The sequence below is a fragment of the Gymnodraco acuticeps genome, unplaced genomic scaffold (assembly GCF_902827175.1).
Source record: "Gymnodraco acuticeps unplaced genomic scaffold, fGymAcu1.1, whole genome shotgun sequence".
Classification (NCBI taxonomy): Eukaryota; Metazoa; Chordata; class Actinopteri; order Perciformes; family Bathydraconidae; genus Gymnodraco; species Gymnodraco acuticeps.
In genome coordinates, this window is record NW_022990125.1 from 723,182 (window position 1) to 836,735 (window position 113,554).

The 113,554-nt window shown below is 39.7% G+C and overlaps 1 protein-coding gene across 3 annotated transcripts; it reads left to right on the plus strand.

The window, feature by feature from the left end:
- The first annotated feature begins 24,338 nt into the window (after positions 1-24,338).
- smarca2 (SWI/SNF related, matrix associated, actin dependent regulator of chromatin, subfamily a, member 2) lies at positions 24,339-105,907 on the plus strand. Of its 3 annotated transcripts, none has more exons than XM_034216621.1 (34): positions 24,339-24,462; positions 26,082-26,339; positions 27,010-27,139; positions 27,348-27,746; positions 28,569-28,670; positions 31,123-31,372; positions 34,140-34,266; positions 35,167-35,340; positions 35,658-35,831; positions 36,344-36,514; positions 38,499-38,546; positions 40,175-40,305; positions 41,104-41,161; positions 41,418-41,524; positions 42,104-42,248; positions 56,354-56,517; positions 58,354-58,420; positions 58,508-58,618; positions 60,531-60,773; positions 62,773-62,886; positions 65,000-65,104; positions 66,278-66,364; positions 66,823-66,869; positions 70,246-70,412; positions 74,976-75,139; positions 76,687-76,950; positions 77,216-77,293; positions 77,935-78,153; positions 80,335-80,558; positions 92,517-92,622; positions 94,855-94,956; positions 96,027-96,168; positions 98,212-98,345; positions 103,535-105,907. In XM_034216621.1, the coding sequence occupies exons 2-34, from the start codon at positions 26,112-26,114 to the stop codon at positions 103,562-103,564; spliced, it is 4,812 nt and encodes a 1,603-aa protein (XP_034072512.1). In that variant the 5' UTR covers positions 24,339-24,462; positions 26,082-26,111; the 3' UTR covers positions 103,565-105,907. The 3 variants fall into 3 exon arrangements, with proteins under 3 accessions (XP_034072512.1, XP_034072514.1, XP_034072513.1); XM_034216623.1 differs by having other exon boundaries at positions 76,687-76,914; XM_034216622.1 differs by lacking the exon at positions 24,339-24,462 and adding an exon at positions 24,620-24,940.
- Positions 105,908-113,554: the final 7,647 nt, after the last annotated feature.

Below are 113,554 nucleotides of genomic sequence, written 5' to 3' on the forward strand. Positions count from 1 at the left end.
CGCTGACGGACTCGAAACAGAGGGAGGTTAATCGGGGGGTACACAACACACTTTTTGGCAGATACACACCCTTCATGCATAATAAGATTTTAGACTGTAGTTTATTTTACACTTCACAGAAGATTAACACGTGAAAACATGAAGACATGCAGGAGAAGAGGGCTTTATTTTCTGCTCTGCTGATCAAAGAAGCATTCACTTTTACTTGATTTGCATCTCTTTCAAAATAACACCTGATCCTATTTGCCTTCTGGGTTCAAGAGCGTGACTTCTTGCTGTTGTCTCTGGATGTTGTTGTGTTTCACATCAGACAGTCAGTTGGGTTTGCAACTGCCAAGATGTTATCTTTCTCTCTCTCGCTAAATACATTTGACATAATTGCTCTGATGTCTGCTGCTTTAATAACTCCTGCATCAAACCCCAACACACTGTAAATGTTATAGTTCAGTGGTTTTCAAACTGTGGGGCGCGACCCCTGGTGGGTCGCGGAGGTACTGCAGGGGGGTCGCGGGAAGATATTTTTATTTTCTCCTTTTAGCTTTGTGAAGCACCTTGAGATGACCTTGTTTTTAAAGTGCACCTATATAAATCAAATGTATTATTATTATTATTATTCAATTGTAAACAAACACTGCTCGAAAATATCTCATTGGTCAGAGAGCTGTGGGCACAATGCTGCCTTTTGCAACATCCTACTTGTGTGAGAGGCTTTTTCTGCTGTTGCTGCCATCAAAACCAAATACAGATCAAAGCTGAACATTGAGAATGAACTGAGAGGGGCAGTCTCAAAACAACAGCCCCGGTTTGAGAAAATCTGCAAGGGAAAGCAAGCACACACAAGTCATTGATAGGCTATGTGTGGAATAGGAATGGTCAAGTGATGTGATCGTTTGCAACCTGCAGTAGAAATAGTAGTTAATTCATATATTTTCCTTAAACAAATTTGAATTTAAAAATCTACTACTCAGGGAAGAAGGCCAACCAGTTTTAATTAGGCCAAATTAATTCACAGTATCTATTACAAGCACTTTTGTTCATGTGGAATCCATAATAAAATATTAAATTATAGTTGGATCTTTGTATCTTCTTATTATTAGTAGAGAACATTTAATGTTTTTACAACAATATACAATTAATCCTACCAATATAGATGGGAACCGGGTTGGGGGGGGTCCCGAAAATATTTCCAATTACCCAAGGGGGGCCCGACTGAAAAAGTTTGGGAACCACTGTTATAGTTAATAAAGTCTATCTGTGATCAACTTTTTCTTGGCAAGTGTTTCTTCTCTTTGATGCCGCAATACTCCCTGTATTTTTTCTTCTTCTTTTTTTGTTTAAATAATATATACACTTGTTTATTCATTCAATAAAATCCTCATAGTGCGGGTTTCACTTGTACAACACTTGTAAAGGGTAGCGTTCCTTTAATCGGAAATTCCTATTTGACATCAAACAAGTGGCAGAGGTGGCTGTTGCGGTCGAATGCTGTCTGTGTGTTGTGTAAATATGCATTCAAGCTTTTCAGGAATATATGTGTCGCGAGCTCTGCTCATTGAGTCACATTTACGGCAGGGTTAGAGATTAGTGATCATACAATGGAAGCACATACAAAAGATTGGATAAAAACTTAAATTAGTTCGAAAATAATTCTAAGTTGTGTTTACTCTGTGAAAGAAAGCATCGGGATAATATGAAAAAAAAACACTTCCATCCCCAGAAACTCAACAGTATCCACAAAAAGAAAACTTTGAAACATTACATTTGAAAAGCTAACTGTGTGACTACAGACAAATACATTTATATAAAAGAAAATAATTTGAAAAATATACAAAAATAACTTAATGTCAAATTGTTTATCCCGGCAAAAATCTCTAATTATTACACTGAACAAACGCTGACTTTAATTCAATGTATTATTTCAACAGATAACTGTATTAGGTTAGTTGAAAGCAATAATATTAAGTTTAAATATAAATGATCAGGTTTAACTTAAATATTATTGCTTTCAACTAACATAAGTTATGTGAAATATGTTGATATACTGTAATACATTTATTAAAGTGAACGTTTCAGTTTTTCATTGTGTATAGTGTGTAATGTAAATAACATCAGATTTAAACCCAGAATTTTCCTCAGGGATGAATAAAAGTCTGTTTGTTTTCTGGATCAGTTCTACAATAATACTCTTAGATATCCAAAAGTCACTGAGCAGTAACTAAACTAAGTACTAGCATCCCACAGTGGTGAAGCCCTTCAGATGTGTTTTGTTTTGTCACATATTTGTACCATTTATAAAAAATAGTTTTGCAGTACTTGAGGAAAAACACTCTCACATGCCACTTCTTCTTTCTTTGCAGCTGTATCTGCCAATACAAACGCACGCTAAATTAAACCCAAGATGTATTTACATTTTAAATTGTTGCTACTTTGTATTGTTTATTTTGTGGTTCAGTGATATATATAAATACTCATAATTCAAGAATTACAACCTCCCTCCCACAATTTAGTTATAAGACATAAATGATGTTGTTTTCACTCTGCAGGTGCGAGCATGGAAATGTTGACTCAGGTCCTTTCAAAGTAAAACCAGCCGGGTATGGAAAGTCTGAAACATTTGAGTGGTTGATTTATCGAGCAATCTGCACTAATTCATTGGCACAATATCTGTCACTGTCGAATAAAAGCGTTTCACAAATTCATAACATCAGTGCAATCCTCATTCAGAGCCTGATTGATGCCTTGTTTGTGCAGTAAAGTACGATAAACCCCTCTCTCTCTCATGGCTTTGTGCTCAATTCCCCCCTGTAGCAAAATGTCAGAGCAGGCTGGCACATGCTCAAAAATAAGATACAATATTGCAGTTTATTGATGACTTAAATAATAATAAGAAAAACCTCTCCGAGGCCACCTCGCCCCGTAAAACAACAAGGAATAAAACATCTCAAGTGTTCCCATTCAACATCATTATTGACATGACAGCTTATTCTTAGTGAAATGGGCCTGTTGCATGCTTCTCTGACACTTTTCATTATCACCTGCACAAAAGCAACATTGAAAGAGGAGGAGGAAGAAGTGGGGGGGGAGGGGGTGAAGCTGACAGTATCACCACGCTCATTCATCATAGCTGAAGGTAACTGCATCATGCATTAGAGTCAATAAAGGCAGGTGAAACTGGAGCTGATTTCTTGCTAAATTCTGCCATTAGTCACAGGCCCATATTTCAGGAATAGCCAATCCTTAAAGGGGTAATCGTTGCACGGGGGGGGGGGGGCTGAGTGTTTGTTTAGGTGCAATTTCTGAAAAAAACTGGTGTCAATCTTTAGGACTGGCCCAGCTGTTCAATTCTTGAGTTTGTTTGTGGCCCTCAAAGGTTTTGATCTCAGAGAAGCACATTTAGATTTGATGTTTTCAAAAGTCTAATGGTTACTTTCGCAAAAGTGGTAGACGTTTTTTCCCCAGCCGCGCTTAGGGCAGCGTGATCACGTTTCTGCACCGAGGTGAGGCGAGCAGAAGACAACGTGACGCCGCAGAGCCACTTAACATCCACCGCTGATATTTGATAGAAGCCTTAATCTGTATTTGGGGGCAGAACGGGACGATGGCGCCTGCAGGAGCACCGATTTATTTCTTAAAACTCCAATAAGTGTCATGCATGTTAAATCGTTTGCCATTTTCAGCACCGGGCTTTACCCACAAGAGAAGCCGCTGAGAAATAAGCCATTATTTGCAACTCAATCCCAGTTGATTTGTCTGTGCAGTGAAAGCAAATAGTTCCCATTGAGTTCTGTGAAACAAGTAAACCATAACATTTGGTCAGCGTCTCTCTTGTGGTTTGAGGGGAAACCAAAATATCCCATTCAGAGCAGGCTTCCACAAGCTTCTCGGTGCACACTGAACTCCTGCTGAACTGCTTGTTAATGATTATAACCCTGATATGTGCGGGTATATATGGTAAATGAGGGCACACTTAGGAAACCACAGGGGCCTTGTTATGCTTTGCTATTCTCTTACGGCTTAAGGAGGTCCACCTGTTCCCCGTTAAGTCATACCATGTTGCTGTTAAATCGGGATATTTCAAACTAACACAAAATCAGTGCTGTCAGTGAGTCTGCTCCAATCGTTTTTTGGGTTAAAGGTTTCATTAAAAAGAAAGAAAAACACTATGCTTCTCCTCTTTAACACATTATAAAGGCAAACAAGATTACGAAGGCTAACAGACTTGGAAGTATTTGTCAAAAAATCTGATGAAAAGGATAGCAACATGAATGTGAAAATAATTTCAGACCGTTTTTTAAATGAGGAGGGGGTCATTTCATGCCATGTTGTTGCAGTGGAGTGAAAACCCTTCAACGCTCATGTCGGGACGAAAAAATGGGGGATTCAAATGTTCTTTTTGCACTCACTTTGAGCTGTATTGAGCATCTGGTGAGCACTTCCATGCAGTAGAGCATGTGTTAGCATGCTAGCTTGAAATCAAACTCATTTTGTATTCTTATGTGTTTTTATTCATCCTAAAGAAAAGTAACCAAAATGAATGACCTGACACTCAGGTGTTTCTTTCTTCTTCGGTGTTAACACCACGAAAGGAAACTACGGAAACAAGTCTGTCATGCTTGGATAAAGTTCCAGGAACGGGAATCATATTTTCGTTTTTAATCATTAAATTCACTTGAATATCATTTTTCCTGCACGATGCCAAAGTATTTTCATGTATTTCTTTTAGAAGGAACACATTCCCATTAGGCTGACATAATTCATCTTGTCAGAATAAGCAGTCATATGCTGTTATAACTGTAGTTAATCAGTCAACAGGGGGTTAAAAACATATTATTAACACTTAGTAAGAATAACTTTTTATGACTTTTTCAATGTAAATACTTGAATGCTCTAAAGGTGAGTCACATTAGTTTGAATGTCGGATAGCGTCCCAAATCGCTTCAAGCTGTTGTAAGTTTAAACCGATTAGACTCTAATCATTAGAGGAGGGTTTTCGAGGGCATTACATTCCATGTCACTTGTTAGACGCTTTTATCCAAAGCGACTTGCATACTCAATACTGTGGGCAATCCCCTCAGGAGCTATTTGGTGTCTTGCCCAGGGATGCTGACTGCAGTGGGGTTTGAACCTATGGTTTGAACCTGTGACCACCTGATCCGAAAACCAACACACAACCCACTGCACCACACCCCCCTTTTATGACTTTATAGTTTGTCTGGGTTTGTTGTCATAACTTATTATATATTTTAGCAGCTTTTTAAAACATGCACCTAGAGGTTTGAAACATTGCCTGTTGGAGCTCCGTTAGTACTGTTTTGAAAACTGTATAATATTTGAAATCAAATTAACTTTCAAAAACATATTTTGATGGACATTGCCCCTCATGAACTTCTCCATTATGGTTTCCTATTATAAATTCACTTTAACTCAGATAACCTGTTCTTTAGACCCCTGATCAGTTAACAGTCAAGAAAATGTAAAAGGGAAATGGTTTGAAATTATACTACCTCAAAAGAGTATAATTATCCAATACATGGAATAGTTCAGCCTAATTGAGGCCCAAAAAACTGAAATGTTGACTTTAATTAAATGTAATATGTCAACACATTTCACATAACTGTATTAGATTATGAAAGCAATGATATTAAGTTGAACCAAATATTTTGTATTTAAACTTGACCATTCAAAAAGGTTTTGCAACATTTTGTCTACCTCCTGTGGCTGATATCAACCAAACAAATGAATGCTAACGCAGTCCTGGTTATATTTTATATTTATATTTATATTTATAGTTTTCGTCAGAGCTTTGGGGAGAAGACTTTAAATACTGTTAGTTAAAATTCAGCTTTAGTATAGGAAGCTCAAGCAAGCTCGAACATGAATGTGCCGATGTAGATTTAGGCTAGGAGCTACATATATTAGGCAACCTACTATTTACTACAAATCAAATGTAACTTTGTTGTCCAAAGGAATAAAACAATATTTGGCAGAGGTTAAATTAATAATATAAAGGAAGTGTGCCAATTGTCATCTCGTGTCCTATCTTTCTTTTTGTTAAGAGGGATAATGGACACTTTTCGTTATCCGGCATAGTATTATTTAAACATTTTTTCTATAAAACATCTTTAAATCAAGCATTAAAAACGTTTTCTGAAGCGTTTCTAAAGATATCTGCCCCAGCATCCTGGGGATAAAAAAGATCATAGAAAAAACTGTTAAGTTGACAAAAATGTTTTGACATTGCTGTTTTGGTGTCTATAGGCCAAAGCGTGTTTTACTCGCAGTGATCACACTTCACCAACAGGTTTCTCCTGGTAATATAATCCCCCCCACACCAACACCACTGCTCTGACTGTAAAAGTGGATTCCTCCTGATGACTGCAGTGGGCCTGCTCTCTCCTGGCTCTGAGCCAGCCCTGTCTACATTTCACCTGATGGACTAGCACAGCAATTTGCCTGAACAAACTTATCCCAGCTGTACGGCCAAACCTCTGGAAAACATATCACTAGGACAATTACTGGCATGTTTGGCTTTCAGAGATATTCCTTCCTGTAACTTGCGTTATTTGAGTAAGAATTAAAACAAAAGCAAAATGACTTATGTCAGCACACCTCAGAGATTCGGCTTATGTGTGAGCTTTTTCCTTTTTTAGTAACACTCAGCGGAAACCTGTCAAGGAATGCATAGCAGGCTGATAAAGGCTTCTGAATGTATTACAAGCGACGCCATCGTAAATAATTTTTCCATTTGACGGAACACACGGTTTAGATTTTGAAGGTTTTTCTGAGAGTTTGACGTTATGGCTCTCTGGATATATAGTTATGAAGCAGTTATGGTAATTAGCTATGTATTTTATGACCTGCTGGAGTCTGATATTGTTAACTTGTTTGCCAAGTGGTATGTTACTAATAACATTTACTCAACTAATCCAGTTAGTTTTTTCAATTTTAACCTACTTTACACTTCTATAGAGTGGTGCAGCAATGAGTCCTAAAACCTGGAAAAGACTTAGCATTTGACCACTTCAGGTTCCCTCGTCTCAAAGTCAATGGTGTTTTTGGACAGAAGCCTAAAATGAGAACTGTGGTTAGCCCAAGCTGAAGAGATTTGCAGGTATAAATAAAATACACCACTCCTAGCGTGAATGTGGGATGCTTCTGTGTGTCATTAAAAACACTGCTAAACGTTATCACCCCAACACGAAACCGACATCAGATTAGCGGTGGTGACGCGCTGCCATGCAACCGTGATTTAATTTGTTTATAGCAGTACGTTCGTTTTTTATTTCTGCCTATTGCATACGCTTCAAAATCCTCAACGTGGTGTTAAAATGTGGAGATTATCCTGCTGAACGACACATGTAAGTATCATAAACGTGTGTTGGCAACAAAGCTTATTTTCTGCTCTTTATTGAAATCCATGATGGGGGGGTCCAACTGCTTTTTGTGGAGGGAGCCCTTGCAATGCTAACTTCCAGGTCATAATGCATACGTTTTGCGTTAATTTACTCCGCACTTTTACTTGAATAACATTTCAAATTGAGCATTTTTACTTGTAATGGTGAATATTATGGTTTGGTAAAGCTGCTTTAACGTAAAGTTCCACATTTTAAAATGTTTGCTCTCTTTGGCGGTTAGTAATATTTGCATTTTTTTGTGGCTTTCATCAGCGGGCCAAACTATTGTGTTACATCAATCAGTGATTAAAAGTGACTAAACAGACATTTATTCTTTAGATTGGAGATTGGAATTTGTACATGAAAAACAGAACAAGGAATGCTTAGTGGGTGGCAGTAGCTCAGTCTGTACGGAATTGGGAACCGAAGGGATGCCGGTTCAAGTCCCGAACGGTCTAAAGATACAGTTGGTCAGCGCAGGCTGCTTGTGATGCACATGTTTACATTGCTAATATAGAGTGAGGAAACATAAAGCAGGCTTTTAGTAACCAGTAGTGGAGTGTAATTTAGCACATTTACTCAAGTACTGTATTTCAGTACAATTTTGAGGTGCTGTAATTGTACTTAACTTGAAATGTCTTTCATGCTTCTTTCTCCCCAACTGAATTTTAAGCGCAAATGTTGTACTTTTTCACACCACAGTTGTTTGATATAAAGAAACTAAATGATTAGCTATTATAAAAGCATAAGAGAGGATTTGATGCTGTCCAACGTAAGGATCCCCTAAGACAATTCTCAACCCACTCCATGAAACACTTGTCAGGCAAAAGAGTAGCTTGAGTTGGAGACTCGGTCCACTGAGATGCACCACAGAGCACGGGAAGTCCTTCCTGCCGGTGGCCATCAGACTCTTTAACTCCTCCCTCTGAGTGTCAGGCCCAGTCGATATGCTGGCCCATGACTTACTATGTTTGTATAATATTTAATTATTTGTATTTTATTTAATCTTTATTGCACATATAACTTTAATATTAAATGTTTACATATGTTATTTTATCTTTAATTGCCCATTTATACTTTAAAAAATACTTTCACTTGTTTATATAACATATTTTATTTTATTTTATTCATTCCAAAATGGAACAAATGTCACGAAAAACCAATTTCCCCCTGGGATTATTAGAGTATTTCTACAGTAATTGTGATTCGGAAGATTTAGCATCCTAACTGCATACACAGTAATACAAATGTTCTCCTATCTTTGACAAGTGCCGCATTTGAGTAGAATGTAATATTATAACATACTTTATCATTTTTTACCTAAGTATATTTTGTATAAAGTGGAGTAGAATTATAAAGTGGCACAACGTAAACAAATACTCAAGTTGAGGAATGCACAAGATCTAGTTAATATTCCTGTTGAATAAATGTGGTGGAGCAGTAGTGGAGTGTAGATCTTCCTCTGAAATGAAGTGGAGAAGAAGTGGCATACAATGGAAATACTCAAGTTAATACTTGAAATAATGTACTTGGATAGTTTCCACCACTGTCTCTTGACAAACAGCCTCAAATGAGAAGATAAAGAATTGACTGTAACACAGATAGAGGAAGCCTCTTATGGAAATCAAAGCTAAATGTATCAGCTCACACTTGGACAGGTTACAGAGAAGAAGAATATCTGAAACCTGTGAATGTTCCTCGCTGCCTAATGCCTTAACAAAACCCCAGCCTGACAAATATGACAGGTCAATCTGTTTGCGAGCGACAACAAGTCATCACAAGATTCCTTTCCAGGGTGAAAGAGTTACACACACATCTGTTCTGACTGAGAGAGAGAGAGAGAGAGGAGCCTTCTGACTGAGCGGGGAAGGCCTTAAAGTTTCAGCCTGCCGAATGGCGGGGGGATTTGTATTGTGAAAGGCCTGAGAAGAGCGAGGCGGGGCCCTTTGACAGGCTCTTTGTGAGCGGAGGAATCACACATTAATTGCAACTCAAGGGCGGCTGCCTCCACTGTCAATGGGCTTTACGTCGGCAGAGCCAGGTGAAATACCACAGGCATGGATTCAACAACTAAATACTTAAGTCACACATTGTTCTCGTAAAGTGAGTGCTGAGTACGGAGTGAAAAGATGTATCTGAAGGCAGCGCCGTGTCAAAAACATGTCTGTCGTTACCTCCGTAATGGGTTAAGCCCCAAAACAGGGTTGTCAACGTTGGCAAAACATACATCATCTTCTTACACATCGATATGAATGGTGCGCATTACAGCAAGTGATAACCTGTGTGAATACCTAATATAATACTCAATACAAAGAAAATGTGTATGTTTAAGAATCACCAAAATGTCACTTTTTAGTTTTTTGTTGTTCAGTTTATAATCCACATGGAAAATTCAGTGTGATAACAAATAACAAACATAAATAAGTATGAAAAATTAACTTTTTATTTGAATTTTTTTACATTTTAAGAAATTATTCACAAAGCATACATAACAAAAATAAACACATCTAGGTTGACTACATAACACATTGACTACATAACAGTTGACAAATCTGAAATGAAATAATAATAATAGTAATAATTATAATACAAATAAAAGAATGGACACAATATGAATACTCAGGTATACATTAATTGTCAATTCTTACCTCATGTTCCTTATAAATCTTCATTATAGTGTTCTATACTTTACCCATTTCTCCCATCTTTTCCTCAAAAGATATGCATTTGGTTTCTAATTCTCGTAGTTGTTTTCTCCATTCCATAGATTATTTTAGGTTATTCCATTGTGAGTTTATTAAATCATTATCTTTTAGCCAATTCCTTGTCATTTGTTAAAAGATCGCTATTCTTATCACAAGAAATAGGTAGGAATCTCATTTATTTTTTACATTAATAATACTGTGTTCATCTTGATGGTTAAAATGATCTTTTAATATACAATTTGGACGTTCTATGCTAGGTAAAGAGATACATTGAGGATGAAGAAATACACTTGAAAGACACTAGAGACTGAGAAAAGCAGATCTAAAGCCAGACAGACTATACAGAAACATGATGTAGGCGTGTTCAGTACACAGAGAGACAAAGGGAGAAGAGTTTACTTAGAGGTCAGAATCCATGTGAAAATATACTACATAATGCCACAATAAATCAGTTCTGTCAAGATTGTCAAACAGAGATTGCCAAATATTTAGTGAAAGTATCAGCCGATGTTCTGATGCTCTGTCCAAATACAGTCTGAGTCTCTCACAAAGCTTCACGTTCACTTTTTCCACACTTATTTATTTGGCAAACATTTACTCTAACAAGCTCTGGGCCCATAAATTGTAGATATATTTGAAGCTACAAGCAGAGATAAATGGGCCTTCAAACGACCATGTGCATTTTGGGAACTGGTTGGATGCTGTTTGACACTGTGGTGCATTGCCATGACTGGTGCAGACCGTCATACGCGTTAGCATTACTTCTTGCATGTGTGATGCACTGGAAAATACATTTAACAAATCTTGCACAACTTACCCTGTCCACTATGTGGCATGATAGAACACACGCTTACCAAACACTATATTGCATTTTATTCATTGTGGACCACACAATGTAATATTGCATGCACATCTGATGGTGTTTGTAACATAAGGCTGACTTCATGTTGCCAGTAGATGACTGTGACTCAATGTTGATATTTTAAAGCACCTTGGAGGATGTACTCTCAATTTAAAATAAGTTCTTGTATCGTGCCGAGTATCTCAAGATGGCCACAATGCATCGGGGTTCAATGTAATGGAAAGCTTTTTGTAGCTGCATAATTATTTAAAACATTTTTTTTTTTTTTCACTCAAAAATGTAACTGCCGCTGGGGGCACCAGATCGCAAATCTTGCGCAGTGAAATAGTCAATTTCCAGGCAAGAACATCCTTTTTTGCATTTGGTTTTCCAACCACCACCTGCCTCCAATAAATACATAATCACCCGATGCCCAAAACCACCTTAAATGTAAGCATACAGAATACAATGTATTAACTAAAATAATTGCACTAATTAATAATACATTTACTATAACTGCAAGGAAAATAAATGTTTAAATATGAAATAATATAAATCAATGACATGAATGAATAGCTCCGACACTTTTATAAAATGTTCATCCGTCGGGTCTTTAGGTAAAATGTGTACAACATTTGGATTGAAACTGGACTCAATATGTTTGAAACAAATTCAGTCCTCTTTTAAGACCAATATCTTTTTGCAGGACAACCTGTTAAGCCCAGCCTTTCCTCCTACAAAAAACGACCATATAGGTTGATTGTTCAGCAGCTTATTATGACCCAGAGTCACGTTTTAAAGTGTAGCACCTCTAGTGGTCGTGTAAGAAACAACATGCTCTCTTTGATTGCAAACGCTCCTGAGATTCTTTTATTCACAAATAACCCTCTCTGGAAAATCCTAAATTGTAGGATAGTTTGGCCATTAAAACGCTTTTTGATTAGATTTCTAGCGAGAAGTGTATATTGTACTTTTAGAATCTACGTCCAGTGGATGTGTAGGATCTATAGTTTGATAGATATTACGAAGATGATTTGAGTTCTCGCCAGGAGAACGTGTATATGCGGCAGCCTCCATATAAAGTTACGGGTTGAAAACGGTATTTCCGGTCTCAACGTTTTCATAATAAAACCAATTATCAAATGATTTAACAGTGATATCTGCAGTACTCATCCACTAAAAAACATCAGTTTATGCTCCTTGCTTTTGTGTTTTTCCCATAGGTTTTTCTCTTTCGATTCGGAGAGACACATTTATTTTTTCAGAGGTTTTGATAGGCTAAAATCACGCCGCAATGCACGTCGGGATATGGTGTTTATGCGATATGAAATCGGAAAACTTAAAAAAAATAAAAATAATACTTTATTCCTATCACGATCTGTCTGTGTTTTGTTTTGTCTTGTCTTTTTCTGTCTTTGGTTTCCTGTTTTATTTTGATAAGTGTTCACCCCCTGTCTTGCCTGTTGCTTTCTGTCTGGGTTCCCTCCTGTCTGATTACCCGATTGTGTTCACCTTGTGCCCCTGTGTTTTCTCCTCCCTCCTCACCTGTCTCTTGTTTCTTTGATTAGTGTGTCCTTGTGTGTATTTAAGTTCTGTTTTTTCTGTCTGTCATTGTTGGTTCCTTGTGTGTCTTGATGTTGTTCACAGGGAAGAGTTCTGTTTTGTTTCATTTAGCCTTGGAATAAAGGTGTTTTTTCTGTGAAATCTGCGTTTGGGTCCTGCCTGCTTCGCTCATCCCTCACAGAAGGAACTAACCCGAAATGGACCCAGCAGATGATCCATTTGAGGTGGAATTACAACATACCTGGCTCACACAGCCAGGGTCCAGGCTTCTGTTCCGTGCCCAACAGCCATGGTTCCGGCTCCAGAACCGGCCCCAGCAGCCATGGTTCCGGCTTCAGTACCGGCCCCAGTAGCCATGGTCCCGACTCCAGTTTTGGCTCCAGTACTGGCTCTCCGGCCGACGCCAGCTCCCCGTGTCCTGTCGGCGTTCCGGCCGTCTCAAGTCTCCTCTCAAGTTCCTTCTCAAGTCCCCTCTCGAGTCTCTTCTCGAGTCCCCTCTCTAGTCCCCTCTCGAGTCCCCTCTTGAGTCTCCCCTCGAGTTCCCTCTCAAATCTCCTCTCGAGTTCCCTCTCAAGTTCCTTCTCGAGTCTCTTCTCGAGTCCCCTCTCGAGTTGCTTCTCGAGTCACCTCTCGAGTCCCCTCTCAAGTTCCTTCTCAGGTCTCCTCTCGAGTCCCCTCTGAAGTTCCCTCTGGAGTCCTCTTTCAAGGTATCTCTCGAGTTCCCTCTCAAGTCACCTCTCAAGTCTCCTCTCGAGTTCCCTCTCGAGTCTCCTCTCGAGTTCCCTCTCAAGTTCCCTCTCAAGTCCCCTTTCAAGTCACCTCTCGAGTCCCCTCACAAGTCCCTACCCTATGTCCTGTGCCGTTGGAGGTTCCGCTGGGGGTCCTGCCAACTCCATGTCCTGTCCCGTTGGGGGTCCCGCCGACTACTCTTCTGCCGGGGGTCCTGCCAACCCTATGCCCTGTCCCGTTGGAGGCCCCACCGACTACTGTTCTGCCGGGGGTCCTGCCAACCCTATGTCCTGTGCCGTTGGAGGTCCAGATCCAAATTATTTCTCTGTCTTGAACCACCGAAGTAAGGGCTCATTGCACACTTTATATAGGCTCTCAAAAAAAGTATTAGCGCCTTGAAGAAAGGTAGCAAAGTGTTTTCTACATGACTTCCTACATGTTGGGTGATTAAGTGGTAGAAAATTACCAAAAGTGTCCAACCGTTAAATAGTTTAACCCTACATTTCGAGCGTGGAAATAAGCAATTAGTCGCAGCATGCCGCACATACCAGTATATCATCCCAGACCTCCCTTAATTTTCTTTCTGGACCCACATGTAGAGAAACTTCAACATAAAACACTATTCCTTCTACACTGGGTACTCACATTGCTTTTACAAATACAGATAGACACATTGTACCCCTCTTTACATCCTAACACCACTAACACCATTCCTGTGGCCAAGATGAAGTGGTCTTAACAGCTCACAGATGCTCACCATGCACTGATGGTGGGCAGGTATTCAGGGTTGACTTCACCCCCCCCCCTTCCTTCCCTGGCTGCAGCGATTCACTGTGACAAGTTCAAAACACATGCTGGCTTTGCACTTTCAGCTACAAGTTGAAAGGGGCTGGAAACGCATTTGGATGAAAAAGAGCCGAACTAACCATTCACCCTGTTTCATCTGTTTCATCCAATTTCAAACAGCGGTGAAAGAAGAGGACACAGCTCAATTACATATGTCAATAACAGGCGTGTATCAAAAGCAGTTACCTTTTTGAAGTTCAACACATTTTTCAAACGTTTTTTTTCATACTTGGCTTGTCAATCAAACAGTTTGCGGCAGAGTTGTGATGTCTTTCTTTCTTGATGGAGTTTGAGATTCTGCAGTTAGATCTATAAAGTAGAAGTTGGTCAAGTAGGCTTTTCTCTTTGAGAGAGCCCCCAAAAATATCCAGCAGCAACCAGGAATGTATCCCTCTTAAATACATAACACAAAGTTTAAGAAGTGAAAACATGGGGGATTGGAGCGACTGAAAGAACAAGATATTTTACTTAAACTAAAGTAGCAATTCTAAAGTATAGAAACACTCTGGGATGTTTTATCTATAATCAGATCATAATCCTAATGTTAATTATACTTTGTAACTTTTATCTGCAAAGTACCTGTAACAAAATCTGCAGCAAAAAGTACAATGTTTGCGTCTAAATGTATTAGGCTTTGGGACGATTCTAAAATAAAGCCTTTATTAATGAAAAATAAACATTTAAAGAGTAATTGGACGTGTTTACAGTTCCAGTTGACCTATTTACAGTTTTATAATGTTGGTCCATACTGAATGAGTACAAATTGGCTGCAAAGACAGTGTATGAACATCTCTATTTATACATGTATTGTTCAACTATGGAAGTTGTTGTCTGGTTGCTATACTGATGCACCTGTCTCCATAGCGACAGTGAAAGACAGAAGCAAATGTTTGACAAACGTTAATGTAACAAACAGCCCACAATGACTCTTGTTTATTGGGAACAAATAAGGAAGTAATATGATACGTTCCCTCATTAGGTATTTTTCTGGTAAAGGTCTGGTTTCCTTGTTTTTGGAAGAGAACATTTTATTTAAGTAAGGTTTGCCATTTAATTTAGATATTTTTCATTGTGTTTTGTATGCATTTTGTGGTGATGCGCAAGTCATTTTCTTCATGTATTTCTCTGTCTGTTAAATGCTGATTTGTATTAGTATTTTTGCCATTTAGTATGTAGTGAAGTTTGTGCTATTTTTTGGTACTTCAGTTGTAATGCATGTCAATACTAAAACAATACATACAATACTAATTTCCCAGCTATCAGCTGGTCGGGAGGATGTCTGATAACCACATAAACATTTAAAAAAGTATTATTTACAAGCTCTGCCTTCAATGACACTGAACAAAAATATAAAGGCAACACTTTTGTTTTTGCTCCCATTTTTCCTGAGCTGAAATCAAAGATCTAAGGCTTTATCTATGTTCTCAAAAGACCTATAAAGTCCTCTGGGACAAATGTAAAATGTGTAATGTCGGGTTATTTAAATGAACTTTAATTGATTGATTGAGTGCTTTCTGTTCCCTACAGCCAGTCAAGTTATTTTAAACTGTGATTGTATCCTAACCTTAAACATCCTGATGTGACAATATATTACGATGTGGAAAAGGTCCCTTAATCATAATATAGTTGTTACCAATTTGTGTTTAGCATTTTGAAAGGCACCGACAAGATCTTTCTCCCAATAGGGCATCAGATCATATATATGTGTCGTTTTGGGAGGCAGACACATTTTTCGAAGTTTATTTAGAAGGACTTTGTGATAGCACAAAGCAATGTAGAACGATTATAACACAACTGTTATCAGTTTTTCTGTCAAAATACTGAGCAGTATTTGCTTACACATCACCTGCTGATAATCAACATCTGTGCTTATGTGTCGTCTGTCAGAAGATATTATCAGACGGGGTTATTCCTGATCATCATGAGCTGCAGCTTGGTCCGGCCACCAGATGTCAGGCAGGTTGTAATATTAAAGAGACCTTTAACAATGAATGGCAGAACACCTGCAACAAAAGCAACTACAAAGAGACTTTCCTCTGACAGCATTTCCTCTCTATTCAGCCTCCTGCATGACCCCGGCACCATCTTGGAAAAAGATCTCAGCGTTTGTTGCTCTGGATCAGACGCCGGTCCCTCGAGAGAGCTCAAAGCAGCTTTCACAAATTGAGCACCGACAGGCAGAAATTGAGGGTGGAGTGATGGAGAAAGGGCACGGTGCACCTGCCCGTAAATCTTGCAGAAGTTTTCCTTTCACGAGAAGCACTTGAAGAGAGAAATAACAAACAGTGGTCGGAGGGCAATGAGGGAGAGGGAGAGCCGATGGTCAAGAAAGATGTTGATTCTTTTAGAAGGCACACGAGCAGGGGCCACACTGGACACCTTGGAGATCCAAAAGTCAATCATGCAGACACTAACAGGCTGTCTGAGAGGGTCTTGCTCTTTTGATGTTATACCCAACAACTTTGAGGATGATTAACAGAAGCCACGTGTAAAACATAAATAACTATAGAATGTCAGCTCACAGTATCAACAAAGTTCAATTATGACATCTTGACCTTAATGTCAATCAAATTGAAACTAATACTATCATTGAACAGATTTTCAAAAGCAATTTGAGTCTGTTGACGAATCAGACTTTGTTTACAACTACAAAACATTTTGACAGTATTACAAACTGTATAAATAATAATCCAATAATTATGTCCAACCAATGGTTTTTATTTTATTTATTGCTAACGCCTTTGATGACAAAAATGTAAATGCTCTAGCGGGTGTCCAAACTATGGGCCGGGTGCCAAATTAGGCCAGTGGTCCATTTTGAATTGGCCCGCAGCAAATTCTAAAAGTATAATGGAATATGGCCCACACATGAAACTTGTGCTTGTCTCATATTGTACATCTTAAATATATATAACAAATATGTTACATGTATTAATAAGCCCAATTTTCAAATAAATTATGCAAATGTCAAGTCGAAAATCCCAATAACCTATTTGTATAACAGGGATTTTGGGCCCGATGAAAATATATCACATTGGGCCCCACCACCAGGCTCAGGCCACGCCAACCAAGCACAATTGCTGTAAACACCTACAGAACCCAACCGACCCATTTATGCTTTAAATAACTCTACCTTTACAGGCTTGCAACTATCTTGAAGTCCAATACTAACTGCATAATATGCACTGACACTGAGCTGTGAAAATATAACACGTGCAGACGTGCAACATTCTGCTGCAGTAGAATTCACTATTTGATAAGACTAACATTCCTGACAATAGAGTGCCACAGTGACGCATCCTAAAACCCTAATCGATAGTTTTTTGATCGATAGATTTATGATTCGAAAATTATAAAAGTAGATAGACATGTGGAGATTATCCGACTGAACAAAACGTGATCCGTCTCTTAAATGTGTGTCAACCACAGACCTTATTTAGAGCTATTTTCCAAAATCTTATGGAGAAATCGCTTTGCTTTTTTGTCGAGGGAACCCATGCGCAGCTTACTTCCGGGTTTTAGGACGCATCACTGTGGCACTCTATCAGTGTTGGGTATAACGCGTTACAAAAGTAACAGAGTTCAGTAATATATTACTTTTTGCTGTAACGAAGTAATGTAATGTAACGCATTACTAATGGAATGTGGGTAATATATTATCCATTACAATGCTCAGTAACGCAGTTACAACTCATTTTAACCCGAAATTAAATGGTGTTTTGTTTTTTAAGAATGTACTAACATAGCGAGACATTCCGACACCATATAAAATGTGCGGGTAGATAAGTAAACCTGGTTTTTACCCTTCAGGCTTCACGTCGGGATCTTCGGGGGTGCAGGCATGCATTGCACCCCCAGTTGAATGTTGTGCACCCTCTATTCAAAAAAGAGAACGGAGCGAAAAATACAAACAACAAATTGTGTCAGGTGCGCGTGACCTGCTCCGCTGCACGTGCATCATTTTCCACAGTGCTTCCACAGCAGTGACACACATCTGTGGATAATCATTTATACAAAAATGGTTACAGCAACCATCACTAAACGCCAGCAACACTGCATCTACTGCAGACAGTAGCAACAGGTCAGATGGGGACATCACGTTACCCTCCGTTGTGGACACTAGCTTACTCCCGCCTGACTCGCCACCCCCGCAGGTGCCAGCCAGGATACCACGGCAAAACAGAGCCTGCCCAGGTATATCTAAACAAGTAACCCCAGTGGGGTTAGGCGGTCATTTTGCAGCTCGTGGTATAAAAATAGACAAGGGCTAGAATATGAATGTAAAAATAGTGCCATATTCTGCCATGCCCGTAGACATGTTGGGTCAAAAATAATGCATACAATAGCACAGATGCCTTCACCACAAATGGCTACAAAAAGATCTCATATCCCAAGCTTATCAACAAGCTAATCGTGCAGCTGAAATGTTCTCCAGGTCACAAAGTCAACCTCACATGATGATGTGATACCAGTTTTCAAGCACAGTAAATATTCTCTTCCCAGAGTAGGCTATATGATGGGACCAAGGTGATGATGTAGTACATGGTTTTAATAATACTTTTGCTTTTCAATGTTTGCCATTTCAAACCATGAGCTGGTTCAAATCATATTTGCCTTTATTTACAATATGTTCTCATTTGTTTTATCAGTACAGTTTTGAAGCTTTTGTGCTTTTCTTTGCCACAGTCCACTTTGGACTATATGAAATATTTCAGGATTGCACTTTTAACACACTTGAAATGTTCTCACTTGCTTGGTTTCAAAACATAACAAATGCCATAATCTGTTCATTTGGGACCATCAATGCTATTTTTCATTGCTGTTGCCGGCCACTATTGCTCATGTAAACCTACTACTGCTGCGCCCCCTGTAACCTCAGAGGCACCCTGAGTCATTTTGTTCTGGAACCGGGCCTGTACACGGCCATATACTAAACAATCTACAGAGCCCATTCCGTGTCCTGTTATTGTTTACTTCCTCTCTGCCTTCTTCTGGTGATTTATCTGACGTCCAGCGCTCCGTCTTTTAACCTCTTTTCCTTTCTCTTTCTTTATCCTCCTTAGCAACCTTCATTATAGTCCTTGACAGTGGTCTGTACTGCTGTATTAACAACGTGTCACATGTTAAGAATTTACAATCAGAATCGAGTATTCAACTAAGCCGTGTAATAACAGTTGTTAGTAGCCTTAATGGCCTACACCATTACCACCACATTGCCCTTCACTGGATGTATAATGAGCTGCACTAAACTACATTTTAGAATTTAAAATACCTAGCCATCCTTCTGCGGTTACTTTGGTGAAGGTAACTCAAAAGTAATATAAAAATAGTGTAACTCATTACATTTCAGAGACAGTAATATTGTAATGTAACTTATTACTTTAAAAAGACAGTAATAAGTCATATGTAATATATTACATTTTGGAATTAACTTGCCCAACACTGCACTCTATAGACCTCAATAGTCATCTTTTATGGTGTAAATGCCTTTTTAATAATAACATTTTTGAATGGAACATTCATAAATCCAAATAAATATACATGACCTTTTCAATTAAAATAAAGTGAACATTAACACCAATATTATCATTTATAAAATGCTATAACACAAAAAACAACATAAGCAGCAGATTATTTTATTGAATATACATACCAACTACAAAACAAGCGGGTATTAAAGTGTAAACGGACAACAAAACGGAAATGGAAGTGAAAAGGTCTGATGGTGGTGCTAAATCAGAGCCTATTACCTGTTCTCAGTCTTTTTCTCATCATGCATCTTGTGTGTAGTGATCCAATAATGTTACCATAGCCTTGCCCTTTAACAGTTATTACGAGCCCTTGCTCAGCCTTACTCACCAAGAGCCCAGCGCCTAGCCTTCTTACAGGCAAAGTCACTGATCAAGTCCTTGAAGTCCAGCTTTCTAGCCAACTGGCTTTCAATGGACAGCATGGCAAGACTGCAAAGCCTTATGGGGGGGGGGGGGGGGGGGGGGAAGGGCTGCTGAGCCTAAAGATGGATCTGTTGTTCCTGGCACCAGGGGGGACGGAGCCTGAGAAACTCCACCGGCGGTCATACGATGGCTTAAGATGCCCTCACGAATGGCCCGATGTTGTTACGATCAGAGCCGAATTTGAACATTTCCTTTATCGTGTGTCCATCTGGTGTCAATTTCGGGACAGTGTGACAGGGGCTTTACAAAGTGATCAAACATACTGTATTTCCTCGAATGTACTCATAGCAAATAGAGCCTCTTATTATTTTGATGTTGGCTGTCTTCCCTGTTTAAACACTCACTTCATCACCTGACTCATAAATAAAATAAGTGTACCACAATGTAAGCATTGGTTATTCAAATGGGACTCTCAAATAACACAGGCAGAAAGCAAACAGCTCACTGCCAAATGTGGCTCATGTAAAACTAATTATAACACTCCCCATGTTTGCACACACCTGGAGAGCCAGGCTGTGCACAAAATCAAGTGTGTTGTCTAAATGTGTCTGATGCTTTTTTTTTTACAGACCTGTTTACGGTCTGCTAAAACAGATAAGCTTCTAAATATTATTTATTGCAAAACATTATATGATACATTTCAATACCTTATGGTTAAACTATATAGTTATTAAATAAATAATGCCAGACTATTTTTGCCAGAAATGTCTTAAAGAGAATAAATAATGTCCTTTATTGGTAGTTTATTTGTTATTTAATTTATACTGTGCAAAGATTGTTTTCAGTGTACAGAAGTCCGAGATGTATTTTGTAAGAGAATAAATAAATGTAAATAATTAAAAACAATATTTACAAAATTACAAAGAAAAAGTTGCAGTTATTGGTGCATACAGTAATAATGGAACACATGACTTCAAAGTTGTTATTAGTAACTTTTAAAGCTGTCAAATCATTTGTATGTGCTAAAATTAGGTAATGATTAAAATTATTATTTACTTTAATCATTCACTTTTATTTTACGTGAAAATGTACAATAATGTGAAAATACAAAAGACAGACCAATACTTTGTTACAGTAGGTTACTTGATTCTGCTTGGGTTTATTTTAAGTGTCCCTTTTAGAGAGAAATAAAATAGGGCTTTATAAATGAGAGAGAAAGGGAAGAAGGATCAATTCAAGGGACCTTCTTTGCATCAGTAGGTGAGTGATCCATTGTTCAGCCCACCCATTTAAAAAAACCTGAAGACTTTGAATAAGATGTCACGCCAGTGGTTCACCGGAGCCTTTTACGGAGGGTTTCAAGGTGAATGGAAGCCACAACCACTAGCCCTTTCACTGCCAAATGACTGCGGCTGAGCCCTTTCCTGGCTCGGTGAATTTCAAGGGGGCGGTGGCTTGAACCGCAGAGTTAATTAGGTTTGTTTATTTGGGTAACATTTACATTCAGGAACCCTGAGAACATCCTTTATGGAGTCATATAAGAAAGGGCAGAATTGTTGAGGAGGGGAAGTTAGGATCAAAGTTTTAATATGAGGCTTTGTTTTTTGGGATGTGAGGTATTCAAATGATGGGCTGTCAGGCTGGAGTGCTTTTACAAGGTCATTGAAGTGTCAATGTCAATAGATAGATGGATAGATAGATAGATAGATAGATAGATAGATAGATAGATAGATAGATAGATAGATAGATAGATAGATAGTAGATAGATGGATGCATCTTAACAATTGCCAATATAAAGAATATAGTTAATTGTTTCTATTCATTATTAAATTGTATATTAGCACATGTGTGTTTTAAAGCTGAAGACTGCCCGTTCCTGTTTCAAAATCCATCGTGGAGTTTGGGTGTGTAAAAAAAAATACAAATGCTTTAGACCAGGGGTATCCAAACTACGGCCTGGGGGGCAAATGAGGCCTATGTGGTCCATTTTTAATTGTCACGCAGCAATTTATAAAAGTATAATGGAATATGGCTCACACATGAAACGTGGTTTTGTCTTATATTGTATATCTTAAATATATCGAAAAATATATGAATAATATTAATATATGGTTAATTGTTTCTATTCATTATTACATTGTATATTAGCACATGTGTGTTTCAAAATCCATGGTGGAGTTTGGGTGTGTAAAATGGTGCAAACAAGACATTTAATATTAAATGTATCATAAATATATGTAAAGATTACCAAGAAACATTTTGAATATTGACATTTCTCAGTCCTAAAACAGATCTCAATATGTATTTTTAATCTATTTGGATAAAATACACTCTATGTAAATGCAGACAAATTATGAACTGTACTTTGAAAGGAAAAAACAGGAGCAGAAAAAAATAATAGCTCAGTCATGCATAAACAAACAAGTCCCCAGTAAAAACAGCTTTATCTTTTCATAATGAAAACTACACAAAGTTTCTGATATCAGAATGATGCAAATGAAGCCTGACTAAACCTGTGTATCGTTTTGCATGGTTTGCCTTTGAAACTCCACTTTGCTATCATCAGATGTTCTAACTTAGTGTATGTAAATGACGGCTGGCACTCAATCGCTCTGGACTTGGCATGTTTGTTTAGAGCTCAGATGTCTGTGGTCATTCATTACCTGCCAGGTGCTTCTGTGTGACAGCACAGAGCTGCACAGGCCAGCCAATTGAGGCAACTGCTGGTCACTGCTTCCATCTTGTGTCCACTTTAGGGATTTCAAGGAGGAGCACATACAGTGGAGTATGAACAGTTCCCTAAAGAAGCTTTAAAGAAAGATTGAAAACAAGTGCTTGTTTGTATTTTTTATTTATGATGCTGACATGGGACACAATAGACATCATGCTTTCAGTCCACAAAGTAAGCAAGCCCCACAGGAAAAACATTGTATATTTATGCACTGGCGGTCAATGGCTAATTTGCATCCATTACATGTCCTCTTTCAGACTAGTAAAAAGGAAAACGTTAAAAAAAACAAGAATTGTAATTCTCAACCTGTATTCTCAAAATCAAAAATCTATTTAAAATGATGAGCATAGGTTCACAGTACGGAGTATGATGAAGGTCATAAATCGTGTTAATATAATGCATAATGTAGACAGATCACACTACACTGCAGGGGAATGGGATAAAAACATGTTAGAGATCTCCATGAAACTTAAGTTGACTATACTTATAGCATTTCTTTTGGAAAACATGTATTTAAATGTTATATTTAAATATATAAACAAGGCATTACATATGTGCTAATGTGCACACATTTCAAGATATGAACATTTCATAAAGCAGGTTAACATTTAAATGTATGGACATTAGAGTCCAGGTGTAAAAATAGGGAAAAGGTTAAGAAAATTGCACATGATTAATATATTGACCTATAAAATCAGTGGCGTGCTGCTTTAGCGATGACATTTTTACCACAACTTTGAGCTTAAAAGATTTATAGACTGAGTTAACTTATTAAGAGATACATTATTTGATAGACAGCAAAAGAATAGCATTGATTTTTATCAGGGCCTGCTGAAAGATGCAAGGATATTAATGATATGACAGTCAAAATGAATACAGCTAATTGACTTTTCTTTTGAAAGAACTCCAGTTGTGTTTGGAATTCTGTTTGCTTTGGAATGACACAATGGTCACCATGTTGGTTCTACATCAATGACTAAAAATAATGATCAATGATTAATGCATTTTAATCAGATAGCTGTCCAAGTTTTGTATTATTCTGTTGAACAATAAATTCTTTAGCATATTTTTTTCATTATTCAACATTCCTTAATGCCTGTATTGAATAAATGTGTTCAAGGTTACAACAAGGTGCAGGTTCCTTAAAGCCATTGTTAACACATTACAGATGGAGGCTTGCATTGACTTGCATGAGTGTCCTGTGCAGACAAAGAGACTTCACAAGTGGAAAGCGTCAGAATGTACATGTTTTTCTCTTATTTATGTGCATCCCAAACACAGATGCTACTACTTGAAAGTAAAAGCAACACAATAAATAAGAGTATTTATCCACTTTTAAAAAGCAGAGACAGGGTTTAACATTAACAGTACATCAACACATATTTCACATGTGTACTGTTGCTTATCACAGTATTAGAAACATGTTATTAAATTAGAATAGGTGTTATCAGTGACGAGATTAGATTAGCGTCTTGTGTACAGTTATGGCCACTCAACCACAAAGAAAGTTACAGCAAAAAGTTACTGCAATGGCTAGAGAAGAAAATGTGGATGAATGACGTGGGGAAAAGCCAATCATTGTAGAGGTAGGCGGGTATTTCCGGTGACATTGACAAATCAGCACAGACAACAGAAGAACAACTTTAACATGTCAGCAAAACAACATCGAGGGGGAGGGAACTTTCGGAGAGCAATCATATTTTGAAGAAACATCACAATATTTTCATCTAATGGTGTGCAGTAACAGTTCAACCGAAAGGTAAATTGACCATCGGCGTTTTGTTTTTGATAAATATATACATATTACTTCTCAGTGTGCAGCTAACTGTCCAAACTTTCTGACACAGTTAGCTGATGCAGATGGTGAACCCGGAGCTAGCTTGCAGGCTTGTAGACATGCTAGCTAACCTCAGCTAGGTAGCAAAGCTCCCGAGAGCTCCAGCGAAGCAGACAGACATAACGCGTCCTCGTTGCTTTGTTTGTGAAACCGCGTGCCTCTAATTGTATTATTCAAGTGGATTTTTTTCGATTAAATTATCGCCAAGGTCATGTCGGAGGCTTGACTTTTATCCTAAATTCGGGTTTGTCTGCACATCCGTGATGACCACCAGTTTTTGGGGAAGCCATGATCCAATCGGAGTAAACGCTGGACAGAGTGAAAGCTAACGTTACTGTACAGGGCTTGTCAGTAGCTAACGATAACAAACGCCAACCTGGTTATATCACATTATCACGCTGTATGTTCTTTATCTTATTGGTTATGTACCTATTTAGATATATGTTATAGCGCAGTATAAAAGGTGTGCTCATTATGAGTAGCTTACATAAGATACGTCACAAACCTTTTTATTGATTAACACATGTTTGCATCAGTAACATATCAACATTAATACAGATGAATATAGATATGAAGAGGAATGATTAACAAGAGGTATATTAACCTAAACCAATGTTAAACAAATACACAAGCTTAATTGGATGTAGAGAAATAAACACTTAAGAGTGGTGTGACTTATAATAATAATACGTTTAATCCTGAAATCATCTTTTAAAACATAACAATGCATCAAAATAGTAAAATATTGAATATATAAATAAAGGCAGACACAAATTATGTGAAAGTTAGAATGAAACAAGTATTTAAAAATATATGCAACATTTTTAAACAATATAAGTGAAAAATGTGTGATATATGTATTGGTCTGTGTTAATATAATAAATTAGCCACAATAACATTATACAAAATGATATACTATGGTATATGATACATATTATAGCATACTATAATGCAATTGTTCAACAATATTAGACACTATTAATATAGTACAACAATATAACATAGTACCGAGTAGTGTAAGATATAATATAATAAATGCATTTGTATAGTATAGCATTATAAGATGAATTTAATTGAAAACAAAGTACTGTGTGATATGGCAAAATATAATAAATAAGAATGATCAAACACCAGTATGTCTTCAAACTGTGGTTACTTGCAGGTTTGTAGTTGAAATACCTGCTGTATCAGGTCTGATTTATATCTCATATTTCTGTTACTCAAGACTTGTACTTTCTGTCAATATTTGTCATGTATTAATATGCATACCTTTGCCAATATTAAGCACCGGCTATAACTATGCCAGAATAACAATAAGCTGTTGATTTGTGTCGACATATGTTTACATTTAGATAATAATAAAACAATAACAAACAATACATATTTTATTTATTTAAATGTTTATAATAATATTGTTCATACATGAAATGCAACTCAAAAATGTAAAGAGCAAAAGTTAAACATTAGATTACAGAATAAATGTTGTGTTTGTAATTTGTATTGCATTGCATTAACTCTTGTCCCTCCTTTCCCCCCTGAAGCTGCCTGGTATGCTCCCAGCATTACAGTAGATGTCCACCCCTTTAGACACATCAGGTGGTATGTCCCATCCTGGCCCTTCTCCGGGGGCAGGTCTGTCCCCAGGGCCTATCCTGGGCCCCAGCCCTGGACCTGACCCCTCCCCAGGCTCTGTTCACAGTATGATGGGACCCAGCCCTGGGCCTGGAACACCCAATGCACCGCACGGCATTCAGGGTCAAAGTGAATACTCTCAGGACGGCATGTATCCTATGCACAAGGTGTGTCTTTTGTTGTCACTACAGAACAAAGACAGTGTAGTAGTTAGTTTATACCTGTATTGCTTATTGCAGATACTTCAAATTATATATATATTGCCTGATAAATATCAGGAGATACCAATTTACAATAACAAATATATGTTTAAGGTGATTTAGAACATTTCTCTAAGGCATAACTTGTCCACTAGAGCAATTACATGTTACTCTTTAAATTGAATTTAAGAACTATTGGTTTATGTTATGTTTTAAGAAATAATATAGTCAAAAAATAGTATTTGGGCTGCAGTTTTCCTTATTATTATTGACCACACAAGTCACATAAATACATATATACATAAATATATATACATAAGAAAAAGAAAAGGCAAGTAATAAAATATTTGTTGTGGAAATCTACAAGTGGCAGTATACCAGTGCTGCTGTGTTTTTTCATCTTCTTCTTTACATTAAGCTGTAGTGTCTCGACAATTTTGGCATAGCACCTAAGAAATATAGCTTAACGTGTGACCTAGTGATGTCTTCTAAGATGCATAGAAAGAGAATCATATTTATAGCATGATTTGCCTATTGTTATCCCAGCCTTAAGATTTGTTGCTGTTCATTTCAGATTTGAATCTGTTGTTTACAATGAATACATCTTAATCCTGAATCTTTATTTTTGTATTGTCAGTCTATGGAGGGGATGAATGAAAAGACCATGGCAGATGCGATGCACTTTGGTCACATGAAAGGTGTCGGGATGAGATCTCTGCATAGCGGCATGGGACCCCCACAGAGTCCGATGGACCAGCACAGCCAAGGTATCTTATTGTTAGCAAAGCTTATTTTGATGCATTTGTATTGCTCTATTAACTTAAAATAACCCAGTCAATAAGAAGAGAAGATAGGAGGAAAGTCAGTTTGTTCTGCTTTTCTGTCAGGTTACTAATCATACTACCCCTTGGGCTCTGACTTTCGGTTACTAATCTGGGTATGTAAAACCATTCTACTCCTTCCTGTCTCCTGTAGGATACATATCCCCACATCCGTCCCCAATGGGGGTCCATGAGCATGCTTCTAGTCCCATGTCAGGAGGTGGAGGTGGTGGGGGACCCAAACCCCCACCTCCCTCCCAGTCCGGCCCTATGATGCCCACGGACCCTCAGTCAGCCGGGCCCAACATGTCCAACATGAGCCCTCAGGGCCGCGGACCCTCTGCCTTCAGTCCGGTGCAGCTGCAGCAGCTCAGAGCGCAGATCCTGGCCTACAAGATCCTGGGCCGAGGCCAACCCCTGCCAGAAAACCTCCAACTAGCTGTTCAGGGCAAGAGAACTCTACCCACAATGCAACAGCAGCAGCAACAACAGCAGCTTCAGCAGCAGCAGCAGCAGCAGGCACCTAGTGCTAGTCCTTACAACAGGCCTCCGGGTAAGAAGACACACTCATACAGAATGTTTACTTATATCTTTTCACTTTGTGTTTCCATTCAACGGATCCAAACAAACACTCTTATATGAGCTGCGTGTCCTCCATGATATGTGAGTGAGGCGACCTTCAAATCTAGATGGTTCATATCTCAAAGCAACAAGATTTTGATCCAACTGCATCCACACCTTTGGTTGACAAATGTCCTGGTATAGCAGTGTTTATGTTCCATTAAAAGTGTAAAGAAAGAATGTAAACCATTGATATAATGCACATTATGCTTGTGTGGTTATGTAGAAGAATAATATATGTATTATTATGTAAGATATTGGTATTACTGTGCACTACGTTTTAGTGTCTGATGCATCCTTAATCCACATGTAATAATAACATCATATATCATGAGCATTATTACTGCACTGTTGTTTGGAGGCCTTTTGTTGAGAATGATCTGTGTTCGAGGTTTCTTCACTGTAATAAGATTAAACTGTCAGGTTAACCCTAAAATAGTCTTACTATTTTGTATAATTCATTGAATAACCGCTAAGTCTATAAAAGGTCAATTTCAAAAAGCCCAATATCATTTTTATAGAACCTAAGATGGCATGTTCAAATAACTTTTTACCAGACCAACCGTCAAAACCCTAAATGTATTCAGTTAACAATGACATGAAACGGAGAAAAGCTGCCATCTCTAAACATTTGAAGAAGCATACAACTGTTCAAACATTAAAACGGTGTTATCAAACTGAAGATGCCTACCCATCACTGTCTCATATGTTCTTTTCACAATTATTAACATATGTATTTATTTTGTGTTGGAAGGTATGCCAATGGCACCTTTGGGTGGGCTGCAGTCAAGCCCCTGCCCCACCCCAACCATGCAAGGACACAATCAAAGCACAGGACCCAAGCCTTGGCCTGAGGGTAAGTCATACCTGCATATGTGTACATTTAAGTGAGCTGTATTAGTTTTGACTTACGATACATCTTTTCATTCCAAGCATTCATCATTTATTACATGAACTGTTTGACCATTCTGCTCTCAGATGTTTGATGTATGGTCTCATGTCAGATTCTCTTTGAAATCAGGCTAAAGTGAATTCTTTGAAGCTTTAAGTGCTGAAAGATGATGGAATCCAAGGTTGATTTAAACATATATGCAGTATAACAGCACTGCCTGCAAAAAGGCAAATCGAGCAAAAAACGATTTGAACAAGTCATCTGAGGGCTCCTGTTTGGACTACTATAATTTCCACTAATAACAGGCATCAAGTGAAAAGCCATGCGCTCATATATCTGTATATGCAAGTGTTACATATAGGAAATCTAGCGCTTAACAAATGCAACAAGTGTTTTTAATGACAACTTATATCATTCCTTTTATCCTCTAGCTCGCACTGAAATTACATGAAAAATAGGGTTTGAAGATATCGCAAAGGAGAAGAGATATTGGGCTGTCAACAATGTTCTAAATTAGCATTCACATATACATACGTTTTTAAAACCAAAAAACAGACAATCATAGCAGCAGCCACCTTTTTAAGGTTTGGTGAAGTTTAATGAGAAGATGGCGTAAAGATGACATTCACAAATCCACTGTGCCTCGTCATAGCTGCTTTTTTAAGGACTGAAGAGAAACAGGCCATCTAACTAATTATATTTATGTATATTTAGTTCAATAATATAAATAATAGTGAAATACACAACAATAAAGAGAGATACACAAACAACCCAATAAAAAACGTTTCATATCCGTCTGGGGCCAATTTAAAACTAAATAACTAACATGTTTACGCCTTAAGGTGTGAGGTAGTCAAAACGGCAAAAGCTCCTGGAAATGGTATGACGGCAAATTGGTCCCAGGGGAGGGAACAGACTTAGAATGATCCAAACATCTCTACGTCTGGATTAAAGAGTGACCTTGTGTGGAGGAACATGGGGAAGCCTAGATGGAGCCAGGCATGGGGGGAGAAAGGCCCCTCCCATCATATGTATGTGTCTGCTGTGCTGCTAGTCTTAAGGGGGCCCTTTTATGCATTTTGGTTTTTCCCTTTCCTGTAGTGTGTTATATAGTTGTGTGCATGTAAAATGGTCTGCAAAGGCTACAATCCCAAAGTTCCCTCCAGAAATGAGTTTCTCTCCCCCCCCCCCCCCCCCCCCCCCCCCCCCCCCCCTGCCTGAAACACCTCCATTTTATTCCTTTCTTTACTTCCACAACATAGTGACATCACTATATAACACTCACGCTTCTATTGGCTAGTGCTCCAACACATTGTATTTGATAGGTGTTACAACCCGGCTCCTGGGCTGCAACAAAAAGCAGGGTGGGACATCTCAAAGCGGTTGACCAATCACAACAGAGCCTTCCAGCTAACCAATCAGAGCAGACTGGGCTCTGGTTTCAGACAGAGGGTGAAAAGAGGTGCTGCAGCACAGGCAGTATGAGACAAATAAAGAGCATTTTGAACATTAAAGCATTGAGACATGTCACAGGAGAGGCACAACCAGAGGTTGCGCTAGACTTTTTCACTGCCCGTCATTTTGACGGACAGGATCGTAACATTTCCGTCAAAATCCATCATCACCTGTCGGTCCGTGAACTGTTAGCGCCGTGTTATGCATGCCCACTGCACCTCGCGGGAGCGCGCACAGCGTAAAGCAAATACTCAGACAGATTTCAATGATCTGTTCGGCAAAGTTAAGTTTGGAAACTATATCATTTCCTTTTGGGCGGGCATGCGTAACACGGCGTAATACCGGAGCCCCGCTGCGGGGAAACTTTGGCGCTGTTCTGAGTTTGTTCTAATCTTTTCTAACGGCTTTCAGATCTTTCCGTCATTGTTCGAAAAATTCCGTCATAGACGCAAAATATTCGGTTAACGCGACCTCTGGGCACAACATACAATTATGAAACCTGATAATTAGCACAATATGGCCCCTTTAGAAAATACATGACACTTGTTCCACTGAACTGAAGAAACCCTCCGTGCTGTGTACCTGCTTATCCGGAACAGAATCATTTCTTTACAGATCAGTCTACGTAGAGCCCCATTGTAGACCTGCGATTTCTGCTACTGTATTGGTGGTAAAAAACACATTCTTTTGTTAAAGTTCAAAAGCATGCCTTTATTGTCATTGCTCCAAGATCAAACCTGAATTTCCAGCTCACCTTTAATTATTAGGCTCATACGGTTTAAGGGTTTTAAAAAATGTGGGTGACTCGACTTTATTTGGGTGTAAATCTATAACCTGTGTTGTGGGAAGTGTTTTGCTTTTCCTTGCATCAGGAGCATCTGTTTTGTTATTTTTTTACTTTTTATAAATAGATGTTCACCATGTCTGTGACCCAATAACAGACAAAGTGTTTGGTCTCCAGGTCAGGGTGTTGAAAATCAAGCCAACGCCCAGAAGCACCTCACTCCTATTCCCAGTGGACGCCCGTCCCCTGCACCCCCCCAGGCCTCTGCTGTGCCAGCCGGGCCCATGCCAGGCAGTTCACTGACCCCCCAGCCTCCAGGTCAGCAGGTGTCCCCCATGCTCCAGATGCAGAAACAGAACCGCATCACGCCCATCCAGAAGCCCCAGGGCCTGGACCCAGTGGGGATCCTGCAAGAGAGAGAGTACAGGTATCTATCTTTACCACGCTATTATTATCTTAACTTCATAAGCATTTTTGCTGAGGTGGGATCTACAAAGAACGTTGAGCTCTTGTCCAAAAACATCTGGACCGTTTGTGTTAGCTTTTTTATTACAATGAACCATTAACAGAGCTAACACACTCTGCTTGTGTACAAAATCAGAAGGGTGAAGGAGAGGCTGCAGACAGAGCAAATGGAAATGCTGCTTTTTTACATGTTTACACGTTTATGTTCGTAAACAGGTATTGGCTGTTGAGTGAAAATAAATAACAACATAACACTCAAAAGAACTGATGAAAGAACAGTTATCGTTGGAGATCATCAATCCTTTTAAACGCCAGATTTCAGTACCCATCCCACCCAGGTATCCTTATACCTGTGAAATGGATAGTGTGAATAACATTAGTCTGTGAGCCCATATGGTCTTGATGTAGCTTCTGTACACACAAATGACCAATCTGATGGAGATGTGAGGACGGCTCGCAGGCCTTCTTGCTGTGGTTTGTTTTCCTTCATATAACTTTCACGACTCTTGTTTTGAGAATCTGTACATGCTCTCAGATCACCTCAGCTGACCTCTCTTCACAATGTCTGTCCAATTATGCAATCTGAACACAGCAGCCTTTACTTATTGATACACATCTGAGGCACCTGACAGTTGGGTGATCAAAACAATACAGTCAGAGCTTATCAATTATTGTCCGATGTTCCCCCTCGGGCTAGTATGCATTGAGGGTAAGCTACATGAGAATACTACTGATTACATAATGATAGTACCTGTGTCTGAACAACTTTAGTGACAAGGAAGCCGGTGTTGTTGAATTGAAGTTGAACAAAGATGCTCATCCACCTTTAAAGGTGAGCCCTTCAATATCTAGATCTTACTTAAAAAAGTCATATAGGTGTCAAACACAAGCTTTTGAGGCCTATACTGATATCATGATATGGTCATTCAGTTATATTGGCCTGTGTTTTTTCAGGTTTAACATGGGGTTTAAGTGCATCCATATGTTGCATTTCTGCACTCCAGCTTTACTTTACTTAACCCAAACCCATACGCCCATACTGAAGCATCTGCAGTGAGCCATTATCTATTAATATAGCTCTAGCTCAAATCCGTATGATGGTACCTTCATAACACTCCTGATTCTGCCAGGCCACGTACTTGTATCTGCCGTTTGAAAATAAATCGGTCAATAACACTAACTTTATCGTCCAAAGATCTCATTTTCCATAAATGGGTTTTATTGATTAAGTCGTATATATATACCCAAAATGCAAGACATTCTAATTTCTCAAATGAGAGGATTTGATAATTTTGTATTATTTACATTATTGTAAATTGAGTATCTCTTGGTTTTGGACTGTTATTTGGACAAAACATCACATTTTAACATGCTAATGAACTTTATCTAACATTTTATTTTACTTCGTTGCATATCATACCTCTTTCTCTCGCATTCTTTTCAGTCTGCCAATATACTGTCCTATTTTTAAAAAGTTAAAAAAAATCAATAATAGCTGCCTTGATATTTTCACTGACACTCGCGGTAAACTTTTCCATACTTTTGCTGTTCACTTCAAATCATTATCACTTTGTAGATAGAAAGTTTGGGCTCAATTAATTCAGTACACAACAACTTTAGTCATCCCTATCTAGGTCAACTGTGTGTGACAGCTTGAAAACATGCATTAGCAATATTGTGGTGTCTCAGAGGGGGGAGGAGCTTCTGCCATCCAGACTCAGGAGGTGGAGAACAGTTCAGTCTGATCCCAAGTGTGCATTTATTATAACAAGTCGATTTCATTTGTATAACACATTTCATACACAATAAACTCAATGTTCTTTACAGTAAAACAGGAGATAAAAAACACATAAATAAAATAAGCAATACTCCATATAAATTACTTTTGGAGTATTTTTATAAACTAATTCCGCCAACCACCCAACGCTCAAACCCAACTACATACATATTTGATATGTACATTTTGTATTGTGTATTATATATTTACCTACTTGTTTGTAAATAGATATTTTGTTACTATTGAAATGTTTATTTTGTATTTTATTTTATTTGAATATTATTTTATTATATGTTTTACTCATGCAATGCCTGTTAACATGCTGCCGAGACAACACAAATGCCCAATTTGGGATGGATACAAATATATCTAATTTAATTTTAAATAATGTTCTTTATAACCTGTCCTATTCCTAATTTATGCACCTTTGATTACGTTTTTAATTCTAGGTTTATTCGGGAGACGATGAGGGATCTGATCAGTGAGCAGGACAGAAATATATTTAGGGTCCATAACATTTAGGGACTTGTAGACAAACAGACATTCTTTAAAAATCCATTCCATGATATACCTGAAGCCAGTTGTTTATTTCAGTACAGGTTAAATGTTTTTTTATTTCCTAGTCCCACTCCAGCCACATATTGTCGATTTGGGAAGTCTTGCAAAACAGCAATAAATGAATTAAATCTCCCAGAGAATAATGCATGGACACATTTCCAAAACAACACCCTGGTTTCTGAAATGCTCACTGTGCTGTAGAGCAAATGATAACGGATACAATCTCTTGTCATGCCACCTTCAGAACATCATTTTTTTCTTTGTTTAGTTTTTTTTCAGGGATCCACTGGTTGATGAAAAGATCATTTACGTGACTGAGGTTGTTTAAGTAAAGGGAGTTTCTCTCCAGGGTGGTTGTTACTGTTTGATTTACCATCGTCTTAATGCTCCCCAGGTTGCAGGCTCGGATTGCTCATCGAATCCAGGAGCTGGAAAGTTTGCCCGGCTCTCTCGCCCCCGACCTGAGGAATAAAGCCACCGTGGAGCTCAAGGCCCTGCGTCTGCTCAACTTCCAGCGGCAGGTACAAAGCAGTGGCTCCACTCATGTTCAACATGACCGCACAGAATACTCATCTACTCAGTTAATGTATAACTCACAGTTGATGGAGTCAAACATTTACCCTGTCAGGACACATTGCTCAGTTCCCTATTGATTCCTTACATCAAATCTAAACAGTAGGCGTTAGTTGTCTGAGTTGACTTTTAATGACATTTGATTTCCTTATTAAAAGGGTAAAAGAGATAGTTCAAATGAGTTTTTCCTCTATAATATTGTAATTAACACAATTATGCAATTGTATTTGTATTCTAGTGATATCTAGACAGTTTAGTTGTTTATACACCTTCATTTACTTGGCCGTAGTTGCTATGAGTCCCTGCTGTTACAGCTGTGTGTTATTGTGTTACAGAATAACTCAATGCACGTAATATAAAATAGTTCGTTACAGGGTTGCCATAAATCCTAAATAACAATGGTTTACCATTTTCCAGTCATTGAAAACACAAATTATTAGAATTTTGGAAATTATTTAAACATGTGGCTTTTTTTCTTTAGTTGAGAATGAACTCCTAGATTGTAAAGGTAAAGAAATGGATTCAAGTATGGCGTGTTTCCTGTCTGTGATACCAGCTGCACCATCAAGGAAGATGTCCTGGAAGATTTTCTGTAGAAAAGGAAACCGTATTTAATTGAGTGTTTCTCATTTGCTCTGTGCCACACGGCACTTCTAAATCTTTAACTTTTTTAAGGAAAATAACTTACTAACTAACTTAATTGAATATCTCAGGCTATTACACGTGTAATGATGTCTCATAAGCTTCCGATGGATTTAATTTTGATCAATTCTGCCTACGATATAAGTGTACTGCTCACATGCACAGTTCTGACATTATTGATACATCTAATCCATGCCTATCTCCAGCTGAGACAGGACGTGGTGGCGTGCATGAGGCGAGACACCACCCTGGAGACGGCCCTCAACTCAAAGGCTTACAGACGCAGCAAGAGGCAGACGCTGAGGGAGGCGCGCATGACGGAGAAGCTGGAGAAGCAGCAGAAGCTGGAGCAGGAGAAGAAGCGCAGACAGAAACACCAGGTGATCCGCAGTGTTCGTAAACATGTTCAGAGAGGAGCAGGAGTGGTTCCAAAAAATACAAATTGTCCTGTGTAGTCTCGTGTGAATGCCCTCGAAACAAGAGGTGTCATCATAACTACGATTTTGATTGAAAATGCTATTCTTAGAGCTGATGTTTAAAGATAAAGAAGAGAAACACGACAGCTATCAGAAAGATTGTTTCTTAAAAGTCAACATTGACAGTTACAACTAAACCTGCGTGATGACAGAGAAAGTGGAGTCTGGCATCACAATGCTTCATTATTTCTACTAGTAACACTTTGTTACTTGCTTTTCAGGAATATCTCAACAGCATCCTTCAGCATGCAAAGGACTTCAAAGAGTATCACCGCTCGATTTCTGGAAAAATGCAGAAGCTCACCAGATCCATCGCCACCTGGCACACCAACACAGAGAGGGAGCAGAAGAAGGAGACTGAGAGAATCGAGAAGGAGAGGATGAGGAGGCTCATGGTAAGGACCTGAAAGTCCAAATATATATTATATCACACCTTTAAGAAGTAAATACTTTATATCCCTAAGAGTTGTGGAGATGAAAGACACAGAGAGGCAACCTGGACAAGGATGAAATAAATACAGTAGTTTCAAAGCACTTCTTACCCTAGCTTTCTACCACACAGTTAAAACATTTCTTGTAAATCTTAACTTAAACATTAATTAATGTAATCAACTCATATATAAAACCAAAGCTATTTGTCACTGCAAACCCCCCAAAAGCATTATAGAGCGCCTTTATCTATCATATTACTTTTTCAATGAAACTTTGAATATTCTTCCAATCCAAAATGTGTTTATATCACTATTTTGAGGAATTCATTGCAATCATTCATCATCAAAATATTAGAATACTTTATGATCAACTAGAACAAATATGTGGGTTTTATATGGATTTGAGCTTTTGTTAGATTGATGTAAGGAACTTGTCCATAACACACCACAATAATGAACGTCCTGTCCCCACTCAGGCAGAAGATGAAGAAGGCTACCGAAAGCTAATCGACCAAAAGAAAGACAAGCGTCTGGCCTACTTGCTGCAGCAGACGGATGAATACGTGGCTAACCTCACCACCCTGGTGTACGAACACAAAGCTGCTCAGGCTGCCAAGGACAAGAAAAAGAAGAAGAAGAAAAAGAAGGTAGGAATAGAAAAAGGTCAGGTGGTTCCTTTTCACCGAAAGCTTCTTTAAATGCGTATGGATATTTGATTTGTATTCCACTAGGTTCTGAAGACCCAAGGTTTTACCTTCTCTGAGTCAGAAAGAAAAACATGAAATGAGCAAAACCAACAGTGCGCCTCTCATCACCTTCTGACTCCTTTAATCGTATCGTCAAACGTCCTCTTTCCAACAGCAGACGTCAAACTTTAAATATTTTAAAGTAATATGGGTCGAAACTCAGGATAGGGTTTCCTGGAGCTTGACCAAAGCAGTGAATAATGTTTGAAGATGTGTTTACATTGTTCAACTTGCAACCTGCTGATATATTCATGCAGGTTTGTGTGGAAATTAAATGAGTAAAAATGAACAAAGATAATCGTACTGAGCCAATTACTGATATGTCTAGCCCATCACCCATCCCCAGCTGTACAATTACTATTTGGTCAAAACACAGTGTATTGATTTAGGTATAATCTTTTAATCCTTACATAAAGTAAATGAATTCCTCCCTATCAGCTCCAACCACAACAGTGTTACTGTGGTGTGAGTCATGCCTTATGACCACCTTTATCTCATGGTTCATTATTTTCCAGTAGACACTGAGGTGATAGTCAGACTCAGTGACACCCGACATCATTTCACACCTTCGTTGAGAGGCAGAAATAATCAGTGAACTCCTCTGGTCTCATCTTTGACTGGAACGACCACCTGCAGACTCTCAGCCCTTCTTGACCCCCTGGTCTGAGATGCCACTGATGTTAGTCATTTCTAAAGGCTTTTGTATGAACACATATGTTGCCACCTCAGTTGAGTATGTGTGATAACGATCCTAGGAGTATCACCTACATCAGGGGTTCTCAAACTTTTTGTTTATGCAGACCACTTTTTATTATCAAGGATTCTCGCGGACCACCTCATATGCAAACCGTAAACATAAGTGCATATATAAACGTAGTGCCAGATTCCAAGATTGACTGCGAAGATTAGCTGGTTTTAGGCTCTCGTTAGCCAGTGTCTCGTAGCACAGAACGCATACTGGCAAAGGCTCATCTTCAGTGCCTATGTAGGTAAATCCCAGTTCCAAGTAGTTCCCATTGTATTTTCTCTTAATCTTCCCTTTCTTTGTTTTTTTCTGCGGAATCTGGCTTGTAGATGCCTCCGACTCACTCTCATTATCTTCATTAACGGTAACGTTAACCTCTTTTCTCTTCAGAGAACCTGATGCTAGCCACCGATCTATGTTTGTGGTTTTGCACGCGCACACGTAACCATGGGTAACCAGTGGTGAAATTAAGTGTTGTCCATAATTAACGATAACAAATATCTGCGTTTTAACACTACGTTTATATGTACTTATTTTGAAAGTTTGCATATGAAGTGGTCCGGGAAAATCCTTGATAAAAAAAAGTGGTCCGCGGACCACAGTTTGAGAACCGCTGACCTACATAAACACATAACCCTACATGATTCTTGATCATTCCATTGGAGAGCTCTTCTTTGCTCGTTAATGGAGTAATGGAGGGAAGGTTGGCATTTTAGAGTAAGTCCTGGAAATGAGTTACGAATCTATTACGTCCAGGTTCCTTTGTCTCGAAGTCAATGTTTTTTTAACGCATGTTTTAAATTGTTGATTGGATGCCTGAAAAAATGGCTGTGGTTAATACAAGCTTACAAGATTTTCACGTTTTGTCCTACGATATAAAATACACTAGTAAATACCCCTCTAGTAGTGTCTGAAGATTTGACTTGACTTAAAAAAGGTGGTTGCTAACCAGGGACTACATGAGGCTACTAAACGTCATCACATTATTAGCCGCTGTTAGCTTAGCAATGGTGACGCAAAGTTATGAAACTTAGCTGTTTATTTCCGGCAAACAAGTATCAAAGAACGTGTTTGCCACCGAGTTATTTTCTGAGATCCATATGATATGTCAGCTAATTGCTTGTATGTCATGTTTCGAAGGTGGATGGAGACGGTGAGGGCACCAGCGCTATTGGACCTGATGGAGAGGTGAGCTGCAGAGCTTTAAGTTATTTATTGCATTTTTGGTCATAAAATACTGTGTACCCGTTTGTTTGAATCTGATATTATCTTATTCTAATAACCAGGTACAAAATGTGACGATGTAGAAGAGTTTGTTGATCTGCATCTCCACTTTAACAAAGCTTTTTAAATCGAGCCCACAACTTTACTTGTTGTTTCGCTCTTACAGCTTTCATAGCATTTTGGGCAGTAGCAGAAAGCAGTTTTCATTGTGACACTTCTGAAAAACCTTGTTTTCACAACCTGCTCAGCATTAAACAGCAGATGGACACAGTAACACAACTAGCTGGTAGACAGGAGTGTTTAGCAGAAAAGGAGCCGGATACTCCTGTGGAAATTGGTGGTGACCAAAATTGAGCTAAAAGCTATTGAATAGTTGTCTTTTATTCATCAGATGGACATAACTCTAAATCACTACTCATTTTGTGCTGGATGTGTAAACATGCTACTGTTTAGTCACAAGTTCAACATAATAACATAAAACAATAGTTTAAATGTCTGTTTCCCCCTTAATTATAAGAAGACAGAACAGTAATAAGGTCATTCAAACAGCATTTTGAATCTCATATTCCTACCTGATTCATTGATGGATCTCTTGAGGATATATAACTATCGCGGTAATCTCCTGGTGATATTTACTGCTCTGCTGCTTACTGAGAAGGTTATTCCGGCTGCAGAAACCAAACCTGCACTTGACTTCAGCATTCTAAATGTGCTCTGCCAGAAATGAAAAGAGAAATCATATCAAATAATAATAATCCTTTCAAAGGCTGACTGAACCCTACGTACTTTCAAAGAAAATCCACCTCCTGTAAATAATGCAACAAACAAACTCCATTGTTTATTCTCCCTTACAGCCTGCCTCACATTTTAATTGAGCTACCTTTGCCTCCTGTTGGGAATAGATACGCTAAAGTTTAAAAACACTCATTGAATCCCTCAGTGGTTGAAATCCTAAATGTTGCATGCTAATGAATCATGATATCATATTATCACTCCTTGCAGCATTTCAAACAAGAATAAGTGAGTTAGGAACAGAACTTAAAACACGGGAAATGTCCAGATCAATTCATCATCACAGCAACTTGCTGAAATTATGAAATGCGTGATTAACAAATGCCAATTTTCAATAATAACGAGCATTTATATACATTGATTCAAGTGAGTTCAATGCTCACACGCAAGGCAATCCAGCAAATATAGACCCAGTGCCTTAAGCTAGAAGAAGAAGTGTTTGATGAAGACTTGAGGAAAATAGACGTCTGGGGTTTTGTCAAATGGCAAAGAACACGTGAACATGTTCCTTTACATGTAAAAGAGTTACTTTTTCTAACTTTTAGTTCCTCTTTTCAGGGAAACAACAGGGGGCGATGTTCTCCTACTTCCTCTATTGTCGATCTGATCATCCAATATTTACATCAAGATATAAATTGCTTATACAAAATGTTTGTTAGCATATATATGCAAACAGCAAAAGATCAGCAGCTATGAAAGCCTAACATCTTACATGCTTTAGAGAACACTCAAGTATGTTTTGAAAATTGAAGGGTTCTGTTCAAATGCATGTTTCACCTTGTGGTTTGTTGTTCCTGCAGCCCATGGACGAGAGCAGCCAGACGAGTGAGCTGCCGGTCAAAGTGATTCAGACGGAGACCGGGAAAGTTTTGCAGGGAACGGATGCTCCCAAATCCGGCCAGCTGGAGGCCTGGCTCGAGATGAACCCTGGGTGAGGAAGAAGCACTCTCTACTTTTGTCAACCTCTGACAAATTAAAGGGATGTTAGAAGGGATGCAACAAATTCACTTTTGTCAGCCAATACCCAACACCGATGTTTAGAATAACAATGTGGCAAATGCCGATGCTGATCTTCTCTGGTGATCTTTCAGGGAAACAAATACATCTTTAATCAAGATATTATTATACTGCGGGCTGCTGTATAGCTCAGTTGGCAGACGTGGCGTGTACTCGGGCTCGGCCCCCATGCGTAGGACCATTTGCCGTGTGTGTTCTCCTCTGTTTCCCCCTTTCATCACTGACACTTTAATAAAGGCACTGGTTGCCTATAACATTTTTTTTAAATGAACCGCCTTTCAGTTCTTCATCACACTAACTTTGAATGAGCACAAATCCCTAAAAATAACTTCTTTATAATAAATAAAACAGGCTTAGTTTATGAATGTGTAAGGGCATGTCGAAGGCATTTAAGTCAATGAGTGAATATTGTGAGTTCAGTGAAATGGCACTATTTTGCCTTTTTTCTTTTAAATAAGGCTACATTTTTGCAGACATGCTGTGATCTAACATGTTTATAAGGACAGCATTGTGAGGTCCTTACATTTTAAAGTCATATATAGTATGTCAAGGATTCAACACCCTAAATAAAGTAAGAAAGCCTGTTTCCTGGCAGGTTTAGATTGCTGCTGGGTAATTCTGGCGTGTTCATTATTTTGATGTGTGCCTGACAGAAAATAAATATAGTAACTCTACTTTCTTTTTCCATTGTTTTTCCTCCTCTATATATCAGGTATGAGGTGGCCCCGCGGTCGGACAGTGAGGAGAGCAGCTCAGAGTTTGAGGAGGAGGTCAGTCACTTTCTCATTAGTGAGATCCCACAGAGGATGATGTCAAATCAGCATCACTCTGCTGCACTGATTCAAATCATTCAAACCTTATTAATAAGCATTTCAGCCACTTCTCAGTCAGAACAACTGCACACACATCAACATCCACCAGGGGGCTGTAGCTGTATGCACTTCAGTAATCATCTTCAGAGCTACTTCCGTCTCTGCTGTTGTTCATATATTATGTTTTCCCTCATGTCATGTTTTATCATACAAGGACGAAGAGGAGGCCAAGGCTGAAAGAAAAGAAGAAATTGAAGAAAGGAAGATAATCGATCCCAGTGGAATTGAGGAGTTTGTCGCTGATACCACGGATATTATTCTGTAATGTATTATGGTTACTAAACATCACACTTTGTCTGATTTACTGCAGAGCACCTTTTTCCTCTATCAGCTGCAAACAGAAGTCCAATCTTTAGTTTAAACATTTGGTTTTGTTTTTACCAAGTGGAATTATTAAAAAAGATATCAATAATAATAATATGATTAATAAGAAGAAGAAGCAATAACAATAATGACGAGGATGAAATTATTTGTATTGTTATTGTTAATAATAAGAATACACATTTTATATATTTATTGTGCTTTTCTAGGTACTCCAAGACACTTTACAAAAACACTTCATTCAAGTTTCATACAACAAATATAAATGAATTAACAATATAAACAAACAAACAATAATAAAAAACAAAATAAGATTCAATTAAATCCAATTAGAGAAAATATAAATTAAAATCAAAGTAAACATTAAAAGATCGATTTTTTTACAAAACCATTAACAGTCTTCGGATATTCCCAACGGGTGCTTAGGAGGGAAGAGGTCCAAATAGTAGACACTGAGATGAGGGAAAGACACCCTCTTTCCTTTTTTTGATTCTCTTCTCTTTTACATGACACATGCAGGTCGGCCATTCAGGTGGACGATGAGTACAGTGTTCCTACCGGACAAACCAGCACCGCGTCTTACTACGGTGCCGCCCACGCTGTCATTGAGAGGGTGGAGAAGCAGTCAACGCTGTTGATCAACGGCACACTCAAACATTACCAGGTACACACACACACACACACACACACACACACACACACACACACACACACACACACACACACACACACACACACACACACACTTTAATTTCGTTACTGCTTTTGGCTATTTTCAATTTTCAATAGAAAACTGCAATGTTTTTTAAATGAGATTCTGATTGAATGGTTACCATCTTTCTGCAAAACAACTTTTTTAATAAAAGAAGCAAAGACATGTACATTTTATATTTCACTTATTACTTCGCTTTATATCAAAAAAGTTTTTGAGACTCAATCCATTCTTGAACAGTTAGTCTTTGTCCTCGCTGCCAAGAAACTCCAACACCAGACAAGCCTGATTTGTTTTGATCAGCTTGGGAGTTTAAACTTTTTGCTCTTTTTAACTTAAACTGTTTGTTATTTTGTCGACCAGGATGTTATTTGTCCAGCCTTAATTTACAGTATATCATTCAGATATATAATTATTATCAGAGTTGGGTGTAACGCGTTACAAAGTAACGCGTTACACCCAACTCTGATAATAATTATAATTATAAAATAATCACACTCACTGACAGACTAGAGGGGTTTCCGCCGCAGGTTTATATACATGTAGGCCTATGTTGTGTGGCTGGTAGCCTATTTGAGAGCATATAAAAAGAAAGACTTGTGTTATGTCTTCCTTAATGCAATAGTAATTGGGGGTGCAAGTGGAGTCTCGCAGAGGCAAAACTGTGGCGCGCACACTGTAGGTGCGCCGCAGTCTGCGTGATCTGCCTGTAGGGAGGGGCGGGCCGGCCCTGCGAGTAAACTAACGAGTAAAGTAACGAGTTACTTTATGTAGAGAGTAACGAAGTAGTGTAATATATTACTTTTTTTTAAAGTAATATGTAATATGTAATATATACTTTTTTTTAGTAACGACCCCATCTCTGGTTATTATATATAGTAGGGATGCTCCGATCGATCGGTCACCGATCGAGATCGGCCGATACTCACTCTACCGATCGATCGGTGCTCTCTAAACATGCCGATCGCGAGAGCCGATCGCATGACGTACAAAAATACACTTTTCTCTATGCGCGGCAAAACAAGCTCGCCAAAATGGCTTCACCGGTCTGGCATTATTTTAAGGTGTCCGAAAAAGACAGTAAAATAGCGGTATGCAACGTGAAGCAGAAATCCTGCAGCTCCGCCCGCTGTGACGGACCGGTGAGCGGAGCATCACACAAGAGTTAGACCTAACACAGTTAGTTATTTTATCTACCTCTGGAACAAGCTAAACTAGTTATTATAAATATATTTATTCTTCACTGTCGGGTCACTCATCACTGGATCAGTGAGCTGCATGAGATACTGAGAGGCTGTCAGGAGAGGGAGAGAGGGGGAGAGAGAGGGAGAGAGGGAGAGAGAGAGGAAAAGAGAGCGCTTCCGCTCATTTCTCCCGTGTTATTATCCAAAGTGAATGTAAACTTGAATAATGTACTTCATTTGAATGTAATAATTAAGTTGATTGTTGTTTGTGGAAGCTCCAGTGAATGAGCCCCATTAACTGAGTTTTAAACATCACTTTAAATGGAAGATTTAAAGTGATGTTTAAATCTTCCATTTAGGCCCCGCCCACTCGATCGGATCGGTGATCGGTATCGGCCGATACTGATTCCGGCGATCGGCCCCGAAATTGGCGATCGGAGCATCCCTAATATATAGTTACTAAGTGATCAACTCTTTTGCTTGAAGTATAGGCAGATTACAAACCCACTTATCTTTCGAAACATCTACAATTCGCGCATAATTCTTGAATCAAATCAAATCAAGTTTTATTTATAAAGCACATTTTAAAAACGATTTTTGGTCGAGCCAAAGTGCTGTACATGCAATAAAAAACACTTTACTGCGATAGCAAACAGAAGACAATACATTACAACAGCAAATATAAAAATCAAACACAGGGAAATGTCAGGAGTCGTGCTCCGCTCTGACTAGAAGGCCAGGGAGAAGAAGTGAGTCTTTAGTGAGGATTTAAAAACCCCTAGGGTCTGGGCCGACCTCACATGGAGGGGTAGAGTGTTCCAGAGCCTGGGGCCAGCTGCTGCGAATGCTCGGTGACCTCGGGTTTTTAGTCTGGTCTTGGGCACTACCAGCAGCAGCTGGTCAGCTGACCTTATTGCTCTGGCTTGGGTGTAGCGATGGAGGAGTTCTGCTATATAAGCCGGAGCCAGCCCATTTAGGGCTTTAAAAACAAATAAAAGGAGTTTAAAATCAATTCGGAACCTAATTGGAAGCCAGTGCAATGAATAAATGCTTAATCTGCTTTCATGGTTAAAGTAGTAGAAAAATGCAGAATGTGCAGTGATGACTTATTTTTGTAGGCCGAACCATAAGTCAGCATTGCAAGGGCAATTGCATTTTTCTGACCTATTGCAGAAAATAACATCTGTTGCAAACACACGTTTCATATCAACACTAGCTTAAGGGTCAACGCAATCGGCAGGTGTAAAAAGCTAACGCTAGGCTATAAACAGACTACCTCAAGCATAACAACCGCTAAGCTAAAGGCTGCGAATGTGCGGCATGATATCTTTAGAGGGTCTCATTTAATCACTTGTAGCATCTGGTGTTTTTAAAACTATTAAAAGCTTGAGACATTCACCAGTGGGATGTTTTCTGATGTATTGTATCTATTAAAACATTCGTAACTTTGTGTTAACCACAGACCTTTTTTTCGGGGATCCAACCAAACTTTGACTTGAACTTGACTTTGAGAAGAGGGAGCCTGGAAATGCTAAAATGCTAACTCATTCCCTGTTGTAGGACTCATTCCAGCACCACTCTATTCTCACCAACAATCAGGAAGCTTCACATTTTTTAAAACCATCCTCAAAGCAAGCAAACATCAGCACAACATTGTCACCACCAATGATTGCCTTCTATTTTTTGTATTCGTCACACTGATTCTGTTTGATATTCCAAACTGATGGATTTTTATTTTGTGTTTTGCGTACCGTGTCTGTTCTTTTGGGGTTGTTTGTTTGTCAATCTGCGACAGGCAATAGATGCAAATCAGCTTCTAGCTATCTCTGGTGTAATTACTTGTAATGCCCCTGCAAATACAAAGAAAGAACAATTAAAAATGATGATACACAATTAAACAAGACTTGCAGGCACATACAATAGTTATTTGTAGCTGTAGTTTTCTTATTCCATTGTGAATGATGGCGGACACAATCCTTTTTCTGTGCAAAATAAAAAAGTTAAGTGTTCTTGGTCGAAAGTTCCTTTGTTTTTTACGAATACCCGCCAGAGCTAGAGAGTTTTTATTTATCAATTTTCTGCTGATAGACTAATTGATCACTTATTTCATACATATATATTTTGTATGTATTTGACATGATATATAAATACATCTGCTAAATCATCTCATTCTCTTTTAGAGACAGTTGTTCGTAACTCGTAACAATGCACCAACATTGCTTTCCAGTGAGACCCCATAATCCTGTCTCTAATGCAGTGGGTGTTTCTTAATGTCGAGGAAGGCTCCTCCAGAGCCACTATTTCAAGGATGCTACGTCATCCAGTGCCGCCGAAGAACTGTTCCAATGTCCAGGATCCTTGGATTTCTACCAAGGACTGAATCCTTCATTGCTGGACATTTCGAGGATGCACCAGTGTATCCTCCGCGGTCTTAAAATCCCCACAATGCTTTGCGCACGGACCAATTTCCAAAATCTTTGGCGGAACATTTAAGGCGGAGCCTCGCATATGACGCACACCTGCACACTTGCTACCTGTCCCATTCTTCGTTCTCTGAATGAGAGGAAGGATTCTTGCCTAGCCTCTGAAAGACCTGACTCGGAGGGACATGTCCTACCAAGGAAGCGTCCTCGACATTGAGAAACACCCAGTGAAAGTGGATGGCAGTTAAAGATGGCCTATTACAAGAGATAGGGAACTGGCAATTGGAGGCAGCTAACATTTCCTTTCTTCCAATCCTGGCAATCCTCTGATGTATGGCCTGGCAGGCTTTAAATGAGATCTTGTGGCAGCTCTTTGGAGAGCGACGTCAGCTATGTAATAATTTGACAAATCGTCGGCTGTGAGACCAGAGGTTGCTTTAACCCGAACACTTTAATGACGAAAAAAATCTGATGGTCGTCCGTCATTTAAGCAGGTTGAAACAATGAGGGCGATCCATTGTAGCTTTTAGTAATTCACGGCACATTAAAGACTTTGGAGCCTCCTTTTCTCTCCTCTTTATGACCCAAGTGCTTGCAGGATTGGGAAATAAAAACCTATGTTCAGAGAGTGTGGGCAACTTTTGATCACTCACCTGGGAGAAATGTTCCCCGACTTCATGACTTTGTCTGAAGTGGCCCTGATTGGTAATTCATGTCACCAGTTTGGCAGCAGGCTCAGCCTTTTACATTAAATGAAACTGAGATGTGGTTTGTCTAAGGAAATACGCAAAATCTTACTTAGTAAAATGTACTTGTTCATATTGGCCTTTGAAGCAAAATGGCTTCAGATTCTTTACTGTCAGTGCAGGAATAATTATTAATTTGCTTCTTGTGTGTTAAAGAGGCCCTATCATGCTTTTTTGAGGTTTTGCCTTTCTTGTACTGCGTTATATATGTTTTTTGGTGCATATAAAAGGTCTGCGGAGGCTAAAATCCCAAAGTTCCCTCCAGAGGGAGTGTCTGGGAGAGAAACTCCCCCTGCCTGATATGCTTCAATTGGACTCCGTTGTTTACTTCTGTAAAGCATCATCACTATGTAACATTCATGCTCTTATTTGCTAGGGCTCCAACACATTGTACGTGATAGACTAAAGGGCCACTCTAAGCAGTTGATCACAACCGAGACGGCCAGCTAACCAATCAGAGTAGGGCTGGGCAATATGGTCTCTAAATTATATCGCGATATTTACTGACTATATCGCGATACACGATATATATCGCGATATTCTGAAATTTCCTCTAAAACACATACATTTTTTTAATTTAACCCCTTGATGTTTACAGTCACGCCAGTATGATGATTCTAGTAGTCCCTGCAACATATGTCTGCATTAAACCATTGCTATTTATACTGTCTTCATTAGTGGTTTCTATTAAAACGATTTTAACCAACACACAAACAAAATATACTTAGAAAAAAGGGAATGTAAAATAATGAGACAAATGTGTGGTAAATCATAAAGTTGAGTTGAACTAAATAGTATTTATTCAATACATATTAAAATAAATGTAGGCCTACAACATACATACTGTTGCCTATTTCTATGGGCAAAAACAGAGCTCAATGAAAAAGCGCAGAAACCCTTATACATATCAAAACATATTGAAAGTGCAATAATAAAATAATAAATTAAAGTGCACTCTTTGTGCATGTCACTGGACATTTTAATGTAACATAAATAAAAGGACTTTTTAGACATTTTAAATCAAAGTGCATCTTTTCTTTTAAATGAACAAACCAGTGCATGATGTCAAACTGGTTTGGTCAAAAACTATATACAAAAAAATAGCTGCATTTTGTGCTAGATTGTGTCATGCCTGCAGTCAGTACTAACTGCTTATCTACAGGTTTTGTGCCAAAAACACAAGTCTATCAACTGTGTCGGGTTTGAGAGATGCTCGATGACATGTAAGTATATTCCCACAGGTACTGAATAATCGTTCCGATGAACTGGTGGCGGGCATACACAGATTTTTTTTTTTGTGCCACTTTTTTCAAATTTGGGAACATTTCCTCATGGGTCTTCCACCACTGCAGGGGATCTGATTCACTGTCAGCATCGACAGATTGCAAGTAGGCAGACAACTCTGTTCACTCCGCTCTCTATGTGATGATGTGGCAGAGGATGTTGTTGCCCTTTTGAAGAAGCTTCCAAGGGTTTTCTTTTTTGGTGGCTCTGATACTGCTGGTGCTTGATGTTGTGAAGCAGATCACTCAGCTGTACCCTGGTCAGACTCAGACAGCATTGCCTCCATCTCTGATATGGCTCTGCACTTGGTTTCCTCTAGCTTGTCTTCCGCTATGTATCTTGTTTTGAACCTGGGGTCCACTAAGCCAGCCATGTCCAGCAGGTCGTTGGTGGCAGGGTCATCAAATTTCTCCCTCAGATAATCCAGGATGGAGACTTTGATGGACTGAGTAAGTGCGGTGTCGTCATCCTGAATTGCCAAGATGCTGGAGTGGAAGAGATGAAGCACAGGCTTTACATAAGACACTGTAACATAGTCTTCCCCTGATAACGCGTCAGTGAATTCCAGGAGGGGTTTTAGGGCCTTGAGCACTGACTCAAGGACTTCCAGGTCTTGCCAGGTCAAAACCAGATGCCTTGTTTTTTTGTCTGCGGCCAAGACTTGTGAGATATCTCGCTCCTGCTCCAGCACTCGCTCAATCATTTTGGCTCGGGAGCCCCACCTGGTAGGAGACTCACTGATCAGCTGGTGTTTAGCTCTTGCTGTGCTGTGCCAAGATCTCTCCTCTTTTTCCAGCTGAATGAGAAACTGCTCACTACCTTCTTACAAACACCAACAGCACGATCGATGCGGGAGTCTTTCATGCTTCTCTCTGACAATATAGAAAAAGAAACAGAAATCCAACAATTCAGTCAATCAGCGTGGAGTTGGCACCCATAATATTTTTGGCAAATATTTTTTAAATATAGCACAGTGCAAAAGTCATAGGCACATGTAATAACAAAAAAGTTAACTGAGAATGCTTAAAAAAATTATTAAATAAATGGTTACAAAATACCAAAAATAATTACCATGACTGAGTAGGTTAATCTACTACTAATCTACAGTCCGATTTTAAATCAATTTAGGCCAAATAGTGTGTGGTTTGCATCATGTATATTAATTGCACAAAACGTTATGAAGTATTCTTAGTGTTTACTAGCAGGCTGTTGTAACCATACTTGCCAACCTTGAGACCTCAGAAATCGGGAGCATTTCAAAACCACCGCTTAGGGGGGGGGGGGGGGTGCTAGTGGATCGCCGGAGTTGTATTAGATTAACATTAACATGCTTATTGTAGTTGTAAGTGCATTGCGGCCTGTAGCATGGAGCATATGTGTGGGCTGGTCCTGTATTAAATACAGGAAAGGAGTGAGCAGAGGGTAGAGTTGTCGATTCTTGTTCTGTTTTCTGTGATATATTTTACTCACCCTCAGTTGCGCGCGCTACTAAAGAGACACGCTACCATGGAAACCAAACAATGGTGTAGCTGTATTAAAGTCCGAGTGGAAACAGTACTGAGTAAATCTGATTATGTCAGAAATGCGGGAGAAATATGACCCCGGGAGGAAACCGGGAGAGGGCAATGAAATCGGGAGTCTCCCGCGAAAATCGGGAGGGTTGACAAGTATGGTTGAAACATCGCTGATATTAAAAAAATAAAACAGGCAGACATATAGCCTACTCACCAATTGCGAGGTGCAGCCAGTGGCCAAAACATTGCAATCTTTTCCACTTATTGAGGCTCACAACTTTAACGATGTTACTCCCGTTATCTGTGGTGATACACACCTGACGAGCCTCTGGTAAGTTCCATGACAGGAGAGCCTCTTGTAAACCTTGCGCTATTATCTCGCCTGTGTGATCCTCCGGGAAAAAGGACGTTTGGAGGCATGCACTCTTCAACTCCCAGTTGTCGACGTAATGAACGGTCAAGCTGAGATATGGCTCACAGGTTCTACTGGACCACAAATCTGTAGTCGTAGAGAAGTGGGTCACATTTGTAAGCTGGTTTGTCACTTTTTCTCTCACTTCAACGTACAAGGCTGGCAGAGCTTTCTCCGCAAAATATTTTCGACCAGGCAAGTTATAGGCCTACTTTGGGTCAAGTGTCTTCACGAGTTTTTGAAAACCTGGCTTTTCTACCACACTGACTGGGGCCATGTCTTTGGCAATGTATTGAGTCACTGCAGCCGTGATTTCTATCCATTTTGAACTTTTTTTGTCATACGGGACTGATTTCGAAAAAGAAGAAGCCAGAGTCATTTGTATCTTGGCTGGTTGCTTAGGCATTTCTGTGGGACCAGATATTGACATTCTGAGTTTAACACACTCTTCATTTTGTAGTGGATGATGGATTTTTAGATGTTGGAACAAATTTGAGGTACTACTACCTTTGGCGGCAACGGATTTGCTGCATATTTTACAGATTACCGTTGTTTGAGAAACGTCATCCTTATGGTAACCAAACCACCGCCAAATTACAGACCCAGTGCTGTTCTTTTTTTGAACAAGTTCGTCAGCCTCGGCACCTCTATCTTCAATAGTCGTTCCTTCTTTAAATTAACATGTTGTGCTGAGGTTTAAACTAGCTAACCTTTATTTCGCTCTCAAAACAAATGCCTCTCTGTCACTGTGTGTGTGTGTAATGTTTGTGTGCAAGTTGGGCAGGGCCTGCGTGTGTGCCTGCGTGTGTGACTGTGTCTATGAGGGAGAAAGGAAAGCTAATTTTGGCCGCGGCGGGAAACTGATTTGACAACATAATACTCGATGTTCACGATGTGGTCATTTACGACATCGCATGTAGTGCAATCCACGATGTATCGTGTAAACTCGATATATCGCCCAGCCCTAAATCAGAGCAGACTGGGCTCTGGTTTCAGACAGAGGGTGAAAAGAGGTGCTGCAGAACAGGCAGTAGGAGACAAATAAAGAGCTTTTTGAACATTAAAGCATGGAGATGTCCCAGTAGAGACACTACATACTAATATGAACCTGAGAATGAGCATTATAGAGCCTCTTTAACATGAACATTAACCTGTTGAGCCCCACATACCCGCCGAAGGGGCTGAAACCACAACATCTGCAAGCAACAGTGTCTGAGGACTTCTTAAGATTTAATAAACTAGGAATGTTTTATATCCATGTAACGGGAAGAAACTCAGCTAACTGATGATATGAAAAAATGTTAGCAAAAAAAAACACAAGACTAACGCTGAGCCTCTGAATTAACCCTGAGTGAAAAAATGCTAACGCCGTTAGCACAGAACCCTCAGTATAAAACCCTTATTACTTATCGTAAATGCACATCTAACCCATCGATTACCATTTTAAGATTACACAGATTCGATAGGTATCTGTATCATCACTCCATGATCAAAACTTGCGACATGAGAAACAAAAACAGACATCACAACACGTGGCATTAGGTAGCCAACACGGCAATATGTCTTACCTTTGTTGTTGTCTGATCAAAAGTTGTCTTCAATGGCATTAAAACGATAAAAACGCTGCTGAAGGTTAATCCATAGGTTAATCCAGTGGTTTTCAAACTGTGGGGCGCGACCCCTGGTGGGTCGGGGAGGTACTGCAGGGGGGGTCGCGGGAAGATTTTTTTATTTTATTATTTTCTCCTTTTAGCTTTGTGAAGCACCTTGAGATGACGTTGTTTTTAAAGTGTGCTATATAAATCAAATGTATTGTTATTATTCAATTGTAAACAAACACTGCTCGAAAGTATCTCATTGGTCAGAGAGCTGTGGGCACAATGCTGCCTTTTGCAACATTACTTGTGTGAGAGGCTTTTTCTGCTGTTGCTGCCATCAAAACCAAATACAGATCAAAGCTGAACATTGAGAATGAACTGAGAGTGGCAGTCTCAAAACAACAGCCCCGGTTTGAGAAGATCTGCGAGGGAAAGCAAGCACACACAAGTCATTGATAGGCTATGTGTGGAATAGGAATGGTCAAGTGATGTGATCGTTTGCAACCTGCAGTAGAAATAGTAGTTAATTAATACATTTTCCTTAAAGAAATTTGAATTTAAAAATCTACTACTCAGGGAAGAAGGTCAACCAGTTTTAATTAGGCCAAATTAATTCACAGCATCTATTACAAGCACTTTTGTTCATGTGTAATCCATAATAAAATATAAAATGATAGTTGGATCTTTGTATCTTATTATTATTAGCAGAGAAAATGTAATGTTTTTACAACAATTAATCCTACCAATATAGATGGGAACCGGGTTGGGGGGTCCCGAAAATATTTCCAATACCCAAGGGGGTCCCGACTGAAAAAGTTTGGGAACCACTGGGTTAATCCAATGTGTCACTTTGAAATGATTTCTGATAATCCATCAGCAATAAACCTTGTTTTAAATGTTCAGATTTCAGAGCGTAAGATAGGTTTCGCTTTGGGCAAACTGCGTGCGCATAGCTCTCATTTCTCAATGGTAATGTGTGTGTGTATGTGGAAATTCCTCTTCGATTCTATTGGCTCTAACGGTTCAAAAGAGATGTCAATCATCAAAATCGACCAATGGGTTCCAGAGAAACGGCAAAAACGCCCATTTCCACCCAAATGACCCAGAGGTCGAGTTTGTTTTGCTAAACCTCTCTAAAAAGGTCAAATGTCACTTGTTTTGCATCAATCTTGATACAGGGTACTTATTATATCAATCTGAATTTTCTTTCAAATAAAAAACATCTATATTGATTAGTGTTGTCACAATACCAACATTTTGGTTTCGATACCGATGCCAAGTCAAGAATTGCGATTCCGATTCTTTTTCAATACTTTTCTTAAAAAAAGGGAAACAGTCTTAAATGTAATTATTGTGCTTTATTTCACACCAGAACCATAACCACATTGGTAAGTTAGCTAAAAAGATAGCCATATTAGACAGTTATCATTGCCATTAATTGCCTCGGCAAACTACGAAAACGTTCATTTGTCACAAAATAAATTACACTGGTTTGACTTAGATTTGAGGGCCGTAAGAAATTCAACAGTATGAAGTGATTTGTAAATAGGAATACAGATTTGACTTAATGTTTTCATATATATATATTTTTCTCCCAGTTTGTCATGGGACTTATTTTTACCCTCTCAAAGAACCGGAATCGAGAACCGAAAATAACCGGAATCGAAAAGCAGAACCGGAATCGTTAAAATCCAAACGATACCCAACCCTATGTGTGATGCAGTAAAATCTTACCGCTCACTTACGTTAGCGGTGTTGTAAAAACCGTGGGAAAATGTAAAATACGATGGCAAAGAAGAAGATTCCAGTGGCCCCAAATTTTTTTCCATTCTGGACAAGTGAAAAATGTATTCGGACAAGTAAATTGCCAAACTCACTTGTCCATGGACAAGTACTCTCTCAAAACTTTTTCTCACACTGTAGTCTAGGCGTGAGATGACGAGAGCCTGGACCAGAACCTGCGTTGCTTTCTGGGACAGCTGGGGACGTATCCTCCTGATGTTGTAAAGAGTGTATCTTCAGCAGGGGTTGTAGCAGCGATGTTTGCAGTGAAGGACAGGTTGTTATCTAGGGTCACACCAAGATTCCTTGCAGTCTGAGTCGGGAAACAACAGAGGTGCCGATGTTGATTGTTAGGTCAAGAGTGGGACAATCTTTTCCCGGAAGGAAAAGCATTTCAGTCTTGTCAAGGTTGAGCTTGAGGTGATGAGCAGACATCCACTGAGAGATGTCAGCTAGACAAGCAGAGATGCGTGCGACGACCTGGGTCTCTGAGCGGGGAAAGGACAGAATTAGTTGGTTGTCATCAGCGTAGCAGTGGTATGAAAAACCATGCGGGCTAATGACTGATCCGAGCGAGTTTGTGTACAAGGAAAAGAGGAGGGGACCAAGAACAGAGCCCTGAGGGACCCCTGTAGTTAATTGACAAGGGTCGGACTCGGACCCTCTCCAAGTTACCTTGTAGGTACGGTCTTTGAGGTATGAGGTGAGGAGGGAAAGTGCTGCTTTAGCCGTGTGCAGTTCCTCAGAGACAGCAAGGAGAGCAGTTTCTGAGGAGTGACCTGCCTTGAAACCAGACTGGTGCGGATCCAGAAGGTTGTTCTGATGGAGATAACAGGAGAGTTGTTTAAAGACAGCACGTTCAAGTGTTTTAGACAGGAACGGGAGGAGAGAGACAGGCCTGTAGTTTATAACATCAGACGGGTTGAGAGTGGGTTTCTTTAGGAGAGGGTTTACTCTTGCCTCCTTGAGACTGTTTGGAAAGTGACCAGAAGTTAGAGAAGTGTTGATGAAATGGGTGAGAAACGGTAGAATATCAGGAGCGATAGTCTGAAGGAGGTTTGAAGGGATAGGGTCCAGAGGACAGGTGGTAGGACGGGCAGAAGTAATGAGGGTAAGAACCTCACTTGGAGAGAGAGGGTAAAAGGAGGTTAGTCTGTGGGTGAAGGGAGGGTCTGGTGACCCAGCGGTGAGTAAAGGTGAGTCAGAAAAAGAAGAGCGAATATCATCAACCTTTTTTTCAAAGTAGTTAACAAAGTTGGAACGAGTCAGAGGAAGATAGGGCTGAGAGCACAGATGAGGCAAAGGTAGAGGGGGAGAGGGAACGGAGGTTACGGCGGACAGGTGCAGGATGAGAAGAGATTAGTTCGTTATGTTTGGAAAGGGATAGAGAGAATGAAATAAAGAAGTGATCGGATGTGTGGAGCGGGTTTACAGAGAGGTTAGAAGTAGTGCAGTTCCTTGAGAATATGAGATCAAGGACATTGCCAGCTTTATGAGTTGGTGGGGACGGAGACAGTGAGAAGGCAAAGGTGGTTAACAGAGATGTTAGTTCGTCTATCTTCCCCGTCTGGAGGTTGAAGTCTCTGAGAAGTACAGCGGGAGGGCCAGTTTCAGGGATGTGTGAGAGGAGATTATCTAATTCCTCCAAGAATTCAAAGGTGGAAGGAGTGAAGTTAGGTAGCTTGAAGAGGGAAAAGCTCCAGTTGGGAGAGAGCAGGAGACCAGTGCCACCTCCTCTGCCAGTGGGTCTAGGTGTATGGGAGAAGGAATATGCTGTGAAGAGAGCTGCTAGGGTGGATGGAGTAATCCAGGTCTCAGTGAGAGCAAGGAAATCCAGAGACTGCAGGGAAGTGTAGCCAGAAATGAAGTCAGCCTTAAGAACAGCCTGTGGAACTGGCAGTTCCACAGGCCACCTGCAACTAGCTGTTGGATCTCAGTGGAGCAAGATTATAAGAGACATTTTACGACCCTGTCCGTCAAAATTATAACAATGAAAGCCCGTGGTGCAAACAGCGGTCTGTGTAACACACCTGAATTTAGTATTTGATTCCTTATAAATGTTACCCTTTACCTGCCTTTTTTTCTGTGCAATTAGATCTGCTGTCAGGCTTTCTGGTAATGCGGTGGATAATTGGTTGGCTTCCCCTTTCCGGCTGCCGGTGCCCTCGCGCCCTTCCCTTTCCTCAGTTCTGTCTTTTTGCTGATTTTTTGCCCTTGGCGAGACACATAATTGGTAAAACAGTTGATATTTTGCCTCCACGCTTGAATCACTTGGGATATAAAATGCCAAAGAGGCGATGAGATCAAAGTGCATTTTGCAAAAACTTACTCTGACATCCATTATATAAACTTCTTTAAATGCAGATAAGGTTTTTACAATAACATAAAGGCAGGCGTAAGGAACAAACTCCAGTTTCAGTTTTTTTTAATACAGTTTTAACTTTTTCTTCAATAATTAATAAGCCATAGAACAGTAAAATTCATCAGCAACTATTTCTATAAAATCAACTTTTCGCCAAAAAAGCCATTTAAAGAGACCACCCTCAGCTTTGGAAACTAGCAAATAGGCATTTGTCATTATTTTCTGATCATGACTAAACATTTTAAACTGAAAATAATCAGCAGGTTTATCAATAACAAAGATATGTTTTAGTTGCTGCACTATTTGTTTACAACTGTCACAGCTAACAGGAGAATTTTTACAAGAGGGAAGTAGTGACGTTTGCATATGACCCATCTGAGTCATTTTAGTATTCAGATTGTCATGCCTGCCCTTAACAAGGTTCTTTACCTTCCCTTTTTATACTTTAATTTAGTTTTTTGTTTATTTGTTTACTTGTAAACTCTTTTTTATTTTTAAAATGTTTTAGTATTTTAAAAAGGTTCTGTAGCTTGTCCTATTTTGGCTCCTTTTTTATAGCTTATTTTCCGTACTGTGTTTGTTTATGTACAAATAAACAACTATCAAAATGTCTTGAATGTGTAAACCTACTTGATTCTGATAATAATGTATTCTGGTCTTAAAGACATAAAACTTTAAAATCAAGCAGCGTGAATTATATTTCTCTGCAAGCATATTTTTAGGCATACCTCTATTTCTCTGTGTGTTTTCAGGTCCAGGGGCTGGAGTGGATGGTGTCTCTGTACAACAACAATCTAAACGGCATCCTGGCTGATGAAATGGGCCTCGGCAAAACAATCCAAACCATTGGCCTTATCACCTACCTGATGGAGCACAAGAGGATCAACGGGCCCTTCCTCATCATCGTTCCTCTCTCGTCAGTACTCCGTCACAGCTCTCATATTGCAGTGTTATGAAACAGTACAAATTTTTTTTACAATTTCTTTCAGAAAATATTAGAAATTGAAACAGCCAATCTAATTAGTCTAAATGACAAGATAGGGCTGTAATGGAGAAGAGGTGAATCAGGATTCATGAATGTCTCAGCAGCGGTAAGGTAATCATTCCTTCACAACTGTCCCGCCGCTTAATATTATTTGACATTACCCCTAAATCCATGCAATCTTCAGTAAACAATCATTTGCACATTGCTGGGCTGTATTTTACAATGTGACGGTTTAACAACGTACAGTATAAGCAGGGGTGCACATAACTTTTTTGTCCCGGTTCTCAAAGGAGCACCTGGAGATGTTGCTTGGTGCGCATCCTTAAAATGAAATAAACCGGACCTTTTGAGACTTGACTATATGAACGGGGGGGGTTGCACATATACAGTATGTGCAGCCCTGAGTATAAGGCACATTGGTACAGGCTGCTGGAAGAATCAACATATATATTGGTTTGTCCATTCATTCTAAGTTCTATCTTTGAAACTCCTCGATTGGACTTGATGGTTTATTTCCGCGACATAATGACATAATTATCTTACACTTTCGCTTCTATTGGCTAGTATTCCAACACATTGTACATAATAGGCTAAGGGGCGGGACAACTCTAAGCGGTCAACTAATCATAACAGAGCTGGCCAGATAACCAATCAGAGCAGACTGGGCTCTGGTTTCAGACAGAGGGTGAAAAGAGGTGCTGCAGCACATGAGAAAAATAAAGAGCTTTTGGAACATTAAAGCATGGAGACATGTCAAATGTGAACGCATAACAGGGCCCCTTTAATGTCGCTGAGCACAAATGTAATTTAGATTAAATTAAAAATATCTTCAACAAAAAAAAAGTCCATCATCTGTCATCACCTTTCAAAAGTAATTGCGGACAATAGATGTCTCTGCAATGTGGTCTCTTGTCTTCCTTGTATTATTTTTCATGTCCACTAGATGGCGATCGGTAGGATTAAAGCACTGATATTCAGGATCTAGTCATCTTGAAAAGTCGTAATCTGGATCAGGCTGATCCTATCCTGAATTGCTTTGAACTCCAGGGACAACATTTGGCCGACTTGTCTGATCTTGGATCACAACAAATGGGATTTCAAAATCTGATTTGAGATTAAAAGTTTTGAACTCCTGGGCCCAGGGGACCACCTCTCCAAGGTGGACCAGGCTTACGCTTGTTTCAACCCCACTCCCCCCAATAAACAACATGTAATTGGGTTAATGCTCCTGGGTTATGTTCAGCCTCTTTAAACATTTCCCCTCATTAGTATTTATTTTTTCATGATAATTTACTGCTAGGATTAGAACGAACACTTTTTTCTTTTTGCACACCACCCTTTTTTTAATCATTACTGAGGGGTTGCTGTTTGTAGTCAAACTGTGCACAGCAGAGGCTTGAGCTCAGCCTTTGTGTTAAATATTCTTCTTTAATGTGCACAGGGAACCGATGTGGAGGAAAGCCTTAAACTCGCCCTCTTTCACTCGTAGTTGTGTGTTGGGAAATTGAAGTTAATGAGGAAAGAGATTGGTCTGCCTGGGGGGGCCGAATGTGTGAGCGGCATCTATTTGACCCTTTTGAAATATTTTGCACTTCAAGGGATTTTCTTTTCTTTTAAAGATTATCCAGCAAATGATGTCTTAACCTAGATTACATTTGAATGATTCCCCTTTTTAATGTGTGATCACATTACACGTTCTGGCTCTTTACTGAAGACCACTTGCTTCAGTGTAAAATTGTGTGGTGATTTCTTTTTTTCTTCCCCCAGGACTTTGTCTAACTGGGTGTATGAACTTGACAAGTGGTCCCCATCTGTGGTTAAGGTTGCTTACAAGGTAAAAGTCAGTTTTTTATGTGACTTTCCCTTTTTCCCCCCTTTGATTGCTTTTGTCTAAACTTTCTTTGTGTCTATCCCGTGGTAGGGGACCCCTGTGTTGCGCCGTGGGCTTGTGCCTCAACTTCGCAGTGGGAAGTTCAACGTCTTGCTGACCACTTATGAATACATCATCAAAGACAAGAACATACTGGCCAAGGTGAAGCAGATCAAAGCTTTTTTCATCTCTACAATTTCTCGCCTGCACTCTATCTGCCATTTTCTCCCTTTGTACTCATGCAATCCCACACTGTCCCACACCAATTACAGATATACCTTCTTTTATATACTTACATTTCTTAAATCGTTTTCTCTACAGCTTTTCTTATCTGTGGTTAAATGATTGACACTTCATCAGGAAAGTGCCAGAAATACTTTGAAAGTCACTTTACTGCCGAATTCAAGGACATGGTGATAACAGAGCAAGTACCTAAATCAAGAGTGAGTGTTGTTTGGGTCTAACACAGCAGAAGAAATCTGTATCTAACCTTAGTGGCAAAACAGCCCCTACAAACATTGAATGAATGTTAACCGTCCCAAAAACGAAATGTATTTAAAACCATTTCAATATCTAGAGTTGTTAGGTATAATGTAGTTTCAGCAGGGAGATCAGCCTCTCTAAATGTAGAACATGTCAATAAATGAACTCTTCACACATATTTCCCTTAATAAACCTGTGAAACAAATGTTATTCAAACTAGGGAGGAACAAACCAACTTAATTACCGAGTTGATAGAACAACAACAGGTTGCGTATTCAGCTGTGTGTGTTGTTTTATAGTCAGTAGACAATGACAGTGTGAAATAGGCAATAAAGTTGTTTTGTTTCTTTGTTATTTTGATCATACAGTGATAACTTAGCTAATTTAAAGCTAAGGCACAAATCTAAGGCTGATTGGCTCAGTATTATGCAAGATAAGCTGTTTACATAGACAAAGATGTTACACACACTCACTTATATACACACACACAATGACTCACACGTGACTACTTCCTTTGGCGAAGATAAAGAAGACATTAGGCGTATGTTGGACATAGTAACATTGCTGCATATGTCCTTCATTTTCTAGACTATGAGCTGTTTTTTGTTTATACACTCAGTGCTGCAGACATTCTTTTTAACATCCCCACACAATGTAGAAAACCCTTCATATTTGCCTTGGTGTAGAACTGTGTGTTTGTGCCTCGGTTTCTGTAAGGCGCTTCAAGGAGCAAGCACTCAGAAACACACGTACACATTTGACAGACTCCTCTTCCACTACAATGCCCGATGTGTGCACAGCACATTGTTCAGTCCATGGTTTGAAGTATTCTCTGGAGGGAAGAGTGGGTCTTATTTGATACTCAGCAGTCAATATTGGCAACTGAGTAGACCCTTTGAATGACTTTATTTCAGGAGCATTTTCAGTTTTTGAATTCAGAAAGCTTTGTATTACAACTACATTTTATAAAACTGCCGTAAGTCTAATAAACTTTGGTGGTAAGTATCTGAAATAATTCATTCTAAGCATAACCTTTGCTGTTTTTATTTGCTTGAATCACTTTTTTACTCTTAATTTCAAGCAACAGTACATCATGTTTTAATGTATAGTACACTCTGTAGATTGGTACATTAGAGAATATTCTAATTGATTCTGTATATTCTATAATGTGAGATACTCCTCGGAATATAGGTCTTAGAGCATGTGTGTATATATATATATATATATATATATATGTTTTTATTCTAAAATGATAAATGTCTATCTTTATTTTTTTGTATTTTAAATGTTTGAAGTGTTTTTGTAATTCTTGTAGATTGACTGTCAAAATGCTGTTGTGACAAAGTCATTTTTCATCTTGGGAGAAATAAAGTACGATTGTCTGTCTATCTAAAAACTTTTGGTTCAAACCTTTTTAATACCATATGAAATGAGATCGGGAAGGAGACACTTCTGATTTGTATGCAGCAGTGCACCCTGAGGTAGTCGTTGCAGAAAATCAAACTTTGCGATCAATAGTGTTCTAAATGAAAATATTTCACTGTTTCAAAGTGTAAAAATAAGGGTATTATAACTCCCCTCCCTCATACAGATTCGTTGGAAGTACATGATTGTGGACGAGGGTCACCGGATGAAGAACCACCACTGTAAGCTGACCCAGGTGTTGAACACTCACTATGTGGCCCCGCGCCGCCTCCTCCTCACCGGCACCCCCCTGCAGAACAAGCTGCCCGAGCTGTGGGCCCTGCTCAACTTCCTGCTGCCCACCATCTTCAAGAGCTGCAACACCTTCGAGCAGTGGTTCAACGCCCCATTCGCCATGACAGGAGAGAGGGTACGTACGACAAAATACTGCCTGCTTTCTTAACTCTGTTCCATTTGCTGTAAGATTAACATCTGAAAGTGGACGTGGGTCATATCGATTTTCTGCAAATGCACTCATTTCGTATGTCCGGGGTTTATTCCAAGTACAAGACTCACATATCACAAAGTTTAATTGTTGTTTTACTTGTGCACCACGACACCTAGTCAAATTCCTCGTAAGTGTAAACCTACCGGGTAATAAACCTGTTTCTGATTCTGAAAGCAAACTAGTCTAACAATTCTAGATTTTTTACAAGATTTGATCCTTTATCAGGATATTGATTCGTGATTTTTAAAACTATTTTGTGTTTCACAAGACAACACTTAAACTCTTGGCTAAAGATCTATAGGGAATTGAACCGTACACTGCTTTGTGACATCATTATTAAATCTGTGTTCATATTTTATACAACTGTATTTAACTTATATGTGCCTGAGCCATGCATCTTATCTGTACATCCCTCTAACCCTGCACCTTTCTTTGTAAATCATTATTTCATATTTGTACATTTATTTCATATTCATATAAAAGTGTCTGTATCTTTCCTCACAATTGCAACAACTGTGATATTGTAATCAATATGTGCATATATTTTAACCTCATGCAAACTGCATTTCGGTGTACAATGCCAATAAAGTTGAATCTAATCTAATAAAATCTAAAAAAAAAATGTAATTTCCCATCAGGAAAGCAGCTTGCACAGGTTAAAAAATATGTTCTGCCTCCCTGGGAGTACTTAGCCTTATTGCCTAGATACAACATGGGTTGTATAATACCTGTACTAAACATCAATGGGTACATCTTTTGAAAGCTTTTTTATTGAGTAAATCAAGACTTACCAGGTGAGACTAGATAAGACAGGACTTAATACATTGTGTGACATGACGAAAAGAACAAGGCAAAAAAATGAAAAAAAAGGTGTTTTATGAGTCTATTTGTGACCCGCTCTATCGAAATCAGTCGGAAGTCGCAACGACTCATTTGAAAATAAACGTGGATTTGCGTACAAAACTATTTTTTCGGGGTTCGGGTGTTTTGTTTGATTTTAAACAAACAAAGTCTTGGCTTTCAGAATCTGAAACTTTTATTTCCAAAATCACACGATAAATACATTTTTGAAGCTTGTAGGGAAGATGACAGCTCTCACTCGCAATCTGCTCTTCCGCAGCGCCGCTTCCCCTCCCTCCGCTGACATTATGAATGTAAGAGTATAGTAATCATAGATAACACGGCAGGGTCCGTTACAGTTTGTTTTCATCTGATTTTAAATAAACAAAGTCTTGGCTTTCAGAATATTAAACTGGTTTCGGCAAATTCAGATGATAAATACAGCTTTGAAGCTTCGGCATAATTACAAGCAGAGAACGGAGTAATTTAACGTCACAGCAAGCATAACAACAGCCGGTGTTTCTCGTGAGTGTTTTCCCGGGAAACAAACACAATACACACAAATGCAAAATTACACAAACTCACACGTATACACACACACACACACACACACACACACACTTGCAAGCTTCCCCCAAACGAAAATATCTTCCCTCCGTAGTATTTTGATCATTTGCTCCGCTAATAATCAATCAGATCGATGGATTCCAGAGATGAGGAAACTTTTTCTCAAAATGATGACTCGGTGACAGTCATTATATAATGTGACATATTTCGCTTAATATTTGGAGTACAACAACAATCCTGATATCATTAGAAAGCTATGAATCTCCTCTTTCCAACAGTGTACAGTATACAACTCAAAATGTGTCTTCCGGTCAATGCGACTGATTTCGATAGAGCAGGTCACATATTGTGAATATGGAGCAGAACCAAAAAAGTTAGTGAGAAACAATTGTTATGTGTTCTTTGTGGTCCTGGGGTTTTAATGTAGTGTTAATGTGATTCTGAATCCTGCTGCCCAGTTTATAAAACACAACATGCTGTAATGTTCTGTCACTTTTCATCCTCTCTTCTCTAGGTCGACCTAAATGAGGAGGAGACCATCCTGATTATCCGGCGTTTGCACAAGGTGCTCCGCCCCTTCCTGCTTCGCAGACTGAAGAAAGAGGTGGAGTCCCAGCTGCCAGAGAAGGTGAGATTACAGTTTAACGTAATTTGATCTAATAATACATACGACCTGCCAAATGGTTAAATCCAGACCACTTGAGTGTCATTGATATTGATATTTTGAACGAAATCCTGCTTCCTGCTTGCTTTGCTTTGTCCACTGGCGGCCCTGCTTTCTTAATACCAGAAGCAAATGATTCATGCTCAAACTGCTTCGGTCAACCTAACATTCATTCATATTAAAATAGTGGGTCTGCATTTGTCCGGCATTACATTAATGCACATTTACCCATCCAACGCTATTCGGCTGCCTTTGTTTTCCTGTAATTCCAGACAATTCATATCCATCTGAATAATGGTTCTCACATACTTTGGGCTGCACTTCGGTGGTCTGTCAGCCCAGGGTGGTTATGGTGTATGACGCACGCAATTTGAGCCACAAGGACCATAAGGGACCCTACGTTACACTGTTTGCCCTAATTGCTTTCATATAGATAGTTTATTCTAGGTAAGCTGTGCTGTTTTCCAGAAGCATCTTAAAGGGAAAATTGACCCAACATTTTTATATTCTTCTCCTACCAGCAGCACTGCAAATCTAAAGTTGAAGAGTTGAAGGCACTCAGCTTGTGCTTCTGTCGCCAAAACTACGTTCTAACAGAAATATAAATGTATTTTTAGAAATCATGACCCAGTTACTTATCCTCAAATTATGTAATATTTAAGTTATATTATTAACGGACCTTGTTGGAAGCAGTTTCATGCAGGAACTTCTGAATTCCAAATGAATTTGTGTGATACTTTGTTAAAGATCACATGTCATGCTTTTCCGGTTATTACCCGTCCCCTTGTGTGTTATGAAGGTTTTTCTGCATGTAAACGGTCTGCAGAGTCAAAACCCTCAAAGTACACCCTGTAGCGAGTAAAACTCTAAAACAGAAAATTCCTCCCCAAAACGCCTCGTTGGTGAAACGTCATCATCCATTTGATTGTTCCGGGTACGAGATTACGTAAGCACGTACCCGGAACTAAATGGACCAATCCGTGGAGCCGTTACGTTACGTCCGTGGAGCCGTTACGTTAAGCCCCCGCTGATTGGTCCAAATTGACCAATCCACGGACTTCCTCACACACTCAGTGCAGGCAGCTCTGCTGATTTCTCCTCCCTGGCTGCAGGCTGATAACAGACAGTTGGGATCGCAGCAAAATTCTCTCTGCAGACCCATTCTCTCTGCAGACCCATTCTCTCTGCAGACCCCTTCTCTCTGCAGACCCATTCTCACAGCGTTTATCAAACTTTTTCTTACTCAAGTGTCTCACTTATTATTTTTACTTCGGCTGTGAGTTTGTGTGTGCTCAGGATGAGTTTGGCTGTGTTTCGCTGTGTATCGCTAAACAAGGAAACGACACCTCCACGGAGCTCAGCGCGATTCACAACGTCCCGACCAATCAGGGAGGGTGGGGCTGGAGCTATTGGAGCTACAACGAGCCGTTAAAGGCAGAGAGTGAAATTCAGTGAATACACGTAGTTTACAGAGATGCTGTTTGAGAAACCAATGTGAGTTTGGAAAATTGCACAATATAAATCTATTCTAGTAGACCTCAACAATGGAATTATGATCAGTGGAAATGGCCATGACATGTCTCCTTTAAACAAACCTGTAAGAGCGCTGTTGGAGGCAGCCTGCAATCTAAGAATTGTATTGGCAAAGACTGCTCCACTGAGCGTATGACATTAAGAACTTCACTTGAACTTAAAGAAATGAACTTTGAGCAGCAGCAAAACCAATCAAAGTGTACTTTCTTTAAAGAGAATTATAAAGGGCAGATAATTGGACAGACATACACAAAGTTACTTATAAAAGTATCCAGCATTGCCTTCGGCATCACAGATAGCTGACGTTAAGAAGAACTACATCAATTACTGTTGGAAAATAGAACCAGTTTCTTAAAAAAGCCTTTAAATAATTGAATAATCTAACAATTTAAATGAAATTAATTTGACCTTTAGAGGTCGTACCAGTTGTAAATGTATATAATGTGCCTTTTTTTCTTGTTTTCAATTACTTCCAAACATATTTGCCACTGAGAAGGCACCACTGTTTCACTGAAGCATTCTTTATTATTGTCATTCAACACAGGTGGAGTATGTTGTCAAATGTGACATGTCTGCCATACAGAAGGTTTTGTACCGCCACATGCAGAGAGGCATCCTCCTCACTGACGGCTCAGAGAAAGACAAGAAGGTAAATATACACAGAACCCCCCCGGCTTCACAGTATGTCTGCGCTTTGTTTTAATACCAGTGTGTGACATGCTGTGTCAAACTGAGCAGCATGGCTTAGAGATATTTACTCCAGAGGATAAAGGGTATATTTCAGAATGTGAATTCCTTCATTCGTCCCACAGCGGGAACATTTACGTCATTGCAGCAGCACAGGTGGAAAGAAAAAGGGAAAAAGAGTATACTTGTACAGTATACTGCTCACATGAACAAATAACCAAAAACCAATAAGTACACCACGGTAAAAAACTGTATTACCTGCAAGATTTTTCTCTGAGGTTCTTCAGTAATATTAAAGATACGTTAAACTGCTTTAATGCAGACATGAGTCCTTAAATCAAGAAATGAGTTAGCATTTCACCACTTTTGGCTCCCTTGTTTTGAAGTCAATTATTTTTGCTTGTTTTTGATTAAATGCATAGATTAATGTCCATGTTTTTATTCCATAAAAGACATCAGTGGATACCCCACTCCTGAATGTCCGAAGCCTCTGTGTGTCCTCAAAAATGGCCATGTGACTAAATGAGACAACTAAACGTAATCCCTCCGACCATTAGCTGTCTTCAGCTTAGAGGTGGTGACGTTAGTTAAAAACATCATGTGACCACGGTGTAGGTTGTTTATAGCCTATCGTTAGCTTTTGACTTCTAGTAATTGTATTTACTCTTTCGCAAATCATAAACGTTTTGTTAATATTTGGAGAGTATCCTGCTGAACTAAACATCTACGTATATTAAACGTGTTTACCGGAGATCTTACGTGCAACAGCACTCCAAGATCCAATGGAAAAATCCCATCACTTTTTATCGAGGGAGCCCTTGTGACGCATTCTGCACCTCTCTATGAAACGACAACATGAAAGCTATGCGACAATGTGAAAGAAGTAGCAGAATCACTAGCTCCCCTCGACTTTGAAGAGCTTTACATTTTCATGTTATTTTTTAGCTGTCAACCCCCAACACATTTGGTGAACTCTTACCAATCTCATATTTCAGTTTTACCGCTGCAGGCAGCTGTTAATCAGTCACAAACGCTGACAGACCAACTGTTATTTCCAGTTTAAACTCACATCAAGACAAATATCATTGTTTTGAACTGGCGTTTCATTTATTTTATTTGTTTCAATTGTCCCAAGGGCAAAGGAGGGTCAAAGACCCTGATGAACACCATCATGCAGCTGAAGAAAATCTGCAACCATCCCTACATCTTCCAGCACATTGAGGTGAGTGTTAAAAGCCTGTGAATACTAATAGTGGAAAATATGACACTGGGTTCCACTTGTGCATGTCTCTATCATTTACATATTCTAATTGTCAGCTAATTGCATATTCATTACCTTCAAAGATATGGGTTTCATTTTTCAAGGAATATTTGTCATATTAATCCAAATGGCTTCCGGTAAACATTTTTCTGGGATGTTGTCGTCACGAAAGTTTTATTTTCTGAAATCATTGTATTTTAGTTTGATATTTGCTGGGCTATACTTTAAGTTCTACATACGAAAACAATTGTAAATATACAGATTTAATTCGACTAAAAGTCGGTCTGAATTTATAGAGTGCTGTCTCTTTCTTTTCAAACAGCTCAGATAATAGTTCGGAAGGTTATCTTTAGGTCAGCTACATTTAAATATGTAATATTGTTACCCTTATTTAAACTAGTTAATATTCTCTGTTGTAGGAGTCTTTTTCGGAGCACTTGGGCTTTCCAAATGGCGTCATCAGTGGGTAAGTTGTTCAAAAAAACACCCTCCTTGAAAACCACATTGTAATATTTTCTGAGTTAAAGTCTTTGAACATAAACCTGGGAAGTGGTCAGCTAAGCGTTGAAAGCGAATATTAATCACACTAGTCAGAGTGGAGGCTGACTGAGTTTCATAGAGAGGCAGTTTGACGAGGCGATGTCCGAGAGAGGAAGGGAATTGACCTGAGGCACAAAACACAGTAATAATAGATTCAGGTAAACACGATAAAATGTTAACAGAGCAGGGAAAAGGTGCTTCCCGGCTGAGCACAGCCTCCAACAATTGGTTTTAAAGTATTTTGCTAAAACTTTACTTTAACATACCATATGAAACATTTATGGGCACAATAAAACATTTGACATTTTGAAAAACACTAAGTAAGTGTTTATTATCCTACAGTATTAGTTAAAAATATATATTTTCTCCCACTAAACTGAATTTAACTTTATTGTCTATTATCTTTTTTTAAAACCAGCCTTTACATCTGGGTGCCCATAAAAAGGATTGATAATTGGGGATTAATACAAAAGTAAACTCTTATATTTGCTTAGAGAATAGTTTCTTATGAACCAGTTATTAAATGTTTATATACTGCTAATAAATACTAACAGGGGAGTACATATCGTTGGTGGTATCAGGTAAACACAGCCTCTGCGGTGCCTTAAGTTCAAACAATAGCATACAGACAACAAACAGACTTATATGGATATATATATATATATATATATATATATATATATATATATATATATATCTGAACATTCTGTCAAAAAGAAGCTGTTTACAGAAATGCAGTTTTATCTTTTCATGTGTTTCTTTCTAAACAACATGCATACAGTCACAACCAACAGGTCTGACATTTATTCACAACATTGTGTGCAGCGGCATAGTCAACGTTTTTATTTTTGACTTTGTTTGAAGCTCATTAATGCGTATAGTAGTTTCCCACCTGATAAGAGTATGCAATCGAAGTTGAAATGTGAAAAAGCCAGTGTGTCAGGTGTCTATGCAGTATTTACATTGATTTTAAGCATTACAATATATTTTTGCACCTCAATCCGTTTAATTGTTTGATTCATCTTAGTATGTCTGAAATAGTGCAGTTATGCCTCGGTTAACTTTTTTGGCCATTTGGTTGCAATCCTTAGTGCAACTTCTCTGTCTTGAGAATTAGCATTTTCACAAACACACTTTAAAACCCACACTTTCAAATTTAATTCGACAGAAGGTCAAGTGTGGGGGCAAAAACGGGGTCAGCCAAAAGATTAAATAGGTATTTTTGGACAGACTTAGGGACAGAGAGAGTGACCTATTGAGCGTCAACTAAAAAAGTTATATAAAACATTTTGTGGCTCCAGACGGAGCTTTATGGACTCTGAAAAATGACATGAGGCAAAGTCGTTAATTCTGAAGACAAGTTTGAAAAAATATCAAGTTGTGGAGTTGGAGAGAAGTGAGCTACTACTAACTATTGGTGGTCAAATTGAATAGTGGGAATTAAAGCCGCCAGTAGGGGTGTAACGGTATCCGTATTCGTCCCGTACCGTCACGGTTCAGACGTCACGGTTCGGCACACGCAGTCACACGACGAATACGCCTTTTTTTTAGAGTGGGAAAAAAGTCATTCAGGGTAGTATCCACTACACTATATATAATCCAGGGGGCGGTATTGCGCCTAAAAGCTGTTTGCCAGCCGCCCTTAAACAACAAATGAAGAACAAGAAGAAACACAACAACAAAACGAACAAAATACAAGAAGAAGAAAAGTTAGTATGGCGATTTCAGATAAAACACAGGAGCTAGAACCCACCTGCTTCTTTTACATCAGCTGTGTGGGAACATTTCGGGTTCCCCGTGGACTACAATAACGGTGGAGTGCGAGTGGTGGATCGGACGAGGACGGTGTGTCGGCGTTGTTCGACAGAGGTGCGTTATGCTAATGGTACGCCAAACATGCTAAATCATATCAGAAGGCATCACCCAGATTTGCCGGAGCCCGGCAAAAGACAGCAGCAGTTCAACAGCTGATCCCCTGTTTTTAAGAAACCAATAGACATGAGAGCCGAGAGACCAAAATAAATAACGGAAGCTTTTGGCATATGTTTTTCAACGACTTTGCGCTCTTGAAACACTTTCTTATTATTTATGATGTCATATTTTCAAGACATTCTTTTTAGTTTTACAGCTTGATGAAACCTTTTTGTTTGACATCAGCCATTATAGATAATATGGCCATCTGAGTGTGTGTGGTACTGTTTGTGGTTTGTTTTTAACTGTTTAATACAGTTAATTATTCAAAATGTCAGAGTTCTTTATTTTTAAACTGAAACTTGCACTACTGTTCAAACATAAATAACAACAAACCTGGAATTATGCATTTGGGACTTTTTTTTGCTTTTTCTTGTTTTACCGAACCCATACCGAACCGTGACCTCCAAACCGAGGTACGAACCGAACCGTGACTTCTGTGAACCGTTACACCCCTAGCCGCCAGTGTTTGATTAGGAAGAAGGCATAAATAATTGAAATGCTTTTTTAAAAGCTAAACTTATCTGTGTTTTACTAGCATGTTGGAATAGTTATTTTGAGAATGTTAGCATGTTGTTGTGAGCATTTAACTCAATCACTGTCACAGCGATAAGAAAATCAGCACCCGAATGCACACTGAAACAAAGAGGCAGCTATGAAAGTACGGAGAAAAAAAGCAAGCTTTATGAAATGAAAGCTGGTAGAAAAACACAAAACAAACACCGAACGAGAAGGCAAGGTAGAAAAAAAAGAAATGTAGCAAAACAAAAACGAGGAACAAACAGGAAGACTTGGACAACACTAGAGGGTACACAAAGAAAATCCAGAATAACAGGACAGGACAGGAAACCAGGAACTGTGACAGGCTGAACCACATCAGGGAAACGTTGATAACGAACTGACAGGGAACACTAGGGAAAACGGACGTATACACACACAAGACTAATCACAAAGACAAGACACAGCTGGAGGAGGCAGGAAAAAACCCAAGGGCAGCAGGTGATCTCCATCAGACAATCACACACAGGTGGAGAGAATCAGCACACAACTATTACAAAGGCAAAAAAAGAAAGCCTAAAGCACAATTACATTTTAAACTATAACAAGAAACATTAAACACAAAAACCAAGATCAAAGCTTGCATGGAATAACACCAATGTCACAGAAACATATCAAAGAGGTTGTCAAACAAAAAAGAACTTCAGGGCATTATTGGCCAATTGATACAGCTGTCAAAATAGATGCCATACTTTATAACCAATACAGGCGTAATGATGACTAGTGTGACACGTTTTACCAGTCTATGGTTTTCCCTCATTACCCCCATCCAGGCTGGAACTGTATCGAGCTTCGGGGAAGTTTGAGCTCCTTGATCGCATCCTGCCCAAACTGCTTGCCACCAACCACAGAGTGCTGCTGTTCTGCCAAATGACCACTCTCATGACCATCATGGAGGACTACTTCAGCTACCGCAACTTCCAGTATTTACGTCTCGACGGTAAGCTCTCACCTCTACTTATGTTTCTAAACTCTGTGATCATCAAATCTACAATGTATAAATATCAATAATAGGTATTAGAAATGTGCTGACATGTTGTCCTGACACCAATTAATCCATACATATCAGCCAAAACAGAAGGTTATAAAGGTAGGCGTTTTGCAAACTGTTTCAGGGGAGGCTCATTCAATCGAAGTGAACAAATATGATATAAGTTATGAAAAGAAGACCGAATAAAAAGGCTTGAAAGTGTGTCTTATTAGGTAGAAATTCCTATTTCGAGTAGTTTTGGGTAATTTTACAGTGTTTTCCCCCACTTTCCTAGAATATATTAAACTACATATAATCCAAAACAGAAGGTTTTAAAGGTTCCCTATTACAGGGGTTCCCAAACGTTGCCATGCCAAGGACCCCCATATAGCATTATCCTCTGGCGGGGACCCCCCTGTTGCAATTTATTTTTTTGAATGAGTACATTATGATGGAAAATATGACAAATTAATCATACAGCAGCTTAATACATTTTCTTAATATATATTTGTATTAATAATTAATAATCAGTTATTCTTCTAAAAAAAATATATATTTATCTTTTGTTTGTCATTCATTACATTGATTGTGTCTTCTGTTATAAACATTCTTAACACAATATTAAACAGTAATATCAACAGTGAACATCTTTTTAAAGTGATTTCTGTCTTTCTAATATTATATAATTTTGAACAGTAATATGAACAATTAACATATATTTTTAGCATTTTTGAAAGCTACTTATGCCTTAATAATATTATATATAATATTCAACAGTAATATTAACAATAAACATATTTATATTCGTATATATAAACATCAATATTTGCTACATCCGTGCTCTCATCCAGCTGCAGAGCGAAATATTCACTAGCTCTCACTTGCTCCAAAAGCTGAGCAGATACTCAGTTTCACTCTCAGTAGCGGCAGCTCGATTCTGATTGGCTTGAAGGGCGGTCGTGACATTTAAAAACAATAAAATAAAATATTAATAAATACAAAATATTAAAAGATTGGCATCAAAGGAGGACACATAGATTGATAGATATGCAGTTATTAATAACATCTAAAAAAAAAAAGAAAGAAGATTCCCCTTTCCCTCAAACTTTGAAAAACACTGCCTTATTATACTCTTTTTCAACAATGTATTATAGGTCTCAGATATATAAAAAACATGTCTCTGAAGTGTTTGCCTCGAAATACCAAACAGATCATGCATTGTAGCGTCCCATAAACCCCTCTGTTTCCGCCCTGTTTCAAAAGTGCTGACTCTGTGTTTGTAGCTTTAAATGCAAACGAGCCGCCGCTGGCTACGCGCCTCTGTGAACTGTTTGGTTTAAAATACCACAATGGTGCTCTAGGAGGAGATTCAGGTGATAAGGTGGGGGGGGTTACCTTGGTTGGTTATTGGCTAATGGTTGCACAAGCCAAAACAACCTTGTGACATCATAAAGTGGCCAACATTGGATCAGCTAGGTTTCGGACAGGTTTTATGTTGATGGATCAAGACAAAAAGTGAGAGAAGCTTTTTTCCTGAAACTTTCAGAATCTCTTAACACAGAGGGGACACATGTTTATGTAAAAAAGACAGGAAAAAAGATTTTGCATAATAGGTGCCCTTTAAAGGTGGACGCTTCACAAACAGTTTCAGGGGAGGCTCATTCAATCAAAGGGAAAAAATATGACATAAGTTATCAAAAGAAGACTAAATAGAAAGGCTTGAAGGTGTGTCTTATTAGGTAGAAGTTCCTATTTCGAGTAGTTTTAGGTCATTTTACTGTTTCTCCACCCATTTTCCTAGAGTATAATACTGTAAGCTAACAAATGCTTTAGGGCAAATCTCTTTTATGTATCAGTGTTGGAAGGCATCCAGTCTCTGACTTTGGAAAGCCCTTGGCTTAAATAAAGCAAAATCCAATGGTTCCTCTCCTGCAGTCTACTGAGTATTGTCCCCCTCAGCCTTCTTTTGTCTGGTTCAAGTGTTCTCTGCATGCCTTGTGTCTGTTCTCAAAGATCATTTGTAAAGAAAGAAACAGCTCTACTGAGTTCTGTTTCTGCAGTTCAAACAAAGTGAGACCTCTTCTCTGGGGCACACCGATTTCATAAGAAGCTTTCTAGTCAAGTCAATTTGATTTACACAGCCCAGTCTCACACATTTGCCTCAAGGAGCTTTATATAGTACACCCTCTCCTTAGAGACCCTCATTTTGAGTAGGTAACCTCTTAGCAGGACTTAAGTGGAAGAAACCTGAGAAAGAGCCGAGTCAGATACATATTTATTCAATATAGTTAGTTATGGGCCTTGGAATTGGCAGATACCTTATAGGACTAGAATCATGGTTAAGACCCTACACCTTTTCTATATACAGTCTATGCCCTAAACACAATTTGGATGATCTTTATGAACTTTAGGATATATTTGCAATATTCATAATTTTAAAAATTCATAAAAATTATAATTCATAAAAAGCGAAGGATATGCTCCTCTGAAAACTGTTATATTATGAATCATGTAGTCTATTATTGCTTACAAGTTCATTGAAAGTAAGGATGATGAGGGTTGCATCATCACACAACAGACAAATACTAGAGAATTAAAAAGCTCTTTCCAACTTCCAAAGACAAACATGATCATTATCTGAGATTAAGTCCGATCTTGTGTTAGTACTTTACTTCTTTGTTCCCTTTATGTATTTGGTGTGTTAAAAAGATCAATTCCTCATTTGTAATTCAAATGTACGCGGACTAAAATAATAATACGCAATATTCTCATTAAGATTCTCATCACAGTATGTTTGCTGAGAATAATACCCCACACTTTGCATTTTAAACAACAGGCAATCCTTTAAGCCACTAAGTCTGGACTCAGAGACCTGAGTTCCCTGAGGAGATTCATTTTTGTGCAGTTTTTGAAACATAACTAAATGTGCAATGTGATCTCTCTCCTCATTTCCCCTTGACTGCTGTGCGCGAGTGACGGTTGAGGCATTTGTCTTCGCAGTTAAAAGAAGCACATTATGGCAAACAATAAGAGCTTGTCTCGTACTTGTGTGGTCTTAAGTTTGAAGGGAGCAGGGACCTGTTCCAAAGAAATCTGTGATGAACATGCAGCCTCACACATCTTTGCAGCAACTCACAGTTTAGAATGTTATGTATGATTGGTGAATTCATTCTGGATTTTGAAAGAAAGTAAAAGGCGCTCAGCAGAGACCGGCTGGGAATGAAACACAGACTGTCAGTGCCTTCAGGCTCACTAGGCTGATGTGATTAACTAGAAAAGTGCATCAGCATCTTTTCTTTGCAGGCAGCAAATTGGTCCTTTTTATTCAAAAGTGTTCTGGTTTGTATTTTTCTTGTCTGCCTCTACTGGGACTTGCTTACATGCGTTAATGCTGAAAAGGTTCTTTATCTTTCTCAGACGGCCTGTGCTGCAGCACCTCTTTTCACCCTCTGTCTGAAACCAGAGCCCAGTGTGCTCTGATTGGTTAGCTGGTCCGCTCTGTTGTGATTATTCAACTGCTTAGAAATGTCCCGGCCCTTAGCGTATCCAGACAATGTGTTGGAGGACTAGCCAATGGAAGCACGAGGTTACGTAGTGATGTCACACACAACAAAGGAGTCCAATCGATGCAGGAACTCAGGTCTCTGATTCCAGACTTAGTGACTTAAAGGATTTCCTTTTGTTTAAAAGTATGGGGTATTATGCTCAGCAAACATAACGTGATGAGAATCCTAATGAGAATATTGCCTTTAATAGGCTTGAACTTCGGGACTTCCATTTACATGGACAAAAAACTATATAACACACTACAGGAAGAAAAGGCACAAAAGCTAAATTGAGAAGAGTGATATTTCCATATATTTCAGATTTTCAAGCCAGTCTTGGTGCTATATAAATACTGTAAAAGTAGCTAAACACTCAATCCACAGAAAAAAGTGCACAGCGCGTATTTTGAAACTGCATTTTAACAATATGTCCAAACTTCTTGGTGTTACAGATATGTTGAATCAGACATAATGAGAAGAATAATATATTTTGGACATTAAGGCATGTAAAGGTGTTGGTCGAATGCACTTATTGTAAGTCGCTTTGGATAAAAGCGTCAGCTAAATGTAATGTAATGTAATAGTATAACCTAAAGAAAGTTAGCATATTACTGTATGTTACCTTTAACATAAACATGTCTAGTCATTCTACTTGACATGAAATGTTTCAATTGATTTATTCAGTATTATTTTGGTCCAACCAAATAATGAATGACTGTATTAGAAGGAATCATTTGGTGATCAGAATTAACACTATCTACTCAGCACTTAGAAACCAACTTAGAAATAGACTTGTGGACTGTGAACATTCTATGTTAGCATAATTTAATCAGACATCAAAACCATGAACCCTGCCACATGCCCCTACAGACACATCTGAATCAGTTTAATTCATCAGACATGAGGCAGGGTATCGGGTGACATTTTGATTTTAAGTTTGCTTTGACACTTTTTTTCACACTTAAAAAACGTATGGTTGGCATTTCAGGAAGCACCAAGGCTGACGACCGCGCAATGCTGCTGAAGAAATTTAATGAGCAAGGATCTCAGTACTTCATCTTCTTGCTCAGCACCAGAGCCGGGGGCCTCGGCCTCAACCTGCAGGCCGCCGACACCGTGGTCATCTTCGACAGCGACTGGAATCCACACCAGGTACGTCCCTCAGTTTAACACACTGTACAAATAGTGTGTTATAAGAATGTGCTCATGGTGTGAACTTTTGACTACAGGATGTATGTTCCTTTTTTTTTACATTTTCTTTTTTTTTTTAACTTCTTTTAGTTGCAAGCCATCTTACATTTTACTTTCTTTTCTTTTTTTCAACATAACAAATATTAAAAATCACGCATACAGACATACGAACATGAAGAGACAGAAACACAACAACAATAACAGCTGTGCGTAGCAGAGAACCACGGGGGTTACATTACAAATAGAGTTTTTAGTTGAAGTCTGATCTATATGGTTTTACAAACTCAATCCTTCCCTTGCAACACCTGTCAAATGTGTCTGTCTTGAGTCTCAGAGTAGATGTTCATTCTTCCATAACAAAAATCTTGTGAATCACATTAAATCAGTCTACTTGGTACTTGGCTTAACCATTTTTTCGTTATGGCTTTTCTTACTGGCGACTAGCATTATTTTAAACATGTACACTTTAGAGAATGTAGTGGTAGTTTCAAAGCAGATTTAAAGGTGTACCTACTGACCAGAGGTGGGAAGTAGTGGAGTACAAATACTTCGTTACTGTACTTAAGTACATTTTTCTGGTATCAGTACTTTACTCCACTACTAATTTTTCTGACGACTTTTTACTTTTACTTCTTATATTTTAAACACAAATACCTGTATTTTATACTTCTTACATTTTCAAAACAGGTTTGTTACTTTAGTCTGAATGTGTGTTTGGTGGCGTGATCATTATTATTTAGAGTCATTGCGTGCCTATTGATTTTAACACGATCCGTGTATCCATCATTTCCTGGTCTTCTCTAAAGAAGAGGGACCAATGAAAACGTTGTCATGTTGCCGTTGTTCAGCATGGAAACATTAATTAGCTCACAATGACATTATTGTTCTATTAATATAAAGTGAGGTCAGTTTCTCTTTAAAACAGATGGTAGTTATGGGTACTTTTTACTTAAAGGTGGGGTAGGTAAGTTTGAGAAACCGGCTCGAGATACACTTTTTGTTATATTCCATGGAATGCTCTTAACATCCCGATAGCAATGAATATCTGAAGTGCTTTGACAAAAAATCCATAAAAAAATGTCATCTGTGGAAGCCGTAGCACTGTAAAAAGCATGATGGCCTACCTGCCTGTCAGCCTTCCTGTGCACAAACTTATCTCGTGCCCTCATTGGTCATGTGCGCGTTCGTGTGTGTTGGAGGAGGGGCTCTGTGAGGAAGTGGCAGATTTTTTCCGGCTGTATTTTCAAATTCTAGCGCACTCGAGCTGGTTTCTCCAAAATTACCTACCCCACCTGTAAGTACATTTCAAAGCCCATACTTCTTTACTTTTACTTGAGTAAAGAAGTTTAGTCAGTACTTCTACTTTTACCAGGGTATTTTTAAACACGAGTATCTGTACTTCTACTTGAGTAAAGGATGTGTGTACTTTTGCCATCTCTGCTACTGACAGTGTTTTAGGTTGATGCGACATAAATTAACTAATATTTCTCTTTAATCCGTGTTTCCAGGACCTGCAGGCTCAGGACCGGGCTCACCGCATCGGCCAGCAGAACGAGGTGCGCGTGCTTCGTCTCTGCACCGTCAACAGTGTGGAGGAGAAAATCCTGGCAGCTGCCAAATACAAACTCAACGTGGATCAGAAGGTCATCCAGGCGGGCATGTTCGACCAGAAGTCCTCAGGCAACGAGCGCCAAGCTTTCCTCCAGGCCATTTTACTGACTGAGGAGCAGAATGAGGTCGGGTGTGAATTATTTTGCAATAAGAAGATAAATGTAGGGGTAATTTTTTATTAAATGATGCATGCTGCTTTTGATTGAATTCCTGCAGACATAGCACTTTAGATACGATCAGGGAGGTAGCCACCCTTCACTTATAATATTCCATGTTTTTGAAATGCAATCTCAGCAGCTTCATTTGTATTTGATAAAAATCAAAAAGCAGTACGTGACCAGTTTGTTTTGAACTGCCCATGCAAGGCTCCTGTTGTGCTGAAACATTCAATGACTCGGCCTGTGTTTTGCTGTTTTTCCAAACTAGGAAGAAGATGAGATACCCGATGATGAAACTCTTAACCAGATGATAGCCCGCAATGAAGACGAATTTGAGCTCTTCATGGTAAGAAAAGGCACACATTCCTGTGAGATCTCATCGACATTTAAATTGCAGAGTAAGACTCCAAAAGCAATCGTCCTAAAGAGGAGACGCTGATAGCTGGTTCTCTTACCGACAAAATAATTGTAGGTTTTCCATCATGTCGAGACTATTGTTCATTGGTTAAAATGTATTTCTTGTTCAGGCATCTGAGAATGGCGCGTTTGTCCCGCGGACAACTCTTCATGCATAATAAACAACTAAATTGCCATGGATAAAGGCCTCACAGTCACCATGTCACTCAGTATACACAGTTTTTTACTGAAAAAAATGAAATGCTAGTGTTTAAATAGCTGTCCTCACAGAGCCTCAAGCCTCACTGGCTCCTCACAGAGTCGCCTCATTTTTATTTTCACCCAGCTCTTATTGACTTGCTCCATGATGTCTGGGTGCAAGATATTAAATATACATGAGAAACCTGGAAGCAATAGGTTATGGCTGGCAGCAAGTTTGTTACTTGTAGAAGGGCTTCGTCCAAAGGTGCATTTAGTTAAAGCAAAAATATGGCCTGATGTTTGATGCGTCCATATAGTGATGCTAATACCAACAAGGTAGAAATCCAATGCTTATTCCAGTTTGAATCATCTGTATTTTCTTCTCTGCAGCGCATTGACATGGACCGACGGCGGGAGGACGCCAGGAACCCAAAGCGCAAGCCTCGCCTCATGGAGGAGGACGAGTTGCCTTCTTGGATCATCAGAGACGAAGCTGAGGTGGACCGCCTCACGTACGAAGAGGAGGAGGAGAAGATGTTCGGCCGGGGGTCTCGCTGCCGTCGGGACGTAGACTACAGCGACACGCTCACTGAAAAACAGTGGCTGCGGGTAAAGTCTGAGCATACTTACTAAGCTATTATTTCTCTAACAAATATAGTGATAAATGTAACTGTGTGAAATTGGTTAAAAACCCATAATGTCTTTATTCACCTTCAACGCTTCTTCCCTGCAGTTACCTATAGCAATCTTTTGAAATATAATGTGCCGTTTCATTGAAGTTATTGTGATTTTTTCATAGCAGTATTAGATATTACTGCAAATATTCCCTTGATCGTCCTTAGCCACGGTCATGTTATGCTTAACAGAGGTGTGTTAGCAGGTGGTAAAAACCTCTGAAAAATCCAAATCGACCAATCAGAATAGAGTGTTCCTCTAAGCCGTGTAATACAAGGTAAACACTTACCAGTCATTCATCTTTTCTAACTTAACCACTTTTTCCTTATGTTACAAAAATGTGATCCCCTGCAGATGTTGTAGGTTTGCCCACTTACAAAGAAATTAACAGTATATAAGTGTATCTTAACAGTGAGAGTAAGAATATCAAAAAGAAAATCCAGAAATTGACATTATATAAAAGATAAAAATTGATTTGCATTAAACTGTGGGAAATAAGTATTTGATCCCCTTGCAACCAACAATGATTCTGGCTCCCGCAGACCGGTTACATAAGTCCTCTTCTTTTAAAAAAGTACTCATAATATCAACTTGTTACCTGTATAAAAGACACCTGTCCACAGAAGAAAAAGAAAATGGGCATCAATCAACAATCATTCGCCCCGTGGGGTATTGATGATCATGAGAAAGGTGAGGTATCAGCCAGGAACTAAACTGGAGGAACTTGTTAATGATCTCAAGGCAGCTGGGACCACAGTCACCAAGAAAACTATTGCGAACACACGACACCATAATGGATCAAATCCTGCAGCGCCTGAAGGTCCCCTGCTCAAGAAGAACATGAAAGGTCCGTCTGAAGTTTGACAATGAACATCTGAATGACTCAGAGAAGGCTTGGGAGAAGGTGACGTGGTCAGATGAGACCAACATCGAGATCTTTGGCATCAACTTGACACGCCGTGTTTGGGAGGAAGAGAGATGCTGACTATAACCCCAGAACCCCATCCCCACCGTCAAGCATGGAGGTGGAAACATTATGCTTTGGGGGTGTTTCTCTGCTAAGGGGACAGGATGACTTCCCTGCATCAAGGAGAGGATGTATGGGGCCATGTACCGTGAAATCTTGGCTGATAGCTAGCCAGTCTCCAGACATTAATCCCATAGAAAAGCTGTGGAGGGAGCTGAAGCTTCCAGATGCCAAGCATCAGCCTCAAAAACTTCAGGATTTGGAGAGAATCTTCAGAGAGGAGTGGACCACAGTCCTTCCTGAGATGTGCACAAACCTGGTGACCAACTACAAGAAGCGTCTGACCTCTGTCGGTCCAACAAGGGTTTCTCCACCAAGTACTAACACATGTTTTGCAAGGGGATCAAATACTTATTTCCCACAGTTTAATTCAAATCAATTTTTATCTTTTATATAATGTCAATTTCTGGATTTTCTTTTTGATATTCTTACTCTCACTGTTAAAATAGACCTACCATTACAATGATAGACTTTTAGTTTCTTTGTCAGTTGGCAAACTTACAAAATCTGCAAGGGATGAAATACTTATTTCCTCCACTGTGTATATATATATATATATATATATATATATATATATACACACACACACACACACACACACACACACACACACACACACACACACACACACACACACACGCACACACACACACACACAGCCAAGGTCTGTAGATCGAGCCCTTACCATGACTGGATGTAAAGCTAAGGTTTAGCACAGCGGGGTGCTAATAGCACCCAGTCACTCACAGCAAATAGACTGTGACACACTCCCCTAGAGAGACTTCTGAGGCCTGGAAGCTATGTCTTAGGTGTTTTAGAGTGAACAAGAATAGAACAGAGAAACTTTAAGACAGAGGTGACAGTATTTTTTAAGTGTAGCTGCAGTTCAGAGAGGCTCTACTTAAAAGGAGAAAAACATGTGAGACGTGTATGCACTGCTAAAGTAACATATCTAGACAGGCTTGACAGTCAGAGTTAAAAACACTGCCATGGTTTGTAATGATTGTAGATTTCACACATTTCATATTTCAATATGAATTCACGTGGGTGAGGATTAACTCTCTCTTTATTTATTTTGATGACGTCAGGCCGTTGAGGATGGAAACCTGGAAGAGATGGAGGAGGAGATCCGCCTGAAGAAGCGCAAACGCAAGAGACGCCAGGACAAGGACTCGTCGAGCAGGGATGAAGGGGGCTCCAAGGCCAAGAAGAAACGTGGACGCCCACCAGCTGATAAACACTCCCCCAACCACCCCAAAGTCACCAAGCAAATGAACACCATCATCGATACGGTCATCAACTACAGGGATGGGTAAGCAAATATAGTTACATCGTGTTAGGTGTCAGATTTGACTTCTTATAACTAGCACATCATCACATTGAGCGTGCAGTTGGCATCTTGCTTCTGAGAGCACAGCAGTTCTGTGTCGTCGTAAAATAACGAGTATGATCTGCTGAACTTTAATCAAGTTTTAGCAGAGGGCTCTCGGTGTTGCTGTTTTCAGCTGCTCCGACAACAATTGGACACTTTGGAATACAAAAGGGAAGTCAAAGTCACACACCTATACACAATGATATCAATATTATGTTCATAAATCTCCAATTCATCCTGATGGTTACCGTCTGAGCTAATTCCCGAAAAAAGACTTGGTACAAGTTGCATTTCATTTAAGTCCAGGTTCCCTATTAGCGTTGTGTATAAATCCAGAATATTGTAAAACAGGTGCTTTTGCTTTGACACTAAATCCTCTTGTTCTTCTCTTCTCTCTCTGATTAGCCGAAATTAAGTTAGTTATCTTTTTTCTCTATAAATAAATGAGAGAAAAAAGACATTGGGGGCAGATGGCATGTAATGTAATTGATGTTAGCCCTAAAACTAATACTACCTTATGAAGCATCCACAGACTGTGATTAACCCAAAGAAGTGACTTTAGAAACTTTTGATAAGTTGGAAGAAAGGGGCTGTGTAGTTCTACTGTCCCTATGGTATATATCTAAATAGGAAGGGCATTTGTGTAATGGGGGTAAGAAAATCAGGAGTCAAATGCAGAATGAAAGAGGGGAGGCGGGTTCAAGTGTATAAAACAAAGAGCAAGCTTTATGAAATGAGTTCTGCACATCAGAGGGCTGCTGTGCCTCCTGTCATCATTAATGGACGTCTCTTTAAAATGACCGCTCAGAGAAGAGGATTTCTCATTTATCTAACCGCCTGCTGCTTCCCCTCCTCTCTCCTCGGTTCCCCTCCTCGACTCCTCTGCTCACATGTCCTGTGGGCGGGACTAAGACACGAGGATATGAGTCGAGGAGGGGAACATTAGAAATGAGAAAGGTCTTAGGAAAGACAGGCATAACACAAGAATAATCACAAAGACAAGACACAGTTGGAGGAGGCAGCAAAAACCCAAGGGCAGCAGATGATTTAAATCAGACAGTTACACAGGTGGAGAGAATTAGCGCAACACAATTACAAAGGCTGGGAAAAAATACTAAGACTGGAAGTAAAAATAGACATGGCAGAAAGAGAAAATGCTTTTCAAAATAAAAGGGAAATATTAAACACAAAAACCAAGATCAGGACATTTTGCTTGTTAGAGTGTAGCAAGTAGTTATTTGTAGTATATTTGTGTATAAGTGAACAGACAGCCTTGTCTTTGGGGACGCACACTTTGATAAACATCCTTGTGTTCTCTCAGTCCAACAGTTAAAGTTTGAGTGTGTAGTCTGTCCTGTTGTGTCTGCATTCTTTCCTTTTCAACCATGTGCAATATCAAAAGTATGCATGTCTTTGTCCCTGTAATATTCACCCGTGCATGAAACAACTACTCAAATATGCACTGACGACTACACTAAAGCTTTTTCCAGGGAAATGCTACCCGCCTTTCCAAAAGTCAAATTCTTTCCTCTCCCTGTTGACGGTTGTTAGTCCCAGAGCATCTCAATCGCAGCTCTGGCACTCCTCTCCGTTCACTGGACTTGGGCAGATTTTTGGAATTCCTACTTCCGGACTTATGAAATTCATGGTTTCGGTGATATTTACCCAAAACGAGAACATCTTGTTAAACATGAATGCAACCGTAATCTGAATTGGATCTTCCTAGAATAAAAAAAAGATATATATATTTTCTGGAGCTAAGCAACTGTTTTGGCTCCGTTTCCTGACTGAGGTGTACATACAGCACAGTATGTTCCTTACAGATGTTGATCTGCTGTTCTGTCTTTCTTCCACAAGCCATTATAAGTATTGAAGCCTTGGCGATGTGTCTTTTAGGGGAGGAAACAATTGGGTTCTTTCCTTAAGATCCTTTTTGCCATAATAAAGAACTGAAAGGCATGGAAGAACACCTAAAGTAACACCTCATCCACCTTTGTAGGTTCAGCACGTTCACAATCCCCACTCAGCGAGTATACGTCCTCTGGGATCAGCAGCCTTAAGATCACACTGAAAAAAGTGTAGGCAGTTCAGTTGTCCATTCTTAAAGCTCGCTATTTATTTTTAAAGATGAATACAGGGGTGTATTATTATAAATAATAATGGAAGATCTAAAATCTGGTAAATCAATAAATCTGAATTAACAATTTCTTTTAAAAAAGAGGAATTTTCTTTTGAGTTTTCTCTCTCTTGCATGCACTGAAATCTATACTTGGCAGTCATTCATCTTTTCTAACTTAACCCTGTTTTCCTTATGTTACAAGAAAACTATGTTCTGTAGCCTTGGTTATTGTAAAGTGCTGATCTGGATATTTGTTCTGTGCAAAACACAGCAAATGCTGACAGATGCTTACAGATATGAAAATCAGTTTGAGTCAAAATCTGTTTTTCAGACATACAAGGACTTTGTCTGGATGTTATGTGGCAGTACTATAAACACGGTCAATATACTTATAAAGGAATATGAAAGTGTACAATAGAAAAGAGAAACTAGTGCTGTTGCATCGAGGTCAACACTTCTGTGCCATGCTGTTTTCTCACCTTGTTTTATATTGCCTTGGGATGTGTGTGTGTTCTCCTGTGGTCTGTCCAGTGGTGGCAAAAGTTGTAGCTTCTTTACTTGAGTAAAGTACCAAACTGTATAAATATTCATTATTAAGTTAAAGTACTGCATCGAGAATGGTACTAAAGTCAAGTACAAGTATTTAAGTACTCAAAAGATATTTAAACATGAATAATCTAACATTTGTATATTCATTTATATAACAAAAAACTTCTTTGCAAATTTGCTGCCAATACATTTTCTATTAACTCACTCATGGTTTCAGTTACATAAATATAATGTTGGATGGTTTAATTTGCACCAAATAATCCTATTATTGTCGGTCAAAATCTGAATGTTTTAAGTAACTAATGTATTAATCTGTAAAATAAACATAGTGGGGTAAAAAGTAAAGCATCTGCTTGAAAATGAAATATCTAGTTATACTATATTGTATACAAAAATATCTGTTTTAAATGTGTAGCAGCTGTGCAGTTTATGGATATGCTTTTTAAAAATGAGGGAAAACAAATAGGAGAACCTAGATGATGTTTCATTACAGAAATACATCCTTGTGTCTCCCCGTAGGATCTGGATTAGTTTAGTGGGAATGCTGTTAACAGATGTTTAACCACTCAGAAGACAGCCCATCAAAGTGAACACATTGGGACCTTTCAGAGAGGTAGTTCACAAACCAACCCACTGCATGGCTGGACATGCCTATACTGGCTAGCCTCTGCTTTAAAATGCGATGATCGACGGTATCAAACGCTTTGGACAGGTCAATAATTAGAGCTGCACAACTCTGCTTATTGTCTAAAATACTCGCCACATCATTTACCACTTTCATTGTGGCAGTGATGGTGCTATGTTGTTTTCTGAAGCCTGACTGATGTTTAGACAGGATGTCATTTGTACATAAAAACACCTTTACCTGTTCACTCACTAGGCGTTCGAGCACCTTAGCCAGAACTGATAATTTAGAGATTGGCCTATAATTATTTAATAAAGTGGCCTCCCCTCCTTTTAGCAAAGGCAGGACATACGCTGACTTCCACAATTTTGGAATTGTGTTAGTGCTGAGGGAGAGGTTAAAAAGAGTAGTGAGAGGTGGAGCAATACAATCTGCAGCTATCTTTAAAAAGAAAGGCTCTACGTTGTCCGGGCCAGCCGGTTTCTTAGGATCTAGCTTGGTTAAAGCTTCACGAACAACATCAACAGTAAAAGGAGTAAAACTAAAAGGGTTTTCCAAAACACAGAGTCACATACTGTAGTGTTCACAGAAGCAGAGTTAGTCACAGAATCAAACAGAGAGCCACAGGACACAAAATGCTCATTAAAGCAATTTAGCATAGTGGCCCTGTCCGATATAGTGCCAGATGCTGTGGTAAGGCACGGAGGTAGCTCATTACGGATCTCACCGGTGGATATCGATTTTATGGCTTTCCAAAATTTTCCAGGATTATTCAGGTTTTCTGTGGTTACTGACAAATAGTACTTAGACTTTGCACTTTTGATTTGCGATGTGAAGCTATTTCTTAGCTGCCTAAAACGCAGCCATTCTACCTCTGAGGCTGATTTCCTAGCCTTTGCCCAGGCCTTGTTTCTCTCATGAAGGAGACTAGATAATTCAGCAGAAAACCAAGGATTGTCTCGTCCCTTCACTCTAAATGTACGCAGGGGTGCATGTCTATCAATGATCTCCATAAAACCAAGATAAAAATAAGACCATGCCGTTTCTACATCAGCACACAGATCGATTTTACCCCAATCAAAATCAAACAGATCATGAACAAAACCCTGCTCCACAAAATGCTTTTTGTCTCTCTTAATGATAATGCGAGGTTTACCCTTTAGGACCTTAGTGTCCCTAATTGTGGCTACAACACAGTGATCACTCAGATCATTTGCAAATACTCCCACAGATGAGTATTTATGGGGAACATTAGTTAAAATGAGATCAATTAGGGAGGATTTATTAGGGGACTTAATGTTACGGCCCGTCCACACAGCGGCGTGCGTTGAAGCTTCCAACGCTTCTGCCCATTCACTTTGAATGGGGTGACGTCACTTTTAGCCGAACTGCATTTTGGGAAGCGACGTGGAGCGTTGCTCGCTTCAAAAGTTGAGCAATGTTCAACTTTTGACGCCTCGACGGAGGCGTCAGCCAATCGAATCATATTCCATAACACAGTACAAGCTCTAGCCAATCAAACCGCGTGCTTGTGTGTCAGGGGCGGGAGATTCATGTGATTGGTAACACATATTTCCAAGGCACTCCTTGAAATCATTCCAACGCATACTATAGGACAGTAACCAAAAATATCCTCTAAAACTGGAGATAAAAAAAAAAAGCATAAATAAATAAATGTTAAGGTAAAATAAGATATGAATGAACAACATAAATAAAACAAGTTACATTAATTTGTTATTGGCTATGGTAGGTTATTGGTTATGTTCACATACTTATTTGATTACATCCACTTTTCTAAGATGACAACAGAGACTTTCGACCCAAACCCAGCAGCTAATCACAGACTCAACCAGAGAGGAAGTAGTAGGCCTACATCATCAGCTACCATGTCTGACAGAGAGGAAGACAGTGAGGAGAACAGTCAGGAGGGTAGTGATGACAGCTTGTAGGATTACTGGTCGTGCTAATGTTGTCTTGTGTTCACCTCTGTCTGCACGTGTGTTCTGTGTGCACCTCTGTGTGTTCAGTGCCGTGTGTCTGGCAAATAAAGTCAAGACCCCCTCAAAAGTTACGGTTTATTTCATTTTAAGGATGAGCACCAAGCAACATCTCCAGGTGCTCCTTTGAGAACCAGGGCAAACAAGTTATGTGCACCCCTGACTATAACCATTTAAGTAGATGTCAGAGGCCAAAATAGATTTATCTAGCCATGTTTCTGATAAGACAATGACATCAGCATCAGTCGAGCTCGCCCAAATGCGGACAAATCTAACTTAGGTAACAGACTGCGCACATTTAAGTGAATGAATCCCAACCCAGATCTAGAATTTAAATCGGCAGGAGTAGCCATCTGACTACTGCTGCTGCTGGGCGGTCCAGGGTTTAGTTGTACATTCCCTGATAGTAATAATAACAAAAAAACCAAGCACCTTTTCCTCTTAACCGACACACATACATTGTCATCTGCTTTAAAGTCACCAGTAAACTTCGCGAAAGTGAGATTAGAGCTCAAGAAGCAGTCCTGAAGAACCATCATAGCAGGCAAGTGAGAAAGACAAACATTTGTCGAACTGAATGTCTGTGACAAGGCAACCAGTAATTGTTTGTGTAACACATCCAAACCTTTACAGGGGATGTCCACTGCGGGCGGTAGAACAGACCTGAATCCAGTCGACTTCTCAGGATGACGAGAGAACTTCTTATTACGAGAGAACTTCTCATTAAGCTGTTACGGTTCTTCCACCAAACGTTCACATGTAAGAGGTTTATCTCTCATTCAGAACAATGGAAACCCGTGATCTCTGCACACCTCGTTAGTTCAACTATAAACACCTGTGTCATGGAACACGATGATGTCATCGCTCCAATTGCTGTTAATGGTCCTGCCCTCAACAGCTCTACCTCAATTATGGGGTGTCATCATCAAATGCCGAAGAGAGAGAGAAGAGAGAGGGCGATCAAAAGAAGAGAGAGAGTAATGTAATAAAACACGGTTTTCTCATAACTTCAGTGAAAATACTCCAAACAGCCCAAAACTTCACAGCAGCCATAAACGCATCTAAGCGTATTATGGGGTGTCATCAAATGCCGTTGCCATGGCGACAGACAACTCGCCATGAAACAGGATGTCGCTGTAAGTCCAATGGACACGGTCCAATCGTCCCCCAATCTTCACTTGTTTATCACCGGTCCATGCCTCAAGAGCTCTATGCCAAATCTGAGATCTCACCATATGCCGTTTTTATGGAAACGCATCCCTCGCCATAAAACATGATGTCGCTATAACTCCTATGAAAATGTTCAAAAAGTGCTCAAACTTCACATGTGTGCTAACTGTCCAGCCGTGGACTACGGGACAGTTTTAAGATTTCTTCAAATGCCGTTACCATGGCAACACAATGCTCGCCTTAAAACACGGTTTTCTCATAACTTCAGTGAAAATGCTCCAAACGCCCCAAAACTTCACAGGTTTGGTAACGATGCAGTCATCAACGCATCTAAGCGTATTATGGGGTGTCATCAAATGTCGTTGCCATGGCGATAGATCATTCGCCATCAAGTTAGTTCAGAAGTTTGCAGTTCAAATATTCTGCTGCCTTTTTACTTTCTTTTTTTCTCTCATCACACATTCAAGCCCCCAGTGTTCATGTATCATTTCAATCTCAAGTCTTCACTTCCTTCTTACACATTACATTTCAGCATAGCAGTTTAGTGTCAGATTTTCAGCATAAAGCATTCCCACTAGCAATTTCTTCAGGAATTGCATTCTCTAGTTTGAATTGATCTTGTGGGCACACATTGGTAACAGACCCACGTTTACTGGAAGCCGCTAATTTATTTACCTTAAGTTTGTTTTTCACTCCCTGTAGCTCCACACTCTGCCCTCTAGTGGTTATAAATGATTCACTGCATATTAAATGTCACAACAACAGTGTTGTTGTTTTACTTTGAGAAACAAATGTCCTCTCCTTTCAACACATAACATCCCCCAGCTGGTCAAGGATTAGAACTCCTTTCCTGTTTTTCCCAACTCAAGGTTGCTAGTTAAGCAGAGTTTAAGCAAACAAAGTCTCACAGCACAACTGCAAGAAATCTGTTATGGCAGAATTTAACCCCTAATAATGTGTGGCAGAGATCTTAGTGTGGGAGTAGTAAAGCTTTGTGGGAGGAAGCAGTGCAGATGAGCAGCAATTTATATTATTGACTTAAGACATTTGATGTAAATTACACAAAAGTGCATTTCCTCTCACTGACTTGCATCTTTCCCCATTTTCTCGAAATGTAGGGGGGAAATTGCATATAATAACTTTCCTTTTACTGTTTATTTGGTTTAAAGCATCCCTCAATTGACAGGAGCAGATTCCTTTAAGTATTCAGAGTATTTAGTCTTAACATTTGGTATTTACTTGTCCAGAGAAATAGATGTATAGAACAATTCTCTATACTCCTGCTATGATTTGTTGTTGTTACTTTACCCTCAGTCTTCTTTCCATATTGCAATTATTTATGTGTGCTCAGTAGCTTTTTGTTTTCCTCGTCTACATAGAAACTGGCCCCGGGCATAAACACTTTAATATGAATTGTGCTTCATTATTCTTTTTTACTTGTTATTCCAAATATAATCACCAAGGAAAGCTTTGTGGTTCTCACAGAAATGACTCACAATTTAAGTATTACTATCATTTAGTTACTATCTTTCTGACATTATTCGTGTAACACAACTTTTAAAATCTGATTCGTACTTTAGAGATATTAAACATTGTTCAGACCTTGGTAAAGAGGCCTTCTTCAGATTTTAGAGTGTGTGATGTCACAGCTAGAGTGGAGGACAGATTTAATGTTGCCTTCATATTTTCTTTTAAACCTGCCATAATTCCCAAACCCTACATTCCTGAGACATAATTGTTCATGACAAACGTAGGAAAACATCTCGTAGATTGAACAATTTAAATAAATTAAGCAAAATAATTAAACAAAATGCCTCTTGAGGGCATGAAGTGACAAAAACGTTCAACATGTCTCCATTAAACCCCATTGTAAGTTCAGCCTCATCTTTCCCCACCACTGCAGCCACACACCTTTAGTTAATCTGCCAAAAAGGCCACATTATTAACCCGAAAGTACACAAAAACTACACTTCAGATGCTCAAGTTTCTTGACATGCTTCACGCTTTGAAATTTCACCGATATCTGTTACGGTTCTTCAACAAAATGTTCACATGTAAGAGGTTTATCTCTCATTCAGAACAATGAAAATGCTCTCCTCTCTGATTACTGCACATCACCATGGAAACCTTTGATCTCTGGACACATTGTTAGCTCAAATATAAACACCTGTGTCATGGAACACGATGATGTCATAACTCCAACTGACATGCTCAGAGCAGCAGATTACAGATAATGGTTAACACTAGGGATGTAACGATATACCGAATATCGCGGTATCGCGGTAAATAAACGTCCCAATACCGTCGTGAGACTGACAAAATCTACCGCGGTTTTTTTTTTTTTACGTTTTTGTTTTAAACCTTTATTTAACCAGATGGTCCCATTGAGATCATCGATCTCTTTTTCAAGAGATACCTGTCCAACATGGCAGCAAGTAGGTTACAACATAAACATAAAACAACAGAACACAAAAGGACATCGTATTTACAGGGCTACATTTACACACCTAGAGATATTGACAAGTACCAACAGTATATTTATATCTCGCCCTGTCAATAAGCCTCACCTTCTTGGCAAAAACTGTATTGTTTTTGAAGTGGTGGAGAGACAATGCACAGTTTGACCCACTGCTGTCACCCATGGCCAAAGCATATCTCTCCGTCCCCACTGAGGTGGCGTTAGACTTTTTCGCTGTCCGTCATTTTGACAGACAGGATCGTAAAATGTCCGTCATAATCCCTTATTACCCGTCGGGTCTGAACAGAGAGAGAGAGCACGCTCGTGAACTGTCAACGGGGGGGGGGGGGGGTGTTATGCCGTGTGTGCATGCACCTCGCGGGAGCGCACACAGCGTAAAGCAAAACCTCCCAGACATGTGTTGATCTGTACGGTTTGGAAACTATATAATTTCCTTTTGGAGGGCATGCATAACACGGCATAACACCAGAGCCTCGCTGCGGGGAAACGTTGGCACTGTTCCGAGTTTGTTCTAATCTGTCAAAATGACAGATTGCTTTCAGATTTTTCCGTCATTGATAAATAAAATATTCGGTTAACGCGACCACTGCTGTCCCAGCAACATCAGTACCAAGCGAGAGAGTTTTTTCCAGAGCAGGGGATATTGTAAATGCCCAAACATCCCAGCTTATAAATACCTGGAAATGTGGACATTCTCATATTCCTAAAAACCTGTCTGATGATGCTGAGTGAGTGACTAGTGAGTTTGAGTTGAGTTACTTGAAAAACTAAAGTGAAACTTGATTTATTTTATTGCAGGGTCTAATTATTAAATGTCCTTGTTTATTTGTGAGATGCAGTAAAGAAAATGCCTACTTTGTTTGGTAGTACTATAGGTACCAAAACACTGGTTTTCTTGTTCCAGTCTGTTACTGTCACTTTGTTTTGACACTTTAAAATAATGCTATCCTACTAAAATGCTGTACAAATCAGATTTATTATGTAATAAACATTTTCCGCGTACATTTTTTTTTAATTACTTTATTATTTAATATCGCGATAAATACCGTACCGTGGACTTGTTATCGCGATATTATCGTACCGTGAGTTTTTGGTATCGTTACATCCCTAGTTAACACAGCTCTACATCAAATCTGATGTTACGTAATGTGGTGTTACTATGGCAACGCATCCCTCGCCATAAAACAGCAGCAGACTTCAGATAATGATTAATGGTCCTGCCCTCAACAGCTCTACGTGAATTATGGGGTGTCATCATATGCCGTTTCCATGGAAATGCATCCCTCGCCATAAAACACAATGTCGCTGTAACTCCAATGGACACGGTCCGATCGTCCCCCAAACTTAGCTTGTATATCACCGGTCCGTGCCTCAACAGCTTTACGCCAAATCTGAGTTCTCACCATACGCTGTTGCCATGGAAACGCATCCCTCGCCATAAAACACGATGTCGCTGTAGCTCCAATGGACACGGTCCGGTCGTCCCACAATCTTCACCTGTATATCACCTCTCCATGCCTCAATAGCTCTACGTCAAATCTGACATCTCACCATATGCCGTTTCCATGGAAACGCATCCCTCGCCATAAAACACGATGTTGTCGTAACGCCTATGAAAAGTGTCAAAACAGCACCAGACTTCAGATAATTGTTAACGATCCAGCCCTCAACAGCTCTACGTCAATCATGGGGTGAGGACCACAGATGGAAATTAGCTATAATCTGGCATATTGCATCTCTTCTCTTTGCTGAGATTAATGTTTTTGTATGCATGGTCCTTCTATAAATAATTTTTTTTTTTAAATGACAATGTCGCTATAACTCCTATGAAAATGTTCACAAAGTGCTCCAACTTCACATGTGTGCTAACAGTCCAGCCGTGAAGACATCTATGGGACAGTTTTGAGGTTTCTCTAAGATAGCTGAGAAATGGGTGTCAAAACTAATCACCAAACATTTAGACAAAGGCTTCGCTCCACTCCACCCAATGCAGTTTGGTTTTCGTTCTCACCACTCCACTGAGACAGCTAACTGTGTCTTTGTGGAAAAGGTTAAATCTATGTTGGACACAAGTCCATATGTAGGTGCTGTCTTCCTTGATCTCAGGAAGGCTGTTGACACTGTTGACCACCAAGTGCTCCTTACAAAGCTGACTTATTTCAAAAAAATTCGGCAGATTCAATACAGTGGGTTAAGTCTTACTTATCGAACAGAAAACAGTGTGTTTTGGTCAACGGTACCATATCCCCCTATCTTGTGAACCCTGTTGGGGTTCCACAAGGTTCCATTCTTGGACCATTACTGTTTTCTCTGTACATTAATGACTTGCCTAATGTATGTCCAGATTTGAATGTACAAATGTATGCCAATGATGCGGTCATCTTTGTACACGGGAAAAATACTGAAATAATCACATCCTGTCTCTCAAATGCTTTGGACAAGGTTCAACACTGGCTGAACAACATTTGCTTACAGTTAAATGGAAAAAAAAACAGTATGCATGATGTTCAGCAAACGACCAGTCAAAATCGAAGGATCCAATGTGTTTTTAAACGGAGCAGAAATAGAACTAGTCCCCCACTTCAAGTATCTTGGAGTCATACTGGACTCGAACTTGACTTTGAAGAAACATATCAAGAAAGTCTCCAATACCGTTGAATTCAACTTGCAAAATGTTAAACGAATCAGACCTTTCTTAACTGTCAATGCTGCAAAGTCAGACCTCCACTGTATGATTCTATCCCACATTGAATACTGTTTTACAAACTGGTCGTTTGCTTGTGCCACAAACCTGAAACCCATAGAACAACTGTACAAGAGAGATATCAAGGTGTTTGACAGAAAGCCAAATTCATACCACCACTGTACCATCCTTGAAAAACACAATTTCTTGAGTTTTGACCATTTTAAGTCTTTTAAAAGTATGTGTTTTTTTTATAAATGTTTACATTGTTACCAGGGCAGGGAGACAACTGAGCGAGGTCTTCGTCCAGTTGCCTTCCAGGAAAGAGCTCCCGGAATATTACGAGCTGATCAGAAAACCTGTGGACTTCAAAAAGATCAAGGTTTGTCAATTACTGTGTCTCAGCAAAACATGAATGATGGATATGATGGTTATAATGAAAACAAGGGGGGTCATGGAGCAGAATGAAATATGATGCAGAATATACGACCTTGGTTTAAAGGTGGGGTAGGTAATTTTGGAGAAACCAGCTCGAGTGGGCTAGAATTTGAAAATACACAGCCGGAACGAATCTGCTACTTCCTTACAGAGCCCCTCCAATGACCAATGAGGGCACGAGATAAGTTTGTGCACAGATGGAGGCTGACAGGCAGGTAGGCCATCCAGTTATTTTAGCCGGGCCGGCTAAAATGATTGGTCGTGCTTTTTACAGTACCACGGCTTCCACAGATGACGTTTTTTTATGGATTTTTTGTCAAAGCACTTAAGATATTCATTGCTATCGGGATGTTAAGAGCATTCCATGGAATATAACAAAAAGTGTATCTCGAGCCGGTTTCTCAAACTTACCTACCCCACCTTTAATGAAAGGCGCCATATAAATTAAAGTTATTATTATTATTATTGTACAGTGAACAGCACAAACACAAATATTATTTTATAGTTATAATATTTCTTTAAACTGTATCTTTGTAAACCATCAGAGATGCACAGTATATTTTGCCAGCTGTGTAGTGTTAATTTCGTTGACTAAAACTATGACGAAATATGTTCGTCAACGAACTTTTTTCCATGACGAAAACGAGACGATGACGAGACGGCACCGACGGCAGTAAACAATAACTGCAACGAAATCATCATGCAATATCGTTGACGAAAAGTGACGAGACGAAAATGTAGTTTACTAAATAAAAACTATGCCAAAATCTCTCTTTACTTTCGTTGATGAAAAATGAGGAGACGAAATATTATCAAAGATAACGTTACATTTCTGATCAGTCAGTTTTTCTCCCAGCTGTTTCATTTCCGGTGCTGCGGTAGGGCAGCAGCTGTGTGTGTGCTGCGCGAGGCAGCACATTTGAATTACACCGGGCAGCGGCACACTGTGAACTGTCAGGAAGGCTCGGGTCTAACTCATGGTCTAACTAACCTTATTCAACATAAAATAAAATGGCAACAACAGGGCTTGGGAGCAGTGGTCGCACTCGTGTTAACCAAACACCCCCCCGTCAGCGCGAGTGAGTGATAAATTGTGTACTCGACGGGTAATAATGGATTATGACGGAAATGTTACAATCCTGTCCGTCAAAATGACAACGAAAAAGTCTAAAGCCACCACTGCTTGGGAGAAAGAAACAACGTGATATTTGGGCCCATTTTCGCTACAATGAGGCGGAGAAAAAAAGCGAATGCATTGTTTCATCAGAAGGGAAGCAATGTGGCCATAACACAGCTGGTAAAAACACCACAAACCTGAGCAGATACTCTCTGCAAAGCTTCTAAATCATTCAACCTGTGTTTTTCATCAAATAAGGACAAGATATAATCTTATTTATTTATATATACTAAAATGACAAATTATTGGTTTTGGCTAGACTAGTTTGACTGAAATGTTCTATATAATCTGATGACTAAAAAAGACTCAACAGTTTTCATTGACAAAAAGTAGACTAAAATAATTAGTTTTCTTTGACTAAAATAAGACTAAAATGCTCAGACTTTTAGTCGACTAAATCTTGACTAAAATAGTTACTGTTTTAGTCGACTAAAATAAGACTAAAAGGCTCAGACTTTTAGTCGACTAAAACTTGATTAAATAAAAACAGGATGAAGGTGACTAAATATGACTAAAACTAAAAAGGAAATTTAACAAAGGACTAAAACTAAATAAAAAAATAGCTGACGAAATTAACACTACAGCTGTGTAGACATACAGTATGTGGGTTGCAGAAACTGTATACAATTGGTTTATTTTTTAAGCAAAAATGTGAATGATTGAATGTTTTCCTTATCTTTGTAATCAAGGTAAATTTGTTTTGAGTCATAAAACAATTAATTTTAATTATTCAGCTTTCTGCTTTTAATGAAACTATGAAACCATGTTTTTATTAGTGTTTCTCACATCTTAGGGACAAACTGATTGCTCAAGAAAATAGTCAACAGACTAACAGTAACAACATCTTTCTTAGTTGCAGCGATAATTAACTTCAGTACAAGTAATAATTTAAATGTTTGAAATGTATTTGCATTGAGCATTGAATACCACAGGTTGTGAGAGCTCTCTGAAACTGAGAGGGATGAGTGTGAATCACGCTGATGTCTTCTCCGTCGACAGGATCGTGTGAGGAACCATAAATACAAAGGAGTGGGAGACCTAGAGAGGGATGTGATGCTGCTTTGTCACAACGCCCAAACCTTCAACCTGGAGGGATCCCAGGTCAGAACCCCAACCCACCCTCCATGTGTGAAACTGACATTTCCTTAAAGGGGCCCTATTTTGCTCATTTTCAGATTCATATTTGTATTTTGTGGCTCTACTGTGACTTGTTTACATGCTTTAATGTTCAAAAAGCTCTTTATTTTTCTCATACTGCCTGTGCTGCAGCACCTGTTTTCACCCTCTGTCTGAAACCAGAGCCCAGTCTGCTCTGATTGGTTGGCTGTTGTGAACCGCTTAAAGATCTCCTGCCCCTTAGCCTATCACGTATGTGTTTAAGCGATAACCAATAGAAGCGCATGTGTTATATAGTGATGTCATTATGTTATGAAATTAAACAATGGACTTCAATTTAGCTTTTTCAGGAAGGGGGGTAGTGTGTGGGAGAGAAACTCCCACTGAGAGAACTGCGATGACACACTACAGGATAGGGTAAACCCTAAAAAGCATAATACGGCCCCGTTAATTGAAGTCTTCTCATTAGGGCCCAAGCACCGGCAGCGAGTACTGGTTAATACCACAAAGAGCCCCCTCACATATAACATTCATCTAGACGTATAACATTTGGGAGGCATATGTATCACATGGAGATAAACAAAAAAAACACTCTTGGAGGTGTATTGTAAACCAATCAGAAAGTCAGTACATAAATGAATTAACATTTTTCTTTGTTAACTCTCAATTTTCATTCCCCAGTTCAGATGGTTTTTAATCTATAGTCTCTTTCAATTGTTGTGCGACTGGGTTTTTCCTTGATTTTACTTTGTCAGCCTGTACATATAGCAACCAGGGGAGATACAAGGTTTTTCTTTAAAGACATGGTCTATATTTCATTCCTATGTTTTGAATTGCCACTATCAATTAATAATTGACTGTTTGTAGTACCAACCCCCCCCCCCTAGTTGTATTCTTCTTCCCTTTTCCTCTTCATCAATTCTTAATCCTTCCTCTTTTATTATCATATCAGCCTTTGGTCCAGCAGGTTCTTCTCTCCCATATTCCCAGTAGAACATGTCATTCATGCTGTTTGAACATCTGTTTGCATTATTTCTTTTTTTGATTTCCCTCAGATATACGAGGACTCCATTGTCCTTCAATCTGTGTTCAAGAGTGCAAGACAGAAGATTGCCAAGGATGAAGAGAGTGAAGATGACAGCGATGAAGATGATGATGATGATGATGATGACGACGACGACGAGTCAGAGACTGAGGGTAAGAAACACAGTTTAGAGGCCATGCATACAAATACAAAGACACACACACGCACGCACGCACGCACACACACACACACCACACAGAGCTGTGGTTTGAGATACGCTTTTCCCCCATCCTTTACTACGGACTATTATTGTCTTCAGGCTGTAGCCCAGAAGAAAGATATCATGTAAAATACAGGAGAACAGAATTATAACACACAGGGAACACAAGAGTAAATTCTATAGCTCTTTAGGAGCTTTCTATCGATCTTTCACAGGAATTTCTTCAAAAGCACTGCAAGGAATGAGATGAAGACACTCAAAAAGCTCAGAGAAAAGCTAGTGAGTAGATGGTAGGAAAGGGTTTATTTTACTCCTGAAATAATTCACAAAACATAATATTGTAAAATAAATATGTGTTATAAAGTATTATTTATAAGATGGTACACCCTTTCTGTCCAACAAAAAGAACACAAACAATAATGATGATAATAATATACAACATTTAACCTCTAATTCCTAACCATAAGATATGAGCTGAAATGTATTTTAATTATCTGCTGAATGATATGTAGATATATAATTATGAATAGATTATTGTTTGGTCTACAAAAAGATGAGACTTCACAATTTTGCATAGATTAATCTCAAGTTTTACAAAAAATGTCTTTGACCAACAGTCCAGCACAAGAATATATTGTATTTACTTTGATAGAAAAAAATGACAACTCTCATTATCTTGATTTAACAAGCTGCTGTTTTTGCTTGAAAAATGATTTAAGATGAATTAACCTGTTAAGCCCCATTCCCCCACGGGCGGGGGAAAAAACGCATCACTGCAAGAAACAGCGTCTGAGGGCTTCTTAAGATTTAAAAACCTATGAATGTGTCATACCCAACTAACGGGAAGAAACTCAGTTACTTGATGATATGAACCATTTTTACTAAATGAGCCCTGAGCGAAAAAATGCTATCGCACTTAGCACAGAACTCACAGCTTAAATACCCTTATTACTTATCGTATCTGCAAAAACAAGATATTAGCAAGCTGAGATTCCACAGATTCCAGAAATATTAGTATCATCACTGAGCGATCCGAACTCGCGACAGGGGAAGCGAAAACAGACATCACAACACGTAGCTTCACGGAGGAAGCTTCTTACCTTAGCTGTTGTTCTGATACAAATTTGTGTTCAATGGCATCAAAACGATAAAAACGCTGCTGAAGGTTAATCCAATGGATAATCCAATGTGTCTGTGTCACTTTGAAATTATTCCTGATAATCCATCTTCATATTTACTAGTTTGAGCATAGGTTTCAGTTTTCAGAGCATAACATTGCTTTCGACTGCGTGCGCATAGCTCTCACTTGTCAATGGTAACGTGTGTATGTGCAACTTCCCCTTCGATTCTATTGGCTCTAACGGTTAAAAAGAGGTGTTAATCACCAAAATCAACCAATGGTTTCCAGAGAAACCGCAAATCCACCCAAATGTGTTTTTTTTGTGCTAAACCTCTCTAAAAAGGTCAAATGTCACTTGTTTTGCATCAATCTTGATACAGGGTACTTATTATATGTTATAGTTTGGATTCCTAAAGCTTTTAGTCCACTATCCCATCATTCAAGGGTGTTTTTCACTATAAGTGATTTTTTTTTTTTGGACGGACACTATAATTTAATTTGTTTTACTATGTTCAATTGGAATTTACTTTACAATAAAACAATTATATATTGATTCTGACTTTTTTATACATCCAACTCACAGGTTTATCATTGCTTTGAGAAAAAAGATAATTCATTTACCCCTTTTAAAAGTGAAGTTATGGTAATTTGTTCTGGGAATGTAATTTTCGAGCCTGAGGCCTGAAAAACAGGCTTGGGTTAAAAGATAGCTTGTTCTGTCAATTTTGTCAAGCTCTAATTGATGTAGATTGCAGCTTTTCAGTTCAAAATAAGATTCCAGAGACACAATTATATCAACTCGGATGAGCATGTTTTCTGAATAAGCAAACGATGACAAAGCCAAGACTTTGAATTATGCCTACTTCTTTCCTTCAGCTAAGTCTGTGCGGGTCAAGATCAAGCGGAAGAAGGAGGCGCGCAGCCATGGCAAAGGCAAGAAGAAGCAGAGCCGAGGGAAGGCCAAGCCCGTGGTCAGCGATGACGACAGCGACGAAGACCCGGATGACAATGTAGGTCGTTCCACCTCACTGCATTTGACTGGATTCTTTTTTTGCAGAAGAAAAAGCGAATTCCTTACCTCTGTTTCAAACTCAGAAGGTCTCTTTCATGTTAATATAATTATGACCGCAACCAGGGAAACAAAAATATATAGGAATAACACTGATGTCAATTTCAAAAAATGTAATCGTTTTAATATAATTCGTAACCACAGCTAAGAGGAAAAACATGGCACTCTGTTTTCATCTAGAACATGAACTGAGAAGCACCAAAAAGAGCTTCCTACCAAATGATCTACAAAATCTTTGTTAAAATAGGAGAATCCAACAGTTAAAAAGTATAGGTTTGAAGTACAGTAGGGGAATTCAAAGCTAGGTTTTTCCTATCAAAATCAACTCTTATTAAAGAAAAGGAACTCTCTTTTCTAGCTCTTTTTACCAAAAAATGTACTCTATTGGCTAGCGCTGCAACAGATTGTACGTTATAGGCAAGGCAAGTTTATTTATATAGCACCTTTCAACACAAGGCAATTCAAAGTGCTTTACAAAAAATCAAAGACATTAAGAAAGTGGCATTTAAAATCAGTCATTAAAAAGCAAAGAAAAAATACATGGATAAAAGTTACAGTGCAGTTAAAATATGAATAGTTTAATTAAAAGCAGCGACAAAAAGAAAAGTCTTTAGCCTGGATTTAAAAGTAGTAAAAGTTGCAGCGGACCTGCAGGTTTCTGGGAGTTTGTTCCAGATATTTGGAGCATAATAACTGAACACTGCTTTACCCTGTTACATCGGTTTTCGGGCATCAGTTGTTCCCTCAGGCATCAGTTGTTCCCTCGATTGCTTTTCATGTTAAAACCGATGCCTGATGTTCACATGGTTCGCAAAATGTGTTAAAGTAAATGTCAATGAAGCACAGAAATCTATTCACTGAAGGTAAAATCTGGAGGAAGCCAACCAAGCGGCTTAAAACCACAAGCAAGCGTCCCCATATCCTCAAAATCAGAGCGGAGTGGGAACTCAAGTGAATAACACAGCCCGGACCCACAACAAATTAAATGAACTTGAAAACTAGGGATGCTCCGATCGATCGGTCACCGATCGAGATCGGCCGATACTCACTCTCTACCGATCGATCGGTGCTCTCTAAAAATGCCGATCGCGAGAGCCGATCGCATGACGTAAAATACATGACACTTTTCTCTGTGGGCGGCAAAACAAGCTCGCCAAAATGGCTTCACCGGTCTGGCAGTAGTTTAAGGTGTCCGAAAAAGACAGTAAAATAGCGGTATGCAACGTGTGTGAAGCAGAAATCCTGAAAGCCCGCCGGACCGGTGAGCGGAGCGAAACACTCAAGAGTTAGACCTAACACACTTAGCTATTTTATCTACCTCTGGAACAAGCTATACATTTATAAATAAAGTTATAAATATATTTATTCTTCACTGTCGGGTCACTCATTACTGGATCAGTGAGCTGCATGAGATACTGACAGGCTGTCAGGAGAGAGAGAGAGGGGGAGAGAGAGGGGGAGAGAGAGGGAGAGAGGAAAAGAGAGCGCTTCCGCTCATTTCTCCCGTGTTATTATCCAAAGTTAATGTAAACTTGAATAATGTACATAATTTGAATGTAATAATTAAGTTGATTGTTGTTTGTGGAAGCTCCAGTGAATGAGCCCCATTAACTGAGTTTAAAACATCACTTTAAATGGAAGATTTAAAGTGACGTTTAAATCTTCCATTTAGGCCCCGCCCACTCGATCGGATCGGCAATCAGTATCGGCGGATACTGATTCCGGCGATCGGCCCCAAAATTGGCGATCGGTGCATCCCTATTGAAAACAACACACAATTATATTTGTCTAAGATGTAAAAAAAAGGCATAACATTTGGGCCATTAAATATTCCATTAAAAACACATCTCTCAGTCGTGACTGTAATTGACTGTATTATGCTCTTTCTTCTGTGGTTATCCTCCTCTTCAAACTGCTTAACAAACCACTAATGGGAAATTAGAGCCGTGGCAACCACCATTTGAGTACTCATTTTCAAGTAATTATAATAGATCATTGTTCCAAGCAAACATCACAAATGTAATATTTCTTATATTCTCTCTCCAAATGAAGTTTATTTCAATGGGCGCTTTGTAGGCACGAACTGCAGATTTAATAAAAGCAGTGAGAGAAAATGTGAAAGATGTTTTGTGTCATTTACTGTAGCTGCGGATGTCGATCAAAAGACTGACATGACACAGAGTCTGGAACGTTTTTTTAATTCAGGGGGACATTTTGTCCTTGTTCTTTGTCAAAGTTAGTGTTGAAAGGCACCAAAGAAAGTCTTAGTCAATTCAAATTCTGATATTCTCCAACCAAACCTAAGTCTCCATGTTTCTCTAGATTAATGAATTAGCCACAGTGCACTAACAACACTCTACCTTGAGCCCTTAATGAGTTATAAATAAACACAACAAAACTATTTGCAGCATGTTAAACTTATTTTTGACCTTTTTATTTTATACTTTTACAGTAACAGGCTCGAGGCCGATGTGCCTCTATTCACGCAACTACTGAAAAATAGAACAGTCTCTCAAGGTTTTTGCATGCAGTCATATTTTTGAAGAAATAAGCTCCCTAATAAGGCCCTATCATGCTTTTTGGGGTTTTCCATTTCCTGTAGTGTATAATATCGTTTGGGCATGTAAAGGGTCTGCAAAGGCTAAAATCCCAAAGTTCAAGCCAAAGTGAGTTTCTCTCACACACACTCCCTGTCTGAAACCTCAATTGGACTCCTTCTTCTTCCGTGACATAGTGACATCACTGTGTAACAACACTTGTGCTTCTATTGGCTAGTGCTCCAACACATTGTACGTAAGGGGCAGGACATCTCTGAGTGGTTTATCAATCACAGCAGAGCTATCCAGCTAACCAATCAGAGTATACTGGTCTCTGATTTCAGACAGAGGTAATTTAAGTAATTTAATTTCAGAAATTTCGAATGCCAATACTGATAAGTGTACACTGAAAGCCTATCAAGATGTGATGAGGCAGCGAGTGATTTTTATTACCCGCACCCAACCGACCCATATAAAAGCCTAACCCCAATACCTAACTTGCAAAAATATGGTTTGATCAATAACCCAAACCCCTATCTAGGACTTTTACATATATATTCTTCCAAATTGGTGTTTAATAGCAGTACAATTAAATAACCCTTTGTCAAAGACATAAATGTTCCTTTGAATCAATAAACCACGAGCAGCTATTGTCCGACCAATGACAATTTGGGTAACATCAGGTATCAACAAGCGGACCAGTGAGTGTCAGCGCTACAGTATGTTGTTGTAGTGCTATGCTTTGAACTTTGATACCAATTGATCAATATTCAGCAGAGGTTGGCAGCTGGAGGCAGCTTCTCGCCATGCCAGCAGTGATAGTTAACTGCAGGGTGTTTCAGGTAATGCAAACAGCCAAAATAAGACCTTCTCGAGAGCGTGGCCAGAAGCCATGTATCTCTTTGAATACAAATGTATTAGTGATTTCCTCAGCTGTCTATCACAGGGTGCGCACAAATGCTTGAAGTGCTTGCATATTGAAGTGGGAAATCAAGTACTAGAGTACCTACATAATAGCTCCCTTTTCAACAAAGGCCAAAAAAGTCCTTCAAATTCTGAAATATAAATATTTTGACTAAAGTTTTGTCCATCAAGTCATTATAATTAAATCCTCGGAATCAGAAACTGCTCAGCCTTTTAACTTATGTTTCTTCTTAACACTTTTGGTCTACTGCTGTTGATGCCCCTGTTAATGAACACTTAATATTCCAGGGAATTGTAAGGGCACGGTCACATTCGCCAACCGAGGCCATATTCTCCTAGAAAGTTCATCAAAGTTGACAGCTTGAGAAGCGTGGCTGTGGGGTTTTGGAGCCCTCAGCGCTGTCTGTTTGATTATATGTATCTGTCCGTTCAGTTGTTTGTGACTGACCTATCTGCCGACTACAGGATCCCCACGGGTCCTTTCAATCCTTGAACGTAAAAAGAAATGGGCAATTGAAATGTTTCATGTTAGGTCCTTACATTTGAAGAATTGGGCCTGGAAAGCCTTTGAATTACAGTTTTAAGGAGGTGTGGGAGCCCTATTAATATATTTAAAGTATTTTATTGACAGCTCAGTTTAAAAAATGTGACTAGTTTTGAGAGGGACTGACATTGATCCCATAATTTTACACATTTAATTTAAAAAAAACACTTCAAAATAAAGTTTGCACTCCTTGAAAATGAAAAAAGGAGCTTGAAAATGTAGTTTATACTTGACATTATTTGTCAAATAAGATAAGAAACCTTTATTGTCACTGTATAAGTGAACCAAAATGTCTTTTGGAGCAAGGATTAAAGGTGGGGTAGGTAAGTTTCAGAAACCGGCTGGAGTGCACTAAAATGTGAAAGTACACAGCCAAAAAGAATCCGCCCCTTCCTTCAGACTTCCTTACAGAGCACCTCCTCCAACACACCATGAACGCGCACATGACGTCAGCAGACTGGTGAAAGTGGCTGCCTGTTGCTGGCGAGTCATTGAAGTACTGCTACAATGCACGCCCAATGACGGCACGCCCAATGAGGGCACGAGATACATTTTGTGCGTGCACGAGATGGAAGGCTGACAGACAGGGCCACAGATGACATTTTTTTATGGATTTTTTGTCAAAGCACTTCAGATATTCATTGCTATCGGGATGTTAAGAGCATTCCATGGAATATAACACAAAGTGTATCTCGAGCCGGTTTCTCAAACTTACCTACCCTACCTTTAAGGATTAAAACTAAATAAGTATACAAAAACAACATTTGAAACAGATCCATATAAAGACCTACTGTCTTGTGTGCTGCTCGTTCAAAGTAGATCTTTCTGGCAACTTAACCACAGATTTAAAACCTGCACTTTCCTCCATTTCCAAAGGCTTCCTCATCCTCCTCTTCATCTGCTTCTACAAACTAGATGGGAGAGAAGAATAAGAGCTTCACCTTCAGACTTCTTTTCTCTGGAGATCTTTATCTCTTATTTTGTTTATATAATCCTGTTGACCTACCCCTCTCAAGCACAATGCAGCTGATCATATACTGTGTCCTCCCCCCTGCTCTTCCTCCTCTTCCTCAGCCTTTGAATCTACCTCTCTTCTAATACCTTTTTTCTTTCTCTCGTGTGCAGGACCAGTCAGACAAGAGTGACGATGACTGAGGACAAGAGGATATTAATTATGGCACTTATAAACACAGAGGACATATCTTCAGTCGTCATTGTTCAGGTTCATATTCTGTACTTTTTTTCTTTTTTGTTTACTTCATTTGTCCCCTTTGTAAGTTTGTAGTGTGTTTTGTCGCACCTTCTCCTACCGGCTTTGAAATGTATTACTTGTATTCGATAAGCTACAGCAATACCAATCTGCTTATATTCCTGTTTTTAAGACAATTTTTTAGTATATTTTTTAACTCTGCTTCAAAAGCCGATTTAAATTCTGTATGAAAAAAAGGAAGAAAAAAAAAAAGATTTGGTCTCGCTATATTCTTTTCTTGATAGGTACTTGCTTGCTTGCACTTTTAGAACATGAAATATTGAAATGGAAATAACAGATCGAAATTAGAAAAAGTGTGTAATTTGGATATCCACCGGTGGTAAAAACAATTGCAATTAATCAAGTTTTTTAACTTTGGAATAATTGTTTCACCTTGTGCAGTGCCAAAATGTCAGAGAAATTGGTAGTTCGTTGAATCCCTCCCCATAACCAGCGATGGATCAATCATAGCTTAGCAACCGGACTTTTATGTCAAGCTTTATATTTCTCCGCCTTTGAAGCTCGGTACGAGAGACACTACAGTTAGTCTAAAGTGCGGTGTCTTTCCAAAACCAGAAATAAAATAGAAGAAACAGCATGTTATCTGCTGTGATGTCAGCGGCAAATGTTTGATTGTCCAGCTTAGAAATACTACACAAATAAAATAATATTACAATTAGTTTATTCTTTATTATTAATAAAAGAACACATACTGTAGTTTACTTTCAAGACCAGGAAGAGCTTAACTTCTAATTATTCAGGCTTAAGCTGCTGTCATTAGCATGTCTGGCTAACAAGCTTACAGTTTGCATTATTGTGTGGGGTTATTAGATGCATTAATTAAAGCCCAGTTTAGGACTGAATCATCCGCTGTGTAGAATGTTCCTCTGAGTAGAAGCTGCTCAACATACTGTTTGAAAAATATGATATTATAATAGAATTACACATTGAATCCTCGATTTGTCCTTAATATACTTTTAGCCTGGGTCATTTTTTAAATTGATTTATAACTTTTAGTCTTTAGGCATGATGTCGCATTTGTACTTGCACATTTTGAGAATGTAAACTATTTTCTACGTTTTACTTGAAATATCCCTATATTTGAAACAAGTTAGCTGAAAGAAATTTGAAATTTAGCCAAAAAAAAGTGTATTTTATAAACCACCTAAGGTGGCTATTTTTCTTAGCTAGCTGCCAACATGTGTTAGCATCAGCTGCCATTTCATATTGATTGATTGATTGATTGATTGATTGATGGTAGCTAGCTTAAAATGAGAAGCTGCTTTTTGCCTGAAATCAAAATAGCACAACATTTCGAAAGTAAGTCGACCTGCGAAAAAGGCGCAAAATGTAAAGCTTGACAGTCATAGCGACATGAACTACGAGAGACGGGGCTTAACGAACACTCAACAAGGATATTTTTAGTGTAAACTGTTTCCTGACGCTATATTAACGTATATCTTACAGCCAGCACAGCTATATGTCAGTTGTTGCTCGTTGACCTACATATAATCTTGAAGTGACCATAAATGCTGAATGCTCTTTTTTTAAAATTGCTTTTATTAAGATAAATGTAACTTTACATTTTGTAGGCGACACATTGTTTAGAAAATAAGTTGTTTCATGTATCCTTTCCTCTTATGATTTGAAGTTGTGGTGTTCAAGAGCAGAAGCTTTGAAATAGTTGTGAACGTTTCTTTCAGTCAGAAAGGAGCTAGTGGGTTATTTTCAATGAGATACTAGTTGTTAAGGCTGCAGATTGATGGGGAGACATCTTGTCTTGTTGTATGAAACCGGTATTTATCGTAGCTAAATATAGCTTTATAAAGTGTCTAAAAACATTTTGCTCCTGTAAAGAACCGAGATTTAGCTGGATTCTTACAGACTATCAAAGCTGGTTAACAAAGGAAAATATTACAAGGAAAACAGTATTATTGGATTGAAACATTTTATTTGGATGCCATTGAATATAACAACAACAATGTATTGATTTCTTTTTGAATAAGGTCATTTGTGTTCCTGTGTTAGTTAGAGCCCTCATTTAGTCCAGTTTATATGTTGTTTGTAGCATGATCTCTTTTGGCAATATACTGTATTCACGCAGATATATTTTTTTGTTTTGTTTGTGTAACATGTGCTTGCCGACTCTTCATAAGTGTGACTTCATCTTTGCTTTCTTTGCACAGTGTCTTTGTGGTTGTATGTCATAACCCAGGGCAAATAAAATCTCATCGATTTTCAGCACAAAATACCTGTTCTTGTTTATTTTTTCATTCTTACCGGGAACCATTTCTACTTCTTTGTTTAACATTTAGTCTGGAAACCCTTCATTTCTTTTTTTTCTCAGTGTGGTTTAGTAAACAGATGAGGGCCTACAGGTATCAGCAGTTGAGTTTTAAGTTGTAATTCCCTTTCTGAACAGATACATGTACATAGGTAACTAGGCTTTACATGATAAGATGATAACAATTAGAAACACACGTATTTAGGAATGACACTTACTAAACACTGTTAATATAATCAAAATAAATCTATAAAGAACCATTATAAACAGCATTGGTTGACCAACGTTTTTTAAAGAGTAGAAATTATAATGTAAAAATAAAGAGAGGGAGGAAAAAAACATTGAAAATAAATTAAAAGGTAACAAAAGTGATGTTTAGTGTCTGAATAAAATGTATTTAGATTTGTAAGTGTTTGGTTATAAAAACGGTCACACTACTGCTGCATCATAATGGAGTTGAGAAACAGTATGTCGAGAAAAGGAAAAGTCTTCATGACCTGACAGACAATATACATACATATACACTCAAACAAGTTACTTAAAATAATACAATAATATTCGTATATTTACAATTATGACAGTCTTAAATAGCCATGTGTCAATAATAATAATAATAATATATATATATAAATTGTACCTTTTATTTTTTACCCTTTTGATTTTAGGCTTTTTTACCTTGTGCTGCCACACCCATTTCTTTAATTGTGGTTGTTTCCTATTGGTCACGGTCATTGGTCAGTCAGATTCACCTGTTTTAATTGGTTGTAGGTGAGGCATGGCAACAAAGATGGCGGGGACACGCAAAACACCGGGAAGAAAAATACGGCTATCAGCAGCTTGTTGGAAATTGTCCCAGTAGCGGTATGCTAGTAGACTATCACGGACTTGTTCTTACTTTGTGTCAGTTGTGTTGGCTGGACATTAGTGCTGCACGTGTCTGTTAAAAGCTTAACCCTTACATGTATGTTGTGTTCGGGTCTCCCGTGACCCGTTTCAAGTTAAAATTATATAACAACTACACTCTAGTTTTTTTGTAACGGAACAAGGCTTCATGATATCCTCCACAACAGCAATATAAACAATACAAAACTGATTTTGACAATTTTTGCCAAGTCTGAAGGTCTCTAAAAAAAAGTGTGTATAATTTGGTGTATCATTTGGTGTTCGGGAAGACCCAGCAGAATTGTTGTGGGTGACTCGGGGACAATTTTGGCCCAATCAAGATTCATCTTTGACTTTAGACACACCACCCCCACCCCCCTTCATCCACTGTAACAATAATGTTTGTGGGGAGAATGTATTCTAATAGTCTATTATAGTCAGAACGTAATGATCCACTGTCTTCACTAAATATAATGAGTGAGTTGAATCACATGTTTTACTTAAATATGTGGTGTAATGTTTTTTGGGGCCATAAATAAAATTACAACAGGATTGTACGGTTATGAATGCATAATAAGTTAGTTATGATGTAGTTAAAACAATATTGGATGATAGTCATTCTTTGTGAGTGTTTTGTACTGAGATAAATCATGGGTCGAAATTGACCCGCGAACACCATGAACGGTAACAGCTTTTGAAGGGTTAAATAAGGTTCCTTATGACCAAGCTATGATGCTAATGAAGTATTTAGCTAGTATGGTGTCCCTCTTAAAGTTAGCTAGTTCGACAATTTACTAGATGAGTAAACCACGGACGAGTGTCAGCTTGGACCCAGCCTGACAGTCAGACAAAGCAGCAGGGACCGGAAAAAATGCCGGTCCTCTGAAGAGGTGTTGGACTGCTCAGGTGGAGAGACATTTGGCCTCATCTCCGGAGACCATTTGAACTTCTGAACCGGCAACCGGATAACACTCCAGATCGTCTATTACTGTAAGTTCAGTTGTAATTAATTGTTTTATCTTTCAGCAATGTATTTTATTGTGATGAAAATGCAGTAGGCCTACTTACTTTTGCCTCAAATACTGAGGTCATGTTCTTTTTCAACTTTACTGAACAATCAGAAAAAGGTGTTCACATCAGTGAGGGCATTATGAACAGACTACAGAAACATAAAATAAAGGGGGAGAAAAAACACACATGGTCAATGAGGAATTACGTGTGTGTAGAAATTGGTAAAATTGTTGGACTTTTTTACTTTTGCAACAATCAATTGATTATTTGAATCTAGATCCATGTCAAAACCCCAATACATACTGCAGACATTTGAGGATGCGACATTTGTGGATGAAATATGTTCTAAAATAATCAAATTACTAAGTATTGTTTTGTTTCCCAAATAATGGCTAAATGTTATATTGTCCTATGTTTTTCTCATTGTAAGTTAACCAATACTGGAAATCATCCCAAAATGTTTGAACTATAGTGCAGGAAAAGAAAAGATGTGCTGGTGTTTCAATATCTGAGTTACAACAGGAGCATACATAAGTCTAAATGGAATTTCTTGTGTAGGAACTTGAACTTTAAGATAGAATTGAAATGGTGTGCTGTTCTATAGGCTTTGTTGCATTCAAAGCATTATAAAATACTATTCATTGTTACAAACAAACACAACCCTGTACAAAGGAGAGTTTCGATGATTTACAGAATAATGTATTTCTTGAGCTATTTTGATTTCTATCTATACAGAAGTATTTTCATACAAAAATGTTATAGTTCCAAATTGAAATACAATGAATGGAATATTTTGATTTGGTTTCAATATTGTTAAGGAAAAAAAAGAAATTTGAATGTGCCACATTTGTTATTGTGAAGGGTATTTCTCACCATTTTTATTTTGAGCACACGTGTTTTTCTAAAATAGATTTCAATGTATATCTATTGACACAACTGTCTACACAATATTCAGAAGATATATTAAAGGGGGTATATCTTAAGTTGTGAAAAAAACAACAAACATTATCTGTTCGCCTACGTTTGCTCTCTGGTGTAGTGATCTTTACAGCCCAGGTGCCAGCACAGCTAGAAGGTTTATTTACTAGTATTTTTACATAACCTGGGGCGAGCAACAGTGTTGACTTCTATTTCGTATATGGCTTCGCCCTCTAAGGCTATCGCTATTGGGTTTACCCTTCTGCGCCCCCACGCAGTACTGAAACACTTGTAGTCCACGCCCACCCGCTAGGTGGGCCCCACCCTCGGGCCACCTTCCGGTATAAATAGGGAGGTTGCCCGGTGATCTGCTCCCTCTTTTCTTCAGCAACCAGCAGTTTACTGAAGCACGAGAAAAGCAACATCATGAGCAATAAAGAGTGTGTCCGTATGTGCCCTTCGTGCAATTCGGGCTACATTATGAGCTACGATTTGCATCCGATATGCGCAGCCTGTCTGGGGCCAGAGCACATGGACGCGGCTCTCAGCCAGCAGGTCGCATGTCCTCACTGTGTGCGTCTTACTTCATCCGACAGGAAGCGAAGGGCGGACGCTCTAGCTGCTGCGGCGGAGGAAGACGTCTGGGGTGGGCAGGAGCCCATCCAGGACAGTCTGTTTATGGAGGCGAGTGGGGGGCAGGAGTCGGACGACTCCTTCCCCGCCTCCCTCCAGGGCTCACCATGCGGCTCTCCCCTTCCCCCTCTTCCCCGGACGGGGGAGACGGGGTCGGAGCGAGAGTCAGAGGTGGCGGTGGAGCACGTGGTCCCCTTCTCCGTGGCCACGGCGCTACCGGCATTGGGAGGCATCATGCTGGAGCTGCCGGAAATAATCGGCAAGGCAGCAGCATGTAGAGGTCTCCCCGTTCCACGAGTACTGGAGAGGGTGGCTCTGGACGACATGGCGGGCGTGTTTTCCCGGGTGCAGACGGGCAGGAGTAATCCGATCTGTCCGCACTTCCCCGCCATTAGGCGTTATCAGGAAGGTGCAGCGGCGAACCCGAGGAGCTTGAGGGCTCCGGTGGCCACCTTTGTCCCCTTCACCAAGGTGGAGGGTTTCACAGATGAGGTTTTCCCAACCACCCCTGCTCTGGAACCGAGCTTAACGGCATTTTTCGGGGTGAGACAGGCCAACTTGGTCGCCGGACGGCGCCCTATGTTGACCGACCCCAAGGGCCAGTATGTCGCCCACCAGGCTGACCGGGCGCACCAGTGTGCGTTCCAGGCGTCGGCAGCGGCAAACAATATCGCTTTGCTGACCAACTCGGTGGTGACGTTGGTCGAGCGATCCACCACCGTGGCTCCAGAGGAGGCGGAGGAGATCGCTAAGGCGGCCAGCACGGCGCTCACGCTGTGCGCAGCCGTGGCGGTGTCCCAGGCGAGGATTACGGCCTGGATGACACAGATCCAGCGTCACCTCTGGTTACAGCAGGCAGCGGTCACAGAGCCAGCCAGGAAGGTCTTACTGGACGCTCCGATCAGCTCGGACGGGCTGTTCGGGCCCCAGTTCCTGGCCATGGTTGATTCCATGAAGGCGGCTTCGGAGCAGGCGGAGGACATCCGCCAGCACGTCGGCTGGCTCCAGCCAGCGGTGAAGCAGCAGTGAAACCAGCGGCAGCAGCAGCAGCCAACCCGGCCACAGCGGCAGACGGACAGACACCAGCAGCAACAGCAGCCGAGGCGTCCGTCAGCGGCGGCCGGGGCACCGACCCGCACCTCCAGGGCACCGTCCCGCACCTACGGGCCCCCACCAGAGGGGGGTAAGAAGGGAGTGAGGTACTCCCGTTCGGCGTCTACTCCACGAGAGCCGCCGAAAAAACAAAGCCGGCCTTGACGGTTTGGGGGGGAGTGTGATCGAAATAAAAGTCGTTTATTTCCTAACATGTGGTCTGAGTCATCAGTTACAAATGTGTGTCACATATCCCCCACCCTGGGAGCTGCCTATGACCTGTCGGTTAATAGCCAGCCGGGTTCGGTACAAAAGCCTGCGCTATTTAATCTATCGATTAATAAGCTGCGGAGCACAATAATTACACCAACTGCCTCCAATCTGATGATTAGTAGGCGGCATGGTTCGCGACAGGCTTCTGATGGTTATGACTCTTCGGTTATTAAACCTCAGACCTCGCGGCATTCTTCTGTCCGAGATACGCCACCTATACACGGTCATAATACGCCCATGAGCGCAGTGTTAAAGCCTCATGTGGATATTACTGCACACACCTCCATCCATCCTCTGAGCGTGTACACGTCTCATGATGCGAGGCGGAGTGATACGCAGCGTGTGGAGGCCTCCGCACAGTCCTTTCACTCTAGGCCCACCTTGTGTTGCCTCACGGGCAGCGGCGGCGAGGGCTTTGGAGTGGCTCGTCATCATGACAACCACAACACATCTCGAACAGGCGCGCCCGCTGTCAGAGTGTTTCTCGGCGTGGCAGCGCCTGTGTTTGATGGACGGATGGATGCACAGGCTGATCAGCAGAGGGTACACCCTGCAGTTCGCCTCCCCCCCCCCCCCCCCCCACAGTTCAACGGGATACAGGTGACATGCCTAACATCCCGAGAACAGTGTCTTGCGCTCCAAGCAGAGCTACGGGAACTCCTGTTGAAAGAGGCTATTTCCAGGGTTCCCCAGGAGGAAGAAAATCAGGGGTATTACTCCCGCTATTTTCTTATCCCGAAAAAGACAGGGGGAATGAGACCCGTCCTCGACCTGTCAGTTTTCAACGAGGCAATAATGAAAAGACCTTTTCACATGCTGACGGTCAAAAAGGTGCTAGAGTGTGTTCACCAGGGAGATTGGTTCACCTCTATAGACCTGAAGGATGCTTACTTCCATGTGCCCATCATTCCGAAACACAGGAAATTCCTGAGGTTTTCATTCCAGGGAATAGCGTACCAGTACAACCGTCTGCCGTTCGGCTATTCCCTGGCTCCTCGTACTTTTTCAAAGTGTGTAGAGACGGTGCTGCAGCCGCTACACAGAGGAGGAATGAGAGTACTATTTTACCTGGACGACCTGCTGCTGCTGGCTCGTTCCAAGGAGGAGGCGGCTTTACAGACGGTACAACTCATATCGCATCTGTCAAAGCTGGGTTTCATGATCAACTGGGAAAAGAGCTGTCCTGTTCCAGCCCAGAGTATTGTTTACCTGGGGGTGGAATTGAACTCAGCCCGCATGAGAGCACGACTCTCACGGCAGAGAGTGGAAACGCTGACAGCTCTCCTTCAACGTGTCACACGCAGCGTGGTGACGTCACTCTCCGTGATGCAGCTGCTCGGCATGATGGCAGCAGGTCACGTGGTGATGCCCCTGGGTCTCCTACACATGAGGAGACTGCAGAGGTGGTTCATCAGCCTCCGCATCGACCCCATTCGACAGAAGATGCGCATGGTGGTCATCCCTCTGTCCGTGGGTTCAGACTTAACATACTGGAAAAGTCCCCACGTCCTGTCAGAGGGGGTTCCCCTGGGCAGAGTTACGTCACACATCTCGGTGTTCACAGACGCATCTCTCTCAGGGTGGGGAGGAACGTGCATGTCGCAGGCAGTGGGAGGACAGTGGCCGGCTCACATGTCTTTCCACATAAATGTGCTGGAATTGATCTCCGTACGGAGAGTAATTCAGCATTTTGTCCCGTTGCTGCGGAATCAGCATGTTTTGATTCGCACAGACAACAAAGCCGCGGCGGCCTACATCAATCGCCAGGGGGGTGTACGCTCAGTGCAGCTCCTGAACACAGCCAGACGGCTGTTGATCTGTGCGCGCGCACACGTGCTCTCCATCAGAGCACTGTATGTGCCCGGAGAGCTGAACAAAGGGGCAGACCTCATGTTCAGAGGAGGTCCTCGCCAGGGGGACTGGAGCCTCCATCCCGAACTGATTGCCCAGGTTTGGAGCCAGTTCGGGAAAGCGGATTCCGTGGCGGGGGGACGCTCTCTCACAGGTGGAGGGAGCGATCTACAGTCACCCAGTGATAGGCCAGCCCTTATGGGCATGGCCCCTGAGCGGGAACACTTAGAGAGCTGGGGTCTCTCTCAAGATGTTGTACGCACCATTCAGGGAGCCAGGGCCGCGTCTACCAGAGCGTCCTACACAGCCAAGTGAGCAACGTTCCAGCGTTGGTGTGTAGGGAGAAGCCTGGACCCCATTACGTGCCCCCTGCCTCACGAGCTGTCATTCCTCCAGCTGTTGTTGGACAGGAATTTGGCGTTCAGCACAATCAAGGTGTATGCGGCTGCCATATCATCTTGTCATGTGGGTTTCGGAACAGGGACGTTGTTCAGTCACCCCCTGACGAAACGGTTTCTGCAAGGGGTACGAAGACTCAGACCGGTGTCACGCACACTGGCGCCTCAGTGGGATTTGGCTTTGGTGTTACGAGCACTATGCAAAGCCCCATTTGAACCTTTAGAGGAGGTTCCCCTCAACATGTTATCAGCCAAAGTAGTACTGCTTTTGGCTCTAACATCGGCGAAAAGGGTGAGTGATTTATCCGCTCTCTCTGTGGCACCGTCATGCCTCCGGATCCAGGGGGATGGCAGTTCGGCTGTGTTACGTCCTAACCCAGCCTTTATGCCAAAGGTCATCACTAGCTCTTTTAGATCAAGAGTGATCACCTTGGACGGGTTTTTTCCGCCTCCTCATAAATCGGAGGAAGAAGCCACATCTCATCTCCTCTGCCCGGTGCGCGCGCTGGCCTGCTATGTGGCGCGCACAGCGGCAGTGCGCCGTTCTCAGTGCC

Coding starts and splice junctions, on each gene's coding strand:
- smarca2 (XM_034216621.1), top strand. CDS start 26,112: ATGTCCACCCCTTTAGACACATCAGGTGGTATGTCCCATCCTGGCCCT. Junction 28,671..31,122: donor ACCCAAGCCTTGGCCTGAGG/GTAAGTCATACC, acceptor TTTGGTCTCCAG/GTCAGGGTGTTGAAAATCAA. Junction 58,619..60,530: donor ACAAGAACATACTGGCCAAG/GTGAAGCAGATC, acceptor TCCCTCATACAG/ATTCGTTGGAAGTACATGAT.